This window comes from Fistularia commersonii, chromosome 13 (genome assembly GCF_037954325.1).
Source record: "Fistularia commersonii isolate RoL2024-O1a breed Wild chromosome 13, RoL_Fcom_v1.0, whole genome shotgun sequence".
Taxonomy (NCBI): Eukaryota; Metazoa; Chordata; class Actinopteri; order Syngnathiformes; family Fistulariidae; genus Fistularia; species Fistularia commersonii.
Genome location: NC_141296.1, coordinates 706,900 through 851,078, shown reverse-complemented (window position 1 = coordinate 851,078; position 144,179 = coordinate 706,900).

Here is a 144,179-nt window from a genome sequence, read left to right as displayed (position 1 = left end):
TTTTAATCATTCACTCCCACCCTCGAGCAAAGTAAAGACATCTTAATAAAAACATTGAATTAGAAGGAATTGAGACACAGCATGTTGAGACTAATATTTTCCTTCAAATAGGGAAGCAAAGACTTGTTCCTTCAACATGTCTCTCTCTCTCTGCCCTCCAGCTCAGACTTGGAAGGTAAAACATCAAACTCACGGCAGTTAGTTTGACCCTCATCCAGCAGAGGGGGTTGAAACTCCACCTTCTGCAGTTCCTTTCTTCCCGAATCTCCTTGAAGCCTTTCATATGAGACAACTGTGATTAGTACGTTTGAACAGTGTGTTCATGTGTGTGTGTGTGTGTGTGTGTGTGTGTGTGTGTGTGTGTGTGTGTGTGTGTGTGTGTTGTCACTCATGACTTCAGCCTCATTTTTCTACCTGCCAGTCATGTGTTTATGTATTAACTTCTTTTATTTAGGGTGCACTGCAGTAGAGCAAGCTCCAAGTGGGGAGATGACCAAGATTTTTTTACTAAACACACTATTTTACTAATAAGGACAACAATTGCTGCTGATAACAACAACATTAATGTAACCAAGAAAAACCTCAACCAAGGATGTTACTGAGCTTCAGCTGTCCTTCTTCAAAACCCCACAAAGGATTCCCTCCAATCTCTAAAGCGCCAAAAACATATTCAACACATTCTCTGTGACCTTTTGGAAGGAGAACTCCCGACTTCAGCCTTGCCTTCACATTGTACTTCTATAGAATCCGATATGTCCCTCAGAGGTAAATAAATAGACCATTTTGATTTTCCAGTGAAAAAGTTTAAACTTTCATTTTTGGGTCTTTTTTTTCAAATTCAAATGTTGAGAGCCAGAAAAAAAAAAACGCCACAAAGTTTAAAAGACAAAAACATGAAACATTTTCAGACAGATCACAGAAAGGACACTTCTCCAAAACAGAAGGACCAATCAGATAAAATGCTTGCGACAATAGTAACCTGTAAGATCCTTCTCTGCAGGTCACCAGTGTGTTTCTTTAAGGGTGGTTTGCAGAGGAGGAGCGTCACCAAAGTCAGTCTGTCCACAAACAGCTGTCACACAGGTTGCCTTCATTATGGCTTTCATGGAGCATACATGTCTCGTCCTTCTTTCCTGGTTCTGAAGAGTTCATTTCTCAGAGGCTCTTCTCTGTTGAAGAAAGTCTACGTCTCCAAATGTATGTGGCATCTGCAAGGTACCTCTGAACAAACCGCACTCAAATTTCTTGTCAACATCTTCTTGACGTGGCAACTGGGCCTGCATTTCTTCACCTGAAGACGTGTCTGTGGAGGTTCTCCGTCATCCAGGTCATGGTGAATTCTTGTTGAAATCTTCTTGTCTTGGTGACTGGACTTGAATTCATCCAAGAGGCTTGATAAGTTCTAATGACCTGTGCGGAGTTTCCAAATATAACTGGCAGGGTTTCGGGCGGTTCTAGGTTATGATGGCCTGTTCGGCGTTTCCCTTTCAGGGGTTGCCACAGCAAATCAACCTCCTCCATCTAACCCTCCTCTCTCACACCAAGTAAGACCTCCTGCCTGGCAGCTCCAACTCCATCATCCATCTACCAACATATTCACTCTCCCTCCTCTGTCCATCACCAAACCATCTCAGTCTGGCTTCTCTGACCTTCTCTCCAAAACATAAACATGTGCTGTTCCTCTGATAGACTCATTCCCGATCCTTTCCATCCTCGTCAATCCGAGACAACCTCAACATCTTCATGCTTGCTTCCTCCAGCTCTGCTTCCTATCTTACCATACAGTCTCGCTATCATAAGGTACCCCTGACACTTTTCTCCACCCATTCCAACCTGCTTGAACCTGTCTCTTCACCTCTTTTCCACACCCTCCACTGCTCTGGACTGTTGACCCTAAGTGCTTAAAGTCCTCCACCTTCTTTTTCTCCACTCCCTGTAGCCTCACTGTCTTATTTATCTTGCTGCAACTAACTTCCTTTCAATAGCATACCTCCACCTTTCTAGATTGTCCTCTACCTGTTCCCTGCTCTCACTACAGATCACAATGTCATCTGCAAACATCATGGTCCATGGACATTTCTGTCTAGCCTCATCTGCCAGCCTCTCCATCACCACTGCAAGTTTTCTAGGTCTACAAAGGCACAATGCGGCCGACCGCTGTACTTCTCGACCAGCATTCTTAAAGCAAATATTGTGGTCCACAATAGTCGCCTCTTCTACCTTTTCCATCTCATTCATTTTCCTCATTCATCAACTCTTCAAAATACTCTTATCGCATCTGTCAATACATTTCTCTTTCTGTCTTCTATCCTCAATCATACCTTCTACCTCTCATTGTTTGACCTACAGTAGCCCGATTTCCACTGATACCCTGTAGGTTATCGGAAACCAATGGCAGTCGTTGTTAACCTGGGCTTCGATTGATCCGGTATGAGGTTCGATTCCCACATGGTTTTGGTACGAGTTTTACACCGGATACCTTTCCTGATGCCACCGTCTGCAATCATTCAAGTTTGGGACCGGCTCAGAGAGACACTGGCTTGTACCCTCCTGAGGCACCTTTAAAAGCAAGCCATGAATACTGGAGCATATATTTCTGAAGAAGGGCTTTGAGGGAGAGTGTATAGAGCATTTTAGGCAGTGCACAACTTTGTCGCATACCACTATTAGCACACAGGTGACCATTAACCTTCAGCCCACATTCAATGCCACTGAGCTACACCTGGATCTTAGCGATGAGACCAGCGCCGAACCCCAACGTCCCCACAGTCATGCAGGAGGCCAATGATGGCCCTGTCAGACTTCATGAAATTCTACCATCAGCCCGTCACTGCCAGGGGCCGCCGTTTTACGGGAATAAAAACTCCTCATTTTCAATACAGTAAATTTCGACTGCCCTCTTTGTCATCTGGGTTGGTTCACTCAGATCCTGCCCTTTGCCTGACAGCACAGAGTGAATCATTTTCCCATCCTCATTTTTTCCTCTCCGAGCTGAAGTGGAAGCTTGAGGGAGCATCCATCTCTGTGATATGTTGGATGAAGGACCCGACCGGCAGATTGGCCAAAGCTATTCTTCTCCTTAGCGGGGTCTCAATAGGCTCTTTATTTTCCATGGATGCACTCATGTATTGAGTATCTCAGATAGATCTGGTGATACATGTGACATTTCCAGTGTGCAGTTAACATGATGATCTGGCCTGTACCTTCCAATGGTCCCACCATTGCCTGGAACAGGTACCATCTGCTGCCCCATCGGGTTCACCTGTCCAGTATTATTACTTAACCTGGTTTCACTGATGGTCTCAGTCACCTGTCTCTCACTAACCCGTCACCTAACCTGGTTTGGTCTCACATAAGTCTCCTGGTTGCTGTAGACAAGAACCTCACCTGTTGCTTCACTTGTATCACCCCTGCAAGCTTCAGTCTTCTGTACTCTCTCAACCACCTGCTCCATTCTCACCTCATCGCTCAGCGGCAAGGGACTTTCATGCATGAGGAACTCATAAATAACCAATAATCAAACTCATGGCCCTTGACATGTAAGTGGACATTGCATTTGTTGAGAATCATAAACATTATTTCCCACAAGAGACAACATGTTTTAAGGGACCTTCTAACCGATGACACCACCTTCCTGTGTCTGGACGGCTCTCCGCACAGGAACTCATCAATAATGTACGGAGGTACGACAGGATGACCTTAATAGCCGCATGAACGAGTGTCCTGTTCACCAACATCTCAGACTCCACCCGCAGGTGAGCCTGAACCACCTTCTCCACAAGTAAAACCATGGATCCATTCATCCAGTCCAGTGGATTTCAGAGATCTTTGGCCGATCGACTCCCGCGGCCGAACCCACCTCACTGCCACGCCATCGGCGCCCACCTTAGTGCTCCCACGGTAGCTTGGAGAACATCCTGGTGTGAGCCGGAGCGGCTGAAGACGCCGAGCGGCCAGACGACGCCCGGCTGGCAGAACAAAAAACACAAGCCCTCAAAAAGACAACACGACTAGACCACTAACTTAAAAGTAATATATGGCGTTTTTAAACTTGCATGCTGACGGGGAAAACGGGTTTTCCTTGTTGTGAAACATGTACTTTACCCGTCTTATCATCCAGCCTGTCTGAAGTTAACCGATCATGTGAGTTATTGACATTTGACATTGACACTGACAAGGAGTTATTAACTAGCTGATAAACATGTGACCATGATCTTAGTCTCCATGTTTCCCTGTAAAAGCTCTTCTAGAATATCAATCGGTGTTCAGTCTGCGAGGAGGCTGCACCCTCTCCGGCCGAGTGCAGAAACTGGAGCTCCCATCGCGGTTGCGGATGATTCCCATCGCTGCCGATCCTCGCGGACTGTTGCTGGTTGTTCATTGAAATTCCAGGCTTTGTTTACGTAATGAATTCCAATAAACTCGGACGACCCGTTGTTGTCTCGCTTCCCCACCCTTAAGACTTCCACCGCAACACGCGCAGCATTTGGCCGAAAGCTGCATTTACAATAATGTTTCACATCACTTCAAGGACGTATCATTTTTTTTTTTCAGTCAGTCAGATTTTATTTAAAGTATAGAACCAGAATCACCGTCCATTGAAGACACGAGCACTTCAATAAAGCAGTGAGAGGAATAATAAACTCTGACATATACTATACACAGCAGAGGAAAGACAACTGGTTATAAACGGTGACCACATAGCGCACTTTGACTGCCTTGGTATTTACACTAAATCTCACATTCACCCATTCACACACACACACACACACACACACACACACACACACACACAATCATACGCTGATGGTGATAGCGCTACCATGCGAATCGCTAACCAGACAATGTGTGGGTTACATAAATCTCACATTCACCCATTCACACACACACACACACACACACACACACACACACACACACACACACACACACACACACACAAGAGTTGGTTTCCCAAGAACTCTTTGCTATGCAGACGGGAGGAGCCGGGAATCTAACCAACCTTCCGTCTGCAGAGGCATCAACTCCTCAAACTGAGCTAAATCACGACCGCAGGAGATGTTTGGTGTGGCTCTATATTATACATGTTTTATTATTTTTATTTCTTTTTGGTCCTGGTGTTTCATCTGAATCACAGGGAAAAAAGGAAGCGGCTGCTTCCATCATGATCTCCGAGAACTAATTCATATAAATCTGTACAAAAATCACATCATGAATCGGTATTCTACTCACTGGACTGTTCAACATAAAAAACAAACAGAAGAAAGCAAATTATGTTTTAAAGCAAGAAATGCTTGATCATTTTGTCAAATATGCCTTGATAATTCACTACAAATTGTCTCCTGTGATGGACAGCAAACACAGTGTCAACCGCTCCTCACGGCGGCATCGCTGAGCCCGAGTGCAGCAGAAACTGTCGACTGTGAATAAAAGGCTTAAAATTTTAGGAAAAAACAAAACAAAACATAATCGCTGACGATGATATTCACTAAACATTTTACAGGAAATACACCAGAAAATAGCAAAACATAACAATCCTACAGCAAATATGTCATGCTGGATAGTTACATTTTGACCTGTAGGAACTAAAATTGGAGAAAAAAAAAAAAGTCAGACATGCAATTTTGTCCCGATTAAATTCTTTCTGTAAAAATTCTGTAAACTGTTATTGACTCTACGACTCAAGTGGCCATTGTGCAGGATAAATTGTTTATAGGATGAAAAAAAAATATATATAATTTGAATAAATTATGTTGAACTCATTTTCATTTCAGTTCTTGCATCACTTTAGCAGTTCCATTATTTCCATTATCAGGAAAAGTCCGATGGCAAAACAAAAGATCATTGGTTTCTTTACAGAAGATTCTACTGTACAGTGAAGCCATTGTTTTTGCTCCTCTGGATGAAGACGTTCATTAATCTTCATTTCTAGTTGTGAGATTCAAATTCACTTTCTCTTCATGTATGATAGATCAGATCAACTCAGACCGGCTGAGCAGACTTGAAATGTCAAAAGCGTCACGGAGAATCATTTGAAGTCATGGTGTCCATAAAGACCCATGATTCCAGGCTGCGGAGTGATAAAATGCATATTGAGGATAGAAAAAAACAAACACACAACAATTTGACTCCAAAGAAGGTTGCGTCAGGTCGGACATCCGGCGTAAAACTTGTTCCAAAACCAACTATCATTAGAACCGATGAATCTCATCCCCGATCAGGCCGGTCAACGACAACCGCTACTGATGCCGATGACCTACAGGGTACCAGGGAAATCGGGCTGCTGAGGGTCAAAGAATTAAGGAGGAAGGCGTGTTCGGAAGCAGAAAGAGAAGAGGAAAGTCAAGAGGCCGGGACTCAGAGGAGGGACTTGGAATGTGGAGACGATGAGAGGAAAAGTGTGCGTTGGTTCACGTGATGTTGCAGAGAAAGCAGGTGGACATGCTGTGTGTGTGTCCACAGGTGGGGAGGTAGCAAGGCCAAAGCTTAGGATCATGGTATTGACAGAAAAGATGGAAGAAAGGGAGTAGAAGTTATCTTGAAGGAGGAGTTTGTTCAGAATTTTCTGGAGGAAAAGATTGTCAGATAGACTTATGAGTTTGAAATTTGGAAATTGAAGGTGTGATGCTCAATGTTGTTGGAGGCTTTGCCAGGTGGGATGTAAGTTAGAGGATGATTTTTAGACATTCAGAGGTGAGTGCTCATCGGTGCAGACTGGTGCAAACAAAGTGCTGAAGGTTTGCCATCCAGGACTGGAAGGCAGAGGCACAGATGATGGTAGACTTTGCAAAAAGGATGGAAACGGCTTTTCCAAGAAAAGACAGGAACATGGGGTAACTTATTATCTACAGGTAGGAGCTCGCAGGTAGAACAATGGCTTCACAGTGGTGGTGAGAGCGCAGCTGGACAAGTTTGGACGTTGGTTTGTGGAAAGAAAGATAAAGAGGACAAAGGCAGAGCAGAGGATGAAGTAGCAGAAGCTGGAAGGGAGGAGCTGAGAAAGGCTCCGGGTGGATTACCTTCAGCTAATGTGATCAGGAAGACAGATAGCAGAGAACTTGGTGTCTGGAAGGAAACCTGGTTGTGGAATGAGGAAGTGCAGGAGTAGATACAGCGAAAGCCTGGGGAATGGAGAAGAAGTGTGATGGTGCCCATTTTTAAAAGGGAGATGTACTGAATTGCCTTCACAATTTGCTGGAGGAAGTTGACATGGAAAGAGGAGCCCATTTTGGAAGGATCTTCAGACCAGCTATGGATCTAGCACAGCACAGACTGCACCATCAAAGAGCCTTGATTCACTTCATGAGAAGCTGCTCGGTCCTGTTTTTCAACTATCTAGAATATTGACAGAAACCATAAGAAAACAAAATAAAAATAAATGAAAATCAAACAAAAACAAACGAATAAAAAATTGAAAACAGAAAAAGGAGTTTCCAAAGCACATTGATCGACACTGGGCCAAACAAAAAAAAATCTGAAAACCGAAGCTATTAATTTATGAGTATTTTCGTATCAAGATATGAAAATGAAAATTAATTTGACATGATGAAGATAAAATAGTAGAAAACAAACAAATAAACAAAGAAACCTTTTGGAAAAAAGACTAACTACTTCCACAGTTCTCCTTGACAGTACAAAAAAAAACGGTTTTCTGTTGAAAAAAGGTAATCATTCTGAATTTAATTACATTTTCACACTGACTGTTTCACAGGTGTCGGAGCATTTATCCTTTTAAGAGTTTTTTTGTGTTGTTTGAGATGAACGGAGCCGCTCACAGATTAGTTTGAGCAAATTATAAACACGCTCCTGGTGAAGGCCGGGTTCTACCGGTCCGTTCGGAAAGGGTTTGTAATCGCCGACGAATCAGGAGGAGAAGCCCGGGGCTTTTCACCGTGCGTTCCGATCCCGAGGTGGAGATTAATCGCTCGGCCCTCCACATGCTGATCTCAGGAAGTTCCTTTCAGTTAACGGTGGATTTAAGCAACACCTAAAATGATCCTGAGGCTGCCTCCCACATTTCAAGAACATGCAGAAGATTAACTGACAGTAGAATAATTGAAGATCCAACTCCAGAACCCTGTGAGCGGGACGAGCCGTGTAGATAATGGACGGAAGAAAGAATTTATTATGTGCCTCCGAGGTTCTACGAGGTAAATAAATCCTTACGGGAAGCTTTCTATCTTCTGGCTACGGATTCTTGTTCGGTTTGTAAAGAGAAAAATACGTCCGGGCAACAATTAACAATTGAAGCAAGGTGTTTTTTTTATCCGGTGCGGTCCACCTCGGGGAGCGCATTTCACTTTACTTAAAACCCTTCTCAGCAACTTTGGAATTGGTTGATCAATTATCATCGATGCAGTAGAGAGCAAATTCCAATTAAGATGAAGTTCAATGATGGACGGAGGACGTGGCGATGACCTTTCTGCTGGGTGATTCCTCACTTTTAATGGTCATGACTCCACCGATCGCATGCTTAAGAAAATCCCGGAACATAATAGAAGGTGATGGGAGTCGGCGTCCTGACTGCACGATTTGTGATGCCAAGTGGAGCAAATCTAGTCCTGCACCGGAAAAAACTGAGGGAACACTTCCTGAAGCTGCATAGAGACGGGGAGTCCGAGAACACGCTTGCTGAATTCAAGGTGAAGAGATCCAGAGTCGCTGAAAAGGCTTCACGGCTTCGCTGGTTTTATTCTTTGAACACAGCGATGCTGATGCACGGCTCACTTTCAGCACCGGTAAAACATAGACCTATGGCTTGAATTTGAAGAAATCATATTTTATTTTCACGATAAAGAAGGGCTCGGTGAATGCGCATGTGAAACTGGTGAGGTTCTGAACCTCCAACAAGGTTAAAAACCACATACATATATATACTGCTCAAAAAAATAAAGGGAACACTTAAAAAACACATCCTAGATCTAAATGGATGAAATATTCTTATGAAATACTTTGCTCTTTACACAGTTGAATGTGCTGACAACAAAATCACACCAAAATGATCAATGGAAATCAATTGTATCAACCCATGGAGGTCTGGATTAGGAATCACACTCCAAATGAAAGTGTAAAAACAAACTCCAGGCTGATCCAACTTTGATGTAATGTCCTTAAAACAAGTCCAAATGAATCTGTGTTGCTTCCTGAGTGGACACTATGATTTCACACAAGTGGGATTGACTTGGAGTTACATTGTGTTGTTCAAGTGTTCCCTTTATCTTTTTGAGCAGTATATATATATGTATATATATATATATGTATATATATATACATATATCGATACAAATATGTATGTGACAGTTATGAGAAGAAGACAGTGACTGTTTGCACAGAATATGGCTTTACTGACTTCATAAATGTGTTTTCATCTATAAATGACATTTCTCCAGCAGTAAATGTTTTAACATGATAAACCCCAACCTCGCACCCCCCCGCCGTGAAACCCCATCCTAAGAGTTTAACGGCAAAGATCGTTTGATGTTTTACTCTAACATTTGCTTTTAAGACCAGCAGATCAAAAACCTGGATCTTTTGAGGTTTACAGAACACGTCTGACAGGAAGGACTTAAATTAGGATGTTTTGTTAGGCTTTTTTTTTTTGATTAATTGATATTGATTGTCCAAACGTCCGCAGAGAAAGGATCCACCAAAATGACAAGGTCTGTATATCAATGTCACATGTTTTAGAGTGAAGAGCAAATGTTCTTTACCATCCAAGTTGTAAGGAAATTGAATGATACAGTAAAAATACTCAGTGTCTCACATGATTTCGTGCAAACCAGTAGAATCATTTAATGTTTGGTCGACGCGACCGACATGAGGCACCGGGAAAACAAACAGTGATTGATCTTCACACCCAACGACTACAAGTCATAGAAAAGCCAAAATCCCAAAACATCAATGTGAGAACTCTTTTTTTTTCCACTACAACCGAGACAGAATTTGCATTTGTGTTTTCCAGAAGTTCAAAGTTAAGACATTACAATCTCAATATTTAATGAACTATACAATTGGTCATCTACAAAGGAAATGGAGTCAAGTGACGCTACTTTTTGGATGCACATTTTAGATGTCCGACGGCGCCGTGGTTACGAGCAAACCGAAACGCCATCTCTAAACTAAACTGCCTTCGCTTCAAGTTAAGAACACGGACTATTTTGCGTAAACAGACTGAGAAACGGGCAGCGTTGTTGAAGAAAACAACCAAGACCGGTGAGAAAGCTGTGAAAGCTACAAGTTACTGAACTCATGGCTCAATCCAAACAGCCTCACACATCCACGCTAGCTGCCGGCTAAGCCACGCTGGAAGAAAGGCTCGGAGCCAGGCTCCGTTCAGGGGGGTTTTAGGAAAATCACCCTGAATGCACTGTCAAGGCAAAAGTCAGCGGACAGAATCCCAGCGAGCTGGAGCAGCGACTGAAGGCTCAACTTCGTAATAAGCACTTTTCCGCACACCCTTGGCGCTAGTGGGCCGCTTCCTGACATTAGCCGACGTCAATTCATTTGCTTACGAAGCAAAACATTGCAGGGATGTTCGGGAAGTGGAACGCGCTGCCAAACTGACCGGCCTTCGAGTCAGGAAACACGTTCCGGTCGACAACATTGAGGAAAAGGCAGCGTTTGGGACCGTTTGCTGTTCAACGTGTCTAAAGGAAGAGCACGGATACAAAGTCAGCAGTGCAGATACATCAGCTGCTCGGGAAGGAAGACCAGAAGCATTAAGTACAGTCTGGGTTCATAAATTAGGGATTTTTCTTTTGCCTGTTTGATATTTAAGACCATTCTAGTTCCTGAACATGGTAGTATTTTGACCATTTCTACTGTAGTTTGATGATATACCTACATTTTAGTGTTTTGTATTAATCTGTCAACCGTTACTGGAGGTTGTAAACAGAGACAGAGTAATTGTATCCCTTTGGGAAACGCTGTGGTCCAAATAACGCCGGGCCCGGCCATCCATCCCAGCAGCCTTCCTGAAGGATTCAATAATAAGTCAGACTGGCCGCAGTCGTATGACGTCTGATTTAACAATAATATCCATCAAAATGACACTGGAAGACAAGTTCAAGCTGAGTGTGTGTGTTCCTCATCCATCGCTCAGATTTCAGGCACGTGTAAATTCATTGCGCTTTAGCAAATTCTCAGAAACAACTTACAATTGCCAAAGTTAGAATGCTTTGTTTTCAATATATTAAATGACCATACTTGTTTTTAATTGTTTTTTAAGACAAAGGAGTTAGTGGTGGATTTCAGGAAACAGAGGACCCACCTGAACCCGGTCACCATCAGGGGTACGGAAGTGGACACCTACAAGAACCTGGGTGTCCACCTGGACTATAAACACCAACGCCATCTTCAAGAAGGGTCAGAGCCGCCTGTCCTTCCCCAGGAGGCTCAGATCTTTCAACATCTGCAGGACCATGCTGCAGATGTTCTACCACTCGCTGGTGTCCAGCGTCATCTTCTACGCTGTTGTGTGCTGGGCAGCAGGATCAAGACAGCTGATGCTAACAGACTCAACAAGCTCATCAGGAGAGCTGGATCTGTCCTGGAGTGGAGCTGGAGTCTGTGGTGCAGGTGTCAGAGAAGCTCCTCAGCATCATGGACAACGTCCATCACCTCCTACATGGACACTGACGTCCTGTCAGAGCTCTTTCAGTCGTAGACTGATACCACCAAGGAGCTCCACTGAACGCCACAGGAGGTCTTTCCTACCTGAGGCTATCAGACTTTTTAAATCCTCTTCCTTCAGCCGCAGGGAATCTTAACATCTTAAAACCTTAAAAAAAAAAAACTCACCCACTTACTGTAAATTGTAGTATTTATCTGTATAAATGTTCATAACTGTGCAATATTTCATAACAGCTAAATGTACAATATGTTTTCTTTCTCTTGTGCACTCCTTATCTTTCACTTGTTACCTAAGACACTTTATAGTTTATTTGTATTTCTTATTTTCCTTTTTTTTTTATACAATTTTCTACTATTATTTATTATTGTTATATTTTTCTTCTAACTCTGGCACAACAACTTCCTTTGGGATAAATAAAGTTATTCTTATTTAAAACCTTTTTGAGTTCTCCTCAGCTAGAACTGGACTAAAACGATCGCATGTAAAAATGACTAAAATATGACTAAAACTGCTTCGTATTTTAGTCCAAAAGACAACTGGGACTTAAAATAGCAGCCAAATCAAGGCAGAAACCCGAGTCCAAGAGGCTGGAACCTTAAAAATATCATCAGTTCTTGATTAAAAAGTAGCAAATTTATTTCTTTTTCCTATTGGCCTCCATATCAGTGGTCAGATGATCTCCAGAATCAGTCCAGAGGCTGTTGTTTGACTGTTGTTTGATATCAGATCCATGAAAAGCCTCATTTTGGCCCGAAAAGATTGTGCGGCATCTGATCTCAAGTGTGTTTGTGAGTCGGTGTAACTTTAATTTACCGGTAACGATCTGTCATTGCGGCCTTGGCACTTATTTTTTTTTTTATCAGTTCCAGAACCGATTCCACATTGTTTAATTGTGCCGCGTTAGTACATTTCAAATCGCAAAATGTGCACATTTTTGCATTTCAAAACGCCTTCCCTTATTTTAAACACGACTTCACACAATCATCTTGTTCATCAAACAGCTGGAAATATTCTGAACTCGTCCAAACTCCTTTTTACACTTCATGTCATCAATAAGGACACGGTGGGAAGTTAAATTATTCCCCTTATGATTCTCAAAAACCATTTGTTGCTGAGACGCGATAGAAACCGATGTGTATTCCTGACATTTAAAAGTGGTGGATCAACGAACGACGCAACTCTTTTGTTGCTCCAAATTTGCAGATTCTCCAATGTGAGGTTTGCATCTTCTCACTTTACTCCAACCAAAATTATGATCATGACATTATCTTTATTTCAATTTAATCCTTGTCAAAAAAAAACATATAAAAATAAAAAAAACAACAAAAAAAAAAGTCACTGGACAATCCCAATGTTGACTTGGGGAATTTATTTATTTGCTGAATGTCACACGATACTGGTGGTCAGAAATATAACCCTGCAAAGATTCATATTTACTATATCAAATACTGCATATTGTATTTCTCTACAAATAAATGACCTGTTCAGTGAGATTCCTTTCAATTCTGCGGCATCATTACCACAGTCTAGATGTTGTGAGGTACGTTTATTATGCTTTCAATCATTGACACCTGCATAACGTCGAGGTGCACTGCAGAATTCGGCATTCGAGTTGGGAGTTTCTAAAGAGCAACCAAAAATGCAGTTACAGAAAGCAAAACATGGCGATGCTATTTACTGGATTATTATTATTAGGATTGTTTTATTGGCACAGTATGGAGACTATACTTTTTTTTAACCCTGTTTTCTATCACGAGTCAAGCATTTTATGGCCCGTTTTGCTTTTTTATCCGGCCCGCCAAACTATTTTCATTGAATATTTTAAGACGTATTTTCAATCAATATTGCATTTAGAAACTCCTTATGTTTTTCCCTTTGTTTAATTTTGTATGGATGATTACAGATAAAATAATGTCTGTACATTTATACGATCACTAATGATCTTAAGTTGAAATAAAATGCTAAAAAATGTAAATATTTAAATTGCGATTTTCATTTTGTTCCATTTTCACAATACCTAGTTGACCAAGCTGCAACCGTGTTGGAGCCCCTCCCTTTTTTGATTAATTACCCATGTTGTCCTTATTATTTATCCCTTTATTCCGTCCGCTCTGTCTTTAGGTTCCCGCTGTGAAAGTCCACTGGCTTCAAGGGACGACTGAAGAAGGCTGAAGCTCCAAACGGCAAACGTTCATTCTTCTCTTTGGTGTTTTTCCCTTATCTAGTGGTTAAGGCTTTGGAAAACAGCCCCGCTTATCAGAATACTAATTATATGTATAACAATAAAAACAAAACAAAAGACCGAGCGACGGTAGAAATTGAATTCAAACTAAAAGCTCGCAGAAGGTCTCGCAAGTTGACGGTTATTTTGTCTCCATATCAGCAGGAAAGTCCTCCAGTGACCTTCGCTGTTTGACAAACCATTGCAGCTTGAGCTGGATGACCGTTTTAATCGTGAACTAAATCTTTCATACAACCAGCTACCACAGCCTCGATTAGAGGCACCGTCGGCCAGATGCGGTGAGATTTAGTTTTCCACATCTACTGAAAGGTGATATGTGTCATAATCCAACCAATAACAGACATGGAAGTGAGAACAGACCGAAGTGTCCGGAGTTGATGTTCACCACGCGTTCATCCAGCAGCACCTGTTTCACGGCTGGAGAACTGCTAACAACATGTTCTCTTCAATAGCATCTGGCAGCTGCCCATCTGGTGACACTATTTATTCTGTGTATTCTGAAGCAGTGTTTATATAACGTCTCTTTATTATCCCTTCCGTAGAGTTACTGTATAAGACTTCTGTGTATTTATACTTCCATCTGTTAATCATACCAATCACTACGTATTTGGACATAGTATCCAGCGCTACTTGGACCAGCTGCTCTTATTCTGCTCATATCTCATCCGCCTCTAGCTGGAAAAAAAGAACAATTTTTTGAAAAGAATTGCATTGATTCTTGAATGTTGCATTTATCGGTGAATCTGTGCAAATGCACTTCTGATTAGAAGCTAACTGCTTTTCGTTACTCTGTATCTTTGCATGTGTAAAGCCGATAAAGTTGTAAGTGATAATAACTAGCTATTAACTATAACCTTGTACGACATCTTTATCGGTAAGGAAAAAAAAAATACCTAGCTGGTAATTTTCATCTCATAAACTGCTTGGATTTATGTTGGATAGCGACTTGTACAACAGACGAGCACGCGAACAGATAGCCTGATGAGATGGTTCTATGTTAAAAACACATTTAGATCTAAAACATGTTTTAATCAGCATTTGTCCAGTTTGTATTTAAGGGCTGATAGTGAGAGGAGAATTTTGTGACGGAAACATATTTGGCTTCAAGAGCCACAAAGAGATACATGAGACGGACAGAAAGAGAGTCAAACTAAGAGTCACCCTTAGGTGGAGAATGACAAAAATAGAAGTACAGACACACACACACACACACACACACACACACACACACACACACACACACGCTGGATGGATGGATTGCTTTGAGGTGAGGATTGAAGAGACAAGGGCTTTTAGCACAAGAGGTCTGTCTGAACTCAGCTGTCAGCTGGTGAGGGATTATGTGAGATCAGGGCACGTTCACTCCTGGGTAAGGAAACATAGTAATAATAATAATAATACTCATCATCTTAACATTAATACTATGACTAAAACTACTACGATCACCACTAATCATTCAAAATAAAAATGAATGGATAAATTAATGAAGATGTGAAAAAGTCAATCCATCAGTCAATGAAATGGCTGGAATGTTGAGCTTTTTGAACAAATGATTTCAACTACATTTTCTTTTTTTTACCTTGTGGTTTCTGTTTTCAGCACAAATTTTGCAAGCACAAAAACAACAACGACAAAGAAAAACACAACATCGATTGTGTAGCTGTCAGTCACCACAGCGATAGATGTTCAAAAGCGGATTCATGTTGAAAAGATTGGTTTGGTTTTTATCTGCCGTCAGGTGAGCGTCTGCCAGAAGGTGGAAGAACGGCAGAGTCGGGGAGGATCGCCGTCAGAAAATGGCAAATGCCGCTCGCTTTTCAAAAGATCTCCGTCCAAACGATCGTCGGTCAAAGGAAAAGACCTCATTAACTTTGTCAAAGTCAATACGTGGTGGAAATGTCTGGTCTCTTCCCGTCTCAGTGATGAACTGTGACTCCACAATAACAGCCTTTGAATTAAACAATCTACTATCATGGAAGGTAATAATAATAACCACCGAGAAACAGCATCAAAATGATAATAAATCTGCAATCTGCCGTCGATTCGACCCGTCAATCCATCGATCTACAAACAAATGGTCTTCTCGACACGAGACAATGTTCTCAACCATCTGATCGAGCAGATGTAAACCACGGCATCATACTCACAATAAAAGTTCGCCCGCATTGTTTGAATTTTATCCACTTTTTCTTTATCGCTCATGAGACACGAGTCAAAGACCCTTAACGTAGGTTAAGGATCCCTTGTATCATGAATCAATTCTGCATAAATACTATTGAAAGAGAGAGAAAATCAAGACTGAGCATTCTTGGTCATTTTATGAGAGGTTTTGTTTAGAACATAATTTGTGCGGATAGTTGTATTTCTGTTTCTACGACCCACTGATTGACGGGATCCGGCCGGGTCTCAGCCGACGCCGGCTGGGCTCCCGCTCCCTTGCCACCCTCAAAACAGGATTAGTGGTAAAGAGAAGAAATAGATGAGGCCCGAGTCATGTGCAATAGATTAATAAAAGGTAGGGAATAAATGATTTATCAGTGTTTCTAACTGGCCTGCTAGAAGATTAAAAAAAACAAACAGATTAATTGCAGGGACATTATGAATTTATTTTGATTAGCGACTGCCTTACGGTGCTCGATTTTCCCGTCTTGGATTTTTTTGTCCTCAAATTTGACATTGAGAGGCGATTTGTTGTTCAGGGTCATCGTTCTTAATGGAGTTTTGTAGGTTCACCAATCCCAGCCCATGAGCGGAGTTATGGGATTGAAGTCATTGCTTGGTGTGCTGCATTAACTGCATTAAAAAATATGATCAAATCATGCAATTTAATTAAGGATAACATTTTTACATCTTCACATTCCCAGCATTATAAACGCAAAAGCCTGTTAACTTGGGAAATAATACATTAGTGTGAAATAGCATGGTGTAAGACGGTCCAAGTTTCCATATCATCTATGAAATCATCTTGTTTTCCTTCCTGGAGGAGGAAGTCAGCAGGAATATTTGAATCGGAGCTTCCTGGGTGAACAAAGACCTTGAAGTTGTAAGTCAGATTTCCCAGCGTCGTGTCGCCCAGCCGTCCGTCCTGATTGATGAAGTCACTTTGACCCGCCATTGTTTTCTCTCCGCCTCACTTCCTCTCTTGCTGCAGGCAACTTTCCCTCTGCCTTCCCGCGTTTCTCAGCTCTTTGATTCCCTCTTGCTTCTCTTGACTCGAGGGGAACATCTTTTTTCTTTTTTTTTTTTTGGAACTGTCACTTTAGTTTTCCCTCTCAGCGGCTCAAGGCATTCCTTCACTCTAATCTTTCTCATTTCATTCAAGGGTCACCCATCCCTCCCTCCTCTGCCATCTTTTTCCGTTGCTGTTTTAGACTCGGACTTTTTGCCGATGCAACGTGCCCGAGACGCGATGCGACGCGTCACGACAAAGACGAGTGGCGGCGAAGAGAAAGCTCCGGCATGGAAGGAGTTTCTAGAACAGCAACGGCTCTTAATGGAACTAGACTTTGACACCAGTTTATTTTGTTTTACTTCCTTTATTACACAATGTCTGCCTGCAGGTTTAACATCACGATACAAGCTGTAGACGACAGCTCAGTAAAAATAAATGTACATTTGAGGCACAGCCTGTAGTTGTCCCTGTTTCCATCAGAAATACCAATAAAAAAAGTTGTTTTTTTTTTTACTCAATCTGTGCTTGTTTTTGAGAGACGGACTTGAAACTGGCTGGTTGTATATCAGCCAAACGGCCTGTCTTCATTTTGAGAAAATTAGAAACAAACAAGAAACAAAAGACTAATGTTGAATGGCTCCGTCTTTTCAGAAACATCTTTCTTATTGAATTTCTTCACTTGAAGACTTTTCGCTTCTCATCCCAGAGGCTCCTTCACTTCTAATGACCTGTGAGGACTACCAGGAGAAGACACTCAGGTCCAGTTGCCCCAAGAAGAAGAAGGTTTCGACGAGAACTCGCCATGACCTTGATGACTGAGAACCGCAGCAGACAAGAAACATCTTTAAATGATCACTTTGGTGGTGATCAACCTGGGGCGTACGCCTCCAGAAATGTAGGTCAAAATGATTGATAGAGACCAAAATTAAAGAAGTCGGTCCAGTATTAGTTGAAGACGTAGCACTATTTTCGGAGGTAATTATGCAAAGCCTATTACATCCGTTACAAAAACAAAAACACTTTTTTGTAAAGGACGCAACGGATGTATTCTGCATTTCATTTTCGGTCCAGCAAGTAAAAAAGAAATATAATGAATAATTCTTTCAGATATTTTCCATTCAGTTCAGAGTTTTACTTTTCGGACCTGAGGACATCAGACTCGTAGGTCTTGGAAATGAAGGCGACAGAGGTTTAACAAACAAAACAGGTTCATACTTCGCATCCATGGAAATCCAATCATCCGATTGGTGTCCCTGAAATGAACGGAGTGTCTTCATGAAGGCCATGTCTGACCATTTAGCCAGAATAATATGTATCAGAACTCAGCAAATATCAATTGTGGTTATTGACCAAGCATTTAACTCTGTCACAGCAAGACAGAATAATCCAGACAAGAGTAATGGACTTCAAAGAGGGAGGTTTCTCGGTCACTCCCTGCAGCTGATAGGTGTTTACCCTGGGGCTGTTGTTGGGACTAGCTGTTCTTTCCCCAGGACCTGCTCTTCCTCAGCCAGAGTCAAAAGTTGAGGCAAAAGCAAAGTACCGATCTGATAATCTCTAAATACAAAGTGCAAAGGGAAAATGGTCTTCTGAAAGACAAACACTTCCAAAACTCAAACAATACCACTCTGGCAAGGAGTAACGGCAGAGGACTGTAACAAACCATACACTGCATATACTCATGTACCCTGTAATGGAAAGAGATGGACAAAATCAAGACTAAACCATGGGCCAGTAACAGGTATGGGTAGTTTCGAGGTTGCAGGGAGAGGTAAGTGTGTCGTGGGTTGCATGAATGAGGGGGGTAAACTCTACTTGTGGTAGGGTTTAGTGGTCTTGCTTCATCAACCTTGATCTTCCAGCAGTCTTCCTCCATTCTCGCCTCCAACATGTCCTTCCTCTCTTTGCATTCGACTTTGGTACACAGCAACGAGCCTCTCTCCACCCTAGTACTGCTCTTTTTGCCTGATGTTCAATCAATCTCTTGATGTTGCAGCATGCCAACCGCCTGTTCAACTTCGGTTTTGGCATTCCACTTCCGTCCCGTAGGAGCCTTGGCGTTTGCATTCTTTACGGATTGATCAGTAGACTCCCTCAACTCGGGAACAAGCCTAGTCTTCTCTCACATATAGCCCTCATGAATGGACTGCGGTGGTGGTTGCAGTCAGTTCTTCCTGCAAAGGCCTGTTTTATTGAGGCACCCTGGTAGCCTCAAACCACTTTCAGATGAATGAGGTCACTTTTCTGCCCATCCTTCTTGCAATGGATGAGGAGATCTCAATCATGTTCAACGCCCACATTATCCCCCTATAGAGGGTGAACGTTTAGCACCAGACCTTGTACTTCCGAAAGAGTTGGCTTTGGTGATCCCTGCCGGGCATCTTTTAGCTGCTTCATTACAGTTCCAAGGATCTGTTTGTCAGACAGCTCGGCGGTACACTGCCTCCCCAAGCATTTGATGGGTTGTACAGACACTCCCTCAACGTCAAAGGTGATGGAGTTGTTTCTGATTCCCCTTCTGAGTGACAGGCTACGTGTCTTGACCTGCTTGCATTGAGCACACCTGCCACATAACTGGGAGAGCGCTGCTTGTCCAGGTTCCCAGCAATCATTGAGGGCTTAAAGCCAGAGCTTTGAGCCTCACTGGCAGAGGCAGACACCCCTGCCGGGGGAGGAAAGCTGGTGCAAAGGTGAAAGAGCAGACCGAGAGGGACAGAAGACGCAAGCCCTTCCTGCTCCCGGTGATCATGGGGAACGGTAAGTTTCTTGCCAACAAATCAGGTGAACTAACAGCCCTTGTCTCTCCGGATTGATTCAGAGCAAACCAGTGGGCCAGATAACATCAGCCCCTGGGTCCTCAAGGTGTGTGCTGGGCAGCTTGCTGGTGTCTTCCAGCACCTCTTCAACCTCTGTCTGAGGTTGGTGAAGGTGTCTGACCTCTAGAAGACCTCCTGCATTGACCCAGTGCCTAAAGAAGACACGTGAGTGCTCTCAATGACTACAGGCCAGTACCTGTCCTCCACCGGGCCTCTCACGAGTTGCCAATAGTTTGGACCTTCTACCTCGTTGCCTGCTCCAACCTGCACCACCCCGACTTGGTCTCCCTGCTCCTGCCCTGCATCCCCCTCCCCTGTCTGCCTGGAACCGTCCAGCATTCCGCTACGTGGTCTGTTTGTACCTCTTCATCGGCAGTAAACTTGCCGTTTTGAACCCAGTCTGCCTTGGTGTGGCGTCCAGTGGATCCTCTCTCTGTAACACCCGATCTTCATTCTTGCCCAAGCCATCAACTCATCCATCCTTTTTTGCAGTTGAGCTGTACATTGTTGCGTGGTTCAGAGGAGGCTGGTGACGTCCATGTAGATTCTCAATGGTTGATCCAACTTTGATCCCTCCAACCCTTTGTCTTGCACCAATGAGTAGTACCTCAAAAGCTGCCACAAACAAGATTGAAGAGATTGCGCACCCAACGGCGACTCCTACTTGTGGTTGGTGCCACCCTGTGGTGAAGTCTGGGAGGGCAAAGCATGTCTGGAGGCCAATGAAGCAGAACCTAAATCAGGTTCTCTACGCAGGGGGGCATGTAGGAGAACTCCATTGACTTTTTTTGTTGTCTTGTCGACACTTCTTCAGCACCACAACTAGCTTTCTCAGGACCTGGTCAAGGTGCCATCTGTAGTACTGGGTTCTAGTTCTCAGGTAAATTTGAAATATTGCCCAGATGTGTTATGAGTGAGTGGTTGTCTGTCTGTAAACAGCATGTGGCTCTGTAATTGAGTGGCGACCAGTCGAAGGTGGACCCGCCTCTTGCCGGCTGGCAGCTGGGCAGACTCCAGCATCGCCCGCGACCCAGATTAGGAGAAGTGGTAGAAAATGGATAGATGGACTAAAAAAATAAATAAACAAATAAAACCTCCAAACTTTTGTTTGATTCTCTTTGCAACCTCACTGTTCAGACGTTCATCACCTACTTGTCAGGTGGAGCTTGTGTGAAGGTAGCATGCTGTCATGGTGGCCTTGAGGTTTGTTCTGTACTGTGTCCTGCACTTTGATCTGCTGTTTAAAGTCTTTCTCTTTCGGTTTCCACGTCTCTGACTGTGCAGCATGTCACCAGGTACCTTTGCAACACAACAGCCTTTGAAATGTAAATTGGTGTGTGTGTGTGTGTGTGTGTGTGTGTGTGTGTGTGTGTGTGTGTGTGTGTGTGTGTGTGTGTGTGTGTGTGAGGGGGGGGTTGTTCATTCAGGAGAAAAAGAAAATTTTAGAGGCTTTGGATCGAAATATATTTGGCAAGTGGGCCGAGCCAACAACTGAAAGAACTGAAAATCCACAGGGGCCCATTTTCTTGAGACCCTCTGTTCTTTTTGTAATTTCAATAAACATAATTAATATTCATCTAGCATCATAATTCCTCACCCTGTTTACCCTCAATCAAAGAGATGTTTTTTTTTTTATGATGGATGTTACTCTCTGCATCGAAGGGTTGCCCTCGCCAGCATATTGCAAGTTTATTTCCCAACGCTGGAAGACTCCGCAGCCTCTTTGGGGTCTGAAAAACTCGGTGTGTTTCTGAAGTGGGTTCATGTGATCATTTGAGCTGAAAGCTTACGGATAATAACAATGATAACCCATTCATAGAGTACTTTACATTTCTGCTGCCCCCTCATAAAACACAAACAGCACTAAAGACTCATCGGATGGTAAACAAGCGGGTCCTCAGCATTGTTGAAAAGGCATCAACTGAGCAGGCCTGCCTGATGTGGAGATGCAGACTGGTCCACTAGGTCGGTGTAGAAAAGGAAAAGGCTCCTCTTTCTAGCAGACTTTTTCCCAAACCTTGGCTACATGCAAAAGACCAGAACCCCAGGAGCACTTATGGCTTCACCAACTCCAATAAATAAGCTGGTGTGATGTCACTGTCTATTTTATAGGTCAGAGGCGACACCTTTACGTTGGCTCTCACCCGAACAGGAAGTTTCTTGGGAAACGGATAACAGGACTTTAAAACCGCTAAGTTACAATATCGCCAATGCGTTGGTTAAGATCTCCGCATCCTTCAATGACAAGACAGGTCAGATCTTGGCTACGTGTCGAAGACGGTAGACGGCTATGTTGATATGGCGTTTGAAGGAGGGCGTCCTCTCAAAGACAAAAGAGATTACTAACTCTGTGAGGACACTGAATAACACTGTCATCCACAGGCACAGTGGGTTTATTGTGCAGATCTACAAGATTGAACCAGGAACGTTCTTGCTGAGAGGTGGAAGCACCACCAAGCTGTCAACCGCAGAGAAAACAAAATTACACTTCCTCGTGCAACAAAACATTTCAAACTAAAAAAAAAAAAAGACGCCGGGTTTAAGGTTTCTTTAAGCAAAATAAATGTCTATTTGAGTCCTTCTTGTATTTATGACAAAAAAAGCCAAACTTAATGATCCAGCGGCAGCTCCAGCGGTGCTGTCATCCTTTTGTTATGTTACAAGATCAACTCCATCTTCAAATTTGAAATTACATTTAAAAAATGATCAAACTAAAATAAAATCTAAATTAAATACTCGTTTTAGAAAGCCATCATAGAGCAATCATAGAGCTCTGGGTTGCCGACCCCTGGGCTGCAGAACACCTGAAACCCTGATTACAGGACAAGCAGAAGATAATAAATGAATGAATGAATATTCCCTGGTATTAATAGAGACAGAATTAATGTGCACAAAAAGGACATTTCAAGAGTCAAATGAATCATCCAAATTCTCTGTAAAAAGGACAAATTTTTACCACAGAATTTGTTTTTGCGTTGAGGTGATCTGGAAGTCACATGCTGGAGAATCATTAAGCGCTTTTCCCCAATCAACTATTACTGGTGAGGAGGGAAGATCATATACCATATAAAGTTTCATTTGGAGATTAAGTTACAATCAAAATAGCAAGTTGTGCTCGGATGTCACAGTCCCAGGATTTGGAGAAATGGTCACAAAAATGCTCAACACAAATCAAATCAATTTTTCACACTGAAAGATTAGCGAGAAGGAGGCATTTTTTACATAATACTGACTATGAGTTCTTGGATTCAATTTAAAAAAAAATAAAACTGCATGAATTTTCCAAGTTGGTCAAATGTGTGATGCCTAAATTACACCAACACTGTAAAAAAAGTGCATGTCGGATCTAACCATCCAGTCCCTTCATTTTGGCGAGTTGATCATGACAAAGAGTGTGAATATTGGGTCGTAACAAAAATGCATGAAAGCTATGGTCAAGAATATTAAGCTATCCTATCCTAACACAATTTTGGTTATACTGTATATAGACTCTCACTAACTTCATGTTCTCTTTCACTACATCCATAAATCTTCTCTTTGGTCTTCTTCTAAACCTCATGCATAGCGGTTCCAATCCCAGTAACCTTCTATCAATATCTTTACGAACCCTCCTCCGCACATGACCCAACCATCCCAGTCTGGCTCCTCTGACCTTCTCTCCAAAACATCCAACATGTTGTGTTCCCCTGATGGACTCATCTCATAGTACCCCTGATACTTTCTCCAGTTGTTCCGAACCTGCTTGAAGCTGTTTCCCCACCTCTTTTCCAGACTCTCCTCTTTGCTGGTCTGTTGACCCCAAGTGCTTAAAATTCTCCCCCTTCTTTCTCTCTGCTCCCAGTAGCCTCACTGCTACACTTTGGTTCAGCTCTCAGGCATGTATTCTGTATCGCTGTGATTAATGTTCATTCCTCTTTTTTGTCCAGGGCATACCTCCACCTCAAGATTTTCCTCCACCCACTCTCTGCTATTTCTACAGATCATAATGTCATCTGTGAACATCATAGTCCATGGAGATTCCTGTCTTACCTCATCTGTCAGGGCTGATCCCTGATCTAGTCCCACCTTTGTGCTTTGTGTTGTAGGTGTGATAGAAAGGTTAGACGTGGAGGCACGCCTACATCATGGATAAGCCCTGAGCATCTTCTTGTTTACAGTGGATATGGACTGGCTGACAGATGAGGTTGAACAGAGATGAACATCTCTGTCACACTTACAGCACATCTCACCACTGTCTAACAGCTGGCATACATGTCCTGCACCAGTCTAACATACTTCTCTGCCACTCCAGTCTTCTTCATACAATACCCTGCATAAAGTTACTCTCTCGCCACTCCACTGTATGCTTGCTCTAGATCTACCAAGGCACAATGTAGCTACCTCGGACCCCTTCTGTGCTTCTCTGCCAGCATTTGTTGTGTTCCGGCCTCAATTGGGCCAGTCGTTGCGCGTCATGGGGATTTTGGAAACGGCCCTGATCAAACTGCCCCCATTCAATCCCTTTATACATCATTGAAATGTGATACATTTTAATATCCTTGGTTGCAGGCTGCTGTTTAAGTACCACTGAAATGTCCATTAATACTTCATAACTTCTTACGTTTTTGTTTGTGTTTGGTGATTATGCCCCCCCTCCTCCCATGTTGTTATGACGCTGACCGCCTCCTATAGGTAGGTCTGCCCAGTCGAACGTCTGAGAGACGGTTGGTTAGACCTTGTTGAACTTAGCAAGTTATTCTTAAATCTGGTATTTGATTTGACCCCGTGTGTTTACCGTTGCTGCCTAGTTGTTCCATGTTTATATCGGAGTCTTAGCAAGTTTTGTGTTTGGGATACGGTGACAGTTCGATTTTGCAGGAATTTCTCCTCTGCCTCTGAATGTTTGGCCTGATCATTATTGTTTTACGGACTTTACATGCACTTTCCTCTTCATGCATGGCTTCTCACTCATGTTGAGTCCGATGGTTCTGTCATTAATAGTGGTTAAGCCTGTCAACAGCAACAAAGAGTCATTACAGTATGGCCATTCAGAGCAGGATGTATCTTTGACGCTCGTAAGTCAATATAGGAATGTATTCATCGAGGCATGGTTTTCTACGGCACTCGTTTTGTTAGTTTGGATGCCATGAATCTACGGTACAATGTCCGAGCTCTGCACAGTGAATAACTTTGCTGTATGTTTCAGTTATAATGAGAGAGAAGCAATAGTTAGACAGAGGAACAGCTGATAAGCACTGTTTTTGTCTCCAACTGAAGCTTTTGTTTACTGCGTTAGACAGCATTATAATCCTGGAATTATTTATTTGTTCTTTCATCCCGCTAAGACAAATGCTGTGACAGCTCAATATCTTTGCTTGTCCCAACTTTTAAATAAATTCACCCAAACCCTGAATATAAGTCTGAACACTAGTGATGGCCAGATGAAGCTTCCTTAGGCCTCGAAGCTCCCAGCCAAGTCGTTTGCAAGAAGGCTCATCCTTATGTGTTCCAGAGCAGAATGTGAACATGTAAACATTAAGAGTGGCAATTCACTCAGGTTGAGGTCGGCCCTGTTGGCGCTAAATTCACCTGTGAAGGAAGGAGGTAGTTTTGTACTGTTATTGCACTTATGGTTGTGAAATATTGCAGCTGGATTTTTTAAAGCGTCTGTATTGCAGGTTGATAAAAGAGAGAGAGTCTACAGAGCACGACTCGAGTTCAGCAGACTTACAGCCTCCAGAAGACGCTGTTTCTGAACATGGTAGGTTTTGCTCTGAATGCTCCTCAACGTCCTGCCAGCCTGTGTGCGAGGTGTGTGGAGTCCTCACACTCCTCTGTGCAGCCTTTACCTCCCTCTGCAGACCCTTCCTCTCAGCTGCAGTGAAGCTGCCGTGCCACACCGTCCGAGATGCCGTTGCAGAGGATGCTCTCCACCACACAGCGGTAGAAGCTCTTCAGGACAGGGCTCCTAAGTCTAGTTCTCCGCGGCTTCCTGAGGCTGTAGAGGCGCTGGTGGGCCTTCCTGACCAGCCAGGAAGTGCTGGTACTCCAGGTGAGGTCGTTGCACATCCAGGAACCTGCAGCTGGAGACCATTTCCACAGCGACTGCGTCGATGTGCAGGGAAGAGGGAGGGCGCTTGTCCCTTCTGAAATCCACCACCATTTCCTTGGTTTTCTTCGCATCGCATTCTTCTGCAGCGTTGCACCAGGTGTTCCACCTCCTCTCTGTAATTGGACTCACCGTTGATGCTTCCCACTACTGCCGTGTCGTCCACCACCTTCACACTATGACAGCTCGGCTTCCTTGCTGAGCGGTCGTATGCCAGCGGAGGGACCAGGAGGGGGCTCGGCATGCAGCCGCGAGGCGAGCCAGTGCTCAGAGTCTGTGGGATGATGGTGTTGAAGGCTGAAGAGAAATCCAGGAACAGCAGCTGGATGTGGGAGTTCCTGCTCTCCAAGCAGGTGAGGGCTGTTTGGACCATCAATGAGACGGCGTCCTCACGGGAGCAGCTTTTCCTATAGATGTACTGGTGAGGGTCCGCAGTGACGTCGATGGAGCCCTTGATATGGGTCATGACCAGCTTCAGTCCGTGATAGTGTTGATGCTGCAGCTACTGGTGATGGTGATGTTTCACTGCTCCATCAGCTTTTGTAGGACTGAAGAAGCCTATTGTTTTAAATCTGGGGTCAAGTGTCACGATCCTTGAGCTCTGCAGAGCGTGTAGCTTTTCTCCAAGGAGCTGGATGAGGTTCTCTCAGAGTCGTCTGGCCATCGCACTTGTTACCGCTTCTTCTTGGAGCATCTTCTCCACCATTGTGTGTCATGGGATCGCCTTTGAGGTGGAAGCTCTTTTCTCCTCAGCGAGCTCCACAGTGGCTTCATGAAATGGAGATTCGATCTCTGGGTTCGATCTACCATCTGGGCAACTCCAAGTTGTTGCTCCTCATGTTCCAGGAGCTCTGACTGAATTTAGCGAAAAACAGCGTTTCTCACCCTGCAACATGGTCATCCAATCAACTCCCAAATCTGTTAAGCTACAATTATTTTTTTTCCATTTATAATTTAAGAGGGTCATAAAGATTGTGGGAAAGAGGAACATCATTATTTTCTCGAGAGACCAGTCAAACCTGAATGCTGTTTCATTGGTCAATTTTGTATCATGAATGTGTTTTGCTTCATCTTTAAATGGCTGCAATACCTTGCAAAATAAATGTTCAAAAAAGGAAAAACAACCAAATAATAAAATGATGTGTAATTGACTCAAAATTCCTTATTTCTTTCATGCTTGATGTAAACGCCACAGTTTCTTTGCTGCAAACACAATCAGTTCAACCATGAGGAAGCCTGTTGCCAAATATTCCTGGCTAATAAAGCATTCATTGTCACCTCCATAAATCAAGCCCGCATCATTTTGTAGATATCTTACCGCTTAATTTGCTTTTTCAGTGACATGGAGAACCCAGAGGCAAAATGCCATTAATACATTTGAATGTATAATGAGCAAATGTTTTCTGTAATTGCGTACAGGGTCTGTGCTCCTTATCCCTGAGTTTGGCAGGTAAGATGGAAAAATATTATACATTTATCTGTAACCATTTTCCTGGAGTTGCTGATCATTTTTGAGCAATTAAGTGTAGGAGGATGCTTAGTTTGAGATTGTGGTTCGGTTTAAAACGTTTGGTGGATCTTTAGTTTTGCAGAGGTCGATTCAGGTCAGCAGTTAACTTCTTTTGCAGGGGTGAAGGCATGTTATGAAGTGTTCCTCTGCACCGGGTACGGAAGTGGTTTGAAAAACAAAAAGGTTGGACGTGAAGCAAAACAAAGAGATGCACGTGTGTTTTCTTGGAGAGCCTCTCGGTCAGGGGTCACAACACAATGCCAATATAATAAAACTCATATTGATCAGCCCTAAGCGTTGCAATTTTATAAGCAGGAGGCTGTACTGAATGGCTGGCTGGCGGGACCGCCGGGGGTGGAAGGGGTCGACTTATTACAACGCGCTGTCAACCAGGAAGTTTCTTGTAGGAAAATGGAAATTGTGTGTTAGAAGGCATTTCCTCTTGACCGTTATTGCAACACGGTAATCGAGTGGACAGCTTTTGAGGACCTTGAAGACGATTTGTATCTATATTTCAATGTATTCTTTTGCTGTTTTTATCACAAAAGTGACTTATATTAAAGAGTTTCTATATTCCACAAAGTTATGTAGGAATAGTGTTCACTGGTCACGAATAAATTGTGAAAACACAAAATGTAACTTAAGAACACGGGTTTAACGTTTCAAGGGACAAGAATTCTGATTGTAAGCGGCTTCTTACCGAGGGAATATATGCATGGATAAGAAATAAAAATAAAATATCTATTTTCTAACATGCCTACCTCTGCATTTTGATTGCAGAGGTAAGGATGATAAAATCCTTTTATTTCAAAACTATCTCTACTTGAACCCACTGTAGATTAACATCTTCTTAATCATATAAAAATATCATGTTACAGATACTGTACATTGTGGTGAGCCGGGGTTTTGCAAAGTGACAAAGGGAGTCAAGGATGAATTGCTGACACGTTAATGCTCTTTAATTCCAACCCGAGGGGCTGCAACTCACAATGCCAACAGTTAAACCAGCCCTTCTCAAATAGTGGGGCGATGCCAGTGGGGGTACGTGTGACCCTGGGGATCAAGCCCTTTTTTTATTTGTGCCGAATTAAAATAAAGTGTAATTGCACATCCACTACAGTAGTTGGCAGTGACAGTGTCTCTCATTGTCATTGCAGGGCGGATCAGCTCTGTGGTGTAGGGTTGTTTTTGCACCAAGCAGGCGATAGGAAGTGCAGTAAACAAACCCTCAAGAGACAACGTGAAAAATGATTTAACAGGGATGAAAAGAAAGGCGGAGAGATGAAGATAATGAGTCAAAAGAAAGTCACCCGAAAGCTACGAGGAGGAAATATGACGAAGCGTATTTAGCGCTTGGCTTCACTCTGACTACAGAGGGAGACGAGGAAACTTAAAATCTTTTCTGTCACAGACTAAAAACTATGTGAATAAAGTTATTCTTTGTTGTAAGTTGAACTAAACGTCTTTCTCTTTTGTTTTATTTTGTACTGACAATTTTATAGACAAATGATATTATTTATAGCTGTGGCGGAGAGTGTGTGGGTGAATTGTTTTCTTCTTGCTGGGGGCGTAACAGAAAATAATTGAGAAGCATCGAGTTAAACTAAGGTTTTGCCCCTTATTACAATCACTGGTCCACCAAGTTAAAGAATAATTATTGTTATGTCGCAAATATTACATTATTCATTTAATTTTAAGAGTCTGTTGTGTTTATGATATGACCTGATTTTTTCAGCAGTCACATCATTAGTTGCCTTGTTGAAATTTGTCTTTTTTCCAGTGGAATCCTTTTGCAAGCCAAAGGTTTGTGTCCAGCCTGCACTGGGCTTGCAGGTGTTTCAGCTGGGATGTTGGCACAAGGGACGGTAACATCTTGTCCTGTGTATGAACGAATGCTAAAATACAAGCGACAGTAAATACCTGTCCACTATCAAAAGCGAGAACTTTCCTGTCTTGATCTCTGCATTTTTCTCCCGAGATTCTAATATTTATTGTTCATCTTCACTCATGTGTGAAGCCAGCTTTCTCTTCCGTAAGGTTTATTTCAGCATTCGGTTTTACTCTTGCATACTACTGACAGTATAGTATGGCATTGTTGGACTTCTGAGGTTTTTAGTTTTGTAGTAGTTAAACTTCTTCAGTTGTAAAATATAGTAATTAATATGTTGTCAAAGCCAGTTGCTTTTTACGTTTTTAGTTTACACCATTTGCTCTCTTTTACCTTTCGAGGTTCATTTCTTCCTCGAGTTCTGGTCCTCTTTGTTCTAAAGGAATGAACACACTCTCATCATTTGCAATTAGATAGTTGTCTTTCTTGGATCTCACTCACGTAGAGAAGCGGCCACAACCATTCACGGGCCTCCGAGACTCTTTGTGTTACCGATCAACTGTCGGGCAAACTGCCACACAAACCTGAGGTGACGGATAACTGGTATGCAGAATGAATGGATAGATCCATTGATGGATTTTAAAACGGCCCATACAAAGCTCATAAAACAACCACAATTAATCCCTAAAGCTGAATTAGTGGCCACCGTGACATGTGAGGTGAAGCAGCCTGATGTAAACTAGCTGTGAGTCTTCACCGTTTGAAACTAAGCAATTCATCCGACCGAAAGATTAAGTCTTAAAACCACAGTTTGAAAAACAACTCCGCTGAAACTGGACAGGGGTGCCTGAATGTATTCTGAAATTTAACATCATCTCAATCTCCTGGGAACACAAAAGGAGCTTCTGGCCGTGTGTTTCTGTGGAATTCAGGTAAAATCTTTTCTACTCTGTACATCACCGGAGTATTTTACTTGGCTATCCAAGTCGGTCCATGTTTTTGGGCAATGTTCAGCATAGAAGCTTCGGTGTGTGTACAGGGGAAGCATTTAGCACAATATTCAGTGAGTTTCACTACAAGCAAGGTCATATATCACACTGACGCCAAAGTGCAATTTAGACCCTCTTTGGCTTGCAGTCATCGCCGGGTTCACTCACACATCATGGATTCCATGCAATAAAGGAAATTGACACAGACCAGCGCTGTCACCACAGCAGGAGGGTAATGATAGGCACTAGTGCTCTTTCCTTTTATGGATCATGACCTTTGCAAACCTAAAGGCTATGGCTATTAAGAAGAGTGTGTCTAGCAAGAGAATAGATGGGCAGTATGGTGGAAACGAGCCGATACTCCGCAAAGGCTTAATATCACATTATTATAAAATGTTTCTCATTTGCTTGAGTCGTAAAGGACGCGACTTGAATATAAGACAGAGTCACGGTGGAAGATACGCATGGATGGATGGGAGGGTCGAGCATGTGGAGGACCAATGAAGGTCAAACCATGGGATTATTTCTTCTCTCTACACCAGCCTGTAGTCCAGGGGTCGGGAACCTTTTGGACAAATTTCCAAAATATTTGGAACTTTGTTTCAGTGAGAGCCATATAATATATTTTAAAAGTCAATTCAACTAAATGTCAGTATAATAACCCTTTGCATTTATTTTTTTAGATAATGTTGTTATAATACTAACCATTAATACGACTTCTGGTGCTGCATGAATTTGCTGCTGCAAGCGTTGAGACTCTCATCCGTTAAACGTGTTCGTAGATTGTGCTTGATGTTTTTAAGATGTGAGAATGACCGCTCGCAAACATGGTCAATACAGCAATACTCACACCCTGCAGTGTGTGTTCTGTGACAGGAAGCCATTCCAAGTTCTGAGAATCAGCTGGTCTTCCAGTTGAAGTTTTTTCCGTCCACATGTGCTTGCTTGCTTGCCGACTCTGCTTTTTGTCGTGTGATTCTTTGCAAATCTTCATTCAGTGACTTGAACTTGTTCACCCACATGTCTGAGGCACTCGTTTGGATGGGCGATGAACTTAAAAAGACGAGTGAGCTCAAGAAATTCTCCAAAGCGTGCTTTGAAGGACTGCAGGAGACTGGATGTGAAGCCAGAGAGCTGGTGAAAATCAAGGTTTTGAATAGGCTCACTTGCTGCGCATGCATCTTTAAACTGGCTCAGTTCTGCAAAATGTAGTAAACGACCTGTTTCAAGATCCATAATGAAGAGCTTGAGCTTGTTTTCAAAAGCAAACACAACTTGTTGAACACTGTATTTCCAATGCCCTACGTTTTCACGTTGAGCTGGTTCAGATGTTCAGTCATATCTACGAGATAATAAAACCTGAGGAGCCGCTCCGTGTCGGCCGGCTCAGGATGCTCCATGCCTTTCGTTTCAAGGAAAGTCCGGATTTTGTTCAGGCAAGTCGCAAAACGGCGAAGCGCCTTCCCTCTTGACAACCGACACACATTGCTGTGCAAAAGCAGACCAGGATAGTTATTTCCAACTTCATCCTGCAGTGTTTTCAATCATTTAAGGCTCGAGCAACAATAAAGTTGATTGCACGAATGACCAGCGACATCACTTCGCCAAACTGCCCGTCACACATCTGAGTTCCTCCTGGTGGAGAATGCAATGGAAACTTAGGGTGGGTCTATTTTCACGTTCACGAAGAAGCACCACAAATCCTTGGTTTTCTCCCACCATACACAGAGCACCATCAGGAATAAAGAAATAACTAAGAGAGTGAACAGATCATGTGGCCCTGGGATGGATGAGTAAACAATTGGATGTCAAGTGTGGAAAAACAATAAAAAAAACAGAAAGACCTAAATCTAGATAAAGGAGACATAGAGTTATAAGATGTAACAGGAGGATTTGCATGGCGGGCAAAGAAAAATACTCTGAATTAACTTTGATTCTTTCACTGTCAAATATTATCCTGTGCTGTTCCAGCTCTGCTTGGCGAAGCTCCTAAATAAACTGACAGCCTGAAGGAGGTCTAAATACTTTGGATGAAGCTCTGAGCCTCCATGAGGCCACAAACACAAAAGTGACTTGGAATACACACATGTGCCATGCAAAGCTATACCTCTAATCCTGCAATGGCAGATAAATGAAAACAGAGGCAGAAGGAGATTGGGATGCATACGAGAAATGTATGCTTATCCTCAAACACACACACACACACACACACACACACACATTTAGAGCTGTTCTCGAATGTATGGAATATATTGTCAAATAATTATGTACTATACCAACTGTGAAATTATCAGAATTTCATTTGCAACAGGGTAGAATTTCTATTTTGAAATGAAGTGACAGGTTCATGAGATGGAATTATTATTACATCAATATTAGATGTTTTTTTTTTCTGAATTTATGATGAACCCTAAGAAGAGAATACTTGTAGCGCAAACACTTTAACTGATTGCCTTTAAATCAAATTAAAAAAAAAATGTAAAGCTGATCAAGTAAAGGCTGATCTTTGGGCACAAAATCATGTATTTTTATTTATCCATCTAATGCTTTTGCTTTCAACTGTCAAGCTTTTTTATCACATTTCCAAATTACGCACAGATTTTTGTTCAAACACACCAGAAAACATAACTCAGCAATCATATGACAAAATTGTGAAATTCTCGCAAGGATCACATAATACTTTTACTTATTATATGTTGAAGTCTTGTCGGGTCCATTTTTCCTCATCTTTTGTATTTAAAAGCGTTGATATTGTGGATTTCTTTGACCCAAGCACACAACACGAACATGATTGGATGTTTAGTTATAAATGGACAACAGAAAAGCTGTTGACGGTCCATCATGTGCAGTGACAGGTTAATACTCTACCTCTTCTCTGCACCCTCACATCAGAAACTTCTCATAATCCCCAAACGGTTTCCCGCGCCTTAAGCCTGACTCATCACAGCACCAATAATGACACTTCTTAAACTTTAGGTATTGATCGGAGAAAGAGGCTAATAAGGTGAGAAGGTCACCACGGTTCGTGGATCAATGGGGGTGACAACTTGCCGCTGAGGTCATTCCAGCTCCAAGTGTATGACAAGTCCCATTCTTCTGGGCTCCTCTATTCACCGTGGGTTCATCATGATTGCTGTCTACTGGTGCCTCTCTCTTTCTTAAGACATTATTTTTCTTTGATAAAAAAAAGGCTGTGATATTACACAGTTGTGGTGGAAAAGATATCACTTATGCTGTCTGTCAGGTCCAGCTGTCCCTGCTATTCTGCAAAATGACTGAAATCACAAGGGCAATGATGGCCTTTGGCAGAAGCTTTTCTTTCTTAACAGAAGCTCCTGTCATTTGTCAAATTTTAAGAGGAGATGCTGTTTTCCAAAAGTTCAGTTATTCTCAAAAGAATTTCCCCTATGGGGATCAATAAAGTGTACCTCATCTTGGTTTGTCTCACCTCATCTTATCTTATCTTATCTCATTCCCTCCACTCCTTTAAAAGAGCTCAGAAAGTGGTGCTATTTTCACCGGCGGATAACCAGCAATTTAAAACTTACTTCATCTCTGGCCTTTCATTTTTAGGAGAAGTGCTCTTACAGTTCTAAGGACGATTTGTCAGATCCAGTAGTTAGAGGTTCAGGTCTGGCAGCAGGATGGTTTGCCTCTAGACGGGCCACGTACCGTGGAGACCAGTGTTTCCAGGATGCTGGATTTCGCGGTTAAGCCTCGCTGAGATGTGGTGGGCTTAACTTGAAGGAACATCAGCGAAGGAAAGCTGCCACTGACCTGCTTCATGGAAGTGGTGACTGCGTTGTGTTTGCTAGTTTGCAGCTTACTTATTTGTTGCAGTGCTTGTTAGCTTCTTTATAATCTGAATTGGGCTTTAGATGTGCTTTACTTTGTATTTTGGCTCAAGGGATGGTAACACCTTGTCCTGCTTTTTAATGAATGAATGATCCCTTCACAACCATTTCCATACAATAAGTAATTGGACAGTTGCCTCCATCTGAATTTATTTCATATATCCTACATTTAAAGAAAATGTTTAAAAGTATCAAGACTAGAAACGGTCAATGAAGAAAATGGTATTTTGGCACAAAGGGAAACACCTTTTCTGCGGTGCCGTCATGCATTCAGAGAGCTGTGACCTCTGAAGGGGGAGTTTGATGTTGCCCCTCAGTTGAATTCTATTGAGATGGATCATTTACTCAGAGCAGCTTTATCATGTCACGGCCATATGTGACTAATCACCATGCAATGTTGCCGTATTTACTAGTATCTTGTACACCTAATCAAACTAAATCAGCTGAGTCTATCAAAGGTTCAAAATGACCGGGTGGAGATTTTCTTAAATGTTTTCCTCAAGATTTTGATTGAACATTTTGACTGATTTGACCAACAGATGAGTCCTGGTGACTGAGATGAATATTTTTAATTTTTTATTTTTATTTTAGGGCTGCGGCTATTGATTATTTGTATGGACAAGAATTTTTAAAAAATTACATTAATCAGGGAAAATGAGTACCAACTAACTCTTCTTCTTTGGTCTTTTCCCATCAGGGTCTCCACAGCCAATCCACTTTCTCCATCTAACCCTGTTCTCTGGATCCTCCTCTCTCACAACAACTACCTTCATATCCTCTCTCACTACGTCTAAATCTTCTCTTTGGTCTTCCTAGAGACCTCTTGCCTGGCAGCTCCTTAGTTAGTTCCAACTATCACAATTTTTATTCTCATGTTGATTCACATTGTTTCTGAATGTTAATATGATCCATTATAACTGCTCTTTTGTGAGTATATGGTTCAAGGAATTGTGATGGTAAGAAATAATGATAAAAACAATATTCAGTGTAATCTATGTAGTTTTACAGAATGCTAAGGAAGCCAAGCAGAGCAAAATCTTTCATGTGATCCTGAGGTTCAGAGAAAAATAAGCGGGGGGGGAGATAAAGCACCAAAAGCTGTTCAGAAGCTGATGGCCTGGCCAGAAGAAAGATCTTCACCTGCTAGTTCTTCAAGAGGACCATCATCTGATCCTCTAGAACAGCCGTGGACCATTTGTAATCGGGCGGGAATCGGGAATAAAGTTGTTTGATAATATATGTATATCATTTTGAAAAAAAGTCTCTGTAAACCTGGGCCTCGCACCTGCACTCGGGTTTTTCCATCCATCAGTAAGTCAGCAAGTGAACACTTACTAAAATGGCCCGCAAACAAATGTCACTGGAGAGCATATTTGAAAAAAGAGAACGAGCAAACAATGAGACCCCACAAGGGTCTCAGAGCGCCAGAGAAAAGACAGCTGCATTCAAAAGAAAATATGAGGAGTCCTTCTTAAATTGCCGGTTCATCACAACATGTGATTTGCATGCTCAACAATCGCTCTGCAGGACATGCGGTCACCAGCTAGCTAATGAAGCTGTGAAACCCTCAAAACTGGTTTGTCACATGCAGACCAAGCACCTGCGTGACAAGACGTGCCCTTTGACTTTTTGGAAAGAAAAACACGACCATGAACAACAAAGTCTGACTCCTCAGCCTCCCTGGTGAGGTCTATTCAGCGGTGCTGGAGAAGAGGGTCCACGAGGTGGTTGAACCTCGGATCTAGGAGGAGCAGTGTGGAACAGTGGACCGGCTCTAAACCCTAAGCATGGTCCTCCAGGGGCCATGGGAGTTTGCCTAACCAGTCTACATGTGTTTTGTGGATCTGGAGAAAGCATTGGAACGTGCCCCGCGGGCAATCCTGTGGGGGTTGCTCCAGGAATATGGGGTACCGAATCCCGTTCTACGGGCTGTTCGTCCTTATATGATCGGTGTCAGCGCTTGATCCGCATTGCCGGTTGTAAGTCGGATTCGTTTCCATCGACAGTTGGACTCCGCCAGGGCTGCCCTTTTTCACCCATTCTGTTTATAACTCATGGACAGAATTTCTAGGCGCCGCCAGGGTGTCGAGGGGATCCAGTTTGGTTGCCGTAGGATCGAGTCTCTGCTTCTTGCAGATGATGTGGTTGTGTTGGCTTCATCAGGCCATGATCTCCAGCTCTCACTGGAGCGGTTTGCCACCAAATGTGAAGCGGCCAGGATGAAGATCGGCACCTCCAAATCCGAGGGCATGATGCTCAACAGGAAATAGGTTGAGTACCCACTCCAGGTCGGGGAAGAGGTCCTGCCCCAAGAGGAGGAGTTCAAGTATCCCTGTCTTGTTCATAAGTGAGGGAAGGATGGATGGGGAGATGGACAGGCAGATCGGTGCAGCGTCTGCAGAGAGGTGGACTCTGTACCGTCCTAGCGTGTTGAAGAAGGAGATAAGCCAGAAGGTGAAGCTCTAAATTTACCGCTGGATCTACGTTCCTACCCTCACCTCTGGTCACCAGCTGTGGGTAGCGACTGAAAGAACCAGGTCACGGATTCAAGCGGGCGAAATGAGTTTCCTCTGCAGGGTGGCTGGACTCTCCCTTAGGGTGAGAAGTTGTGCCATCCTGGAGGAGCTCAGATTAGTCGCTGCTTTTCCACGTAGAGAGGAGTCAGATGAGGAGGCTCGGACATCTGGTCAGGATGCCTCCTGGACGGGGAGGCGTTCCGGGCAACTGCTTCATCTTCTATGTTGAGAAGGCATTTTCTTATTTGGAATTTTAGGCAATCTTCTAGAAATTCCCTTTTCATTAGTCACTGTTTTGACAGCAGCTATTTTGCTTGAGCTCAGCAGAAAAGCGAAGTCATGGATGAAAGCTGCATAGTTTATTCTACCATCCACGCTTTTGTCGACTGCCATCAGATGTTTCAGCCACATGTTCAGATCTGTCACTCTTGTCTCCAGGTGTCATTGGGGAGGCCCGTCACTTGTGATTAAGTCTCAGTGTGTGATCAGCTTCGTCCTTTCCCAAAGTTTGTGATGCTACCTTTGTGAAGCATTATCTTCCCACGCCATAACACTGAAATGACAATTCTTATTAACACAGTTTCATACGATTAGCAGTTGAGCAAATCCATCTACTCAAGTTCACCTATCTGGCAAAAAACGTGTCACAACTTTGAACAGTTGGTCCTCACTTAAAGACGACTCGGGGTTACGGTGGGCTTTGCAATAATAATAAAATATGTGTGGAATGCACTGGCAGCCAAGTTGTTCACGTAGCTCTTACCCATGCTTATAATTGGGCGATAGTCATAAACATAAAAGGAAATAAAAAGGTAAAAGAGAGGGTACAATGACCAATATGTGTGCAAATACTGTACGGCAGAAACGCTGTTTCGCTTAACGACAGACCCCTTGGAACGAAACCCCCCTGTAACGTAGAAGTCAATGTAACTTCTCCCCAGTGTAGGTGGACTCGATGTATGTTCATTGGAGACTGAATGTGTGAGTGCATTTTGCATAAAGAGAATCTTTTTGATAACATCACAGCTGCCACCTGAGCCCACTTGCTGTTCTTTTCCTGCTGGCCATCATTAGCTTCCCCGGAGTTTCCGATGGATGTAGTTGATTGTCATGAGAGAGGGTTGTTGTCACAAGGAACTCTTTCTTGTAAAAAGCCACAATCTTAAAACAGGCTATGAAGTCATCCACGTTTTGACATCACAGCTTGGTTTAAGAGGAAACAGACTGCCTGTTTAGGTCTGGTAAATTAGATATTCCTTCAATGTTCAGTGTTTGTGAAGGGAGCCCCGAGTTTAAGGGAACAAACAAAGGCAATTGTCCCAAAATAATGTATTGCTCTCTTTGGAGATTGAGCTACTAATGCTGACTATGTAACTGCACTCATGATGAAAACCTTCCAATAGAATATGACAACACATGTTAATACATCTAAGATACAAACCAATGTTGAAAAGGCAAAAATGTTTTGAGAGGAGGGAAACAAAATGGCTGTTGGGAATATTGGGAGGCTATCGGGAGGTGGAACAATAGCAGGTGTCAGATGACAAAAAAGGGAAAGAACCTCTTGAAAGGTGCAAGTAAACACTGCTCCCAAAAGATGAGCATCGAGGAGGACTGATAATTGATTCAACCAAGGAGCTCCACTGAACGCCACGGGAGGTCTTTCCTACCTGAGGCTGTCAGACTTTTTAATTCCTCTCTCTTCAGCCGAAGGGAATCTTCAAATCTTTGTACTTTTTAAGACCTTAAAACACTTGATAGCCTTGACTTTGCCACTTTATATTTTATAGTATTTCTTATTCTCCCTCCCTCCTACTATTATCTATCATTGTTATGTTTTGCTTGAAACTCTGGCCCAACAATTTCCTTCGGGATAAATAAAGTTGTTCTCATCTTAACTTAAACCAGTGAAACACAGGGATGGTAACCGAACAGGAAGCAAAAAAAAAAAAAAAGATGAAAAAACACAAAGACACTAGGGGACATGGGATAAGTCAAGAAAACACCAAAAGTCCAATAACCAAATGTCCAAAACTTTGGAGCCCACAAAAAATGAAAAATATAGTATTTTTTAAAAGTGTCAGTTTCAAAAATAAATTAAAAGTCTGAAGACTAAGTCTGAGGACTTCAGTGGGAAGCTACATCTAAACAAGTCGCTCGTATTTGGACACCAGCACATTCAATGAAAGATAGGCGGGAACAGACCGATTGGAAGCTTTCAAAAGGGATGGCATGTCAAATCAATGTAAATTTGTCAAAGTTGTCAAAGTTCAAGGAAAAAATAGAGAGAAAGAGGCCCATCATACGTGACAGGGTGGTGAAGAAATGATAGGGAGGCATTTTTAGTCATTCCAGGACAAAATGGGGAATTCTAAGATGGAGGCAAAGGGACTGCAAAGGACAAGTCATGATGAGCAGCCTGAGATTTTAAGATTATCATCTTAACGGTTCAACTGGGAAATCATTGTCCTGAGATGAAAACTTTGGACATCAGTGTTTAATATGCAAGGCATTTGTTGGTAAAGGACAACCCAAAATGAAAAAGAAGAGCAGAATGAAGGGAGTGGATCGAATGGACAGAAGTATGAGGGGTCATGGATTTGTTTAGGATCTTTTAATTGTAAGGCAGGTATGCAATCATGGAGCGTCGCTGCCTTCCAAGTTCCTTTGTCCCTTTGGACTTTCAATCACTGTCTTCATGTCTAATTGTATCAAGCGTTCTGCAAATGACACGTTCCATGTACAGCTGTTCCTTCACCCAACCTTCTCTGTGTAATAATGTTCTACAGCGTATATTTTCCCTGAATCTCTAAAGGATAATAACCGCTTTCAGTACTTTGAATGACCTGTAATGTTGTCGTCTCACAGTTTCAGAGTGGCATCACAGCTTACTAGACACATCATTCACACTAATATGACTATAATCTAGAAGAAAGCGTTTAATTGACCTGACATATAAAGACATTAGACATTATACAAAACAACGTCGACGAAATGCAATTTGTTCGGAAAAAAATGAAGCGACACATCCATCCCCAAAATGCTTCATGAAGAGGGAGCTTTACATTCTTCCGTTGACTGTGATGATGTAAGAACCAAAGAAAGAAAGAAAGAAAAAAAAAAAAAAGCTGTGAAAGAGCAAACTCGATGTCACACAGAAAAAATGATGCCGTCTATGATTTCACTGTCAACCACCAAGCTCTAGTGTTTATAATAGGAACTCTGGGGGAAATGTACCACGAAGAGTAGATAGCTGCTGCTGCGAGGTGCAATGGCTTCACCTAAAGGTATTGTTTTATCCAGGGCGGATTGGGAAAGAATCGTCTCTGAAAAGACTGCAGATAAAGGCCAAGTTTACACCAGGCAGGAAGTGGTAGACCACAATTATAAGAATGAGAATGGGAAAATTTTACGACCCCTTACGTCCCTGTTCGCAGAGGTACGTGAGGTAAAGAAATACAAGGAACGGGAAAATGAGGAAAATCTGAATAAGCTCGCCGCGGAAGAAATCGAAAATAAGAGACAAGATCGGCAGCAAACGATTGATCGCTACAACCGAAAAAAGTTTTTAGAGAACGACAGCATCCGAAAATTCAATACGGTGGTGCTGAGGACACAGATGGACAAGCAGAACGAGGCGCTCATGGATACACAGCGACGGAAACAGTTGACGGCACTGGAAGACTGGAAGGCATTTGAAGAGGAAATTAAACGACAGCAGGAGGAGTTCCTTAGACAAGAGCAGGACAAAGCTCGTCAAAGGAAGTTGTCCAACATTGCCGTGCAAGCACATCAACTGGAGGAAATGAGGTTGAAGAGAGAGCATAGAGAGCGAGAGAGGCAGCAGGAGAAGGACGAGCGAGAACGCCAGCAGGCTCTAGAAGAACTCTACTTGGAGGAGAAAAGACGGAATGCGCTGAAAAGGGTGGAGTCAAAGAAGAACTTCTTGATGGAGACCCAGAGAGACATCGCAGATAAAAACCAGCACAAAGAAACGGAAACGGAAAAAGAATTTTCAGAGGACATGGACAGATCCCGTGATCAGGGGACCCTCGAAGAACGTATGCTGCAAAGAAAAAACGAAAGGGTCGAGATGATGCGAAAACAGCAGATTCCACGAGACATCGTGAGGGAGCAGTTGGAAGCAATGATTAAGGAACAAACTACCAACTGCACCCTGAAGGAGGGGGACTCCCTGAAGAAGTGGATAGAGAGGAAAGAAGAAGCCCTGGCAAAGCAGGAAAGGGACGAAATGATGAAGAAAGCGGCGATGCGCCAGTCTATTTTTGATTACCGTGAGTGTGTCATGCAAGAGAGAGAGCTGCAAAAGAAAGAGGAGATACGGACTAACCAGGAGTGGCTGCAGGCCCAGAAAGACTGTGACAAACTCTATAACGAACAGCAGAGAATAAAACGTCAGAAGGCCAGGGAAGCCAAAATAGAAATGAATAACGTCAATAACTCCATGATGAACGACAGCAAGAACAATATTCAGCAAATGAAAATGGAGGAAAAAGACTTTGATGCAAAGAAAGTGGAGGAGATGACAGTGTGGGAAAAACAACTGCAGCAGTACTTTCACCATGAACTTCACAAGGCACTGGGCTACCAAAGACCTCTCTTAGTTGCAAAGAAACATATTATGGATCCTCTTCACTTGTGTCAAACTACCGACGCTTCCCTTCCAAGATATGCCACCAACCAGACTCGTGCCATGAAACAATATCTGGAGCGCAACAAACTACAGCTCACATACTTAGAGGAGAGTGAGCAAGAGCCCAAAACAGTACCCATTTCTGCAAATGACACGCCTGCTGGACACAGGTATGCTCCACCTGGTACAGAGGGTTGCAACTACCTCTCCCAGGCAGGACAACCGTTGTGCACATTTTCAACCGATAAAGCCAGGTCCACCAGGCAGACGATGGAGTTCAACAACCTGCAGCTGTTTCCCAAGGCTAACCATCGAGCAGCTCAACTACCACCAATTTCCACAGAGGGAACACCTGCTTGATGGCCGAACCTGCAGTCCATGGTCATGCATCACTTCCACTTCCTCAAGTCCACTCGTGTATCCACTGTATTTTGGACTTTGTGATGTCTTGCTGCATCATACATTGGCACCAAATTGCTGCCGAATTTGGAGGAGGCTGAATGTTTTTTTTTTTTTGCGTGTGCATTGAAACCCTAACGCAGTAGTGATTATGCTGAACATGACTTATGGCTGTAACAGTTTTGACTGACTCATCCGTGATCAAGACAGTTGATGGAAAATCAATAAAAACAGCTCAATGCAATTCAAAGTAACATAATCTTTACAGAAGAGAAGCTGTGATATCACATTATCCTGTCCTACAGCAAAGATGACAAGCAATCTAGACCCGCCCCTCGCCATACTGACGTCAAGGTTGTATATTTCAACAGGATTACATAAAATAGATCCGTCATACAATTTCAAGGTCTTGGGCTTTGATTATAGTTTTATGATGAAACGATCGTTTCCAGAATCAGAATAGTCTATATTGTCATTGCAGGACAATGAGATTGTAACACTTCTCCTTTTGGTGTTGAAAAGCAAAGCAAAAAAAAAAAGGCGTTGGGCTACATGTTGCACTTGAATGATATTGAGAAAGAGTCCTGTGGTATGTGGGGAGGTAAGTTACTTTTGGTGTTGAGTTCGGTGATTAATTCAGAAAAGAATCTGTCTCTGAGTCCATATGTTCAGCTTCTGTGTGCCTCTTAGCACAAGCTGGAGGGCAGCAGTTTGAAAGGGTGGTTGCCAGGGTGAGAATTAGCGCTCTGCTGAGGTAGCAAGCGCTGGCAATGTCCTGTACATTGGGTAGAGGGCAGTGTGATCTTTTGGGCGATGTCAATTTCTCTCTGCAGTCCTCTCCTGTCAGTCACTGTGCATCCAGCATACCATACTATCAGACAATATGTAAGGATGCTCTCCATGACCGCTTGGTAGAAGGTCACAAGCTGCTTCTTGGCCAGGTTACTTTTCCTGAATACCCGCAAGAAGTGGAGGTACTGCTTAGCCTTCTTCCCTGCTGTTGTTGGCAGAGGTTGTTGGAGGTGTGCGTCCACTACCTGTGTGAACTCTTTCTATACATTTCCTGTTTATATGGAGTGGGGCTGACAGAGATGTATGTTAGACTGGTGCAGGACATGTATGCTAGCTGTAAGACAGTGGTAAGGCATGCTGTAGGGGTAACAGAAGTTCAAGGTGGAGGTGGGGGTTCATCAGGGATCAGCTCTGAGGCCCCTCTTGTTTGCAGTGGTGATGGACAGACTGCCAGATGAGGTGAGACAGGAATCTCCATGGACAATGATGGAGAAAAGTGTCAGGGGTATGAAGAGATAGAAGACTATCAGCCAGATTGAAAAGAAAGATGGAAGAGACAGTGGTGAGAACAGAGATGATGTATGCTCTACAAGAAGTGACATTGATAAAAAGACAGAAGGCTGAGGTCTCTTTGGGAGTGACCGAGTGACCAGGAAGTAAAACCACGGTTGAAATCCCAATGCAACTTTTTTGTATGTTTTTGCTACAACTTCCATTACAATTTAAATGGATATTCTCCAATCCTTTTTAACCTGAATTCTTTGACATGTAAACCCTATAACAGAGACAATAGCAGCCCCTAAGGCCCAGATGTAGGTGAGTAGAAGATATCAGGCAACACAGTGAATGCTGTCTGGTCATATTATGTTGGATTGCCTAAACCGAAAACTAATCTAATCTTATCTTCAGTCCTCTCGCAATTAATTTAAGTCATGAAATGATTAATTCACAGATACACTTGATTCATGAAGTCTAAGACTGACTCCTAAAAGCGAGGTTAGCATTATGTGCCGCACATACAGTTATACACATCAAAACACACACACACAAAAGATATGGTCATGTGTTATTGTCAATCATAACGATCCGATCTTCATTGGTGTGCCATAATATTTGCCTGAGACTGGTGAAACCACCAGCAGCCGCAGGCCCACATGCCCCCAAAGGTCCGGCCAGACTGCCATCAATGGCCTGACGTAGAAGATGAATTAGCAAAATGGAGATCTGGGGATTTTGACCATTCAAATGTGACAACCCATAACCTTATAATCTGTATTTTTTTCATGGCATCTACTGCTTATCCTGCACCCAGGGTTACAGTGGACACTTGAGCACAACCCAGCTGACATTTTGCAAGAGGCGAGCTTCATCCGGCGGCGGCTGCAGATTGATGCATATAGCCGGACATACAGCCACCCACTCTCACGTTTACAATGACAGGCCATTAAGAATTTTCTACTGACTTATTGCATGGGTTTGGACTCTGTGTGGAAGATGGGAAATCTGGAGAGACCCTGGAGAACCAGAGGGTGAGAACATGTAAACTCCACATGAAGAAGACTTCTATTTTAAGCCACAACCTTGTAGCTTTGCTTCCTGAGTGCTAATTATTGCGTCACCTTGCTGCCCTTGACCTATAATCATTCAACCTTTGCCATTTTCAATGATTATACTCCTGCAAAGACACATTTGTGCATCAATGGAAATTCAAATACATACGACTTGGAAAGTTGTCCAGTGTCTGAGTGGTTTTAAATATTTCACTGTGACACATTCAGTCACTGCAGTGTTAGGAGGTCACTGTCTTATTGTGTTTAAGACGTTGGGTCATCATTTTGGGAGATACTTGCAGCCGCAAACGATGGTAAATAGTTAAATGGTAGGTTGCGTTGTGGTGGTTGTGAATTTTATCGCGTTGTGATATGGGGTACTGTATGGAATCTTATTTATCAAATTCCCAGCAGGAATTAGGTGTGTTATTTACACGTATTTCAAGTTAAAAACACTGCACCTGTTCAGGTCCTCACAGAGTGATGTGCGATGCCACTCCCTTATCAATCAATCCTTCATTGCCTGATGGTATTTCATAAAATCACACCTTTAATAAATACTTTGCATTCCAGCATATACAGTGAACTCAATAACTGCAGGTCATGTTCAACTGCTCGCTGCCTTTAATTTTAGACAGCAGACCTTCACCTCCGGTCCATTTACCCTCTGTTTATATCTTCCATTACTTTTATATAGGAGGACCATGGCTTGCTTGTTAGCTTGTTGTCTTTCAGTCGCAGGCTGTGCATTTCACGCCGAGGCCTTCGGTCGTGTTCCATTTATCAATACACCTTTCAATAATTTTATGCCTATAAAAAAACCTTATGCAGAAATGCAGTAGAAAGAGCTGTTACATTGCTGATAACTCCTGCAGCCACACTGAATGTTAAAGAGACAAACCCAGAGTGCACATGTGCTACAACTGCACCACACAAACAAGTAACAATAATACCCTCTTAAAATTGTAATATTATTTAAGAAAACAGAAACCTTTTACTCACCAAAAATTTGGATTATTTGTTAACAAAATCCATCCTCCTTCCTTTCCTCAGAGTTTGATTACTCTGTGGTATAGATCATCCGTGAGCTTCAGCTCCATCAAGAAGTCCTTTTCCATCGCCATCAAAGCTAATGCTGAAAGTCAAACCTGCCCCGTCGTATTTCTGGCATAAGTTTTAATTCCCTTCAGGGCTGAAAACGTCCGCTCGACAGAAGCGGCGGAGACGAGGACGGTCAGCGCCAAACACACAAATGTGTCCAGCCGCTGTCTCTTTAACTTTAGCTTGCACTCCGTTTAATCCAGAAGACATGACCGCTGTGCCGTCAAAACACTGCCACGGCTTTAGCCAGACGTTCCTTCTCCACCAACAACTGGATAACAAGACCTGCGATGTCATCAACTCGTTTCCCACTGGTAACATCTTGCGATCTGATAAACTGCTCCTTGACACCTGTGCCCGTCACATAACGTAGGGCCAGTGTGGATCCACTCTGGTTTCCCCCAAAGTTTTGGATGGCACCGTTGCTTGTAAGTGTCCGGCAGTACTCTGGCGTCTCGTTGCTGCCTTGGTTCGGCAAGTCAAGCCCAGTTTGGCTCCAAACACCGAGTCGATCGGTGTCAAATAACGAGCACTCCCAGCAATACAATGTGCAGGGTTCCTGGGAGCCGGTGAGCCAGAGGTGACGCTCATAGTTAGCAAACTGAAAGTGACGAACAAATCGTTTTCCCTGCAGTTACAGGCCTGCTAGCTTCGAAATCAACCGACCTTATAATCCTTATAACCTCATGATCATGTCCAGCTTTCTTGGACAGTCTGTTGTGAAAGTGTCTTTGACAATAAATCTGCAACCACAGCAATTTCTTCTCTTCCTTCAGCCATCATGGGCTGACAAATTAGCTTTTATATCGACACAACTGTATTTGTATCCGTGCTGCTCGCTATAGATGCAGCCTGCTAGCTCTGGCTAGTATGCTCTCTGACCATCCAATCAAAGGGCGTGTGACACGCTGACGTTATCGTAGCCTTCTAGAGGGTCTTGGTGTCACAACTTAAAATCTGATTGGTTGGAGAGACAATTTTATCGACACTTATTTTCAGCTAGAGTGCCTGCGAATCCGATTCTGCAGGCCTCCAGGCGGATTTTCTTTTTTTCCTGCCTGGCAACAAATAATGGCTGAAATGTGATTTGTTAAATGCTTTAATATGAATATACATGCCTGGAAGCAGCACAGACAGGGAAAAAGCAATGAAAGAAAGCGGTTAGAATTATATAATAGGTATTCATGATCAAAATATAATTAAAATCGGTCTATGGTTCAAATACTTTTTAGGCCAGCAGAGAAGGCCTTTCCGCCCTGACGGCACACCACAGCTGCCTGTGTTGTATGATAAGGAAAAGTAATAAAACTGAGCAATGAAGTAAAAAACAAACCAAAAAACACCTTTTTTCTGAAGAAAAAGACACACGGTATCCGAATTTTACCTTAAAACAAAATAACACAAATAAATTGTATTATGCGTTATCCAATGAATACATATTGAAATTCATTTTTAATTTAACATGACAGCAATAGAGATGGAGACATTTCTAACACTGGTTGGTACAAATAAATGTATCAAGAAACAAACTACTAAAAAAGCTCACGGATAGACTTTTCAAAAATTACCGATCCATAAAAAGTACTCTTAAGATAAATTAAATTGCGATTAGCTCATTATTGTATGTTTTACAGCACCATTTCAATCAGGACAGTACTGTGTTAACATGTTTCTCTTGGTGTTCTTTTTGAAAACCTGTGAATATTTTTTTATCCTTTAACAACTTCATACCTCCCTTTTATTTACATCCACCTCTTTCTCCATGTCTGTGTTTGAAAATAGTGGGGATTACCGTTGTCAGACCTTAGAGCAGACATTCTGGGGGACGAAGCTCGGTAAACCCACCTTCAGTCAAGGTCATGTACATGTTGTCTGGTCACAACTGTTCTTTTGTCACATTGTTCTTTCAAAATGTTCAATGACTGCCAATTACTCAATAACATACTCACTGAACTTTCTTAAGAAAATAAAAAAATATTTTTTTGTGTGGCGTTAGTACATTGTTTTCCTTTTTCCCATGGGGTATTGTCATTTTTACAAGTTTCCTTGGAGTCTGAAAAGTATGCAGTACAAAAAGAATTCATTGACTAAGTGAGTAGAAAAAGCAAGGCGGCCCCTCATTGACAGGCAGAGTGTGGGGAGGTGTGGAGATGACCAGCAGAAGGCCTCATAAAAGCCTGCACTGAATGAGGGAGCAACCAGGAGGAGAGAGAAAAGAGAAAGAAAGAAAGGGAAAAGGGAGTCCGTTTAATTGAGTCTTATTTAAAAAAGAAAAAGAAAAACCTTTGTGAATGGAGTCTTTCCCACGCGGGTCACTGCGGAGAAAGTCCTCTGCGCCTGAATTGAGCCGAGGCTGAATAGTCCACTTGAGTTGGATGAAGAAACATTCTGGTTTTGAGTGAAGGAGGATCAGACACTTGGAACGATACAAAGAAAAAAAAAATATATATATAAAAATAACTAAATAAATATATAAGATAAAAGGGTGGCGATGGATGGGATAAAAGGATGGGGGATAAAAAAAAAAAGGATTAGCTGATAATTGAAGCCTCAAGCAGGAAAGGTGAAAAATAGAAGATTTGATCAGAGAGAAAAGCGAAGGACATAAAATATAAATCCATTTTTCGATCTGGCCCGTTCTTGTCCGTGCAGTCAGACTAAGCTTGTTCCAGGAAAGTCCTAAACTTTATAGTGTAGCTGCAGCTCCAAGATAGTGCCTGTTACACAGACCAAAGAGCAGCACTTTGAATATGAATGTGGCTGTATAACTCCGCTCGCAGTCAAATAAAAATCTTTAAAATACCCCATATGCACACGCATATTGCCATTACAAACTTTTAAAAGTTCAAGAGTACATTTTCATATGCACTCACACACACTCATGCTAGACTTTCAAATAAACAAGTTGAAATATATTTTGAAAAGCTTCATAAATTCATGTTATCTTGCTCCGCCACTAAAATGTAGTAAATAGTAGTTGAACTTGAAGAGGGTCGGTAGGTCCTTTTAGAGTCACAATGAGAAAGAACATTCAGCTTTTTTGAAATGTTGGGACAATAAAGGCTGTGTGTGAAAGCCTTTTCTTGATGAGTCAGAGCTTTAGAACACACACACACACACACACACACACACACACAAAATATGTTAGACCTAAAGGAGGATCCTTTGTAGCTTGTTTATGATGGTAATATGCAAATGTGCCGGCGTCTTGTGCAAGACTTTTACTTCCTCCTCTCCCTTCTTGGCTTTGGATGACATGTCAAGAGGAGCTACTTTGACCTGACAAAGATCTATTCATATTTAAATACCCCCCCTCGTTCAATTATCATCCGCTTTATCTTAAGATGATGCGAATAGTTGAAAAGTCTCTCCTCATGTGGGCTTTCATCCAGCGAGAGACATTACAAAGATTCCAGGAACGTGGGAGGTGATGAGAAAAAAACTTAAACAAAATGGATCTTTTTTTTGCTGCAATGCCGACCATGACTGAGTGGCATTGAAGGCATAAGGAAAACCTGATCTTAAGGATTGACGCCCCTTCCGAGACCTCAACTTCACTTCAAGTCATCAAAATCTATGAAACAAAAATGTGTTTGCGCATAAAAAGGGAATCTCATGACTTGTACAAAGATGGATTAGCAACAGTCCAAATAACAGACGGCTGGTCCTCAACAAAAACCACGACAACTATTTCTCCCGGCATTGAACTCATCATGGTTGAACCACGAGCAGTTGATGGCCACTTAGGGGTTTCATTGAGGGCTTCACTGTCTTGGTTAACAACACTTCCACATGATAGGAGAACACAGGAATCGAACCAAGAGTGTTTGGTTCCAAACACGACTGCTGTAACGCCTAGAAACACACGAGAGCGAGGCACTGTTGATGTTTTTCTGTCTTCAAACAGTCATAGTACACCTTTCAGAAAAAAAGACGACCCTTTGTTTAACCCCCTCTATTAGCATAACAACCCCCCTTACACCTCGTTTCTGCAGATCAACTCTTCCATACACACAACAAGCCACCATAATCTAGAGCTGCCATAAACCCCGGCAGTTCTAGTAGGAAACTTCCCACAGGTCATTAGAAGTGAAGAAGCCTCTGGGATGAGCAATGAAATGTCTTCAAGTGAAAAAACTCAAGTCGAGATGCCAAGACAAGAAGATTTCGACAAGAATTGTTCTTGTAGTCAATTTCAATGAACTAGAATCAGTTTGCGGACACCTGTGCTGTGGGATCAGGCCAACACTGCATTGAAGTAACCCTTGGAAATAAATCATCCAGAAATCTTTGCTGTCCGGTCTTTAATGTTGTCATTAAAAAGGAAAAGGCAGGAATCTCCATGATGTTTGCAGATGATATTGTGATCTGTAGAAAGAGCAGAGAACAGGTGGAGGAACATCTAGAGAGGTGGAGGTATGCTCTGGAAAGGAGAGGAATGAAGGTTAGTCGCAGCAAGACAGAATATATGTGTGTGAATGAGAGAAACTTGGGTGGAACTACAGGGTGAGGCTACAGGGAGTGGAGATCAAGAAGGTGGAGGATTTCAGGTACTTGGGGTCAACAGTCCAGAGCGTAGGAGAGTGTGGAGAAGAGGTGAAGAGACGGTTCAAGCAGGTTGGAATGGGTGGAGAAAAGTGTCAGGGGTACCAAGAGATAGAAGAACATCAGCCAGAAGGAAAGGAAAGGTGGAGGAGACACTGGTGAGACCAGAAATGATGGATGGACTAGAAACTGTTTCAATGACCAAAAGACAGCAGGCAGAACTAGAGGTCTCAGAGATGAAGATGCTGAGCTTCTCTTTGAGGAGTGACCAGGATGGAGAGGATTCCTCACTTCTCATTATTGTGCTGTTCAGTTCATGCACAACACAACAGTTATGCAATCACTGGGTTCAAGCGGGTTGGAATGGATGAAGAACGTGAGATAGAAGACCATCAGCCAGAGGTAAAGGAAAGGTGGAGGAGATGGTGGTGAGATGCTCTACAAACACTGACAGTGACCAAAAGACAGGAGGCAGAGATGAAGATGCTCAGGATCTCTTCAGGAGTGACCGGGATGGAGAGGATCAGGAGTGAGCCCATCATGTTAGATGTTTTGGAGAGAAGGTCAGAGATGGTTGGGTCATGGACAGAGGAGGAACAGTGAATATCTTGGTAGACGGAAGCTGGAATTGAGGTTTAGAGGAAGAATAAAGAGAAGATGGATGGAGGTCGTGAGAGACAATTTGAAGGTAGTTGGTGTGAGAGAGAAGGATCCAGAGAACAGGGTTGGATGGAGAAGGTGGATTCACAACCATCAGCAGAACAGCAACCATCATTCAGCTCAACCCAAAAAAAAAAAAAAAAATAGGGTCCAAGGGTTGGATTTTGGGAGGCCGATCAAAAAAGAGGTCAGAATAGGGTCATATATCATAGCAAAAGAATAATGACGTCATAGGAGTGTGTGTCCCTTATTGTGGTTTTAACTTAGTTTGTGCATGCGTGTGTGTTTGTTTCCTTTTTTTTTTCTTGCTTAATTTAAATCTACATTTTTTTCAAATAAACCATTTTTCCCCCAAATGTTAGTATTTGCAAAAGGATAGAGAAGGAAGCGGGGATGTACGAGATTAAGCTTAAGTTTTTCCCCAGCTAATTTTATACAGTACCTCTGCATCTCAGGGAAAAACAAATACATCACAAACAGCCCTCGTGGCAGCTGCTGCTGACTCCACTTTTAGTTAAGAAGACGCACAAAAGGTGGGAACAAGAAGAAAAACAAGCAAACAAATAAAGAAACAAATACACTCCAAATCCGTATAAAGCGCCATCAGACCGGAGAATCGGCGAAAGGGTTCGTGGGCATGAAGTTTTCTTTTGTTTGAGATAATTAGTTCAACTTTTATTCAACCAGGGCGACGCATCCTCACTCCCAATGCGTCAACCGCCTGACGAGGTGGGAACCTCCCTTAGCGTCACGTACTGACGCATTAGACGGCCCTCTTTTGTCATCGGTCTCATTTACATCAGAAATATAGGGGAAATCCAAACTCTGCTTTTATTTGCTTAAGGTTTAGAAAAAGATACTGGTGTTGATGTAGAAATGGCTCCGGGTTTGTCGCAAAATGCCAAAAGGGGATCCAATGTGTTGGTATTCCAAGCCGAGGGAAGTTTCATATTTCGGGAGTTAGAAGTTATAAGAAAATGGCAGCGGCACAGTTGATGAGGTTGCACAAATAACACAATTGTAACAATTTACGATCGTAGTGACCGAATGTCGTAATATTCATCATTCATTTGTTGCAAGACAACACACACACAGGAGTCAGATGAGGGAAATGACGTTGTGTTTCCCAAAGAAACACTCACAAGCTCCAAGGCACGAGGCATTCCTTTCCAAATTGACAGTTAGATTGTAAAGTTAAGGTAAGTTTGCAGCAGAAATGAGAAAGTAAGAGCAGTTTAAATGCCTTCTTCAGGGCCAGAACAGAAGGAAAAAAAGGATATGTGGAAATACTTGGAAAATCAAAGTACTTTTTACTTTACTGTACTTTTCATAGTTTTCTAAAGGAAGCAGCAAGTTGGAACCAGACCAAGAATAGTCGAGCGAAGCAGAATATTGTGATAAAGTGGTACATCCAGTCTGATCATGGTCTTCAGAACTTCCACATTAATTCACCCCTAACCTCTAACTTCTCACACTGAACATTTAGCCTGCAAAAGTAACATGCAACGCTCTCTCAAAGGCTCTGGGAACGGTTTGGAGAACAGGTGAAAACAAATCTCCATGTAGTGGAGGGGGAAATAATACAAGGAATAAAATGGGTACTTTAAATTATGTGACTAAAAAAAAATTGGTATGGTACTAACTACTAACTTGTCAAGCAACGGGAATAAACAGTCCAGACAGCTTCTTAAATAGAATTTGGCAAATATTGGAAATAGATTAAATGTTTTTGATTAATATAATGGTGGTGATGGACTTGGATACTTTGGATGAAACCTCAGAATCCTTGTCATTGGCATGAAAAATTGGGTGCAAAGCAAATGCATAAAGAAAAATACGAGCAGTTACGTTGAAATGTCAAAACAGAAGTTTGTTGAGATTTGACCACAAAACTATTTTAACAAAATACATGGAGAACCAACATGGGGTGATAAAAGGTTAAAATCAAATAATGGAGGGTCACAGTTTTTGCAGGTACAAACCAGATCCACAGCCATTAAGGTTTTGCTTCATTTCAAATCCCACCAACACAAACAAAAGCAGTTCATCTTCTGAGACTTTTAAAATTTGATATATTTCCTTTTATAGTTGTTATTTTGTTTGTCTATTAACAGAAAACCTTAATGTCACCAAAAGCGCCCGCAGTAGGAATATGGACATCGGACGGGGACTCGTCAGGGTTACTGAGCTAAAATGTTGTGAATTTGCTTCACTTTATACTTTAAATCCTACAAATCAGTGTATAGCGGCTATTAATCAAGGAAAAGTGAAACTCAGAATTCATTTTGCTGCTAAAAAGGCTCAGAGTAATGATAGAGTTACACTTTGAGGGTTGATTACGAGCGCAACGACCCCCCAGAAATCAATGAATGAATTCATGAGTTAATGTCGGTTCTGACACTCGGCCTTGCACATTGGAGACCCAGCAACATGACACAGAGCAATGTCAGTGTTTTGGTTCAGAAGGGGAAATCAGCCACTATTGTTATTTTCCCATTTGAGCTGGCCCCGATATTTCCGTCGCACTTTTTGAAGTCATTCATTTTCTTTTAGTTGTACTCAAATTCATTGTTGCTCGGTTCTGAATGCAGCCTCTGGAGGCGCACCAGCCCATGCTTGTTTGAGCTGCTCCCAAGCCCAGATAAATGCAGATGAGTATCGATAGCTCCAGTAAAGGTAGCCTGCGGAAAACTTGTGCCAAAACCAAATGTGCTAATCAAGCCTACAAATTTCATACTGGATCGGTCGAGACCCGGGATAACGTCTGCCATCGGTGCCGATGACCTTCGAGGATTAAACGTTCAGAAGCCGAGAGAGAAGACAAAGAGCAACTCTCGGACTGAGAGTGAGGAACTTGGTCGCTACGATGCAGAAGGAAGGTGGATGTATTTTAATGTCCAGGAGACCAGTCGTAGAAGTAGCAAAGCTAGAAGCTTAGGAGCAGATCTTCGGTCGATAGGAGTTATCTTGAAAAAGGAGTTTGTTTTTAGGAATGTTCAGTTAGTGAACAAAAGTTTCACATAGAATGATGAGTATGAAGCTAGAAAGTGGAGGTGTGATGGTGGCAAACAGCTGGGACGTGAGGAGAAGGAACCATTCTGGAGCAAGATCGATGAAGTGACGCACAACATGCCCAAAGGTGAAAGAAGGGTCATCGGTGCAGACTTCCATGGACATGTTGGTGGAGGCAACAGAGGTGATGAAGAGGGGATGAGCAGGTTCAGCATCTGGGACAGGAATGCAGAGGGTTCTTGACTTTGCAAAAAGAATATAAAGGGTGGGAGTGAATCTTGTTTCCCCGAGGATGCAGGGACACATAAGAGCAGCCGTAAGAGCACACGGGTGGACTACACCTTGTAGAGACGATGTAACCTGAAGGAGATCAGTGACTGCTGAGTACTGGTTGAGGAGAGTGTGGCATTTATGCTTTTGAAAGGAGAAAGTTGTATTTCTGGTTATTACAAATCTTTTTGTTTTATGTTTTTCCAAACTGAGATTGGAGTTTAATTAAATGGCTTACATTTGAATTTGGTCACTTTTTTTTTATATTCTCTCCATTTACCGTTACATAGGAATAATTGACATTTTTTAAAGTTTGTTGGCAAAACAAGAAACAAAATTCCTGCTTATTCATTTGAAGGCAGAGTGACACATGAGTCTTTGTGCTTCTTGGCCATTTAATTTTTCAACTGTTTCTGTTCCATTTGATAGCTCAAGGTGTCACCTGAATACATTGAGGATTTTCTGTTGTCACAAATTGAAGGTCGGTCATTGATAAACAGTACAACCACTTCCCTTTTGTCTAAAGGCAATTTTGTAATTCTATGACAGAGCTCGGGACTCAAGATAGCTTTCTCATTTCGAAGTGATGGCTTTTTCTGAAAAACAGAAGACCAGTTCAATGACATTACTCAGGTTCTAGCAGCAGGTTGGTAATGGCTGAGTCCAAACAAAAACAAAACAGGCGAATCAGAGACAAGAAATAATGGATCGTGGAGACATAGATTGTCATACTTTAAAGTTTGGACCAAATTAAAGGCTAGTGTTAAACGATAGCTTGATCTAGGCTGTTAGTAATTGACCGCTTCATTTTTTATTGACTAACAAATGTGTCAGTTTTTTTTTTCCCACACAATTTTACGATTTCACTTTATTTCTTTAATCTCGCACACAACAGAAAAAAATAAAATAAAATATATTGCTTGAGTTGGGATGATTTTTTTTTTAGGGCAGAGTGTCTGTGATTGATTTTTTTTTTCTTTTTGTTTTTTTGTCATTCATTTAATCAGCATCAATGCAACCTGCTACCTTGGACATTGTCGTTCCATTTAACCCATTTCAGTTCATTATCCAAATACCCCAGGTTCTCTTCAGTGTATTTTCCATTCGCATGTAATCTGAGTCTTGTATTGTTTCTCAGTGTGCAATCTTTTATTATCAGATTGTGATCTAACATACCAGTATTTAAATTCTACATTGCTGTAACACGGTCTGGTTTATTTGCAACCTTAAATCTAGCAGGGTTCAGGAAGGCAAAAGCAGTCTACATTTGAGTAGGTTTGGAGATAATCCAGTTTATATTCCGACTCCCACTTGCGTCCTGTTTTGCCAAAGTTCCACCTGGTTGTGTCCTTCTAACTGCTGCTCCTGTGTCATGGCTGTTTGGATGGTGCACCGGTCATTCTTTCAATCCAGGAGGTCTCCGTCAGGTTGCACAGCATGTGCTCCGGGCTGAACCCCAGCAAGCTGAAACATTCCCTCTTTGCGGCTGCGGAGAGCTGTCGGGTTTGGCCCGTTAGCTGGCGTGCTAACTGAACGGTTCATGGTGCGTCTGATTCCTGCACAGGCCGGGAAGGTTGTCAGGCCAGATGAGCTTCATGAAGTGTTTGATCTTCTGGCTCAACGGGATGTCGGGGTTTAGGCGGAGGTATGAGACAGCGAGCCGGAGCATCATCATGCACGGCGTTCTTTAGAGATCTGTGCTACCGCATCCATATCTGCATCACTCAAATCCACTACTACTCGTGTGAATGTCATCCATGTTGCCGCTCTAAACTAAACGATCGAGGAATCTTCCACCTTTACAATGTGTTTGGTCCAAAAGAAGAAGAATACATGTCTCGCTAATGTTCAGATACCTTTTACAGCGGTTTCAATTTGACTTGAAAATAATAATTCCAAGTTTTTTACGAAGGTCGAGTATCTCACTGCACACTGCTATGCTGTTTCTCCCTGAATTTTGAATGACTCTGCCTCTTTTACACTCTGTAAATTCGAGGAAGAGGTTTCGAGATCAAAATTAGCTGAATTTTTTTGCTGCCGTTTAACTGAATGGCATGTTGAATGAAATGTGATTTAATGAGAAATGATAATGATGCTATGTGAAGCTCCATTCATTCATGGGGTCTCGCCTGTGGCTCCAATCTGACTCATAATTCACACAAATAGCACAGTAATAATAAAGTAATGTATCTGTTGAGTGGAACATTTGTCTTTGTTATCAGGACTAATTGCCTCAAGTGTCATTCTATGACGAGCAATTGTGACACAAAGTCTATTCATTAACTCACAGGCGAGCTCTTTGGGGAAAGTGTAACCAAACACTGTTTCACAGCCCTCTCCCTGCAAGATAAGGGGGAAAATTGAGCTTTTTATCAAGACAGAATTATATATTTGTGTGTATAACCCTTTTGCACATGTACAGCACTCAGATGGAAAGTGCTCTCTCTCTCTCTCTCCATCCATTATGTATTCCTTATGATTTACTGACGAGGGGTTCAGGTTGTACCCCACCTCGAACCCCCCATGCAACCCCAAGCGCAGGATACACGGTATAAGTAACGCCCAAAGGATTGAATAAATGTTATTGATTGTTTGTACACTTGTACACCAGGTCGGAGGACTGGGGTTTGTTGTAATTGCAATCATCAAGAAGGGTCAGAGCCGCCTGTCCTTCCTCAGGAGGCTCAGATCTTTCAACGTCTGCAGGACCACGCTGCAGATGTTTTACCACTCGCTGGTGTCCAGCGTCATCTTCTACGCTGTTGTGTGCTGGGCAGCAGGATCAAGACAGCTGATGCTAACAGACTCAACAAGCTCATCAGGAGAGCTGGATCTGTCCTGGAGTGGAGCTGGAGTCTGTGGTGCAGGTGTCAGAGAAGCTCCTCAGCATCACGGACAACGTCCATCACCCCCTGCATGGACACTGACGTCCCGTCAGAGCTCTTTCAGTCGTAGACTGATACCACCAAGGAGCTCCACTGAACGCCACAGGAGGTCTTTCCTACCTGAGGCTATCAGACTTTTTAAATCCTCTTCCCTCAGGCGCAAGGGATCTTCAAGTCTTTGTACTTAAGACCTTAAAACACTTGATAGCCTTAACCTTGACACTTTATATTTTATTGTATTTCTTATTCTCCCTCCTTCCTACGATTATCTATTATTGTTATGTTTTTGCTTGAAACTCTGGCACAACAATTTCCTTCGGGATAAATAAAGTTGTTCTCATCTCATCATCTCATCTCAGGTGACCCCTTCTTCTTCTGCTGGGAGAAGCCCGTCCAGGTCAGGGGTCGGCAACCTGCGGCTCCCTGTGGCTTTGGAAATATATTGAGTAATTAATTAAACTCTATTTATTTTAGTTGGCTCATTTTTAAATTGGAAGATTATAGCAATCTAATAACATCTCAATAAAACCTTAAAATATTTTTGTTGCTCTTAATAAACGACTGAACGCGCCATTAAAAGGATGACAGTTAAAAGAGAGGACGCCATTTTTTTTTTTTGATAAATACAAAAAAAAGAGTCAAATAGACGAGTGTTTTTCTGAAAAGTAACCTCTTCAGAGCTCAAAATGTTTTGTTGCATGCAGAAATGTCATTTGGTTTTCTCTGCAATTTTTCACTGCAACACATTTTGTTTATCCATTCAAAGTGTGTCTTGTCACATGCACAGTGTAGAAACATGTTTCCCTGGACACTGAAATTACTATTTTGCTGTCTGCAGTGCATTTGGACACATAGCATAAAGGCAAAAATTATATATATCATTATATGCCGTGTTAGTTCATTTTAAATGGGCGGAAGGCGCTAGCATACACCGAGGAGGGAAGCCTGGTCGGGGCGGCCATGCAAGAGGCGCTGGTGTTCAATGACAGCGGAAAAGAGAATGGGGAGGGATGATATAGGAGACAGACAAAGAGCAAATGGTGAGTGATGGCGCAACACTGATGTGTGTTTTGCAGTGTCTACGAGTAACGTCATCGGTCCCATGTGACACGGATACATTTTTGCCAGCATGAAGCTTGTTAGCCGGTGAAAACTCACAAATTATTATAATCATGGTTGAAGACGCAGTGATCAAAGTGAGTGAAATAAGAACCAGCTAAAAGTTGGAATTTACAATAGATAGATAGATAGATAGATAGATAGATAGATAAAAATAAATTAAATAAATACACTCTTTTGTAATTTATTAATTTCAACTAAAGTAAAGAAAAAAATACAGCTAATCAAGGGAACTATAGAGCAAAAATGCTAATGTAAAATTCTGTTGAACAATATTCATTTTGAATTTAATTTCAATGAAGTAATCAAGAAAATGATGAATATATGAATTCGTAACTATCATGAACATTACTTCCAGGTCACACACCCCCACACACACTCACACACAGACACAAACACACACACAGATTGTCTAACAATCATCCAGCCAACTGTCCAGCCATGTTCTTTGAGGATCAGTGTCTTGCTTCAGACAAACCGCAGGCTGAAACCACATCTTCCTGATAGTGATCAAACTGTTCATCAGCGTCTCAGAGGACACTGAACACATTGTAATCCCTGACACCAACAGTTGCTGTATTGTATTACACGGTGTTCGGCCGTAATGCAACACGGGTTCCAAAGACGGCGTGTTTGTGTGCATGTGTGTTCACAGCAGATTGACCCTGTAAACCCACACCTACATGATGGTGTAAGTGATGGGCTAAATCATTGAAGACACATTTCCTGATTGCTATATATTATCAATGAGTATCTGCTATCGTGCTAACACACACGTTGTATGTTTTTGGTTTGTAAATGTGCTACAGCGACAAATAGTAGGGAGCTCAAATTTAGATTCCAATTCTCTGTCAAAAGGACCGATCATAAACGTCTAGTTAGCCAGGAGGAGCTAACTCAGTTTGAATCTGATGGAACTTTCTAATGTTTGCGTCTTTCGCGGTGGGAGCCGTTTGTCAGGGCTTTTTGATTAAAGTTGAGTCCGTGCACGATTCCGAGACCCCGTCACCATTTCCTGGCCGAGCACCGCATCGCCCCTTTTAGCAGTTGACGTACATCATTTAGCACATCTGACCCATCTTCAAAATCTTTGTTTCATTATTTCTTTTATTTTAGTTGTTGTAGCAGTAGTGTGTTCATTGCAATGACTTGTTTACGAATGTCAATTCACAGTTGGTTTAATATGGAAAGGAAATCCTCCAACACATTGTAGCTATGCTTTTATTGAAAATGGCAACAGTTATGAAAGTGTTAATAAACTCACTACATCTACAAATGAAAAAAAAAAAAAAGCGTCTTTAACGACTGCTTTATTTAGGGTTTCTTATTTGAGAATATTTCTCAGTTACTTCGGAATTTTGTGATTTAAGAGCTACAACATCTCCCAACAAATGCATTTGTTCTGTTGAGTAAAACCAAAAACTTAGCAAAAGACAGCAAAGTTAAATTAAGATAAACTTTATTGATAACCATAGGAGAAATTATTTTGTTACAGCGGCGTAACCGATTGTGTCGATAAATAGGAATATAAATTTAAATTAGAAGACAGTAATAAAATAGCAAAAGACATCCACAAATAAATAGACAGCAGAGAGAACATCAAAAACATTAAGGATAAGAATGGACAATAGAATTGAGAAGACAAAAAAGAGACACTAAGGGTGAAAACTAGCAAACCAAGACAAACAGAGTGACAATAGCAGGTGGTGATGATGGTGTGATGATGGTGTGATGAGCCATCGGCTGAATGAGCCGCCCATCAGCCACAGCTCGTGGTGCAGGAGGGAGGAATTGTCCAAGATAGCTCCTGGTTTGTCCTTCACCCTCCCCACTGCCGTCCATTGGAGATGGTCCAGGTTCAGTCCCACCACCGAACGGTCTTTCCTCACTAGCTTGTTGACCTCCCTGGTCCTGGCACCGCCTCACCAGCACACTATAGCCAAGAAGAGTGCGCTGGCTACCATAGACTGGTAGAAGGTCTTGGGGAGCTCCAAACACCAAAGGACCTCGGTCTCCTCAGGAAGAACATCTTGCTCTGACCCTTCCTGTAGAGAGCATCAGTGTTGTGTCCAGTCCAGTTAATTGTTCATGTGACCCCAAGATACTTGTAGGAGTCCACTATCTCCACCTCCTCACCCTGGATGGTGATTGGTACCAGTCTCCTCCGATTCGTCCTGAAGTCCTCAACCACCTCCTTGGTCTTGGAGATGTTGAGTAGAAGGTGGTTCCGGTTGCTCCACTCAACAAAACTCGTGATCGGACCTCTGTGCTCCTCTTTGTCGTCGTCGCTGATGCATCCAACAATGGAAGACTCATGGGACACCTTCTGGAGGAGGCAGGAACCAAAGTTGTAGCAGAAGTTGGAGGTGAAGAGAAATGGAGACAAGAAGGTACCTTCTGAAAGGTACCTCTGAACCCTCGCCCCCCCCACGCACTCAACCTACAGAATCTGCATTTTTCATTTAGCACATGAGAAAAACATCAGTTTCAGCTCTGCAGTGGGTGCTGACGCCTGGTTGACATGTAAAGCTGCCGCCCATCAAAAAGCCTCTTCAACAGGCGAAGGAAAGTGATCTCTTCGACCCCACGCCATGGTGTTTTTGTAGCTACCGCCTTCACACTGATTGCAGATCCCCTCTTGTGTATCTCTCGTCGTCGACAAAACACAAATAAAGTAGATTTCATCAATATCCCCTGATATTATTTATCCTGCTCTCTTATTCCCTCACTCTGCCCTGTCCTTTTTCATTGCATTGCCTCTTTCAAGTCCTGACCTCTCAAAACTCCTGAACACGCCTACTTACTGCCACCGAGCCACAGGGATTTGGAGGGATGATCAACCCAGATGTCGTGCTTCAGAGCTTTTATTTTTATTTATTTTTCCTTTTTTTTGTTTTCTATCACCTGCCAGTGTCACACTTTCTTTGCAACAGTTTAGTTGAAGTGCCTCAGGGCTTGTTTAGCTGTCGAAAGTGTGGAAAAAGCACAAAGGAAGCGTTGCTAACACCATAGCGGTACACTCTGAGAAGAAAGAATTGTGTTTGTGTTGAAAGGAATGAGGAGATGTCAGTGAGTTGAGGAAATGGGGGATTGTGTGGGGAAGAGAATGTGTGTGTGTGGAACAGTGGTGGTGGTGAGAGCGCTGAGGAAAAAAAATTGAGAGACAACAAAAAAAAAATACCATCTGATTGAAGGTGGGATTTGAATCAGGGATGGGAGAGACAAAACAAATCTGAAGAAAGGTTGGAAATGCAGGGATGGAAGTGTTTTCTGGGTGAACTAAAGATTGGAGGCAAACGCTGTGATCCTTCCCTCCATCCTCTCCCTCTTTCGTAATGACACACTTCATGAGTTGCCAAATTAGATGTAGAACTTCTGAGAAACCACTTAAACAGGCAATCACTTTCCTCCTCGTAATTCCTGTGTTGGTGTCGACTTATTATAAGATGAATGCCAATGACATTTAGCTTGTTGTTTGGAGCACAAATGAATGAAGAGGAAGCAAAGCATCTGAACACACACACACACACACACACACACACACACACACACACACACACACACACACACACACACACACACACACACACACACACACACACACACACACACACACACACAGCTACAGAGATGATAGATTGTTAGAGCAATATAAGCTCAGGGAACGACTCGGCAGGTACAAAGAAGCAACACTCATTTGTTTCTATTTGTCTTGTTAGATCACTCTGCAGCAGTTGACGCCACCGACCAAAGCTCCTTGACACGGGCTGAGTGTTGAATTGGTGTAATGGAAAATTTAGTATGTTCCCAGGGGTCTCCATGTATGGAGAATTTAATGAGACCGGACCTGTTATCTACTTGCCCCCCCACTGCCCCTCCTTATGATATACCTGCTGTTTTCTGAGTGTCTTGGTTCCTAACAAACCCATGGCCACGTTGGTTCCATGGAGAACACGTGACCGTTGCACAGGGGTCAATCCTCAAGGAGGCCCAACGGTCCCGCTAAGCTGTACAAAAGGTTTTCCTGCAGATTATTCTGTGCTCTGTGAGACTTGTACCTTCGGGGCCTCAAGTAAATATCACAAAACATTCTTTGTCAGTCACCAACTTTCTTAAAGAAGCCTCCAGCAATTCCTCAACATTGACAACACAAGCAGCTTTAAGTTTATAGTTTCACCTTCTCCATAAATAATACATATTCAAAGCACACGATAAAATTCCGTGATGAAATGACACAAGACTAATGGATCTTTCTGTCTAGCATTAGACCTTCAGTCTTCTGTAATCTAGCTGTTTCAAACCAGCATCACACTCAAGGCCTAATCAAATTGTTTTTTGCCCACGGAAGCAGTAACCCAGAAGTGTCTGTGTACGGAGCAATCAATCTCTTTCAAGAAACAACTGTACCAAAATGTGGAAGACCAACGTCTGAAACGAAGCCTGAATAGACAAAGTCCTACTGTTTGGTGGTTTCTAATGGATGTGATTTTCATCGATTGAAATATGAGCTTTCAAAAATCTTTCAACCCAGAGCCGGCAATTAGGGATCATAAAAATATTTACAGGTCCATGAATACAACATCGCAAATGACGATGATCAATACGAATACAATTTTTCATTTTCATACAATGCATGTATCATATTGGTATCCCACAAAATGCAGAAAAGCAACTAGTTCATTAATATTGAGACAAGGCTTCATAATGTATCTGTGCAACTTATATAATTTCACAGGTTATAGCAGCTCACCTCCCCTCTCTGTATTCTGCTTATTGTGAGCTCTTCTTGGTTTTCCTGAATGTGTATATATTGTGTTACAGCTAAAATATGAAGACACTCCATAATTGATTGCTGATATGAATACTCATCTATATTACAAGTCAAAGTCATCTCCTTGATACAATTTTTACGTTGTTAAACAGTGCGTGGTGTAACGCTCAAGCTTTCAAGGCATGTGTAAATGGATTTGGGAAGATTGCTGTGTTGTATCTTGAGTACACTGAAAGTGACAATCACATTGCAAAGACAAAATCATTCAACACATAAAGAGCTCTTGAAACAGATCAGCTAACTTTCTCACATTATATGAATCATGGATGTGAACAACTTTGAGACCACAACGCTCTTGAGCGTTGTGCGTGTAGAAGGTTGACTGGAAAAAAAAAAGACTCTCAAACCTCACTTCAAACATACTAATTAAGGAAATGATGTTTTCAACGTGGGAAACTCAACACCATCTTTGAGTATGAAAATATGATTCTGACAGTATCATCTGTGCTAATTCTGCTATGGGCTGAATGAATGACTTCATGAGAGCTTGAGCTCTTCAAATGAATATGGATTTTACCAAATCCAGTTTGAAGTTGTTGTAAATAAGAAAGAGTGTCTATAAAAAACAAAAAAATAAATAAAAATTATATGTATGGTGACATCTGGATCTTTTTTCTTGGAAGTGCAAGATGTAAACTTAAGTTAATTCATCTATTTTGCTTAATTTGGTCATTTTTTTGTCCATAACAGTGTAGTTTCTGCACATTCATGTTTCATGGGTTTTATGTTAAATGTATGTTGACAGTTTCAAAAATAGCTGATAATGATTTGGTATATCGGACTTAATTATTTTACACTTGGTCCCTTTGTGTGACCTCTTCTATTTCTGATTGGTCAGTTCAAAGTATGTGGTAAATAACAAAGAAGTGAAGTTATTATGAATCTGTTGAAGTCTGGCCATGAATGTCTCCCTCTCACTGCCTCTTCAACTCAAGAGTAGCCAAACCACCACATCTGTATGTGAAAGAAGCAATGGCAACATTTTATGATTCTAACTAACTCCCTTCAAAGAAAAGAAGCGGGCTGTTTTTTTTTCCCAAAATTACATACAAAAACAATCAAACAAATGAAACAATAAACAATTTATCTTTAGTTCCAATTCATTACAGCGGGGTTCTATCATATATCATCAGTCATGTGGCTAAAAAATAAACCTTCAGATGGATTTTATTGCGGTACAATAACTGTGAATCCAGTTGTAGAAGGCAGACAACACAATGCAATTATCATTGATTCTTCACCAAGACGACAACAAAATAAAAAAAAAAAAAAAAGAAAGATAGATATTACAATATTACCGTTGCCAACTAATCACAACCTATTGAACTCTGGACTGCAGCCTAAAATAAACTGAGCTATCTCTGTGACTAAGGGGAAATTTACCCATAAAATTCCCAATTAGTGCAGATATTCCTTGCAGTCCGACATTAAATCCATTAATTACAATGTTTCAACAAGCAGGACCCAATAATTATTGCTTGGTGCCATTTTCCATGACTCATACTGAAGCACAAGAGTGAAAATACATCAAATTAATCACTTTCCTGATGCTTATGTCTGCAACACTTATCACAGTATTGCCATGGCTTAGGACCCTATTTCAAAGTATGTGATAAGTACATAGGTAATAAGTATATAATAAAAAAAGGAAAACATTAAGCTGTTCTTACGAGGAATGCCAAGACCATGCACAAAAATACAACAGAATTCTGGACCACTTTGGCTCACACTCCCATAGGTGTCCCCGTATGTACCCTATTTGCTGCAAAAATTCTGTAGAAAGTTTGCTATTTGTAATGGCGTTTAATAAGATGAAAACTGAAAATGCTGGGTCCAAAAAAAACAAGAAATTGGCAGGCCAATACATTTATAAGGAGGCAAATGTCATGCTGCAAACCAGATTAAATAAATGCTGTGTACGTGATGGAGATGAAGAACAAACATTTTGACCAGAGCTGAAGCTGACCAAAAACAAAATATAACAAATCATCTCTGTGTGAAAATATTACTAAAAAAATTATTTCAAGAATTGCATTACTATGTTTCAGTCTGAAAGTCGTATGGATGCTTATCTTAGTAATATAAAGTTTTCATTTTTATTTCTCTCTCTTTTTTTTTATTCGGTCATCTATTTAAATGTTCTGGCAATTATTTATTAAAGCTTTACAACTAAAAATATATGTATCATATAATAATAATCTGATCAATAGTGAGTTAAAACATTTCTCTCTTAGTGGCTGCATTTTAATTTTCATTGACTTCTCCGAGATCTGATTCCTTTGGAAAGACAATAACAGGAGGGAGGCAGCGTAGGTGTTTGTGCCTCAAGACAGGAAGGTTTGCTTCCAGTGGTCAATTCTTAGAGCAATCTGTACCTCTAGCAAGTGAAAGTATGTTTATCACAGATTTCAAAGTATAGGTATGTGTGAATGACAAAGCAGATGGTTGAATGTCTCTAAATAGATATGACAGAGCGATTGACTGTCAACCCGATGGCCGCAGATAGGTTCCAGCATCCCACCACAACCCTTGGCAGGAGAAGCAGGAGAAAATGGATGGATGGATGGATGGATGGATGGATGGATGGATGGATGGATGGATGGATGGATGGATGGATGGATGGATGGATGGATGGGATCACCATCCCAGTTCACCAGTCCAGTGGGGTTGCCCCAGCCTTCCCCGTGATGCTGCGGAGGAGTGTCAGCTGGAACAACCGCTCTGGCCACCACCCAACTCACACTGTACCCGACCCCCATGGCCCCGCCTACTGGTTAGTGAGTTCAAGGGAAAGGAGACCTATGTTGGCCTTTCGGGCAGAGCCCTGCCAAGCCCTACTGGCACAGGCCCGGCGACCAGGAGCTCCCCAACAAGCCCCGTCCCCGGGCCTGGTTCCAGGGGTGGGCCCTTGGGACCCCCGTCTGGGGCAAGGGAAAACCAGGTCCTTTTGTCTTTTTCTTTTTCTTTTTCTTGATTGCCTGGGGCAGAAAGCCCTCCTGATCACTGGGACACGTAAACCCCTCCACCATGATAAGATGGAGGATCGAGGAACATTACTTCACCATGACCGAAAATAAGCGCCTCCACTGAATTGTACAATGCAAGACAGCAAAGCTGCTGAAGGCTGCAACAGTGCTTTTAACACGCAGACACACATACAGCTTTCCTTATACCCTTGATGAGCAGGCTCAGCAGTTGGGAATAGATCACAGGGCTGCATGATAACATGACACACAAAGCCTTTAAGCCCATTTAAATGTTCATAGGGTGTCTGACGCAGGAAAGATTGGGTATGCTGAGTGTGTGAATGTATCGTGCAAGTGAATCCGTGAGTGACGGTGCATGTGGTTGTAGGAATGAACAGCATGTCGGCCTTGTCTGAGTCGACGCATGATAAATCCTGGGTGCCCACTTGAAAGCTTGTGTGCAGGTGTGTGTGTGTGTGTGTGTGTGTGTGTGTGTGTGCGTGATGAATAAAAACCTCTGGTTCAGTTTCTGATCCACTTTAGCCAACAGCATGTAAATTGACAAATACCTTTGCAAAAATTGGTCTTGAAACAAAAAAAATAAAACAAGTTGCGCAGATGATTTAATGAGCAACAGTGTCTTCAAAGTGTTGTCAAAAATGATTCTAACAAGCTAGTGTTTCAGAAAGAGGACTTTGAAAGGGGGAATTCTCTCATTGTACAGGTCACATTAACTATAATCCCAGTCCAGTAATCTGCAAGCTCTCTCTGACCACCCAGAGACTTTCTCAACTGCTTCCTGAAAACCTAACAACTCTCCTACCTTTTCAGCTTCCACCACTTTGCCCTCTGATTTCCCCTTGTCCTCTTTATCGTGCTTGTCACCAGATTCATCCTTCGCTGCCTGGCTCTCACCTCCCACCTTGATGCCCTTCAAAATCTACTGTCTACACAAGATGTAGTCTACCTGAGTGCTCCTACCCTTTCTTAAACGATACTCTATGTTCTTGCCTTAATAATAAAAATCAATACAGCTATCACCATCCTTTTTGCAAAGTCTACCCCCATCTCTCCCAATGTGTTCCTATCCTGGATACCAAACCTTCTCATCACCTGGACTACCTGACTCTTACCCGAATCCAAACCCGCCAACATGTCCGTTGAAATCTGCACCAATGACCACTCTCTCCCCTCTCGGGATATTCTGCAGCACTTCTTTTAACTCACTCCAGATATTCTTCTCCTCCAACTCACCTCCCACCTGTGGGGCATAGTCACTAACAACATTTAGCATCACACCTTCAATTTCCACTTTCAGTCTACCTGACGCTCTTCTCACCTCCAGTACATTCTTAAACTTCTTAAAGGTTTGCCCTGAAGAAGGTGCTGAACTCATTTGCAGTCTGTTAAGAAGCCAGTTATTTTAATTATTTCTGCCATTTCTTTCGTTAAGCGTGTGTGAGAGAGAGAGAGAGAAAGGGAGGTAAAATAAGTCATGTGAGTTTCTCATTGGTCATCCTTGCTTCAAGCAAGCAGCACGATTTACTCAGGGAACCTGATAAAGAAAGAAAGCATTGGGGAAACAATTCATTTGCCTGAAGAACCTTGCTGATGAAATAGAGGAGCCAGGGTGGCTCTGCAGCAGGAGAGAACTGAATTTGATGCATTACTCAACATGCCAGAAAGTATTTTTTTTCCAATTTATTCTGTGTAACTTCAGTAGAACTAGAGCGCCATTTATTCTGAAGCAAGCAGTGCTTGGAGGGATGGTGAGGAGAGTAAATGGGCAGCAACATTATGCTTAAAAAATTGGCACGAGGCAAGCTTTTATTTGGGGGGAAAAAATAGAAAGAAAGAGACAGAGAAAGAGAAAGAGAAAGAGAGACTTTTTTAGCCAGAACCATCAGGACTCATCCTACTGACCATATTTACCCAGATTTAAAAAACATACTTTGAGAGATCGTCTTTGTGCCTCTGGCAGAAACTGCACTAACATCAGAGAGTTTGAAGATTCTGTTTGGCTTGAATTTGTGTTTGTTTTGCCAGAAGTCCTGTTTGGTCAGAAAAACAGGTTCTAATCCTGCCTTTTTTCCATGGTGATTGTTTTGGAGTGATGGAATAAAATATAATATAAAAGCCATATTGCTGTTCACAAATGCTAACTTCTGCTCTCTTCTACTCGTTCCCATAACTTCATTGTGTGGCTCATCAACTTTATCCCTCTACAGTTGCCTCAATTTTGCACATCCCCCTTATTCTTAAAAACAGGCACCATCACACTTCTTCTCTATTCTTCGGACATCTTCTCGAAGATCTTGTTGAATAATTTAGTCAGAAACTCTATCGTTGCTTCTCCTGGACACTTCCACATCTCCACAAGTCTATCAGCAGTAGGGAGAACACGCAACGAGACGATACAAAGAGAGAAACCATGCCGGTGGTCTTGCTGGAAACCCAGACGTGGGCCAAACTCACGACCAGCGACTCGGACGAGACTCCATGCAAATCGCCACTTTTCCGTGAAGCGCAGATCCCTACGGGCTCGGACTCCCAAGAGCCAACCCGGCAGACAGCCGGAGATTGTAACAAACGACCAAATCTGCCACACACCTTGGAGTCGTCCGTGTCTTGCATTTAAAGATTCTCAGACACGGGCGATCGGTGCCAATCCGTCACATGTGATGACGACAAACACTGTGGCTTAAAGACACAGGCAACCAATAACCGCTACATCTGCATCATGTTAACCAACTCTACCTTTTCCTGTCATCATCCCAATATTTACGTCCCTCCTCTCAGTCCCAGAGTCTTGCCTTTCCTCTTCTCTCTCTGCTTCCAAACAAGCCTTCCTCCTCTCCTTCTTCCACCCACAGAAGCCCAATTTCCACTGGTGCCCTGTAGGTCATCGGCACCATTGGTGGCCATTATTAAACTGGGACTCGGCCAATCCTGTGTGAGATTCTTAGGTTCGATTTGCATGTTTGACAAGTTTTATTAGGCAAGTTTTACGCCAAATACACTTCCAGACATAACCCTCTGCTATTTATTTTATTTATTTGCCTATTTATATTACTTAGTAAGGGGTTAAATTGCTGACAACAGTGACCTGTTTTGTCCTGCTAAAAATGCCGCATCAGGTTTTCCTGTTTAGTACACTTGTAACGGTGTCCAGATGTGGCCCAACTCCAATTCCCTCTGAAGTGATTTCAACCTTAATTCAAAAAGCTTGACTGCAAGACTGAAGATATGAAGGCATGCAATCAGCATCTATGTTTTTTAATATATTTCCATTTTATAAAATGCTTGATTAATTTGTTCATTTTTTACTATTTTTTCTTAATTTTTGTCATGCATATTCAAGGTGAGTATGTGTCTTTAAAATTATAGCATTTTATCTTACATAAGCTATTGAAATCTATTTTTACAATAAAAGTACAGACATGCTAAGTCTACAAAGATTTAAACAATTATAGCGCTCTGATCTGTGTAATATGATAACAATATTCCTTGCTAATTAGAAATAAAAAACTAAACTGAACAAAAAAACAGTTTTACCACAGCAATTTTCTGTTCTCTTTGTTTTGTGTCTTTTAAATCTGGCCCTTTAAATGTACATTACTGTATTGCTTTACTTGTCATACATCACATTATTTTTAATCTTCTTTTCACAAGCTTGTAAACCACCATGGCTCCTACCCTAAATATCCTTCCTGACCAATGAAACCAACTCACTCCTTTTTTTGTTCCTGCTGAACAATTTCTACCATCCCATTTCATGTGACCTATTCGTCTCTGCCATACATATCATTGAATAAAAAAAAAAAAGGAATGTGAAAAAAATTATTCCTCCATAAAGTTTGAGCAATCATGTAACTCACTAAAACGCTAAGGTGGGCTAGAAGTTGGAATCTGGGCTGTTAGATCCCAAATGTGAGTCATTAGATGAGTACATGAGTGAGAAAGCCGGATCAGCAGGACACTGACCTTCTCGCTGCAGGGTGTTGATGAGCCTCTGCCAACATGTGGATTCTGTTACAACTAAAAGCCATCTGGATCTCATATTATTATTACAGAAACACAAAACCACACAATCAATCACTCTGCTTCGTCTCTGCACGCATACAGGGTTCAAGACCACCCTTTCATGAAGGATCTGAGTGAAATGAAATCTTTCTTACTGGGAACAAATGAGCACATGCTGAAAGTAGTCCCCAGGCAAATATTCATGGAGTGCTTTTCAAATCAGTTTGCTGATTTTGACATTCTGTGAGACAGTTATCAAGACACGGAGGTTCTGATAAGATTACATTTCTGCATTGGATTGGTCTGGCGTTTTCTTGCAAAGGCTGGACAATTCAGAAAATCCTTTGTGTTTGATGTAATCTTATGCAACAACTTTCACTCACAACTCTGCAGCCATGGATGGGAGTTTCAGGGACTTAATAGTTAAAATGAAATGGAAGTGTACAAAACCACCACAGTTGGCTGTAACAATGATTGTTCATTTGTTTCATAAGGAAAATTATTTAAAATGTTATCTTTCTCCAAATTGGTGTCCTTACTGTTCAGCGTAAAATGTGATTTCAAAGCAGGTATAAAGTTATTGTATCGCTGATACAATTACTGTATCTGTGCTGTCGAGTTTGTTTGCTGGAGCTGCACAATCCAAAATATCATCATTACTAATAAATGCATGTCATTCGTTCATTCATTATATTATCACTTGGTCAGCTGACTGACCAGCTGACCAGCTGTAATTATCTACATCCTGTATCCTGTAGTGGTTTTATTGTCTTTTGGATGGGGCGCGGGTGCATTATGGCAATTTCAGTAAACATGCAATGATAAACTGAAGCTTGAGTGTTTTCAACAAACATTGGGTGTGCGGGGTGACCAAGCTCCTTTAAAAACAGTGGTATGACTGCCCCAGAGTTCCTCATTGCTAATTACTCACGTTTGTATCTCATATGACAAGACTTTGTCATCGTCACGTGGGTGAACCTTTAATATGACCTGCTTTAATTATCATTGACCAATTAAATTATCATTTAATTATTGTTGACCACGAGATTCCAGCCATTCACGGTTTTCAGTGTTACATATCGGATGCACGACAAAAAAAAGGATCCAAGAAAGTCATCTGCAGGCCTTTAAAAGGACAAAATAGTTGCAATAGCGAAAACACACTAAAATTAGAGAATAAAGAGTTTTAAAGAAAAAAAATCCAAACAAAGGACAAAAGTTTGACATTATCTTGGCAAGTTCTGCAAAAAGAAGCAGATGAGTCACCAAAGGAGCAACCAGATCTTAACTAGGGATCAACATAGAAAACCAGCAGCACAGAATATTTAGCAGCAAGCCTATAAACATGGTAGCAAGTGGATTTAACCAATATAAGACAAAGCAATCCTTCAGTCATTAGACACTGGAGTGACCTAACCTACCAAATGGAAGCAAAATTTTGACAGGGGATTTATTTTATGACCACAAGAACATAAGAATAAAATAGAATAATAAAAGAACAATGTATATCATTATAAATAAAACTGTGAAAAATAATTTGGGTAAATATTGGTTAGTTGTCCGAAATGTCTGCATTCTATTTCAGCATTAAATGCAAATTTCAGAGGGAAGTTTTATATTTCATGCTTATTGTTCCTCTTAAGGAGAACATTTCTTTCCAACACTTCCATCTCTGGAATGTTACATTTGCAATAACCTGTCTTTTCATTTAAGATTTACTCTTAATGCTTACGTGAATAACTTAAAGATACATTTATTCAGTTGAATCACCTCTAAACCCATCATATTTCCTCGTAAGTTTGTTATTTTCCTATTATAAAATGAAACGTATTAGTATTCATGAAATGCATATGAGCTTTAGCCACTGCGACATCTCACATCTCCAGAATATTAATCAGCAATAAACAATAGAAAATAAAACTTCATCAAACAGAATTCACTTTACATGTTAAAAATGTGGGAAAGTAAGAAAAGCATTAAGAGGAAATCAAAAGAAAATCCTAAGAGAAACAATGCAAGATATAAAAAAACAAAAAAAACTTAATAAATACATATACATATATATACAAACACACACACAAAATGTTAAACTACTGATCAACATGCTTCGTGCATTATTAGTTTCCATTCTTTAGTCTGCAATCACACACTCTGCTCTTTCTTGTTTTTGGTTTTAATTTGGAGAGTTTTTCACACCAAAATTTGTTTCGTCTAGCTTTTTTATAGAATATAAATCAACAAACAATGTCCTACTATTGGAAAATTTTAAACAGATAGAAATCTGCTGAGAAAAATAAAGGGAACACTAAAATAACACATGAATGAATGAATGAAATATTCTTAAGAAATACTTTGTTCTTCACATAGTTGAATGTCCTGATGACAAAATCACAACAAAATGATCAACGGATATCAAATGTGTGAACCATTGAGGTTTGGACTCCAAATAAGTGTAAAACACACTCCAGGCTGATCCAACGTCGATGTAATGTCCTTAAAACAAGTCAAAATGAATCAGTGTTGATCCCTAAGTGGACAGTTTGATTTTGCACAAGAGTGATTGACTTCTAACCTGACCGCTGGAGATCCAGTATTGATGATCCTATATCCATGCACACCTTGCCCAGCCTCTTGCCACTCTACGCTGCATTTTGCACAGATTTCATTTGGGGTTCCGTCAGGAACAGAAGCTGCCATCCTGTTTTTGAGAACCCATGTTTTCCTGCTACTGATCCATTTTCTGATACAACCCCCTTCTTCTACGTGTTAATAGTGTACGCCATGCAGGGCCTTGTCCCTCGATGATCATTCCATCTTCTTCCTACGCTTGATTTGTTTTTTCCTTTACCTTGCATTTCTCCTGTGCATTGAGTGAGCAGCAATTCTTTGAGGGCCAACTTCCTTCAGAATCCTGGATCTTTGGGGTTCCATCTCGGAGAGTGCTGCTGATCCTCAGTGTCTTTCCTCACTTGTCCTGCTTTATGTACAGTCTCAGGGTGTTTGATTCTGGATGAAACCTCATTATAACAACATAACTGACCCACATCTCCTCTACTAGCCAAGGCGCTCTACCAGCAGGGTAATGTGATGCAATAGCAAGACGTACTGTTTGTAAGGATGGCTTACGAATTGTTCTTGTAGTTCAGCTGAATTTCCAAGACCTGCCTTTATCTGTGTATCAGGCTAATTTCCTTGCATCCTTTTCATTGTGTTCATTCCTCTGTAAAACACCATGGAATTACTATCTACTTTTCAACGCGCTCACATCATATCATCTTCCCTCTCCTTGAGAGGATCTAAACACATGTATCAAATGGAACGCAAATGGCACTCTGATGATGTTGTTGTTGTTGTAGAATACTGGGTTGTAATGCTCTACATTAGCAATTGAATCTGTACCCATCACTGGGGTGATTTGCCAGAAGAAGCTCAGAGCTTGTCAAAAGAGCAGCTGAGTAATGAATCCCCTTGGTATATGCAGCACTTGTTGGTAATGTTTTCACTTGACTTTGAGTTGGCCTCCAGAATCACTGACCTGATCCCCAGTTTGTGTATTATGCGTTCAATTATCAGTCGTTAGGACCAAGCTGGACAATATTCCAATATTCATTTGTGTGGCATCGAGCCATACACTTTCTTGGAGTCAATAAATGAAAGCAAAGGTTGTCGTTTCTGATCTTGCAGTCTAAGGAATAGTTATTCCGTAATAATCTTTTCACTGTATTTAATTATACAGTAATACTTTTTCATTTTAAATGTCTTGTCTACTTGTGTTTGGGCTCAAGCGATACTGAGTATCCACAGAGTGACAGCAGTGATGTTGTTGGCTAAAGATGAGCAGGACAGACACATCAGGAGAAAACACAGAAAACTTCAGGTGACATAGAAATTATATATGGTGAGAAAATATGCCAAAGATAAGCCAGATGCTACAATTGGCAGGATAATGGCTGAAGATATTCAGAATATTTACGTAATTATTGTTTTTTTCTGTTTTATCTTTAATAGTCCATAAAGTACAAGTTTTAGGCAACTATGCAACAGTACTAGATAAACTGCAAGTTCAAATCTTTGATTGCCAATAATCTGAGCTCTTCAGCTTGTGATACCTGATGTGTATGGGACTTATTATATAAATAATTTGTGACAAATTGACAGACCCACACACAAACAAGTAATGAAGAACATCATTCATTACAACAGGAACCAAAACATTGCAATAAGTATCAGCAGAGGTCGGTGCTGTTCAGTTAAACCCTGCTATCAATCTAAATGATTTGGTAGTTGTCATGCAGCTTCAAGGAGAAACAGGCAAATATATATCACAACAAGAATTGTGGATACCATATAACCATAATCTGTGAAAAGTCTCCAACTGAAGGGGATTTTTTTTTTCTTCTAAGAATGAAGGGGGCAAAGCATTATCATCTATTTGATGGATTGGAAGTAATACATAATTTCTTGGTTGAAGTTTAAAGGATAGTGTTTCATTTAATTTCTCAAGAAAATACATTCATACAACAGTTTTTTTTAATCAATAAAAGTTAGTGATGAAGTGTGACTTGGTGTGACTGTCACCTTGAAGAAGAGCTGCAATAAAGTCTTCAGAATCATACATTAAATATTTCAACAAACGATACAATTTTGTTTGATTAAAGTGTCGGGACTATGTAAACATAGCTGTCTTGTAAGGATGCTATTCTCAATCAATGGTAAAGGCCTTTCAAGAAGCTGTTTGGCAAAGATAAGTCTCATGAATCCAAGAACAAACGCTATGACAAATTAGATACTGTTGTTGGAAGTGCGACACCACAATAGACAAGACATACCCTGCTATTAACAGACAAATGCCACAGCAAACCAAAGAAACACAACAGTGCAAAAACTAGACAATCCTAAAGGAGATGGACACTGCGATGGATGAGGGAGATCCTGTTGTAGATGAGAAAAGGGAAGGCATAGAAGAGATGTGGGTAGATCTGGGTCTCAAACTCATTCAGGTCCGGATACCAATTTGATGTCAAGGGGGCCGGACCAGTAAAATCAGTAAAAAATGGGTAAGTGTAATTGCCTAGAAGTAACACAAAGTCCAAATTTTTCCTTTGTTTCAGTGTAAAGGAGAACAGGTAAATGATAAAAATCTTTATACGTAATGAGCTGTTCCTTTAAAAGAAATACAGGATGAAAAACCTGGGATTCATGAAGAAAAGTACCATATTTTCCACACCATAAGGTGTTTCCACACCTTATTATAAGGCGCACCTTCAATGAATGGCCCATTTTTAAAAAATATTTCATATATAAGGCGCACCGCATTATAAGGCGCATATAATAAAAGCTACAGTAGTGGCTGGGGTAGCATTATGCATCCACTAAATGGAGCTGCGCTAAAGGGAACGTCAACAAAACAGTCAGATAAGTCAGTCAAACTTTATTAATAGAATACAAACCGACCATCTGACCACTCCGCTCACTCCCAAAACAAGTTAGTGCATTCACAATACGGTACCGTACGTACCGGTAGCTCTTACCGGTATTTGCGCCGCCTTCGTTGAAAACAATGTATTTCCAACTCCATTAGTCACAGTTCAAAGCGTTTCATAAAACGAAAGCACCGAGAAAGATTGCCTCTAAATTCATTGATGTTCATGTCGCTAGCTAGCGCTGTTGCCTTCATTCATATAGTGACTGTAGAGACGCTTCTACCTGCTGCTCTCTGTTCGGCAACCCACTGTTCAAGTTTGTCCTCTAACTGTAGCCGTCTCACTTTGTTCCCTCGGAAACTCTGTTTAGTCTTCTTTACTTGGTGCAGGTCATCTTGTCGCTTCCTCCACTTCCGTACCATTGATTCATTAATATTGAATTCTCTCGCCGCTGCTGTATTCCGTGTTCTACTGCCTGATTAATCGCCTTCAGTTTAAACTCTGCGTCATAAGCATGTCTCTTGAAAGATAACATTTTGGGGTCTTTATGCACACACAAGTGGTGGGATTGGAATTCACCTTTACAGGTGATTCTTATTCAGACCTCCATGGGTTGATATAATTGATTTCCATTGATCATTTTTGTGTGATTTTGTTGTCAGCACATTCAACTGTGTAAAGAGCAAAGTATTTCATAAGAATATTTCATTCATTTAGATCTAGGATGTGTTTTTTAAGTGTTCCCTTTATTTTTTTGAGCATATATATATATATATATATATATATACACACACACACTCCTACTTATCAGCCTCTTATTATATATATATATGTACACACACACACACACACACACACACACACACACACACACACACACACACACACACACACACACACACACACACACACACACACACACACACACACACGGCAAGTTATCTGCCTCCACCCCGAATCATTTGGAGTAATGCCTAACAGAACATAAAACATTGAAGAATTGTTAACTTGACCAATGTCATAGTATTTCTTTTTATTACTAACAAAAAAAAAAAATCAATAAGTCACTCTGACCAAAAAAAAAAAAAACATGAAGTTGACATTTAAACAAAATTATAATCTATGATGCATTGTACACTGACCATGAAATATATTTATACTTCATAGTCAAAACTAACAAAGAGGGCTAGTTTAGTTTGTGGTGAAAGGAGGATTTGATCAGCATTTGGCCACTGGACACCTGGCTTTATACACTCCCGTAGTTTCTTCAAACCATTTTCTTGATACAGTTTGGACGGTTTCCATCAGGGAGATTGCTTGGCCGCTGGTTCTGCTGCATTCAGCTTTTAGGTGAACCATTTATCTGCACGGCTTCAAACACCACACTGATGGACTAGTGCTATTAAAATGTTAACATTAAGACACAAATTAGCAAGTTTGACTGCCAAATGCGGATCAACTAATCAGATAGCATCACCATGGGAATGCTTTGAGGCCATTTTCACAGAGAATGGAAGTCTTTCTCTTGATAAGATTGAATTTAAACTCAGGCTTTTGAGTGCAAACAAAAACCATTAGTCAGAACTTCACCTTGGGTTTAAGGTTATGTGTTTCTGTTGCAGAGACAGTGGAAACGTTACATTTTCTTTGTAGAAACATAAGTTGATCAGATAAGAATGATGCTTCTTTGGTTCCAGGTTCTCTATTTCTACTTTTCAGCAGGAAAGACCTAGTCGAGATATTGTATTATATTTCATACTTCTGGTCAACTTCGTAATCACTTTAAAACCTCAATCAACTGAACTGTGGGTTAATACGACTACTGATTTGTTTTCGTTTTTTAACCTTTACAATAAAAATATCATATGCCTCGGTTGATTATGGATTAGCAAACCAATTGCATTGCATTTTGATAAACGCCTCAAAAGTCGGCAATGACTCGGCAATGGCTGCTTCTGGTTGTTTTTCCCTCATACTTTTTCTGTTTTTGTGATTTTTTTTGCATCACAGCCTGTCCCTCCTTCATGCAATACACCGAGAGGAACTTTGAGCTTCACTCCGTCTTCTACTGACACTTCCTCTCGTCTTCAATCCTGAAAGTATTCCAGAGCTTTCAGTCAGGGGAGCCGCAACTTCCTGTGAGTTGCTCTACAGATGCAGGGAAAACTAACTGGTGTGCTTATTTATCTTTGGTTGTGGTAGCAGGGATTCTGCACTGCACTCCAATCTATCTGGCAAACATCCATTCTCTTTCCAGTAAGACGGACAAACTGATGTTTTCAGTGGAAATAATTTCTTCTTTAGACCTGTGCTTCATTGTGTCCTGGCTCAGCAACTGTGTCACAGCAGTGAATATACTGGGCTTTCAAATTTCCTGCGTGAACCAGAGCTGACGGAGGAGGGGGGGGATGGAGAATCTGCTTTTTACATCAACAAAGGTTGGTGCAAAGATTTTTATTCATTGAACTGCCACAGTGAAGACAGCACGTTTAGTGTGGGACCAAGGACAAAAACACCGCGGGCCTCGGTTACACAATTTTTAAAGGATGCCAATCACACTGTCCTCCCGTACAGCCGTGGGTCTTCCTGATTGCTGCACAGTTCATCTTCTCCTCAGATTAAAATCTGCAAAGCATTTATTGAAGACTGAGAACATGGACCGCAGAGGCAAAGCTGGAACTATAGGCCTGCTATTACAACAGGTTGGAATGCTTGAGGATGCAACTATAGACTGGGATGCTCTCAATACTGTGACATCTTTCATCAGCTTTTGTGAAGAGGATTGTGACGGCTTTCAAGACGCTCTTACAGACCCCAGACAATCAGCGTGGGTATATTCTTCATGTTAATTGAAGACTCGACAAAGACAGCACCTTGGTCGTCTATGGAGCCTGAGATTCAAAAAGAAAAATTACCTTAGGTCCCAAACACTGGGAGCCCAGGAAGTATTAAAAGCAGAAGCGGCACAGGAACTAAAGGAGTCCTGTCATCAATGACACCGGACAACTTATGCCTGGTCAAAGGGGTTTACATAGAGCCACACAGAGGAAGTGAATGAACGAAACAAAGGACAGGGCAGATGAACACCGACTACTAATTAGCAGGAGACCAGGAACTGGGCTGTGTCTGGTGACAGGGTGTGGCCAGCATACTGGAGCCTGATGAGGCCGTGGCTTACAAACCCCCGAGGTAGCGTCTGTTTTCTTGAATACTGTTAGTTGAAGTGTCACAAGGAGGCACCACTGAGTGATACATGTCGTAGATACATGGGTAGAAGTGAGAAGAAGCAGAATCGTGCTCAGTTGTACTTAACTCACTGTGGTTGAGCGGAAGCTCAGTAAATTACAAGATTGTCCTCACTAATGAATACACTAATAAATACACTACACCGTCCCGGATAGTGACGCCCATGAAAGGGTGGGTGAGTGGCGCCTTCAAGCCAGTGGCCCCATTTCTCTGGGGACAGTTTAATGGATAACCACTCACAATCTCCCACAATGTAAATTTGTTCTGCTTTGTGCAGTTTCCGCGAGTACAAAGCGCAGGGTTGGAGGAGAGTGGGTCTGTTGCAGGGACCCAGTGATAAGACCGCTCCTGCCCCAGTAGTAGAAGCATCCATTTCTACAACACATGGTCTAGACAAGCCTGGCAATTTCAGCCCAGGGGCAATTGTGAAGGCCTGTTTGAGGGACTCCAGCTCAGCGTCAGCCTCTGTGGTCCAAACTAGGGTATCAGACTTATTTTAAAGCAGGGAGGTCGATGGAGTGGCTATCATGCTGTAATTCTTAGAAAACTAACAGTAGAAAACCCAAGAAAGTGCTGGAGCTCTTTCACACTATGAAGCTTGGGCCAGTGAACTACTGCCCCAATTATGCAGAGAGGAGATTCTGGCAAAGTATGGAAAGGACTTAGCACACATGACAGTTGAGAGATACAGTATTTTGAGTAAATTAAGATCATCAATATAAATAATGACGGATATATTCAACAAGGTCCTAATTCATAAAACTCTGGAACATGGTGGGACATTTTGCCATACCATCACATAGTATTCATAATGGCCCATGAGGGTTATGAACACACTTTTCCACTCATCATATTCTCGGATTCGAGTGAGGTTGTAGGCACATTTAAAGATAGCTGTCAAGCATTCTTGCTTAGGGACCGATAAGAAGCAGACCATGGGGAAGGGGTGAGTTGGGTCTTAAGTCTATGCAGCAGTCCGAGGTAATGTGTGGGGTCAACTGAGAGGCTTATATAGGACAAAAGCATGTGGCAATGACATGACCATGGACCCTTTAGGAGAGACACAGCGCAGAACTTCTGCAGCACTTCCTCTCCAAGGGTGTGAGCTTCAAGGGATTAACATCCATTGGCTTTTCATCATCAGTCACCTGGTTTGACGCTTGATCTCCTATTGGTGGGGTGGAACACTCTGCTAAACACTCCCCTCAACCATGTGCAACCAGGATGGCCAACTGGTTGAATTTCTCTGGGCCTAGATGACAACTGTCATGGGACGAGAGCTGCAAATGGAGTGCTGGAGCTACACCTTGGCAATATGATGTCAGGAGGATGCGTTTATCCCAGCAACTAGTATGGGGTAATCCGTGATGCGGGACAAACCTTGGCAGATATGGTATAGCCAGTTTCAAATAGAGCAGTCGCTGACAGGCAACCCAAAGACCTCCTTGAAGTGTTTAGTGAAACTGCCCACAAACTCTAGAATGGAACTCCCTTGTTGTCAAATACTCTCTACCCACTTAAGTGCTCTCCTTGCGAGCAGAGAATTATTGTAGGCAATCTTGATTCCCTCAGTTGGGAACCTTGAGCGCTGCATCTAAAACACTGCAATAAAAACCCATTGCAAGCAGAGGATGATCGGGAATATGTCCAGGTTTGACTTACTGGACCCGTTGCAATTCAGTCACCAGTTAGCTGATGAGGTCTGGGTTGGAAGCTTGACCCCTCTCATTGTTATTAACGGTCTTGTCTTCTGTTACAGACCCCTTAACAACCAAAGTACTTCCAGTCTTCATACTTATTGAAAAGGCTACAACAACATCCCTTTGGGTATTAAATATCCAACAGGAGCCTGAGACTCAAAACTGACCTTAGGTCTTGAACACAAGGAGCCCTGAAGGCAGATATGACACGGGAATACAAGGAGTCCTATCATCAACAAGACCAGATAATTATAAGAGGTCTAAGAGGTTCTTTTGAAGGGAGCCAAACAGGTGAAGTGAATTAGTGAAACACAGGTGGGGGACAGTTGAACAACAAGTCCTAATGAGCTGGAGACTGGGACCTTGGCTGTGGCTGGTGAGTGGGGTGGTTAGTCCACTGAAGCTTGGCCAGGCCGTGACAGACATCATTACTACCGCTCCCAAAATTAAAATAGCTGACGAGCTGAAGAAGTTCTATTGTAAGTTGGGGTGTACAGTCACAGCCGTTACCTGCTCTCACACTGACTCCAAACCACCTTGGCCAACCCTCACCCATTCTTCACCCTTCCCAAGTGACACCTCACCATCATTCATGATCTCTTAGGCGGCTGTGTGCCAGTTCTCAAGGCTACAGAAGACCAGGGAGGTTACAGCACCAGACAATGTATCACCCTCCTGTCTGAAGGTCTGCACTGGTCTCCATCTTCACACAGATTTTCAGTAGCTGCTTCAAATGCCCCAAAATAATCCTTGTCCCTTGGGAAGCTTGTGTTGTCACACCTGAAAGACAACACAGGACCTCTGCTGGCGCCCATGCAGTTTGCCTGTTGAGCAAACAGCTCATTGCTGTTTTTTTTTTATTTTTTATTTTTATCCCCTCCACAAGCTATCACACGGCAAAATACAAAAATTATCACAACACCTTACAGATCATGTAATGCACTAACATCTAAATGGAGACTTTCAATCATCTAATGTCACCTCACATACAATTCGCTGATCTCTGTACATGTTGTGATGTATATCCTTGCTTTAAAAACACATTTTTAGGCAAAAACTGCTTTCATTCAGCTGTAAAAATAAAGTGACAAGGCTGTTGAGGGAAGTTCCTAGTTTACATTTCTATGGTTATCCTTTCACTCTTTCATAAACAGGACACCTGATTACACAGCAGCTGGTCATTAAGGTTGTGTGTAATACCCTACCAGCACCTCACTCTCCACAGCCCAACTCAATACTCAATAATTACATTCTCCACACACACACACACACACACACACACACACACACACACACACACACACACACACACACACACACACACACACACACACACACACACACACACACACACACACACACACACACACACACACACACACACTCCTACTTATCACCCTCTTGTTATTTTGAGTGGTGTAAAGTGGGTTGGAGTTGCGATATTTGTCTCATTAAAGCAGCCTCTAATTGCTGAGACATGAGAGACAACAGAGGAACCAATAATACATGAAACTCTGGATGTTTGTGCCGCAGAGATGCAGTGGCAGCCGGTGAAGAGGGTCTTGACAAACATATACCAACAAATATGGGCTTATACTCCATATTCACTTACACTTCAGTGCATATGCTCAAATGTTCACAGTTAGCGGGGCAAAAAAAGACTCCATATAATTCCACACATATCTGACTGTCCAACAATGTGTTTCACAAACACAAACACAAACACATGTGCGCACAAACAAACGCGTAGACACGCAAAAACACAAGCAGCAATAAGCTGTAACTGCTGTTACAGTGCTGTGACAAACACACACTTGATTCCCTACAATGATCTACTCACAGAGACATATACATACACAAGATCACATATTAGTTTAGCATTTACCACAAATATAATAGGGTTTGGACCAGGACTAGATTCAGAAGAGGTTAAAATGGTGAAAAGATAAAGAGACACCCCAGACCAAGAGTTAGTTTAAACACTGGCTTGTTAATCAAAAAGAATTGAAGTAGCTAGAAACAGTAATTACAAATCGGTACCATATGGACCAGGGGTCTCAAACCTGCAGGCTAATTGCAAACAATTATTTTTGGCCCCCACCTTAATATGAAACTTTAATGTTGATGCGGCCCACGAGTTTTCAGTGTTGAGAGTTGAGCTGAACAAACCTACCGGTCACAGTGGGGTATATGGCTCTCGGGGGTGGGATATCATCCGGGCTTGATGCAAGCTGAGAAACATTTCCCAATGAGTGAAAGTTACACCAGCGTTGCCATGGAGTGTTTTCTTCCTTGCCTGGCTGGCTGCCTCGTTTCTATTGGGCACATGCGGACATTTAGTGAATAAGAGGACTCTCTCTCTCTCTGACAAAATAAATCAAAGTTATGCTAACGCAGCAGGATAAAAGAAAAGTAAGGAACTCCATGGAGCCTAAAGTAGTTTGCCGTCACACAGCAACACCTGTCCATGGCCAATAATGGCCCCCCATAGCCCGGACCAAATGTAGGGTCCCACTGGGTCACTGTTTTTTATTTGCATCGCGCTATTTGCATTGTATTTGCATTGCTTCACACAGTGAACATTACATATATTTCGATATGATGTAAAAGTAGTCAAAACAAATGACGTCTACAACAGCAGGATGTTATTTCCAGTTCTTTTTCCTGTAACAGTCTGAGCGATCTCCTCTTTTGCACTGGCTATGCCAGTACTTTCTACAATTTACAAATACCATGTTTATGTCATCATGAAAGACATGATCATCAAGCAAACAAAGGAGACTGCTACCAGGCTTTTATCCGCCCACTGCCATGCTGCGGTTTTAAGAAAAAGAAGCAGAAATGACATACTCAATGCGTTGAGATCCGTGTGCCGGCTAAACACACAGAGAGCTGTTAATACAGACATTTAAATCTGAATACAGCAGATATAGAAGACCAAAGAAACCACATATAGTTGCTGACAAGAGAAATCTGTTTTTGTTTTTTTTTTCATTATTACAATTATCATTTTATTTTTTATTATTGATTGATTGATTTTAATATTAATTCTTAATTGTTTATTATTCATTATATTTCATCTTATTTTGTCTTAAAAAAAATAAAAATAAAGAGATTTTAGAGGATATAATTTTTTTAAAAAAGCTTTTCATGTGGAAAAGCTGATGCGGCCCAACCTCACCCAGACTGCCTCAAATTGAATTTGAGACATTTACACAGATATAACAGTAAGTCTACAAAACCATTTACATAGACATGCAAAAAATTTGTTTTGGTTTCAATCCTTGTTTCCTTTGAAGTAAGAATGCATTTCATAGTCTTCTATTGATTTAACGTAATTAGTTTCAGTGTCTTAATTGAGCTGTTAACATACAGTTTCAGTCTTTATCCATCATAGGATCTTATTCAATTCCCACTTTTAAATGTTTAAACAATAAGTTATTTGTTTAACTAGTTATCTCTCTTTAAATCAACATAGGTCTATTTTAGTATGAAGAGATCCAGTATTGTTATGGTATTGACCTTCTTAAGGGCAGGTTATTTCAACTATAGAAACCATCGAGTTACATGAAGCATCTCAATTAACCCACAAGGAAATGAACACCTTCGATTGCAATAACAATAAGATTCACAAGTCAACATAATCAAAATATGCCACATAAAATGAAACAAAGTGAATATAAACTTCTATAATTAGCAAAATCTTGCTACTTAATCAGACCTTTAGCGAGTAAATGCAAAGCTAGCAGGTGAATGTATAACTCTCCTTCCTAACGACCGCGTAGAAATCCGCTCTCGGTAAACAGTTGAGAAAAAAAAAACTAGACTCCATCGGCTCTGCAGTTTTTCAAAAGTTTTTCAAAAGTTTTTCAAAAGTTTAAAAACAGAAGTGTAGAAAAGTTCTCCTACCGATGTGACACAGATCGGTGGAGGTTCTTATCGAGGGTGTCTCACCATCAAGCGTTCATAGGCTTCAACAGTTTCTACGGCAATACAGTCAATAAACGAAGCAGGAAAATGTTTAAAGTAACCACAATCTATCAGCATAGACAGAACATTAAATAAAAAACTTCAAAAGATAAAATAAACGTCGAAAAAGTTAGTATCTGTTTCCTTCATTGGATCAATTTGACAACACGATTTTCTAGCTTGGGTTTTTCAATTCGTTCGCGAAACTTCTGGAACTGAATCGCTATCTGCGCTCTGATTGGCTGACTGGGTGATTGGCTGACTAGCTGATTGGCTGATTGGCTGACTGGCTGATTAGCTGATTGGCTGTCATATTTACTTACTTTTCTTAAAACAACAGTACCATTATAAACTACACGACAAAACAATTCATCAACGATAGGAAATTATATTTTTTATCAGATTCATCTCGTTTAGGCATTTTGTATCACTAATACAACTATTTAAAATGATGAAATTCTATTCAATATTGACTCTTATTTATTCAAGTATTTCTTAACGTAGGTTTGTCTTCACCTGGGTTACATTAGCCTTTGTTGCAAACAAACAAGCAAACAACCAATTTCTGCACACATATGTGCATGCATTGTTGTGCCCTGTTATTTCTCTGGCAGAGAGTCGGCACATTATTTTCAGAACACGCAATCACACAGACACTCAGTCGCTCACACACACTCACACACACACACACACACACTCACACACACACACACACACACACACACACACACACACACACACTCTGTACAGCGTCTGCTAATTATGAATAATAAAGCGGAGGTTTAAATAATTGCCACAGTGGTCCTTTGGTGCCTCTCCAACAGCTAAGTGGGTCACACTTGATGGAGCGTTTCCTTCCCATCCGTCCAGCACTCAAACCCCCAATAATAGCGAGAAGGACTGGGGATTCAGTGGCTTGACATGCCGCGGAAATTATCCAGCATAGGCAGGGAGTATTTTTGGCAGGAAGCAAAAGGTCTTGGGGCTTGGGAATTTTCCGTGTGACATGTCCTATTGTGTGGGGAAAATGAATCACATTCAATTACATTTGAGGTCACCCATCATACATGGAAGACGCCGTGACTGCGTTGTGACTTAGCATATCACAGGAATGAAAGGTTAGCCAACTGAAAGGCAAATTAATGTCGCCGGGAGAACTGGGAATTCAGGGGAATCCTCTGTTGTGTCCCAAGCATGCTACGACCGATTTGGCTTGTGGCTTCAAAATATTCATTAACATACTGTTTCCAGAGCTGAAACCCCAATTAGCTCATGTCTATATGGGAATTGCTGCTTCGTCAGAGAGAAAAAAAATCACAGTAAATCTCCTCACACATACACGCACGGAATCGTTCATTACCGTCCATCTGAAGTCAGTGCGGCAGCTCCCTACTGTATGTTGTGATATGTATAGATCATTTGGAGTTAAACTCTTCAGAGTAAATTTCCATTATCATTGCCCCATTGCTGAAGGTATGATTATTTCTATCATTAAAAGTAAACCTTCTGTTCTTGGCAGCTGAATACCAGATAATGAGTCCATTTTCTCTGGTCACATGTGCCGCCACATGCACAGGGATTATATTCAATTAAAGCTGCATTCCCTCCTGAGACGACTTCTTCCAGCGGTGGGTTTAAAAAAGTGCATATTGTACTATTCCAAATATAGCTTATTCTCTGTATACTGTTGTTGTAATTAATGCATGATATGCAATGTATGCTTGCATTATGAACACCCTGATTTAATAATTCAGGGAATTTAATATTTTTCATGCCTTAAATCTCATAAAAAAGAAAAAAGTATGGTCGTGGAACGTGAAACGTCTGACTTTCTAGGCCATATCCTTTTTCCTCAAACACACCTCAGTATTTAAACCAAGGAAATCGACTCTGCCCTGGATTTACATAAATTGTTGTCGCCTAGATTTAAATTAAGATCCTGTTCCACGTAAACCACAGTCTGCATGGGTTTCCTCCAGCTTCCAGGGTGATCCCGGCCTCTCGTCCGGCGGCGGCCGGGATAGTTTCCATGGCTTCCAGCGTTCCCTGCCAACCCGAGTAGGATAAGCAGCTAGACAATGGATAGAGGGATAAAACTAAATGATCCCAACAAAATGGAAAAGTTGAATTCATTTCGAGGAAAAAGAAGAAGATGTGACTGCAAAAAAAAAAAAGAGAAGAATGATGGTAAAAGGTTTAAGGTGCTGACTCGTTGTGATGCTTTCATTTTTATTAATTTGCCAACAAACTGGCACTAACTGAAAAAAGACTAGAGAAAAATCATCAGCTGAAAGTACCAGTACTGATTCATTTAACCCTCATATTATGTTAAGGGTCAATTTGACCCAATGGGTTTTAATTGACTTTTTTTTCTGTTACTATCCATAACTGCTTGCCATGAACTCATTTTTGTTTTTCGTATTTTGTAGTTGTAAAACTTTTAAAAATGTGTTTCTACAGAAAGTTCACTTCACTGAATTGATATTTCATGAATCTAAATAAAGTCAGCAAAATAGTTTTACTGTGGCCTAAAACAAAGATATATTCCATTATACAAACTCCAAGGGTAGAACGGAGAAGGAAACATCTTTCTGCCACCCGATCATGTGACCTGTTACTTCCTATGCCTTCAGCTAGATCTTGACTTAATTCTTCCTGAACTAAAATGGCATTTTGTTTCTGTAATTTTACTTGTTTCATAACCGCAGAGCAGCGGCACTCAGAAATGGTCTCTCGCAGCCGCCGGAGGAAAGATACCCGGACAAGTGGATACTAGTGCAACTTGCTGCCACTGCTTGACGGTAACTCGCCGGTTACTAACGTGTACTCTTTATATGCACATTTCTGTACAGTGTCCTTCAAATAACACACATAATTGCTACTATTAAATGATATTATAATAATATTATTATTAAATGTTGCTGATCCAGACCCATTTCCAGTAAGAGTTGGACTCACCTTTGTCACCAACACTGTTCATAACTTTTATGGACAGAATTTCTAGGTGCAGCCAGGGTGTGGAGGGGATCCGGTTTGGTGGCCGCAGGATCGAGTCTCTGCATTTGCAGATGATGTGGTTCTGTTGGCTTCATCGGTCCATGATCTCCAGCTCTCACTGGAGCAGTTCGCAACCGAGTGTGAAGCAGCTGGGATGAGGATCGGCACCTCTAAATCCAAGACCACGGTGCTCAACTGGAAAAAGTGGAGTGGACACTCCAGGTCGGGGAAGAGGTCCTGCCCCGAGTTGAGGAGTTCAAGTATCTCAAGGTCTTGTTCAGGAGTGAGGGAAGGATGGATGGGGAGATGGACGGGCGGATCGGTGCGGCGTCTGCAGTGATTTGGACTCTGTATTGTTCCGGCATGTTGAAGAAGGAGATGAGCCAGAAGGCGAAGCTGGCAATTTACAGGTGGATCTACGTTTCCACCTTCACCTCTGGTCACCAGCTGTGGGTAGTGACCGAAAGAACCAGATCGCGGATACATGCGGCCAAAATGGGTTCCCTCCTTAGGGTGACCGAACTCTCGCTTGGAGACAGGGTGAGAAGTTTGGCCATCCTGGAGGAGTTCGGAGTAGAGCTGCTGCTCCTCCACATAGAGAGGAGTCATATGAGGAGGCTCTGGTCAAGATGCCTCCTGGACAGGGAGGTGTTCCAGGCCTGTCCATCTGGAAGGGATCCACAGGGAAGACCCAGGACACGATGGAGAGACTCTGCCTCCAGGCTGGGAACACCTTGGCGTCCCCCCAGAGGAGCTGGACCATGTGACCAGGGAGAGGAGGTCTGGGCCTCTCTGCTCCAGCTGCTGCCCGACACCCGACACTAGAAAAGCAGGGGAAGACGGATGGATGGGTATTATTATTAAATGTTTTTTGCCTGAAATCAGATGCAAAGAAAAGTAAGACCAATGACTTGTCTCGAATGTTAGATACGGACTCACTCTCCCCTCGGATAGAGGATGAATCATCGTGCAGTTGATTAGAGTGGTAGCTACCATATTTGGCCTTCTGCTTCTGACAACCTGACTCTGACAACAAATATCAAAAAGCCATAGGGAGCCTCAACTGCTAATGTTAGCGTTTCACCTCAGATGTGCTTGTGTTTCCTGTGCAAGAGAGTGATTGTGTGAGAGAGAACGATAGGATCGTCTTACTCTTTTTAAATCTGACGACGGATCCATAATTGAGCATGGCAATTATTAAAAAGGGTCATCAATAATGAGTCTGAGTGCTAACTAGTGTAGAAGAGTCCATATTCAATCTCTCCATGGGTCCAAGAGAGGCAATTAGCAGGCAAAGACAGCAATTTCAGAGCAGATTCACATTTTATTCAAATAACCAATGACATTTCTAGACTCTTTCTTACTCTTGTCAGATTTTGAATGACAATCAAGGGTGAGACTGGCGAAATTCATGGGAAAATAACTGGGATTCAAAAGGCGGCTCGACAAAAAATGAACTAAATGGCTTCTTTCCAAACAACCTGTCAATAATCTCGCATAGTTATGGTAATTTCAAGAAAACGTAAAGACACATATTGTTTGCAGACAGTGAACGATATGTCAACAGTCCAAATCAACCTAAGGTGACAGAACAGTGGTCTTACAAGCAGGAGATACTTGGATATCCTTATTGAAGAGACAAGAAGTTTAGAATATTTTCACCCTGGTTGAGTTCAGCTGCTGACCTGAAGCATCAGAAGATGGATGAACGGACTGGATCATCTTTTTTGACATAAGCTTCCTCGACGCAAAATCTTTGACTCACCTCATTCCAAGAAATACCTTTCATTTTCATTTCATTTCACATTGATTGATCTGTGAGTCCTCAAAACTAGTCTTCATTGCTGCTGAACCTCCCCTCGAGTTTCACAGGAAAGGAACCATCATAGAACTCCAGCTTTCATCACCTGTGGAAGGCAAATCTCAAAATTGCTCTGTGCGCCGTCACTGGAGTATCTGCCAATCGTGTTCCCAGGTAATGGTGATGACCCAGTATCTGTTGGTTGATCCCCAACATGTGACCCCCATATTTCCCGTATTATTCCTGATAATCCAGCAATCCAAGACACTGAAAGACAAAAACTTCCTGACTTGTAATTGTTTGTCTCAAGTTTTCAAAAATACATCCAAGAACGTGCACAACACTGAACGCAGTCACTGCTTATCCATTTCTTGGAAGCTCTATACTTGTCTGGAAAGAAATGATGTTGTTGCAGCAACAAGTGAGAACCTTTAGATTTTATTTAGACCCCGAGTGAACCGTAACTTGAGTTGGATGCATGGGAGACCCTCTGGAGTGGCTGCCAATATTCTGCCTTCTTATTTTTTGGGCTTTTCCCTTCAGGGTCTCCACAGAGAATCAACCTTCTCCATCTGACCTTGTTCTCTGGATCCTCCTCTCTCACCACCTCCATCCATCTTTTCTTTGGTCTTCCTCGAGACCTCCCATTCCAGCATCCGTCTACCAATATATTCCCTCTCCCTCCTCTGTCCATGACCCAACCTTCTCTGACCTTCTCCCCCAAAACATCTAACATGATGGACTCATTTCTGGTCCTCTCCATCCTGGTCACTCCCAAAGAGAAGCTCAGCATCTTCATCTCTGCCACCTCTGACTCCTCCTGTCCTCCTGTCTTCTGTTGATTTATTGAGTAACAAATAAAATGGCCATCAATTCACTGAGAACATTCCAGTCGAAGTAATGTTCATCATTGCAGATTAATTCAAAAACATAATAAAACTGTTTTTAACGCAGTTTTGCAGAACGTACAAGGATGCATGCTTGTTCTCCATGGTCGAAAACAATCTGCACTTCCCTGTCTGTGTCTGTCCAACCACCGTTCACATCTGAACCTCTGCCTCTGAAGCAGGGCTGTTAAAGTCATTTTAGCCACATGGAGCAAAATTTATTATCAAGTGGGCCAGACGGGTAAAATCACGGCATATTAAATATTGTTAATGTACCCGCTGTTTATCTCACTCATGAACACTGGCTCCAAAGTATGTCTATATATGACTTGTTTTTTTTTTAAATTGTTTGTGTGAGTGCATTTAAATCACTGCTTTAGTGGAAGAATAGAAAAGAAAAACAAAAAGGTATGATTCTGTGCTACAGACCATAAGAAGTAGTTGAGAATTATAACGGAAATCGAGATATTGTCACCCCGACTTCTGTACGAATAATTGACAGAATAATCAAGTTGAAGAAAAAGCATTTTAAGCCTGTACTGTGATAAGAAACACAGGAAACACAACTAATCAACACTCAGAAATGCATACAAAATCCTGAGAACAAAAACATAAAACAGGAAAACATATAAACCAGAAAAACTACATATAACTTTTTTATTTTTTCAATTTGCAAGTCTTGATTTAGACAACTTGACACTTTGACAGTGTTGAATGAACATTATGCAAAAGATGGAGAATATCTTTACATTTACCCATATCGCCAGGTTTGTTCATTTTTTATAAACACATTTTTTGGGAACCATTGGAGAATGCAATAAGTGATCCCAAATGATAATTCCATGTGCACCTCCATATTTATTGTGCTATTAACAAAATTATTATTATTATTATTATTATTATTATTATTATTATTATTGTGATTATTATTATCATTCTTGTTATTATTAATATTATTATTATTATCATTATTATTATTATTATTATTATATTGTACTAAATACGTAGATTTTGTGTGTGTGTGTGTGTGTGTGTGTGTGTGTGTAGAAAGAGAGGGTGAGAAATAAATTAAAATAGCAGTATGCAGCTCTATACAAATTTCTAAAAAATATAAAAAGTATGTTGTTTTGAACATTATTCTTTTTTATAAATAAGCAGGTCATCAGATATAGTGAAGGAGTAAGATCTTCTTTCAAATTCAACGGAGGCCCTGTGAGGAACCGTCATCAAATCCGGTTTTGTTTGGAAGCACTCAGCAATGTCATGCCTGCTCAGCCGAGAAAACTGTTGAAAGTTTAATGAAAAAGAGCGGATCTGTGCGTGTCCTTTGACAGCTGTTAAAGACCGAGCCATAGATTTGACCAGACAATCAGACGCTGACCTTTCCATGATTAGCTCATCTCTATTTTACATGTGGCATTCATAGCGCATTGGACGGAGATTCTTTTCATGGGAAATGAGGCCAATATCATTGTTATTTTATTTTGTTCGGATACAAACTTAGATTGTGGTAACACTGGAGGGAAGCACTGACAACGTGCACCCAGACCTTGACAATGTAGGACTTTTACTGGTTGTATGTTTGGGACGGATGCTTAAGGAGGTAAGAGGACTAACTATAAGAAACAGATCTGAGAAATCAGCCCTTTTGTTCTGATCAAATTTGGCAGCTTTTATGTTGCGCAGAAAAGCACTACAACTCTTATACATATCTAAAAAAGCCCCTGGTTTATCCAAACCACTTGTGATCCAGGCACACCAGGATTTTATCAACACCAATGACTAGTGCAAACACGCAGGTTTGTTCTGGCTGGCTTTTCTTCACAAAACACTGGAGATGCTCCTGAGTTGCAAGACAACGTCCCTTTTGTTGTTTCAAGTCGTCGCGTCGATCTCCTACCTGTGGCCTTTTCCGATTCATACAGAGAAGGCGCTTTTTGTCCGAGAGGCTCGGCTGTATTTGTGCCAACGGTGCAGAGAAACAATCAATGATTTACTTTGGTTCTTGTAAAATGGCTTTATGAGGCATTGATCTGATGACAGGACCGATGCTGTTCTGCGGAGAGGCTACGTGAGAAAAGATCAAGCGGCAGAGGTATTCAGAGTGTCGACATCGACAAAGTGAATTCCATGAACGCAGGCCGATAACAAGGCCTTTGAATCAACCAAGGGGCTTAAATCTGGCCTCAGTTTTAGAATTCTGTTTCCTCTTCGCACCATTCGAAGATGCCGTAGAACCGTCCCTCAACATGCTGGCATCATATACAGCTTTTATTTCCAAAGTCCAGCTCTAAAAGGTATTCATTGTGCTGCTGTCTATAAATACAGCCAACAAATCTTCCATAACCTTGATTCTGCAAATTGATTCAAATTGCAGGCTTGTTTTTTTTCTTTAATCAAATATGGTCGGTGAGATCGGGCTCTATAGACTTCTCATTCATTCATTCATTCATTCATTCATTCATTCATTCATTCCTAATAATTTTGTGTATGTCCTGTGTCTTCTGTTTTTCACTTGTAAAGCGTCTCTGAGTACCATGAAAAGCGCTATACAAATCTTATGTCTTATTATTATTATTATTATTATTATTATTATTCATTCATTAATTCATTCATTTATTCATTCATTAATTCATTCATTCATTAATGAATGAATGAATGAATTAATTCATTCATTCATTAATTTCCCAATAATTTTGTGTATGTCCTGTGTCTTGTTTTTCACTTGTAAAGCGTCTTTGAGTACCATGAAAAGCGCTATACAAATCATTCATTCATTCATTCATTCATTCATTCATTCATTCATCCCTTCTCCTTCACATCCACTCTCTCAGACACCTCAGGTGTCGATACTGCACTGCTGCCACTGCAAGGACTGTCGCTGTTTGCTGCTTGTCGCAACTTTTGTACATGTTTCTACTGTTCACATCTTGTCATATTGTTTAGGTGCAACTTGTTAAACACAAATCCTACTTGTTTATGTATATTAACACTGTTTATTGTTTAATCTTAGTTTTTCTATTTTGATAAACTTTTCTTGCACTGTCAAATTTCTGCTATGAGTGATTGAAATTTCCCCGCTGTGGGACGATGAAAGCAATATTCTATTCTATTCTATTCTATTCTATTCTATTCTATTCTATTCTATTCTATTCTATTCTATTCTATTCTATTCTAAATAACAAGAATAATTCTTGAAGAAGCGCTTCCTGTACTCTGGATGCCTGGTGCAACCCTGGCTTTTCACACTGGTGTCAGAAGAAGGATGCAAATCAACGTTTGGAGAAGTGAGAATGTCAGAAGGACCAAGCATGATCTGCTGAAGCTGCCTCAGTATGATGAAGAAGTGCTTCCAGACTCTGCTGAGGCGCACCTGGAGTGCAGCCCTGCAGCGCATCTGGATAAGGAGCGAGGCCGGCTGATCGATGACCAACGGAGGAATGCTCCGTGAGAAACCAGGTCACATGGCATGTTAGCGCCCAGCGCTAGCAGCAAGGACTCCATTCCGGCCGCCGCCTCAGACCGCGGCCGGCGGAGATTTTGGCCGAGCTCACGGATTATCTGTGAACCGCGGCATCGACGGCACCTGTTGTCGGTCTTTGGCTGAAACTGGTTCCGCCGTCTCGCCGGCTCTGGCTCTTCTCAGCTTGTGGAGGAATTAGAGATGCTGGTGTGTTTCTTTTTTGGCCGGCAACGCAGCGTTCACGGTCCAGAAGAGGTACTCCAGCTTCTGCAAGATTGCAGCTCCATGTTAAAGTAGGTCAGTGTCTCCAAATTGTAATTAGATTGACCGTGTCTTCATGAATGGTAAAATAAGGAGAAAAAAAAAAAGAGCAGCACATTTTTGGAAGCTCTTTCCATCAAACTGGAAGTGTATTTTTAGAAGAGAATGTGCTGAAGAGCGTCCATGGTTGAATGGGGACAAAAGCTGGAGGCGGCGTGGCTCAAGGAGTCAGAGCGACGTCCTTGGAAGCGAACATTCCTGGTGGTTCCTTCGCGCTCCTCCTCGCCGGTCCAAGTGTTGGTGAGCAAGACGCCGAACCCTTGACCGCTCCCCTGGCGCCGCTCCTTCTGCTCACCGTTCATCCATGATGGGTTCAAACTTCTCCGATGATGTGTAACTGAATGTGACAGTCAGGGTATTTCTTCTTCCTGCCCTGCACGACTCCAGTCTGTCGGGCTTTTTGCAGGTGTTCTAACACTTTCAGCATCCTTCCTCCCCGAGGCAGGCGCTGGGCTCCCTCTCGCCCCGCTCTAATCAAAGATGCACGGTTAATTGATCCGTCTTGGACGGCAAATCAGGCCTGGAATACACTGAGGCAAAGGCTGGAGAGTGACAAGGGACCTTTTATTTTATTTTCCAGCAGGATTATTTCTATTCTACTTCATTAGTGTTATGAAGATGCGCAGTACATGGTGGAGAAGTGTTTTTACAGTGTTTTCGAAAACATATTTTCACTCCTGTATCATGGGCTGTATTATTTATTCCAATAAATTAAAAACAAATGAAGTGATCGGGGTATATAAAGGACAAATGTAGAGACGAGAAAGGGAGAGGATATAAAGTAGTGGGTGCCCACAGTCGAGCGATGGAGACTGTGGATAAGAGGCGTGAAGAAACGTGATCTAGCCAGTTGAAAGGGATGGAGAAATGTGTTCGCTGGGATATTTGATAAAACATTATCAGCCAGAATGAAAGGGAAGGTGTGCAAGACGGTGGTGAGATGAGCAATTGAAATGGGAAAATAATTTACAGGTAAATTGTTTATTCCTCACCAGCATATCTTCCTCCATGACAAACTTCCTCCATGTAACGGACAAATGTTTGCCGATGGACGGCCGAATGGTTGGTGTCTCACGTGCACGTCTTCTCTCGTGATGTATGAAGAAGAAACTGCAGAATGTTTGAGAAAGTCCTGAACCCAGCAGCTCGCAAGATAATGTCACGGCGCCCTGCCTGACGAATCGTGCCCAGGAAGGAGGGAAGAGGTGACCTGCAATGACCCGACCAGGGAAGAAGACAATTCCCTAAACGGAGGAAAGAATGTGATTGGCTGAAGAAGAATCCTCACCTGACCTTCCAAAGAATATAGAGATTTGGGCAAGATAAGATGAGATAAACTTTATTGAACCCCATTGGGGAAATACCTTTTTACACAGCAGCATAACAGTTAGAACGTCAAAAAATAAAAAAAAAGTTAAATAAATAGGAATATAAATAATATATATTTAGACAAAATATAAAGACAGACGACAGAAGATAGTAAGACATCCATGAATAAATAGACAGCAACATCAGGGATAATAATGGACAACATCAAGGAACAGTGAGGGTGAAAAATACACAACCAGAACTAAACGGCAATATAAATAGAGTGACAATAGCAATGAATAAAATAAATAAACAGAAATAGGCGGGATGTGCGTGGGCCGGGACAAACAAAGATAAGAAAGACAGTAGAGTTAGGATGGGTAAGATAGTGAATAACTGAATGAGACGGCGGATGGGTGAGTTAGTGAGTGGGTGAGGAGATGAATGGGCGAGATTTTGGATGCTGTGGGAATGAATGTGTGTTGCAGCGAATGGTTGAGATGCTGTTTAAGAACCTCTCGGCCTGCAGAAAAGACCACCGCGCCACGTTATACCGTTTCGAGCAGGGATCTCAAACTCCGCTGGAGGCCGCTGGAAGTAGAGTCTGGCTTGTATCGAGTAGTCCACAAAATGTGGGTTTCAAGAATTGAAAAAAACAAAACAGTACAAGTGGAGGTACAACGAGTAGCTGAGTTGTAAAGCAGATGTTTCTGGGTTCAATCCTCTGCATCTCCACTTTTAAAAGCGTCTGCCAAATGACTGTATTCTATTCTACCACTGAACAGTCTTCTCAATCTTTGACAAGAACAGTTCCTCAGAACATAAGCTTAGTTACTATTACTTCTCCTACCCCTTCTTTGCTGCTAGATACCTGGAAGCACAGCTGAGCCACATTTGGCTTGAGGGTGGACGTGATTGAGATCCTCAGAATATCTTGAGATTCTTATCAATGAGTATTCGACAAATCAAAGTCCCAAGTGGAGAAGAGCTTTTCTCACAGATATTTGCTCCCAGAAAGGAACACGGTCTGCTCCAACATCGCGTAGGGTCAGGTAATTCTCTCAAAAATTGTCCAAGTTGTTCTGCTTTTCCACTTAATTTCCCTGAACTTTGTTTAGAGTTCAGAGTTGCCATGCACATAAATTATCTCCATCGGCGTGGACTTAAAAGCCTTGGTCCCAATCCTGCTGGTCGCCAGGTTGTTGTTCTTTCCTTTGCCAGTGACTGGTTGCCTTGCTTGCGACGGAAGACCGGAACTGGTATGGTAACTCTCTCACCAGAATTCAGGAACTCTTGAGATCTCCTGTCGGACTTCAGGAACCCTAACATCCTCCTGGCTGTTTTGGGGTACTTACCTTGCCCGTCTTCGTCTGCGTCCTGCTGCTGTGAACTGTTCTCCCGCTGCCATGAGCCTCCGAAAAGTTGTTTTGAACTCTCTCACTGTTGGTGCAGAGTCATGATGTTCCAAGCATTACAGGCGCAAAAAAGGTCGTGGACCGTTGCCCTGAGTGAGTAAAAAAATATAAACCGCCTCGAACGATGCAAAAAGGCGTGCGTGACAAAAACAAACGCTAAACTTTGTCAAGTAAGGGGATGTAAAATATCGTCACGACTGGCCGACGGTTTGGAGATCCCTGGTTTAGAGACAACGCGTGTTATATGTTTTGAAGATGAAGTCAGAGGCCAGACAAAAACGGTTCGGAAATGATAGTGTACACTTTGGCAAAGGAACAGACGATGGGGCTCATTTTTCACATCGAAAAAAGTTAAAACTGACTACTGTAATATCCGGACGATAAGCTGCGACTTTTTTCACGTAAACGAAGTATGGACTTCGGGCGGGGGGCGCTAACGAGCTTCACGCCGCTAAAACGTTTCTCCTCGTCACATCGGACCGATGAAATGACCGTGAAATTCTAAGTCCGTTCAACTCCGACACCGAAGAAGACGACTTTGACGGTTTCAGTGTGCAGGAGGAAGCCCGAGATAGCGATCGGCTAGCCGGTGCGGCTTATATTGAGGTGCGCCTTATAGTCCAGAAATTCGGTACATTCTTCTTCTATTAGTATTTGCAGTACTCCATCAAAGTGTGACGGCAGCCATCATTCAAACACTGTCTGACAAACCAAAAATCAACTGTCACGAACTAAAATACGTCAAGCACATCTGCATTCCTAAAAATGGCGATAGAAATAAATGGAGCAATAGATGCGTATGATGTCATGATTCATTCAGCGGTTCTTCTTGGTTCGTCCTCCACCGCCTCGTTCCTTCAGGCTCCCACCGTTCACCTCAACTGGATATACATTTAAACCCAGAGCTCTGAGCGCTAAAACTGGCCCAGGATGAGCGGTGGTGACTGCCGGAGGAAACCAAGCACCACTTCCTGGTTTCGACAGACGACGAGAACCTGGAGTTCATCCGAAGAATAAACTCCCGACAGCATCGGCAGGCCTCTTCTTGATTCAATTTCACACTTTCATGTAACTAATATTTACTGTAAACTTATCTTATTCCCGGTTGATATCAATGTAGGAAATCTAAATGTCTTGACAGAACTTATTTTTAAGACTATATTCAGAGAACATATGGTTTCACCTGATATGAAGTGAAATTGATGCATATCCGCTGTAATCACCCTTGAAATAGTTCATGCCAGAAAATGTTGCTCTTTCAATAGTCATTTGACTAAATGTCAGTGGGAGGAGAGTCCCTAACCCCGTGATCACGAGAACATAATTGAGAAAGTCGACGTACATATTTGACGGCGAGGCCTGTCGGAGTCATTCAAGTATTCATACTTCATCCGATTATTCCATCAATTTGCTTTTTGATGGACTGACCTTTTCCGTGCATTAAAAAATGGGATAAAGCCTCAGGCTAGACTAAAAAAGGTGTGTGTGTGCATTTGCGATTTGTGTTTTCACTTTGTGTAAACGGTGGGTGGCAGAGTTTGTTCACATCTTAGTCACTGCCTCCGCTGAGTCAGTGTCACACCGTTTGTCTGAAAGTTGTGTTGAGTTGCTGTCCTCGTGTATCACCGCCTCAGAAAAAGGCACAAACATCAACATTTTAACTTTAGACCTTCACATCAGATCTTTTCAATAGACCATTCATTTGGCCGCCATCAGATCAGTGCTCAACTCACTGGCACGAGAAGCAGAGATCCAGCCTTCTGCCCTTCAAAACAAAAAAAAAAAACAAACAAGGCTATAATGTTTTCTTCACGATCCATGCAGTTTTGTGTCTCACCGCCAAGGCAGCTCATGTTGAAGTCAAACATGTCAATATGCCTGAGAGGGCCTTAGACTCTGGACGACTTACAGCACTTCATGTCTTTAGACCCTTGGCTCTGGAAGACATTAAAAAGTTACATCGAAAGATAAAACTTGATCAAAAATAGTGAGACTTGTATTGAAAGGAACGTTTTACACATCCTGGCCTGACAAGTTCTCTCACAATAGACTCAGAAGTTAGTTTTTGTGAAGTCTTTTCAGGGGAAGAAAAAAAGCAAACGGATTACGGCTGTAAGTCATGACTGGAACTGGTTCTGGGGTTCGGTGAGGATCGGAAGTCCAATGAGGAAGATTTTCTGTCAATAGTGTCACTAAATTACCGGCAATAAGATAATATACTTTAATGATCCCCATAGAACCTTTCCCACTCAAAGAGCCATTTGCCCACAGTAAAGAAAACACACGACCTTTTGGAAATTTAAAACCAATCAACACGGCATGTAACCGTTTTCACCGTTATGCTATGGATCCAAATGCACTGCGGACAGAAAAGTAGTTTCAGTGTCCAGGGAATCACGGTTCTACACTGTGCATGTGACCAGGAATGCTGGATAAAGTATTGCAATGAAGCATTTCAAATTCTGAAAAAAAGTGTAGTTGAAAAATATTAACATGTTTTATTTAGCGGTTACAAGATCAGATATAAAACTTTAAAATTACATCCTAAAAATGAGCCAACTAAAATTTTAACGAATAGGATTTTCAAAAGCCACAGGGAGCTCCATCAGACGGATCCATGGGTTGCAGACCACTGACCCAGGGGAAGTTCTTCTGTCACAGCAGCACAACGATGACAATCACTTCCCCCCCGTGAAATAAACAAACACATGTAGATCAATTAAACTTCACGGACAGAATATCTGGAGCGTCAGTATTGCATACGCTGTACATGATTGATATTGTGGCAAGTCCAGTTTGCTGTAGGCAACTAGAGGACAAGACTCAATTCATCATTGCTTTTTCCTTAAAGTCAGGTTATAAAAACCATTTCAAAAGCAAAAAAAACCTAGGAAACCCAAGGTTAGCCGGTGAGGCTACAAGTAAGAGCAAGGGGAGCCAAGAAGCGCAGAGACATTTGATTAAGGGGATTAGATTCAACTATATTGTCATTACACATGTAAAAGCGCAGGGTAATGAAATGCTATTTGGCATTTTAACAGAAGTGCAAAAAAAGCAGCAGGTGCAGATATAATCCACAAGTTAACAGTATGATAAATAAATTAACAGTCTGATGTTTTATATTGGTAATAAACAGATGATTTACAGATTGGTGAAGTCCATATTATACAGATGATATATGAATGAAAAGGGAACCACTGGCTGGGACTATGGAGAGATTACAGGTGGAGTTGTAGATTATAGGTTATGCTATGCAAAAACTGCAGTTGAAAGCAATAAATACCAAAGACATTATAAAGGCATTAAAAGGACAAACAGCAAATAAGAATGCTACATACGAACAAGTTTCCCTCACTCAAGTGAGAAGTTTCAGGAAGTGTCCAGTAAGTACAGATGCAGCTCAGTGTTTAGTTTAAAAAGTTCATTAGGACAGTGTGCAATTACATGTCGCACAGAGGCAGAGATGTTTGTACCAGATTGTAGCTCATAGCTAATTTCCATCTGTAGTCCAAACTTGTGTGCTGTCCAAACTGTGCCCGCCGCTATCAGACTGGACAGCAGCAAAGGAGTATCTGAAGCATTGGCTTCTGCCCTGGGGTGGGAAGAAGAAGCTGCCAATCTGCCACGGCTCATCAAGCAGTGGGTGGCTTCTATACAGAGTGTATGAAGTACTAGTTTAGGCCACCCATCATCTGCCACTTATCTGGACTTGGATCACGGGTCAGCAGCTGAGCCAGAGAGACCCTGGCCACCCTCTCCCCAGCCACCAGGACCAGCTCCTCCAGGATGATCCCAGTGTATTCCCAGGCCAGCCTGGAGAAAGACCTCCAGCTTGTCCAGGGTCTTCACCAGGGGACTCCTAGTTGGACATACTGAAACACCTCACCAGGGAAGCATCCAGGAGTCATACTAACCAGACGCCCGAGCCACCTCATCTGCTAGAGCGGTGACTCTACTCAAAGCTCCTCTAGGACGACCAAACTTCTCACCCTAAGGGAGAGTCGGGCCACCCTGCGGAGAAAAATCATTTCTGCTCAGCCGCTTGCATCCGCCATCTGGTTCTTTTGGTCACTACCCACAGCTTGGGAGGGTGGGAACGTAGATGGACCAGTAAACTGAGAGCATCACCATGACAGACCAGTACAGAGTCCACATCACTGTGGACGGCGCACCGATCCACCTGTCCATGCCGTTGGTTTTCCATCTTTAAGGCTTTTACTGGCCGTAAAGACACACAGTGGACCTTTGGATGCATGTGATGAGCGCTGCTTGCAGAAACAAAGCAGTCTTCTTGGAAGATGCAGGCTTTTTCCAGCACCACTGCTTGAAGAAAGGGTCTTCTAAAAATGGCAGCAGGTCTGAGAGTTGATATGGAGTTAGTTTATGACCCAAAAAGGTCCAACGAGCTGATCTTTAAATAACACCTGCCCATACCAGTATCTCCACCTCCACCTCGCCGGCGGAGCTCCGTGTCTGTTCCTGATCCAACCACGGGTCCATCATCTGCTCCGTCAACAGTCACTCATCAGTCCACAAAAGCTTTGAAACATCTGTCTTCAGATATTTCTTGGCATTTCAACCTGAATGAGTCTTGTTCGGAGGCAGTCGGGTTTCAGCCTTACTTACCTCAGCCAGGTGTCGGAGAAGCAAACACCTTGTGCTTTCGGACACTCCAGGTAGGTTAATGAGAAGAATGGATTCCTGGAAGCTTCATCTTTGATTCCTCTCAAATCTTCGTTTCATTTGAGTCTTTTCTTCGACACATTACTTGCGACCCAGTGGACTATCTGCAAGCAACCGCTTGATGGTTCTGTGATTGCAACCGATATCTTAGCTAGCTCAAGAGCGCTGCATCCCTCTGAAAGACTTTTTATTAGTTTTGACTTTTCAGAGTCCATTAAATCTCTTTTTTGGCCCATTTGTCCTGAGGAGAAGAACCTTCCTGATAATTATGCACACCTTGTTGATCTCCTCAGACCGCACCCTCCCTCGTCACACAAATGCACACCACCTGATACGCATTCAATCCAATAAGTTCATACAGCTTGGGGTTGGAAATTATGGCTAAAATGATGATATGGTCAAAACAGTCACTTGCCTTATAATTGTGCAGACAGTGTAGACTTGCATTGGTCCCTTTTGTTTCCCTTGGACCAGAACGTGCACCCGAAAGCAGCGCCATGCGACATCATAACAGTATATTATAATAGTATATACCGTAGCGTACCGAGCAAAGGTTAACACCAGCAGAAAGCCAAAGTTAACATGGACAACCTGTACATGTCCTCAGCCCAGCGTGCACGGCACGAGGGAAACAATTGCTGTGCCGGTAGGATAGAATCGGTGTTAGAAATTGTGCTTTTTAAAGAAATAATTCCTTGTGATTTTTTAACACCACATTCTAGTATGAGACATTGAAGCATATTTATGCCCATTAGTCGACCCAGGGTACAAATTATTGTAGTGGGAAGTCAAAGTCTTGCGCATTTAGAAATAATTTCATAAACCTGTGCTCATTACTTTGGTATCTCTGCATCCAAAACTGTCAGAAGGTTTATGCATTGAAAACTGGATGTCATGTACTTATGTTCTGGTTTCTTGGAATTTAAAGAGTTATTTCCTGCCTGTGCTACTTGTTTTCTTAACCTCATTAATGTCATTCTTTCCTCTGTCTTCTTTCTGACATCACATTAATTCCAGCCTGGTGTTTCATGTATGTTATTTTGAACATGAAATAGATTTTTGTATTTTCACTTGACTGATCTGACTGAATGATGACATATTCCTAAAGTGGAATTGACGTCTCTGGCATTTAATCCATGTCATTCTCGGCGTAATCTTACATTTACAGACTTTTTTTCTCTCAGATATATTCCACACTTTCATGGTTAATTCTGGTTTCTGGGTCACTGACCTTCTATGTCCTTTAGCTGTGGGACGGAGAAGTACAATCCTTTTATTTCGCTCTCCTTTTTTTTCTCCCAAACCGAAACGAGGCTAATGGAGGAAGCGCTCGTATGTCTGAAGGGTTGAATGATAGTCGGGCCCATTGTACACACAGTTAACCGATCAATCGGTAATATAATAATATTGATTAGCGTAGCTTTGCAGAGCCTTGATGATGCCAACATGGTGACGCTGCAGGGCTTCTTCACTCTGAGGTGTCATTTGTCAAATAGCCGTGTGTGTCCAACACTAGCGCCTTGCATATTTGGGAAAGGTCGCTAATAAATCAGTCAGCGGCGGAGATGATGGCGACGCTCTGATTGCATATTGACTTTTAGATATTAGCCTCGGCTGCGGAGGCTGCAAGAACCCACGCCAGGGATTACCAGTTTACTTTTTAAACATTCACTTCAGCGTGATGAATAAGTGCCACACCAGCAGTTCTGAGGAGTTTTTTACATTATAAAATATTAAGAGCGGATCACTGCTCAATGCTCAACAGCCTATCTGTTGGAAACACGTGTGTGTGTGTGTGTGAGTGAGTGTGTGTGTGTGTTTGTTTATGTGCGGGCATGTGGACTTAATAAAGTCGGTCATCAAACACACTGTGTCCAACTAGCTTCAGCTAACTAGAGCTGACTAACTTTAGATGACACTGACGGCCTTCAACCAAACATTACCATATGGACTGGATATTGATAAGTGATCACACACACACACACACACACACACACACACACACACACACACACACACACACACACACACACACAGAGTTCTATAAATGAAAACATAGTTAAACTTCTCCAAGTTTATCTCCAATAAAGAAAAATCCATTTAAAGATAGAAAGCTGAGCAAAAGCTGCTTCCACTGCCTCACCGATGGAGTTAAATACTTCATTTTACATCTCAATAGGCAAACTATTAAAAGGACACATATAAATGTATTTAGTCAGTGACATTTTGGGATTTACAAAAGATAACAAAACATTTGTACTTAAGACCTTAAAACACTTTATAGCCTTGACTTTGACACTTTATAGTTTCAATTGTATTTCTTACTCTCCCCCCTTTTTTTTATTGTTTATACAATTTTCTACTATTATTTATTATTGTTATGTTTTACTTGAAACTCTGGCACAACAATTTCCTTCGGGATAAATAAAGTTGTTCTTATTCTTATTCATCTTTTTTTATAATATGATAAAATATGAAACAACTGAAGCCTGATATGAGACAACCGCAAATGATATCTGTTGGGATCCGAGGTCCTGTGTGTGTGTGTGTGTGTGTGTGTGTGTGTGTGTGTGTGTGTGTGTGTGTGTGTGTGTGTGTGTGTGTGTGTGTGTGCAGCTGTTTCTCCATTGAGCTGATGGAGCAGCAGATGATTCCAGCGTTGGTTCAGTGCACACCTGTGGATCATCAGGCCTCGTCAGGCTGAGCGTCAGAGGAACTCGCCGCCGACCCTTCAGGTCCAGAAGCTGGTCTTGAGCAGAGCCTCCACACACACGGCTCCGGCTCCCGGAGGCCCTTCAGCTGCGCCGCCGGGCCTTTCGTCCAAAAAGTAAGATGCATTTTCATTCCCGAGTCCTGAATTTGCGTCCCGGGCTGAGCTCGGTAGCCCGAGTTGGTCTGCGCTTTAAATCCCTTTTCTCTCTGAGCGTCTTTGCATTTGGGTCAGGCGTCACCTCCGGAATCCTGACTATAACATTCAGATTGAAATGATGTCGCTTGACACAAATCAATTTAACACTCAGATACGATAACATGCAATGATAGGATTTAGCGCTGGCATAATAGGCTTTGACACAATAGGAGTACAACATAACCATGTGCTTATATAATCATGATTCATGTTACAGGATGCTTCATCCAGTTCACGCGGGTGCGTCATCCAATCATACTCTTCAGTACAGTCGTGTGGTGGATTTGTTGCCTTTGAGCTCATCTTTATCTGGATTTTACAGAAAAACATTCACAAAAAATGTTATTGTTCATTCTTGTTAACCTGCTCTTTATATATCCTGTTAATTGACTCGCTATAAATGCGTGAGGTGCCTGAAGTGCAAGGGGTTAACTGGAAGTCCCAGTATCGCTGGAGTATAAAGAAGCTGCTGCCGGGCAACCGGGGCATATTTTCAAGATAACGAGCAAGAAATACTAGAAATTACCTTTTTCACCCGTCTAACTGCATTCAAGCTCCATTCCGCCGTCCTCTTTACCGTCACGTTTCTTTGCCGGAGCCTCTTAGGTGGTATTTGGGTGAAAGGCGGGTTTTGCCCTGCGCCGCTCATCCGTCGGCCTTTAGGGCCGAAGACACGCACCTTTCACTCAGTCGTACGTCTGGGCCGTTCAAAAGCTTCAATCGACCCGCTGCATGTTTTTGGACTGTGGGAGGAAACTGGGGAACACGTGCACAGTGTGCACGGAAAGGTCACCAGAGTGAACCTTAATGTAGTGGAATAGAAAACACAACTGTGTTTAACAACACACGTCTTTAACCATCACATCTTGGTTTAATCTGCTGCAGGTTTCAGTCGTCCGTACCGCTTGACACTTTTTTTTGTGATTGTGGGTGTGTTCATATGTGTGCGTGTGTGTGTGTGTCATAGCTCACATAATGTGTGTGTGTGTGAAGGTGTGACTGTGCATTTTGTCACCCTGTGACTGTTTTGCAGTCTCACCACTGCAGGCCTCGCGGCACAGCTCGTTTATAAAAGCGCCAACAGGCCCAGCTTTGGCATGTCTCGTGTGTGTGTGTGTGTGTGTGTGTCCAGATTTACTACAGATCACCTCATTCATCAATGTGGGTGGAGGAGTGAGTGTGTGTGTGTGTGTGTGTCACTCTGCTCTTGCTGTCTCTCTCAGCCTAGAACAACAGGAACTGTTTGATTAAATGTGCTGCTAATTCAGACCTCAGTGTTTCCTGCCTGTTTCTTTCTGCAGAGGGCGACGCTGGAAAGACACACCAATCAGATGTTATGATTTGGTATTTAGACATGCTGTAATAGGTCCAGGACCTAATAGGCCAGCAGTCCTACACAAATGAAAAGCAAGGCGAACAAAATGCTGGCGTCTTATCTTGAATTACAAGTGGAACACAGCATTTAACTTCAAACCAAATCGTGGATTCAAATCAGCGATAAATACAGAACGGCTCAGCAAGCTACCGCCTTAAATTCAAATGTAAATAACAGAGCAGCATGAATGCACCTGAGGTAAACATCTGCTGTTTTCTCATTAACAGATGTTTGCTTTTACACCACGACGTACTGACGTTGGTCCACAAATTTAGAAAACAAAACAAACAAAACTCTCGTCAACAAACCCTTTACAAGCCACAGGGCTGCCAAGAAATAGCATGTTTTTGTTCGTCTTTCTTTGTTTTCCCCTCTTTTCTTTTTGCCCATGGCTTATTTAGGTTTCTCTATTTCAAGCTTAACGTATTACATTCTCTCACACACACACACACACACACGTGCAAGGCTCTGCATACAATGGATCTTTTGCACTTGGCTGCATTATTGATTGGCTTCCCCTCCCTCGGGCATTTGATACTCACTGGCCATGTTTATCACACACACACACACACACCTGCGTTATGCATATATACAGTGAGGTTTCTCCAACATCCATGTTTCCATGTGTGTGTGTGTGCGGTTACAGATGGACATTGCATGTTGTATGTTGTGCTTATAAACAACCTAGTCTGTTTATTGAATGTCCAGCACAACTATTAACTTATACATGAATATATAAACAAAACGACACGCGTGCGCGCGTGCGCACACACACACACACACACACAGGCGGTGTGTCATGTGTGCACAAGGACTCTGGAGGAAAGTCCAACACCCAGATCAGGTCTCAACCTCTTGAACAACGGCAAAGAGTGCGTTGGTATCGAGCCCTCCTGACTTCCTGGTGTTTTCTCTCTGATTCCTCGGCGGTCGGGTCTTTTTCTGAGCGGGTTCGGGGTCAAACAGACCTGCTTTAGGATTATTGATTCCAGGGGTGACATTTGAGAGGATAAATTGATCAATATCTCGGTGAAAACATGAGAAGGCTCTCAAATATGGTCTAACAACTGGACGTGCAGCATCTTCAGCTCCAGAAAGACGGACTAACCCGATAATCTCGTATCGTTCATTCTCGTCCGTAAAATAGGAAAAAATGCGGCCTTTACGTTTTTATTTGACTTAAGTTACAGAGGTTGAATAAAAGTTTGAATGGGAACTGACTCGGATGATGAATGACATCACCTGACAAGGCGAACGACCAATAAACCACCTGTATTTACAAAAAGTGTGATGCTTTACAAAATGTGAAATACAATAACCGTTGTCCTTTTTTTGCAAATACTAACAACATTTGTGCTCGAACTAAATCACTAATTATTGTTGGTCCTGCACAAATAGATTAAAAAGTTGTTGCCCGGAAACAATCTTTAAATACGCCCAAAAGTTCTTAATATATCAACAGGTTCAATTTGAGCTTCATGTTGAACGTAATTATTTATCCATGTATTAATTCAAGAGTGAAGTTATTCTTCTAAAGCAAATATATGTTCTAACGTCTTTTGTGGAAAAAGACTTGACACAAGTTATTTTTCTTATTTATTCCTTTTTCCTTGTCTTTCAACTCCGCTACCTGCTGTGGTTTTAAACTCTTATGATATAAGGAAAAAAAGAAAACAACGAAATAATGATTTGTAGTAACATCTCAAGGTTACGCGGTGGAAAGACGAATCCATTTTCAGCCTCGCTCGTCCGAGGAATCGCTTTAAACCCAGGAAACGTGGCTGAAGTCCCAGCTTTCATCCCGTGTTCAAATGCAGAGCAGGTCTTGTGTCGCACACACTTTGAATAAAAGAGTAAAAATTGCACTTTATGTTAAAGTAAAAAAAAAAATCCAGAAAGAGATGGACTTGAAGTGAAGCTTTGGAGACAGATTTTAAGTGGCTGCCCCGTGTTTAAACTCGAGCTGCTGGAGGGGAAGAACATTCCCTGGTTTATTTCCAACACATTTGAAAAGTGGGGGGGAAAAAAAAAACAACCTTTAAAATGTGCTTTGAGACTAAACGCATCCAAAGAAACGATCGGCCTGCACATTTATTTCACATTTAAGTCTCTCAAATGAGTGTGAATATTAGCCGTGGATGCCAAGTCATCTGGAAGTTCTCCTGACCACCAGGAGCAGCTCCTCAACAACCAGAGGAACTTCCTCCATCTTCAGCTTCCACCACTTTATCCTCTGCTCAGCTTTTGTCCTCCGTATCTTTCTTGTCACCAGATTTATCCCGCTAACATCCTCCTCCCTGCGCTCTCACCTATTGCCTCTCTTCTCCGCTCATTTGCTGGGATCTCCTCCAGATGACGTCGTCCTTACAAGACGTGGTCCACCTGCTCTGCTCCTGAGTTACCCCGTGTTCCTGCTTCGTCTGGGAAGAAAAATAACCAACTCTTGCAAACGGTATAAGGTGTTTCTTATGTTCACACTTTATTCTTTTGTACAGTTAATACTTGTTAGTGCCACGTTTTGATTTTCATCTCAAACTTTTCCAGCCTCAGGTTCCAACCGGACTGATCTGTAAACGTCCAACCCTCATTTTTACAGAATGTACAGTCAAAAGGGGAAATATTATATCCCTGTCAGGTTTGAACACGCCGCTATTTAATGAGCCTCTTACACTTTATTAAGCAGGACAACTTTATATTTGCCAGAACTTTTGTGTCTCCGGCCTATCTGACTCTGTGTGTGTGTGTGTGTGTGTGTGTGTGTGTGTGTGTGTGTGCCAAGTATTCATCCAATCCTTGGCAGATGCACTGCTGATGTGTCTGTAAAGTCATCTGCCAAGGTTTAAGTGGTTTCCACGAGCCATAGTTTTTATTGTGTACAACAATTCGCGCATCTCAAAATACATTTTGAAGATCTGCATTAAAATCTCAAGGAATCTATGGATCTTCTGACAAGATCGGTCATCTGGAACGTTTGGCTTTCAGTTGACTTGACAGCAAACATATCTTTCTCCTTCGGTTCGAGCGGTTTTCTTCCTATAATGTGTAACGATGAAGTCCACCAAGAATGTTCGAGTGGAAATCAAGGCTTTGCACCAGAACAGCATGAAGCGTTGGATCTATGGACTCCTTAATGTCAATAAAAGCTGATCGTTGTCACATCGTGCAGAAGCAGGTTGTGCTTTCAGCTCTCTGCCGTCAATGAATGCGGTGGAATGGATATTCCATGAGTTGCAGAAAAAGACAAGTGTTTTGTTTGTGTCACGGCTGTTTCACTTTTAAACTGAAGTCTTTCGTGGAAGGGCATGTTGGTCCAATGACAGGCACCCGTTACAGATGAGGCAACATCCAACTATTTCTATGTACATTTGTGTTTGTTACCAAACTCTCTGAATGTTTCATCAGTTAATTAATCACTGATAACATTTTAGTAATATTATAGTTGAATCCCTGAGTGCACGATACATTTCCAGTATCTAGGGATACAGATCCTAGAGTCAGCTTCCTGTGAGCGGTGAGCGCAGGAAGGAGGAACCGTCTTTATGGGCTGTTCCCGGTCGAGCCCCACGGGTGCAGGAGGTCACCAGGTGCTCGCCATCAGGTGCCGTCTGGCTCCGGGTGCCCCCGTTGATCTGCGTCCGGTCAGGGTAAAACTGGTTCCAGTTCTGTTCCTCTTAATGCGGATCTTCTGCAGGGGATCACGCTCCTCAGCCTCTCTGGGAAGGTCTCCTAAGTGGTGCTGAAGAAGAGGGTCCGCCTGGTCGTTGAACCCCAGATCCAGGATGAGCAGTGTGGTTTTCGTCCTGGTGGTGGAACAGTGGACCAGCTCTAGACCCTCGGCAGGGTCCTCCTACGGGCAATGGGACTTTGCCCAACCAGTCTACATGTGTTAGGTGAACCTGGAGAAGGCATTGGACCGTGTCCCACGACCAATCCTGTGGGGGTGCTCCAAGAATATGGGGTACCGAACCCTGTTCGGTCGCTGTATGACTGGTGTTGGAGCTTGGCCTGAATTTCCTGGTGAGAGTTGGACTCCGCCAGGGCTGCGCTTTGTCACCGATTCGATCCCTAACTTTTATGGACAGACTTTCCAGGCGCATCGAGGGGATCTGGTTTGGCGGCCATAAGGTGGAGTCTCTGCTTTTTGAAGATGATGTGGTTCATGTCCGGTTCACTGGAAAGTTGTGCCTGCTCCAGGTCGGGGGAAGAGGTCCAAACGGTGAAACTCTTACTTTACCGGCGGATCTACGTTCCAACCCTCACCTATGGTCACGAGCCGTGGGTAGCGACCGGAAGAACCAGGTCAAGGATACAAGCAGAGCTGGAATGAGTTTTCTCTGCTGGGCGTCCCGACTCTCCCTTAGCGACAGGGTGAGAAGCTCGGCCATCTGGGAGGAGCTTGGAGTAAAGCTGCTGCTGCTCCTCCACATGGAGAGGAGTCAGACGAGGAGGCTCGGGCACCTGGTCAGGATGCCTCCCGGACGGGGAGATGTTCCGGTATGTCCATCTGGAAGGGATCCACAGGATCCATACGCTGGAGAGACGACATCACCAGGCTGGCCTGAGGAACTGGACCATTTGGCTGGTGAGAGGGAAGTCCAGGCCTCACTGCTCTGGCCGCTGCTCCCGAAACCCGACTTCGGATAAACGCCAGAAGATAGATGGCAGAATGGATGAACAAAGCAATTATCATCTGAAAAATAATCGCCTTCAGCAAAAAGCAGGTGTTGCCCAGATTACACCTCATCAGGAGAAGAACATCTCCGCCCCGTGGGATGAAAACTCAGGCCAGGAGAAGATTTGACTCCATTGTTCCTGATTTCTTTTCTGTCCGAGTAAAACATCAGCCGGCAGTTTGTCTGCAGCTGCTGGTCAGAAACTGCAGCTCACGTTCTCCTTCCAGGTTGAGATCGTGTCCTGCAAAGATTATTTGGTGACTGAAAGCAGTTCGTCCTCAGCAACGTGAGATTTGGAGGCAAGACGATTTTCGGAAAACCAAGTGATCGGTCCGATCAACAAAACAAAACCTATAAATAAATACACGAATAAATGTGAGTTAATAACTATGTTGATTAATAACATCCGTTATTCCGTCTTTATATTCTCAGGTTGATGAATCCAATCCTCATTGAGAAGATACTATACATAGAAATGTTTGTTTATATTCCCGATCAATTTCTAAATATTGACTCCGTATCAGAAAAAATGACACTGAAAACTTTTTAATGAGGAAATTCAAAAGGTTCACTTTACATTTGTTTGTAATGTTGATCAGGAGTCGAGGGGCCGCTGACAGAGAAAACTTCAAATAGACGTTAAAGTATATAAAGTATTTGCTATAGCTATAGTTGCTATATAAAGTATTTAATGGTATTTAAAAGTATTTCATTGCTATATAAAGTATTTAATAGCAAAGACATGGAAAAACACTCCATTCTGTTCATGTTAAACATAATACTTTACAGTGTATCATTCTATTTTATTCCTCAGATTTTTTTTTTCATAACAAATGTATTTGAATTACTTTTCTATCCTGTTGCTGCTTTAGAACTGCTAATTTCCCAGCTGTGCCTCTAATTCATATCTAATCTGATTTTAACCTGGAGTGGTTGCCCAACGGAGCGGCAGACAGGAAAAACTCCCGAGGTACACTTTTGTTTTTCAAAAATGTCTAAAATAGTTTTAAGCTGTTTCGTCTTTGCGTCCGAGTTCAGATGGATTCTAAAAAGCCTTTTGAAGCAAGAAAAGGACACGGGGTCAAGGGGAAAACCCATCATGACCTATCAAATATATCATTACTTGTGGTCGCTTCCACAGAGGTGGAGGAAGCTACAGCAGATGTGACACTTCATGAACTGGAAGTCAAACCGTCCCCATCTGGGACTTCACGTTAAACATCAGCTTTGAATACATGCTCATTGAGCATGTGCACAAATACACGTGCATGTGGCTGTAATTGAACACACAATGCGTGCCGACACACACTCGGTGTTTCATTAATGCTAAATTCTGCTCAGCATATCCTTCCCTAATAGGAGAAGATGGAGAACAAACGGTCTTTCTTCTCCGCTCAGCCAATAGAAGTCAGCGGCGTGTTGAATGCTGGGGCGTTAAAGGGGAACCGGGAGGATGAAGTGCTGAATATTTAACAGGGTATTAATAGTGCAGAGCTGATTCTAAGAAAAGCTTGTTAATTGTGAACAGCACAGATGATGGGTTTTCCAATATATACTCCTTTTTTACAGGGTTTTGTCATGACAACAGGGGATGTATTTTCCTGGGCATCCTTTCTTATGCCAGGCACAAACCAGGACGTGGAAGGTTGACTTCCGTCCGATCATCTGCTCAGGCAAACCCTTTCTTTAATAGTTGACTGCAATAGCCGTTCTTTTAACATCTAGACCAATAATAGATTTTGGTAGCTTATAAAAATAGAAAATAATATAATGCAGCCTCAGGGTGGCACTGCTCTGTGCCCCCCAAGCCTGCCTTGTGGGGCACAGAGCAGTGTCTACCTGAGCCGGTCCCAGGCCCAGATAAATCCAATGGTTGCGTCAGGAAGGGCATCCGGAGTAAAACTTTTGCCAAAAACAAACCTGCGAGTCAACCATAACCATATCATACTGGATCGGTCGTGGACCGGGTTAACAACAAGCACCATTGGTACTGATGACCTACAGGGTACTAATGGAAATTGGGGGTCGAAGAACAAGAAGAAGAGGAGGAGTGTGTGTTCGGAAGCAGAGAGAGAAGAGTAATGGAAAGAGTCTGGGACTGAGAGTAGGGACTTTGACAGGAAAAGGTGGAGAGTTGGTGAATTGAGTTGGCAATAGAGGGGATGAAGAAGTGATGGGCAGATTTGGCATCCAGGGTAGGAATGCAGAGGGACAGATGGTGGTAGATTTTGCAAGAAGGATGGAAATGGCTGTAGTGAACACCTTTTTCCAGAAAAAACAGGAACATAGGGTAACTTATAAGAGCGGAGGTAGGAGCACGCAGGTAGACTACATCTTGTATAGACGAGGTAACCTGAAAGAGATCAGTGACTGCAAAGTAGTTGTAGGTGAGAGTGTAGCCAGACAGCATAGGATGGTGGTTTGTAGGATGACTCTGGTGACAAGGAAGATGAAGAGGACAAAGGCAGAGCAGAGGACAAAGTGGTGGAAGCTGAAAAGGGGGGAGTGTTGCATGGTTTTCAGGGAGGAGTTGAGAAAGGGTCTGGGTGGTCAGGGTGAGCTTCCAGATGATTGGACCACTACTGCTAGTGTTATCAGGGAGACAGGTAGAAGAGTACTTGGTGTGTCATCTGGGAAGGAAAGTAGATAAGGAGACTTGGTGGTGGAATGAGGAAGTGCAGGTGTGTATACAGAGAAAGCGGTTAGCAAAGAAGAAGTGGGATACTGAGAGGACTGAAGAGAACAGACAGGAGTTCAGGGAGATACAACATAAGGTAAAGATAGAGGTAGCAAAGGCAAAACAAAGGGCGTACGATGACTTGTATGCTCTGTTGGATAGTAAGGAGGGAGAGAATGATCTATACAGGTTGGCGAAACAGAGAGATAAAGATGGAAAGGATGTACAACAGGTCTGGGTGATTAAGGACAGAGAGGGAAATGTATTGTATGTTGATGGAAAGTGTACTTTGAAGAGCTGATGAATATGAAAAATGAAAGAGAGGCAAGGGCAGAAGATGTGACTATTGCAGACCACAAAGCAGCAGAAATTAGTAAAAGTGAAGTGAGGAAGTCCCACCTCCACCTTGGACTTCTCCGTTACCCCTACAGCACACCATACAACTGTCTCACAGCTAGCATACATGTCCTGCACCAGTTTAACATACTTCTCTGCCACTCCAGACTTCCTTATAATATACCAGACTTCCTCTCTTGGCACCCTGTCATATGCTTTTTCTAGGTCTACAAAAACACTATGCAGCTCCCTCTGTACTTTTCTATTAGCATTCTCAAAGCAAATTCTGCATCTGTAGTACTCTTTCTGGGCATGAAACCATACTGCTGCTCACCAATGCTGACTTCCATTCTCAGCCTAGGTACACTTTCCGGTACTAGTAATATTTTCCCAATACATGTTCCTCTCTATCCTTAATCAACAGAATCTTCTGTGCTTCCTTTTCAGCTAAATCGCTCTGTTTTGTCACCTGCATTAATCATTCTTTCCCTCTTCACTGTCCAGTCTAACACAATTTTAACATTTCTAACATACAAGTCATCATTTGCCCTTTATTTGGCCTTTCTTACCTCTACCCTTTACCTTGCATTGCATCTCATTTTAAATCCTCAGACTGATCCCCTCAGTCCCCACAGTTCCACTTTTTTTGTGTGTAAACCTCTTTCTCTGTATATATTCCTGTGCTTCTTCATTCCACCACCAAGTAACCTTATCTACTTTCCCCAACAAGCACTCTCCTACCAGTCTCCCTGATCATATTAGCTGTAGGTGTCTGGTCATCTGGAAGCTCTCCCAGACCACCCGATGCTCCTGCCTTTTCTGGAAAAAATGGTTCACTACAGCTATTCATCCTTTTTCCTGTCGACCACCATCTGTGCCCTTGTGTTCCAATCCTAGATACCAAACCTGCCCATGACTGAAGTCTGCACCAGTTACCGCTCTCACATTTGGGTATATTTTACATCACTTCATCGAACTCTCGCCGGAAAATCTCCTTTTCCTCCAACTCTCATCCCACCTGTGGGGCATAGCTACCAACAAGACTGAGCCTTCAATTTCCAGGTTCAGACTCATAAGTCAATCTGACATTCTTTTCATGTCCAGAAGATTCCTAACAAACCCCTCCTTCAAGATAACTCCTACTCCATTTCTCTTCCTGTCAATAACATGATAGCACAACTTAAAATCTGCACCTCAGCTTCTAGCCTTGCCACCTTTCCACTCTATCAACTGGACACACAGTTTATCCATCTTCCTTCCGAGCATCATGTCAGCTAACTCTACCTTTTCCTGTCATCGTCTCCATATTCAAAGTTCCTCCTTTCAGTCTCAGACTCTTGCCTTTCCTCTTCTGTCTCTGCTTCTGAACACACCTTCCTCCTCATCTCCAACCCACAGTAGCCCAGTTTCCACCGGTACCCTGGAGTTGATGGGCACCAACGTCGGTCGTTGTTAGCCTGGGTCTCCACCGAACCGGTAGGAGATTTGAAGGTTTGTTTGGCATCATTGGTTTTGGCAGAGGTTTTCTGGCGAATGCCCTTCCTGACGCAACCCTCGACATTCATTTGAGCCTGTGCCCTCATGAGTCTGCTTTGTTTGGGAATTTTATGATAAAACGCTAATTAACGATTGATACTAGAGGTCGTTCTGTTGAAGAGCATCATTTATATTCCTGCTAAACCTAAAAGCGATTGAAGCCTCGAGTTCTTCAAATGCTAATAGAAGGCCGGCTTGCTAAATTTTCTGAGTCCAAATGGATGAGGACCTTCTTTTGTCCCGACCTTTTATTTTCCACCGTGTCGAGCTGGAGTGAAAAAACCCAAACAAGATCAGAGTATTCCTATGTGGAATTACAGTTCTGCTGAACACGGTTTTCACTTTGTTCGCTCCCTTTTAAAATAAATGGCCCCACAAAGGCAATTTTTACCTTCTCCATTTCCCCTCTGCGAAGCGAAACAAAGGGTAACAATTCAAATCACATACGTAATCAATCTGCGGTTCTGCTCCACAGAAGGAGAAACGCTCGCTGACATACAAAAAGGTTAGGTTTGTAGTTCCTTTTGTTTGTTTTAATTCTGCACTGAAGATATTTGGATGAAAAAACAATGACTTTATGAAAGATGTGATCTTTTCTTTCTAACAATATTCATATTACGATGAGGTTGCAGCTTTATGAAATGGATCTGATGATATTTCACTTTGAAAGCTCTTCATACACGACCTCAAAATGACTTTAATTTATTAAGTCGGTCAGTCAAAGTTTCAGATTTGTTCCGTCCCTCTGGTTCGTTGTGTGTTTTGGGTTGTTTGGAAGTCCTTCTGGAGAAGATGCATGCTAGGAGGAAAGGCCTTTACATTTTCTACCCTGGTTTTTGCACTTAATAAAGACACACAAACATCTGGGATCTTCGTTTTTTTGCTCTTTTTCCTGATTTTTGGCCATGTTTTTGTCAGGCGCTTTTTTTGTCCACACTACCTTTTGGATCCGATGCATTCTTTTGGACCAGCTTGTGGCCGCCATCTCTGAATTAGCGTTTTGCTTGTTTTTTGATTTTGGAAGTGGGCTGATTGAGGCAAACCCGGCTGGGAGGTGTCCGGTACGCCAACAGTTGCAAAGCTTCAACGATATTTGAGGTTTATCTTAGTTTCGGGGTCGCGGCGTTTGCCTCCACGTTGGAAGTTGGCGCTTTAGTTTCTGTTTTTTTGGTCTTTGAGCAAAAGTATGCGGATGTGCGTTATGGAGATATAACGTTTATTTATAGAAACCAGCGGCACAGAAGAAAACGCCCCAAAACACACGGATGGAAGAGAGTGCGATTCAAAATGCTAGTTTCCTGCTCGTCACTCGCAGTATTCTTTCAGCCACAGCAGGAAACACCATCTTTTTGTCTCGAGCCATAACATCATTTGTCAAATCCGCAGATTTCAGCGAGCATCTTCCAGCTCATCTGCATGCAAAACGTGAGGAATGATGCCACATCCCACTTTGTGGATGAAGTAAATGGGAAGAGATTAGGCGGCTGGTATGGTTTCTAGGAGTTCACCGAAGGGACAGCTAGCAGTGATTCCACAGCCAGATCACAAACTATTCCATGTCGATTCATCATACGAGGGATTTGTGCTGCTTTGCTCTTCCTACGGTTTCAGCCCCGAACACGTTTCTGACCAGAAAACCCCCTTTTTCCATCAAACCTAAGTAACCAGTTCATGTTTTTCCTTTTTTTTTTAATTTTTTTTTTGTTAAAACTCTTATTTTTGTCACGTCTCCCGAAATACAATGCCTAAATTTGTCTTGTTTTTACTTCTGAAAAAAACAATTACGAATGTTTATTTTAGTGGTCATGTTATGATAGGTGACACATTTATGTCATCAATTCATCCTCACACTGCTAAATAAATTACATGAGGTTTCTCCACAGGCAGAGGATTAAAAGTGTTCAGATCATTGCATATTTTTCTAAAATTCAATAATTTTACCCGCAGTACTTTGCTAGTGTCCAGGCGACACTGGTGGTAGGATGGGATGAAAACTACACAAAGTTTTAAAAATGAAGAACGCTGTCGTCTGTGCTGTGGTTGGTGATGCTCACAACATGCTGGAAAAATTCAGAGGCAATCCAGCGACTTAACCCTCTCAGGCTCAAATTAAGTTGTGGCGTAATAAGCTAAGTAGCATTTAGCTGTCGCAAATCTGCAACATCTGCCTGGAGAGGGTTAAATAGATTTCACTGAATGCAAATGTAACAAGAAAAATAGTACCAGAAGGAAATACGTCCATTGGTTGTTCCTGTTTGCATCGATCTTTGATACCCAGGATCAAACATTCTCGCCCCATTTTATCCTTTGGAAAATATACGGGATTGTTTTTATGTCAAAACTGCTCCTCTTGTATCTCATTTAAATCGTGTTAATTGTCTTGATGTTTAAAATGTGTCCATCGGGACGGCTGTTACCCGTAAAGCATTTTCATGTGTTTTCTCATTGTGTGAGACTTTAACGTCACAGATATTATAACAGTCGGCTGGTAGTCAACTTTCTATCGGCGGGTCGTAATGTGCTGGATATGAAAACCAGCTTTGTCAGGTTTTCTGTTTGCCGAGGAAAGTAGGCCAGCCAGAGCGAGCCTACTTCCAAACTAATTCAAAGTTCTATCGAGGTCTATAGCTCGCTGGTCCAAAACCCAATGCCAGCTGATTAATGCTGTGTTTTATTTCCCAATCTCTTGCCCCACTTTCTTTCTTCCTTGCTTTCTTTTCTCTTATTCCCCGTAGGCGATCTGTGTTTCATCTGCTGCTAAACTCCATGCCGCTTTCTAGACATTTATTTTTGCCACGAGAAGGAAAAAGGATGAGTTCTATCTCGAGGCGGCGACTCTTTCGGATAAACTCGCGGCGGTCAGAAATACTATGGTTAACCGTTTGGGGGCGACCACAGTCACCTCTCCGCCGCCTCGTTGCATTCGCAGCCGAGTGTTTACCGGGGAAATAGAAGCATTTGCAATTTCATTAAGCACACCTGTTCAGCTGCGACCCGGCGCGTTTGAGCAGAAAGCCATGGTGAGGATGATGGAGAAGAAGTTCAAACACGTGATTGGAGTGACCCTGCCCGTGACGGCCGGTTCCTTGCAGACCGGCCGGTCCGAGCGTGAAACTCCAGGACCTGAAGAACCTGCAGGCTTCAGATACAGCTGGACTCAACACCAAGGTCACCGCTGAGGAGCTTTCTGTCCCCACATGCAGAATGAGCTCTTCATTTCCTCTTGCTCTTTTTACGAGTCCAACAGATGGCGAATCACATTTATTATTATTTTCTAGAGGACGTTGTTTCTTTCGTTAAATTGTGTCGATCAATATTTGCATCAATGGGTTTTAATCGATATTTTCTTGGTGAAGTTAAAAAAAGTGCCTATCGTGGCAGCGGGAACTTAGACTCCAATGACTCGATATGGTTTCCACTTCCTGAAATGAGTGACTAAAAATATCAAACTTTTTCAGGATATTCCTTTTTTTTATTTCATTTTTTATCTGTATCTATAGATGAATATACATGTAACCGGCGCAGAACTAAATAAAGTCATATAAAAACAATCTTCACAGTGTGATATTATTAACTTGGACATGATGATGTTCATGTCACAACCTTTGTAGAACTCAAAATAAATAAAGACTAAACAAGAGTAGAGTTGCAACCACCCTTAAAGTTTCAAGCCATTCAAGCTACGGTTGCTCAGGAATTCCTCCCGTTCTGGTTTAGAAAACCCGAAGAAGCCCAACAGCTGGACGATGACAAATCAGAACGAAAGAAAAAAATAAGATAACCTGCTTCAGTAGTTTTGTTGGTTTTAGATCCATTTAAGACGGCGAGTGTGTTCCCCTCCAGCTCGGCCTCCAGGGGACACGGGCCGGTTTCTTTCCGAGTCGGTCCAAAGTCCAGACCCCTGCGTCGGGTCGCACCAGAAGGAGCGTCTGGGGGTAAAACTTGCACTAAAACCTGCTATTCGACCTCCGTCACTGAAGATGATACAGAGAATCGATCAATTGGAGAAGTTTGATTCGCAACGGCCACCTCTGAAGGGAAAGAATAATTTTGTTCTCCTACAAGATGTTTTATCTGCGGTACGGTCTCGTCCTCAGCAAGGAATTTGATGCACTTCTTCTCCTCTGGTCTTTTCCCTTCAGGGTCTCCACAGTGAATCCACCTTCTCCATCTCACCCTGTTCTCTGGATCCTCCTCTCTCACACCAACTACCTTCATATCTTCTCACCACGTCCATCCATCTTCTCTTTAGTTTTCTTCTAGACCTCCAATTCCAGCATCCGTCCACCAATATATTCCCTCTCCCTCCTCTGTCCATGACCCAACCTTCTCTAACCTTCTCTCCAAAACATCTACCATGATAGACTCATTCCTGATCCTCTCCATCCTGGTCGTTCCCAAAGAGAAGCTCAGCATCTTCATCTCTGCCACCTCCAGCTCTGCCTCCTGTCTTTCCTGCAATCCAATGGGAGGCAAACAGCCCACAGCGGTGAGTCCAGGTGGACCAATCAGCTGAGGAGATGGAACAACCAGAAAAGCCAAGAGAACTGAGAAACCGACGCCCATCAAGAAGGAACCTTTCAAAAAAAACAAAACACCGAGCCTGAGAACCCGCGATGCTGAGCTCAGGACGAGGCTCTGAGGATTTTAAGGATTATGTTTTAAGTGTTGGTGTTGTAGAAATGTGTGTGTGTGTGTGTGTGTGTGTGTGTTTTCCGGGGTGACCAATAAATCACGAGCAGTCTTTTCGACATGACGTGAGCAGAAAAGCTGATGGTCAACCTGCGTTGTGTGCGAGCAGGCAGCGCTTCTTCTTCCACTTCTGTAGGCGACTCAGCTGAACAAGGTCTTTGAAGGCGACTCTTCACGTCTGCGTCAGAGACGATCTGAAGGAAGAAAACCTTTGGTTTATCAAACGCTTCTTTTGGAAAATGGAAATGAACATGTCGTTTTGTTTTTTTTGCGTGGTCCATAAGTCAAATATCATACGACAACATGTTCAATGTCTATATATCTTATATAAGACATGGATATGATGGGATATATGATCGCGGATTTGTCCGATGTTCGGTCTAACGGACTCTTCCGCAAAACCGTCCGCTTGCATTTTCAGAGCGTCAGAACCGTGACGGAACTCTGGAAACACAGCGGAGGCCAAGAGCCTGACGGCGCTCACCTGAACGCCGTTTGCGACTGACTTCTGCGCTGACCGATCAATCGGAAACCCGGGTCGGGGTTCGATCAAAAGTTGCGGTTCTCAATCCCGCCGCTGTGGTTCCACCAGCCGGAATCATCTTGTGAGCGGCTCCTGTTTTAGCCACCGAACCACATGATATACCGGTTGGTTAAAAAGGTTCATTTCAAACCCAACCGCCAATTTGCCCGACGTCTTCTTCCCCCTTCAGGAGTCGCCACAGCGAATCCACCGTCTCCGTCTAAATCTGAGCAATTGCCCGACTGTGCAGTCGAAATAACGAAAGACAGAAAGAAATGCATCGACAAAAACTTCCAATGAGGTCAGATTATCCACTAGAATTTAAAACAACTCTTAAAACGACGTCTGTCACTCTCAGACTTTATTTCACAAGTTTACAATTTCAAAGCGAGTCATTTCTATTTTTACCGTGCGCAGTACAAATACAGAACCCTTTCAACTCCTATTTGGAAGCCTTGATTCATTAAAAAAAGATTCACGAATACATTAAAAATAGGAAGAATTATACTTGTCATTCCTTGTTACATAACTTCTTTTTTCCGGGATTGTTTATTCCAAAGATTGAGAGATTATCGCGCTCGGCCGTCGCTCGTCTTCGCTTTGGACTCGTCATGTGTTCGCACTCTTGAGGAAAGAGTGAACTCTCGGCTTTTTGATGATTTAACCCGTGCATGAAGCCTGTAACAGTAATCCTGCAGGGACAGGGAGCTTAACTCTCCGCCCCGTATTTCCATTATTAGGCCGAGCACCTCAAAGGATTATATAGTTCACTTAAAAAAAAAAAAAAGTCCTGTATATTCAAAGAAAATATTTTCAGACCGGTCCCGGAATACTATCTTGCTTTGCTCTGGATGTCCAATTGGTTTTTAGTCTGCACACCGAGTACTTCTCCAATTTGTGTTTTGCCAATCAAATGTTCATCTGTGTGTGTGTGTGTGTGTTTGGACATTTCATGGTTGCGCTAGCTCCTTGACTGATTGCTACGTTCAGCTTTTTAATGGTATGATGGCCAAAACAAACAAGTCAAATTGGCCATATTTTCTGGATGAGAAGACGGGTTAAAGGTGAGCCCTCCTGCCCCGATGGAGGGTTCATTCCCAGATACTCGATGGACTCCAGAGGACCGTGTGCTTCTCCATCCCTTCCGTGGAGGACGCTGCAGACATCTGCATAATTGGATTTATGATGACCGGTGTGCTGCTGTTTGGAGCTGCCGGTTTCCTGATTGATGGCAAAATGCCGGAGAAGCTGGCGGGACGTGAGATGCGGTCGAGCAGGGCGGCGACACTCAGACTCAAATGATAAGCGAGAACATTCGGAGACAGGAAGAACATTTGTCAAGGACGGATGCCAACTTGGAGATGTCGGCAGCTCGGCTCGACGCACGTCAGCCACCTAAATCGGAGGATCGGATCCACCGGGAGGACCAGAGAGACTCGGGCGGACGGAAAACTACGGCGTCGGCCTGAACCCAAACCGCTCTCTTCATCGGCCTCCGACTCGGCCTCGGAAGGCTGGTGTCTCTTCACCCTCCTGGATGTCATGCAGACAAGACGCTCCCTCCCCGTTCCCCCTCCACCTACAAACTCTGCCTGTATCAGAACTCTGAGGGCATCTCCATGGCAACGGCCGTGTCTTCATCATCTAAGGCACATTTGGGAAGGACCGAAGGGATTTTGAAGTCCGCGGTGACACGAAGACACATAATGCACCCGTTCCCGAGCAGCAGAGGAGCGCTTTCTTTGGGCAGCTAGCAGGGCCTTCAGTGCCTGCGCTGAGACCCCCCCCCCCCCCCCACACACACACACACATAGGCATGTTTCAAGTACTGTTGTAATGTCTTGTGTTGTTAGTGCTGAGGTGTTGTGTTCTTGTTTTGTTTTGTTTTTTTTCCTTGGGAGTGGATTTTTTTCCGCTCTCCTTTCTCCTTGTTCTCCCTTTTTCCCCTAAGATGGCGCTAGAAGACGGCAGCCTGTTGCAACACATGAATTTCCCCTTAGGGATCAATAAAGTATTCATTCAAAACAAGTATGACACTAATGTTCTGCTCTTGTGGTTAGCGTCAAGATGTACCGCGTTTCCATATTATGGTGATTGGCAATTATCGAGGGAAACAAAAAATCCATCCATCTTCCTTCACTTCTCCGGTCACTGGAGCAGCAGATGAAGAAGAGCCCCAGACTTAAACCTCCAACCACTTGGTCCAGCTATTCGAGGAGAATCCATGGGCGTTTCCCAGCCAGACAGGACACAAAGTCACTCCAGTGTGTCCTGAGTCTTCTCCTGGGCCTCCTCCTGGTTGGACACGACGTCTTGGAGGCATCCTGGAGAAGTCTTGGAGAAGCAGCGACTCAACTCTGAGCCCCTCCAGAGGCCAAATCTCCTCATCCAATTGCATCTGTGATCTTATTGTCGCACACGACCCACTGCTCATCACCATAGTTGAGGGCAGGAATAGACTGACCTGTGCATCGAAAGCTTCAACTAATGGCTCGACTCCTTCTTCACCACAACCGACCGATGCAGAATCTGCATCGGTGCGGACGCCACGGCAACCCACTTGTTGATCTCCAGCTCCATTGTTACCCCACTTGTGAAGAAGGGGTGTCGTGGCGCAGGGGGCGAGAGTGGTCGTCCTTGGAACCGAACATTTCTGGATTGATTCCCGGTACCTCCTGGCCTGGGGAAGTGGTGTTGAGCAAGACACCGTTGTTCCTTAGCTGCCGTCTGCTCATGGTTCATCCATGAAGGGTTGCAGTGGTCAAACGTTGCTGATATTGTGCTGTACGTTTAGCTGTATGTGACAAGATAGGCATTTCTTCTTAAGAGCCCGAGGTACTTGAACTCCTCTACCTCGGACAGGACCTCGTCCCTCTGAAGTTGGAGTACACTCCACTCTCCTTTTGTTAAAGAAGGGGGTAACCACCGCAGTTTGCCATTCTTGAAGCACTGCCCCCGCCACCCAAGTAATGTTGCAGAGGCATGAACACCCAGAGCCTTAAGGAACTCGGGATGAACCCCATCCAACCCTGGAGCACGGCTACGGAGAGGCTGTTCGACTACCTCGGCAACTGCAGCGCCGGAAATGAGAAGGCTCGACCCAAAGTCCCCCGACTCTGGTTGCCCACTGGAAGGTGTGTCTTGGAGGTTCTCCTTCCGCTAATCCACAACATCTTGACTAGAGGTCAGCAGCACACCATCCCCGCTTTGCTTGGTGTTGACGGTACGCTGCTTTTCCCTCCATAGCTGCCGTATGATGGATAACAATCTCCTCAAAGCTCCCAGAAACATTCTCTACAGACTCACAGAACTCCTCCCACGATTGAGTTTTTGCCTTGGCGATGACCGAAGCGCTCGGCCTGCCGGTCCATGAACGTGTCCGGAGCCTCGCGGGGCAGAAAGGCCTGATAGGACTCTTAATAGAAGTTAGTAAGACTGAACACTCGGCAAAAACTATATCTAAGCAAAGAAAATGCTGTCACGTGAAGAATCTGATAGTGACTTTCAATTTAACAGCATGAAGAATATTTATTGAACGAGTCCTTTGTCGGTGACCGAGAGGCATCGACCTCAGCGCCACGTTGCTGCTCCATGTCCTCCTGAGATGCTGGAAGAACCTGAGCACCTCAACGTAGCAGCAAACGTGCTGCAGCCGTAGACGTACAAGAAGAGATGCTGAATTGCGCAATATATAAGTACGAGTGTCAGGTTTGGAGTGTTGCTTAAAATATGCAACAATGTGCTAAATATAGTTCCGAGCAGCTGCTAATGCAAAGTAATGAGCTCTGAGGAGGCGCTTTTCTTCTTTCCTGGATGTCTTTCCACTCAGAAAGTACCGACACGTTTATATTGCTTTTGCACATTCATCACAGTTACTCCTTCGCCGCATCATCTCACACACACACACACACACACACACACAGTAACATACATGCACATAAATGCAGGCGTACACACAGATGAACACACACACACACACAGACACGCATTATTTTCCCTCCTCAGCAGCTTGTTTAAAGAAAGTTCAGCTTGTCTCTCGGTGACACAGTTACAAACTAGCAAGACTGAATATTCTTGCAAATGTCCACATCAATTCCACATAAAACAATCTGGAAATCCATAGAAAAATGTCACATCTGTGTGAAAATGTCAGAAATCTACTTGAAAAAAGGAAGAAAGAAAAACGGCCAGTCAATGAACGTTCTTCTTGTCGCTGATCCAACACACGCTTTTTCACTTTTCATATTTTCTTCTGCTCTTATTGCATTATCTATCTATCTATCTATCTATCTATCTATCTATCTATCTATCTATCTATCTATCTATCTATCTATCTATCTATCTATCTATCTATCTATCTATCTATCTATCTATCTATCTATCTATCTATGTGTATATGTATATATGTTTATGTATGTATATATATATGTATATATATATATATATATAAACAAACACACAAATATATACGTATACGTGTGTGTGTGTGTTTGTATATATGTATATGTATATACTTATATATGTATATGTATATATACATATACATATACATATCTATCTATCTATCTATCTATCTATCTATCTATCTATCTATCTATCTATCTATCTATCTATCTATCTATCTATGTGTATATGTATATATGTTTATGTATGTATATATATATGTATATATATATATATATATATATAAACAAACACACAAATATATACGTATACGTGTGTGTGTGTGTGTTTGTATATATGTATATGTATATACTTATATATGTATATATACATATACATATACATATCTATCTATCTATCTATCTATCTATCTATCTATCTATCTATCTATCTATCTATCTATCTATGTGTATATGTATATATATATATGCATGTGTATATATATATATATATATATATATACACAAAAACACACATACACACACATATATATACATATATGTATATGTATATATAAATGTGTGTGTTTGTATATGCATACATGTATATGTATATACATATATATGTATGTGTACATGTACATATACACATATATATATGTATATACATATCTATCTATCTATCTATCTATCTATCTATCTATCTATCTATCTATCTATCTATCTATCTATATAGATACACACACACACACACACACAGATACTATTCTTTTTTGATGCTGCTACCCCATGTGTCCCTCACTTGCCCCCTGAGGGACAAATAATGTTTTTCTGATTCTGATTCTCCCCGAACAGAACACCGCATGCTTCCATCCGCGCAGACGATTTCTCAGATCTGTGGCCGATCGACTCTCCCGAGGCCAAAGCCGCCGCCTCCTCGCTGCACGGAGCGCCGCCGGCGGCCACCTTGATGCTACGCTCAGGCGTTAGCTCGGAGAAGCCGCCGCTTCCGGTCTCCATGAAGAAGAAGAAGGTGCGCTACATCCAGGCAGGTGAGGCTGGAGCCAGACAGGGTTTGATGAGTCCAAGGACACGGAAGATGAAGAAGACAAAGACCGAAAGGGTCTGCGGGTGAAAGAAAGAGTCGTACGGTGTCCAGGGATGGGTCGAGGTGGGACCTGGGTGGTCAGGAGATGCTTCCAGATGATTGGACAGCTGTGGCTGGTGAAAGCAAAGGAGGTGTGATGACTTGCGAGGTATAACGGGACAGGAAGGGATCGATTTCTCCAAGTCGGCAAACCTGAGACGTAGAAACGGAAAGGCTGCGCGGACGAGGGAGATGAACGATAGAGAGGGACACGAGCGGCCAGATGGAAGGATGGAACGAGAACTGAAAAGAGATGTTGTTTGAATGACTCAAGTTTGTCAGGATAGTTTGCGCGACAGAAACTGGATGTGGAGGCAGATGAGTCGCTGTGACCTCCCAGGAAGGAACGGACAAAAAGAAAAGAAGAGGAAGATACGCTGCTTCCAGTCTGAAGTTTTATATTGTATTTTCCCTATCCATAAAAAGCAGATTTCATCATTGTTAAATAACATTTACAGTTTTTTTTTTTTGGAAGAGATGTGTCTGGTTTATGAAAAAAGTTCACTCCACAATTCACCTATTGACTCACCTCCACTTAAACAACTTGTGTAATCCTACAAATCATGCAGGTGCAGAGAGGGCATCATAAAGAAGTCATTCTTTAGCTAAATTTAGGTTAAACGCTGTTGAAGGACCAACATTTTCTCTCCGAGAAGCCGGTAAGTGGAACTCACTTACCGCCCCGGAACCACGATCCACAAGTTAGAGCATTTCTAAAGCGGCCACGATCCCAAATCCGCATCCCTGCAATACCGTGAAAAGTAGATTTCTACTGTACTGTGTCAAGTATAAACACACACATGCACATGTATTCCAGGGATTTAATCCGAAATACCCGGCGTGTTTAGATGTTTATCTTTCTGCTGCTCATGTCGCTGCTCGTCTTCACGATAAGCCGTGCGGCCACGAAGGCAATGACCGATGACAGACGGCAAACATCTTCACAGAGGAGACGAGGCCAAAGATGAAACTGCGTCGACTCCCTGGAGACCATGATTTCACTCGCGACACGTCAGTGGCTAACCTGTGAATTGCCGGATTTGTTTTGGGTCTGAAGGGTTCGACGGTCGGTTCTAATCCCGACAAGACGGGAACCCGACATCTTTTGTAGGACGGCGTGGAAGAACTCACGACCAGGAAGGACAAGAGCAAACCCCGATCTGAGATGAGATGAGATGAGAACAACTTTATTTATCCCGAAGGAAATTGTTGTGCCAGAGTTTCAAGCAAAAACACAACAGTAATGGATAACAGTAGGAAGGAGAAGGCGAAGTGTTTTAAGGTCTGAAGTGCTGCCGGGAAGCAGAAGAAACTTTGCTCAGCGATAAATTCTGTCATCCGCCAAACTGATACATTTACACACTAACACACTCACACACACACACGATGTATTTTTTTTCTAATACATCATACGATGTTACGTCGGAGCTCCTCCGACAGGCGAGCTTCAGCTAGCTAATATTCCAAAAACATCCTTTTGCGAATGCTTTCACGACGTTGTTTTGAAAAAAGGCTCCAGTTATAATCTCAGCGCCGGCTCTCGGACGAGGCGGGTCACCGGCGTCAGGTGAAGCTCCTGGGATGTTCAGAAAGTTCTTTATTCGCCTCCAGCATCAGCGACGCCCTCCTGACAACATGTAGGAGGCAAGGGTTTCTTTAAAAAATGAAGGCTTTTGAATTTCTACTTTATATTATCAACATTGATGAGCTCAAGGCATCAAGAATTCAATTCTCCACATGTATAGCAAATGAAAAGGTGTTTTTCTCTCTCTCCATAAAGAGGTATTACAAAAAAAGCATGTACGAAAAGAATAGTTCAAGTCGAATCGAATAGAATTGTCCTCTTAAATGAGACTTCAATGAGAAATCACTCACATTGCTTGACTGAAAAGCAGACGATTCTCTGGGATCCCAATAATTCTAACTTTCACCGGCAGCAGCAACGTATTTTTCACCCGAACCTTCGTGTTCCGCCTCTGTGCCGCTTCGACCGTGACAGAAAAACTTCATCCATTTCAGAGTTGAGCGCCGGATCCTTTCAAAGGCCGAAGCGGCGCCACCTGAGCCGTCTCTCGCCGACAGGCTCGTCAAACATACTGTATTTTTAGCAGCGAGAGCTTTACGAGAGCGGAGAATCGATGGTTAAAGTCGGTGGCGTTCAGGGGAAGCCTGGATGTCGATTATGGTTCATGTCTACGCTCTGCATTTGCGGCAAAGAGAAGCCGCCGACCGCTTTCGGGTCGCGGGCGTCCAACGAGCCGGCCGATCGGTCGCGTTCTGCAGCCGCCGGTCGGAGGAGACGATCGGCGCTGACTCATGATAACGTTTGCGTTGGATTTGTGTCACGGCTCATTTTTTCATTTCATTCATCCCAATTCCCCAAATACTTTCCCAAACTTTGTTACCGGAGTTTGGCGGTTAATGAATCCGATTAAATCTAATTGCTTTTGTTATTGCTTCACAATCAGACCGAATAGTCGATACGGCTTTGTGCTTCTCACCGTTGCTGTTCGGTGTCGTTGAGCTGCGACAAAAGATGGCGATCGTCGGCTGAAGCCGTCCTGCCGGGTGAATCCGTGGGAATTACATCAAGAAATAGATATAAGTCAAAGTTTCCTCCAGGCAAATCCAATTTGGATTAAATTGCTATGACAATACGCTGCGCCAAAAAAAATCAAGGGAACACTAAAATAACACGTCCTGGATCTGAATGAATGAAATATTCTGATGAAATACTTTGTTCTTGACATAGTTGAAGGTGCCGACAACAAAATCACACGATGGAAATGAAACGTATGAACCCGTGGAGGTCTGGACTCCAAAGGAAAGTGTAAAAATATACTCAGGCTGATCCAACGCTGATGTAACGTCCTTAAAACAAGACAAAATGAATTAGTGTTGCTTCTAAGTTTGATTTCACACAAGTGTGGTCGACTTGGAGTTACATTGTGTTGTTTAAGTGTTCCCTTTATTCTTTGAGCGATATATATAATGTTGTCTTGATGTTCAAACCTGACGGGCACTTGAGGAACATACAAGGTACAGGCAGATGAATCACAGCCAGTCTCATCTACAAGCCATCACACCGTTGAATCGCATCAGCGGTCCTGCAGAAATGTATTTTTTGTGTGAAACGATCAAAATATTTACTTTTTGACGGATAGACGCCGAGGGTCCCGAGCATCACCCGCTGACTCCTGAATCGGTCTCACTAGTTTTACCTTGAGGAGTTCTTTTTGCACGGTGAACGAGCACAAGTTCCCCAAATCTCTTCTGCGGTGGACTTACTGCCATCAAGGTGTTCCAGCAGGGAGAAGATCTAGAAGATCTGCCACATCAACACTTTCAATCACTGGAGACAGAAACACATTGGAGGCGGTGAATCGTAGAGCGGCAAGAGCAGGATGACTTCGATTACGTTGTGATTTTAGCCGCTGCTACTGTGGAGCTATCAGGATTCGATTTCTTTTTCCCTTTTTCTTCCATGCAGAGAAGGAGAAGGAACAAGATTTTCTGCAGAAGGCTCCGAGGACGATTGACCATCTGGTGGATCATGAAATTCCTCTCATGAAAACAAGGTGATGTTTGGCAGGTTAGACTCGTTGATCATCTGTGGTTAGATCATCAATCTTCTCCACTTCCCATCGTCGCCTTTCCAAACTGCGACTCCTTCATATGGTGACTTGTGTGTTTGGTTTTTTCTCCACCAACGGAGTGAACGGTGCAAACCGGTTTTGTTTTTTTCCAGGCAATCCAAGTGTAAGTTTCTAAAAATGCAGTATGATAAGGAAACTAAAACATTATAATATTAAGCCGCGGTTGCTTCTTTTATTTATGCTGTTATTAAAGTCAATGCTATCATTCTTCTAAGCAAAAAAACAGTCGAATATTCAAATATCGTTTCCTCTTCCTTCTAGGATGTTACCAGATGATGAAAGGGAAACATGTGACCCGCAGCTTTAAAAAGACTCTGGATCTGCGAGTCGCGGCATTTCAAAGCTGTGTCTTGTGGACGAGACGTTTCTCTTGAAACAGTTTGGTGAATCTCGCATTGCAAGTCACTGAAAGAAAAAAGGCTCTTGAGTGAGTGAATGCTTGTTTCTCCTGTACGTTCACCCTGTATTTGACCGCTGACCGGCCCAGGGTGGGTGAAGCTTCCTCCGGCCCGATGACCGCCGGAGAGGCTCCAGCACCCCGGCGACCCCGAGTGCAGGATGAGGGCCAGAAGATGGATGGATGGATGAATCATTGCAGGACCCCACGGACCCTGGTCCGAGGTGATATCAGACAGGAAGGCTGCCAAAACTGAAACAGAGGTGTATGGGCCCAATCGCAACAGCAGTAGTCCGAGCAGCGCTGCCACAGAAAGTTCCCCTCGGCTGAAGAGACGGCGGGGAGAAAAGGTGATTGGATGGAGCTTCTGGTCGTTGGCTAAGCGCTAGGACGGTGCGGCGCCTTCACCGATGTCTGGTGCGTCCACCTCCACTGTGAACTGTCGCTTTGCGTCAGAAACGTGGAGGGTTGGTGCCGAGCTGAGGTGGTCCTTCAGACCGAAAGGTTGTATCTGCAGACTGGGACCGACGGAGGGGAGTCTCAAGAAGTCAGGGCTGAGAAGGTGGCAGCATCGGAGCTACAACTCTGACCGTGACTTCTGGCAACAGGTGATGACCCAAGAAGTCAATCACTGGGTTGACCATCAGGCCGTGTTCGTCTAGACGACAGAAAATCTAAGTCCGACACTGCAAGTGGGCCACGTTGCTCCTCAAGCATGGCGTGCGCACTGAAAACAAAAAGCCCAAGTGGGATGATGGTTGCAGTTTCCGCCTGCACGGCAACTTGTTGATAGCCACGCACCGATCCACCTTCAAGAAAATAGTTGTAGCTGCCAGAAGAGAATAGAAGAGGATAGAAATCATTTGTGGTGATGTTGTGCAAATGGAGAAAGTCACCGCAAAGCGGCCAAAATCCTTTGACCTCGGGGAACCATGTGAGGTGGCGAAGTCCACGGCCTGTCGGACTGCCTCGCTATCCTCAGACACTCCATGGTGCTGAACTCTTCCTTGTCGAGGCGGTCCTACAATAGCAGCCCAACATTAGGAATAAAATGCTCTACACCGGCAATCACGGAGGAAAAGTCAGTTCAAGTGAGCCGGCGCGGGAGTGCGCTAGCATGGTAGCGTGCTAGCGTGCTAGCGGCCCGGCTCCACCTGTGTTGGCGGCAAATACACAGCTTCAATCAAATGACAGATTGTAACATCTAAATTAGACCATTAGAAAACAGAAAATCAGACACCGACTTGGTGCCAAATGTCGCGATGGACGAACCGTTACATGCGCTCAGTTTTGGCGGCTACCTTCGGCCGGTATGTCCGCTCTAGCCAGAAGGAGCGGGCTGATTCGCGAGCCACAGTCCACCAGGAACTTCTTGACGAAGATCAGCTCGCTACGTCTGCTAGCGTCCACAGCCGCCGCTTGAGCAGTGGCCTTGGAAGAAGGGGAAGGTCCATCTGCCCGTTCTGTCCACTGGACTTTTTAACTAAAAGAGATGAGACATAAACCGACTTTTTTAGTGCTCAATTCCTTGAGTTTGTTCGACATGCAGATTCGGTTCGCAGAATCAGTCTGATTAAAGATTCGGTATATTGTTTCTTCATGTCAATGACTTAGAAAAACATTGATTTCCACATAAATAAATTCATACTAAAAACAGATAACTTACATACTGTACATCCCTGAAGGCATCTCAACCTGCTTGACCATGTTTGTGTCCGTTCAATGAGCCAATCATTTCTATCGAACCGTGTGATGTTGCCAGATAAAGACATATTGATGTACTTATGTTTGAATCAAGGGCTTCCTCCAAGCTAACTGTTAGCTCTGATGATAACAGGCACGCACACAAAAGCTAACACACTCTTGACCAACTTGATTTTACTCTATTATGACATAAGTCTCCTTACACGCACACACACACACACACACACACACACACTCACACACACACAATCAGACACCAAGCAGGATGAGTCATTGTCTTATTGCTGTAGATCTGAAATGTAATATGACTTTCAGCTGCAAATACGTTTTATTTCGACGCAAGAAATCCTCCTCCGGGGAAGAACCTCACATCTTGGAATGTAAATATTTGAAATGTGAAGCAGTGGGGGAGGGAAGCAGCCTCCACAGCTACAAACCTTCCAGAAACCAAATATTGGCCCTGTGTTACAGTTATTCTTTATTCAATTAATGATAAGACTTTGTCCACTTTTCTGCTTGGTCTCTATTGCATTGATCAAATAGTTTTTAGTTTGTTTTTTTGGAAAGGTTTGTTTTTGTCTGAAACATCTAAAATTATAACCTGCTATGCAGTAATAATCTATTTGTGACTGAAAGGAGCTTTTACTCAATTTTGTCTTCAGCCTCTGTGATGGAAGAGAAACATGCTATACCACATTTCCCATCACCATAAAAGGGGATGAACTAATGCAATGAATATATTAAATATTGCAGTGAATTTTATGTTTACATTTTGGCTTTTCATTTAGCCTCTTTAAACATGAAACACAAACTTTCATGAGACATTCTGCTTGCTAACCGAGTGTCACAAGCACTATTTTCACGTGGAAAAGCCTCCGAGGGGAAACAGCGATTAACAGCCGGACTAATTATCTGTTATACCACTAAAAGTAGGGATTTTTGAATTGTGTTCAAAAAGGAGCCTGATGTTAATGTTCGGCAGAATCTGGCAGAGTCATTCAGTTGCAAACAGTTTGAAAGCAATGATGCTTCGCTGGAACGAGCGTCTGGGAAATATGGCTCCTCCGACTTTCAACATCACATGCTTTTGCCCTGAAGCTCACAAAACTTCAACATATCACAATATAACACAACATGGCACAAAGAACAACACACTTTAGAACGCTTTAGAACACACAGCACACAGCTCTTGTGAAACATACTGTATCACATTTTAGAAAACACACACACACACACACGTCTTGAAAGAATGATAGTTGACGCTATGATTTGAAATTGATGTTTTGCAAAACATTATTTTAAAAAACAACATTTCTGTGAGTCTCTGTGTGTGAATTGCATTCATGATGCATTCATGATTCAATACATGCTGTATTGTATTTATTGTTTTTTTTTTAATGAAGAATTAAAAAGACAGGCTGGATTAAAGATAAATTAATTCATTCACTTCGGAGAGTATGGTAACAGCTTCCTCGAAGATCAGTATTTTATCTGGGGAAAAGGAAAAGATGCTTAAAATGGAGAAAGGCACAAAAAACAAGGTTTTATAAATCATTTAGCTGCTATAGCTACTGCCATTTTTTCTTTTCTAGGAATTCCAGCATTTGCTACCATGGCACTTGTGCAAGTGCAGTGTGTGTCATATGACCTTTGAAAATTTGACAGCCGCACAGAGTTTGTCGCTATTTACAATTTGTCAGGTGTGATTCTGTGTCAGTGCTGTTGTCACTTTAGAAATGAAAAGAAGGTGTTCCTGGATGAGCGAGTCTCTACTTCTGCGGCGAGTCAACATGAAGCTGAAACCTTCTGCTGAACTCAAACTTAAGAGCTTTACTCTGCACGCCCATTACATAGGAGGAGAACCTTTAGTAAGCTTATGTAAGAAACAATTCAACTGCTTTAGTTTGACCAAAGTATCGCCCGAAAAATAAGCAAGACGTCTCTTAGAAGTGAAGAAAGTAAGCAGGAATTCATTGAAAAACAAGACAGAACATATCCCGATATTAACACAGGTAGAAAAGGAAAACAAATAAAAAAGTCAAAACCAGGATATCTTATAACAATCAGCAACAAATTCCAGTTGAAGTGAATGCAGAACTATAGAAGACGTCAAACTGCAGTCATTGTGCTTGAGTAGAAAGACGCGTGTGTGTGTGTGTGTGTGTGTGTGTGTGTGAGATAAGCACTACATCGTGGAAAATACTGGCAAGAAGGCGTCAGGATTAGCATTGTAACTTTTCCCCAGAGTCTACTTTGGGAGCGGTGTGAGCGGCCAGCTGACGCCTCTGAAATCAAGCAGTGTTTGGGTTTCCCAGCGCTGGTCGGATAAAGAGACGCAGGTTTCAATCTGCAGGTGAACAGGCATCGATTCCTTGGCAGGAGACGCAAACGCTGACGGGCGGACGGCGTTCTGACCTGGATAATTGAATATGATTGAATTAATGCTTATGTAAAGAATAATAAATTACACACGGGATTCTTATAAGGAAACACGTTACTGCTTTTTTTAAGTGGCTGTAAATAGATACTCTATTCTCCAAACTAATGATAGGGTGATGGGATTTCAGGTGATTCACTGAACCATCAAAAAGAGAAATTGTCTTAAAATGAAATCAAACCAATAGACAACGCTCCAAAAAATAAAGGGAACAGTGAAATAACACATCCTGGATGTGAATGAGTGAAATATTCTGATGAAATACTTTGCTCTTGACATAGTTGAATGTGCCGACAACAAAATCACACGATGGAAATGAAATGTATGAACCCATCAGTGGTGGGCCGTCAGGGCCTGCAAGGCCTTCTCTGCTGGCCTAGAAAATATCTGAATCACAGATGTTAATAATATGTTGTCCATGAATACTTATTAAATAATTCCTAGTCTGTCCACTTCCTTTCAGAGCTTTTCCCCTGGCTGTGCCGCTTCCAGACATGTATTTTCATATTTCAGCATTTAACCAATCACATTTTAGCCATCATCTGTTGCCGGGCAGGGTCCAAGTCAAAGAACTCTGCCTTGGGGGGGGGCACAATCGGTTCTGCAAGCCCTTCACGCAAAAAATAAGTGTTGATGACGTTGCTTCAACCAATCAGATTTTGAGTTGGTGACATCAAAGCCTTCTTGCAGGCTTCAGCAACGTCAGCGTATTCACACCCTCTGATTGGATAGTCAGAGAACGGACAAGTGTATTAGCGAGGAGAAGCTTACTAGCGAGCTGCGAACAGAAATATAGTTATGTTTGTTTAATATCGGTTTTGTCAACCCACAATGGCTGCAGGAGGAAAAGAAACTGACTTAGTTGCTAATATATTGTTAAAGCCATTTTCTAGGTGAAGTTTTGAAGAAAAGCTGGACATAGTAAAGAACGGTAGGGCAACTCCTAAGCTAGCAGACCACTACTGAAGGCCTAGGTGTGAAATGCACGGCCCGTAAAAACACTCCAGGCTGATCCAGCGTTGACGTTACGTCACAATCCATCCGTGTTGTTTCCTAAGTTTGATTTCACACAAGTGTGATTGACTTGGAGTGACACTGGAGTGACACTGTTTAAGTGTTCCCTTTGTTTTTTGAGCACTATATTTGCATTAATTAAAAAAAAAAGGCATGTTAATCCATTCATCTTTGCAGCAGCCTCCTACCACAAACACACAAACGTGCGCCGACACCCCCGTCTCCTCGCGGAGAGCTTATGAAGACGTGCACGGAAAGACGCCTCCATCAGTTTCGGCTCGTGACATTTCCACCTCACAGGAGGTGAAACCCCGAGGTGGACCTGTTGAACCTCGGAGGTGAAAATGCAACGTCTGGGTATTGAAATTTGCATTTTACAACACTTTGTGACCATTAGTGCACCAAGTGTGTTCTCTGGCTTCATTAGCTAATAGTGAAAAGTGCAAGATGACACACTCACTGCAGAGCCCTCATTACCTCCAACACTCCGACCGGATTAACATTCTGCTGCTGACACTTGCTGATGTAGCTGCTTTTAATTGGCGCACAGTTCAGTTTAACTAATTACATCACAAATGTTACACACACACACACACACACACACACACACACACACACACACAGCTCAAGCTTAGATATAGTCAATGGACAGTGGAATAGGTCATGTGGAAAATAAAATATGTTTCTGAATTCAAATGTAAAGAATGCAGATGATGAAATGAATAACTCAAATGATACAGTGGTGTTGGAGGCGTGATGTGTGACTCTGGAAGGACATTCGTACTCTGGACGAACACTGAGTTCGAGGGATAAAAGACCCTGTTTGATAAAAATTAGCTTCGGGTACAAAATGCTGTCTTTAAAAAACACCGTATTGTTTGAGTTCAATTTAGGAAAATACATTTGACTCCTGCACAACCTTCGCTGTTGACATGACAATGTGTTCTCGGTAATGGCGTCTAACGGTTACCGCCACGTTGGCGCCGTCGAGCAGCACCCGTACTTTGACTCGGTGTTTCCTATCCAGCCTTTTCAATTTGAACTTGAGGACATCGAAGGAGTGAAGGATAATGAGGAAATCACTCAAAGTGCACTTGAAAGTGAGAAGGATCACATGGATGAAGATGAGACAGTCGCTTGCTGAGCCAGGAAGAGAGAGACGGCGTTCGCAACAAAGAGCATCGCTTTCCATTAGCGGCTGCTGGCGGAGCCATCAAATGTGTTCTGGACAGACTGGAGAAGCATCTTACAGATTATGTAATAATGTGTTCATCGCAGCGATCTTATTGTTTACATCCCAGCTGATGAGCATCAAGAAACTACCTGTCTCAAACGTTCCCGCCGGCGTTTTCCCTCGACGCCATGAAGTCTTTAGGGTCCTACTGGTGATGGACAGGCTGGCAGATGAGGTCAGACAGGAACCTCCATGGACCATGATGTTTGCAGATGATATTGTGATCTGTAGTGAGAGCAGAGGGCAGGTGGAGGAGCATCAAGAGAGGTGGAGGTATGTTCTGGAAAGGAGAGGAAGGAAAGACAGAATATATGTGTGTGAAGGAGAGGAACTCAGGTGGAACGGTGAGGCTACAGGGAGTGGAGATCAAGAAGCTGGAGGATTTCAGGTACTTGGGGTCAACAGTCCAGAGCGTAGGAGAGTGTGGAGAAGAGGTGAAGAGACGGTCCAAGCAGGTTGGAATGGATGGAGAAAAGTGTCAGGGGTACCAAGAGATAGAAGAACATCGGCCAGAATGAAAGGAAAGGTGGAGGAGACACTGGTGAGACCAGAGATGATGGATGGACTAGAGACACTTATAATGACCAAAAGACAGCAGGCAGAGCTGGAGGTCGCAGAGATGAAGATGTTGAGCTTCTCTTTGGGAGTGACCAGGATGGAGAGGATCAGGAATGAGTCCATCATGTTAGATGTTTTGGAGAGGTTGGGTCATGGACAGAGGAGGGAGAGTGAAGATACTGGTTGACAGATGCTGGAATTGGAGGTCCAGAGGAAGAACAAAGACAAGATGGATGGACGTAGTGAGAGAAGATATGAAGGTAGTTTTGAGAGAGGAGGATCCAGAGAACAGGGTTAGATGGAGAAGGTGGATTCACTGTGGAGACCCTGAAGGGGAAAGACCAAAGAAGAAGAAGAAGAAGAAGAAGAAGAAGAAGAAGAAGAAGAAGAAGAAGAAGAAGAAGAAGAAGAAGAAGAAGACCCTGAGGTATTTAGCTGCGCTGTGAGAGAAAATTTACTTATTTTTACAGCCCCGGTTCCTGTTTGCCTTTTTAGCAACTGTGGTCGACAAAGTAACTCATCCAGGGTCGTGTCGAGGAAGTTGTGTTAGTCTACACTCTTTCTCGCCTTCAATGGTAACATCTGTAATTTGATGGCCACAAAGATAATAAAATATAATATTCTTTGCTGACCGGACCGGGAGCTAACTCTCGCCGAAGAGCCATGGATTTATAATATCTCTGGATGGTCGTCACAAGCACGGCCTCACTCACTGGTCGAAAAAGCGAAATTGCGAACACATTGTTTGTCTTGATGAGGTAAATGTCTTAACCAGACGCTAATGGCCGGTCTCACAACCGAGTGTACGACGTGGAAGACTGAGCGTGGATGTCAAATGAGTTTGTGCATCATTTAGCGCTGAGCAGCTTTTAAGTGTAATGACTGCAGCAGATCTCTAAACATCCTGTATCATTAGAATGTGAAGCCGTGTGAGTGAACACACTCTGATTATTTTTCCAGGTAATACATTTTGTTGTATTTGTTTGGTTATTTATTCATCAACTCATTCATTTATTTATTTGTTATTCTTCCATTCATTTATTATTTTATTTATTATTATTATTATTATTATTTACTTGAAACTCTGACACAGCAATTTCCTTCAGGATAAATAAAGTTGTTCTCATCTCATCCCATCTCATTTCATTATTTTTATTATTATTATTATTATTATTATCATTATCATTGCTATTGTTATTATTATTATTATTATTATTTTCATTATTATTATTATGTTCATTATTATTATGTTCATTATTATGTTCATTGTTATGTTCATTATTATTATTATTATTATTATTATTGTTATTATTAATATTATTATTATTATGTTCATTATTATGTTCATTATTATGTTCATTATTATTATTATTATTATTATTATCATTTTATTTTATTTTGTAGGCTGTGTGTAAAAAACAAAAAACAAAAAAGCTTTAATATTGTAAAGATGTCACATGTTACAGTCCAAAAAAGATCCAAAAGAACTTCAGGTTATGGGTCTGGAACGACCGTATCACTAACACAAGGAAAGTACCATTTTTTTCTGGATCCAATATCTGTGTATTCTCCCTTCACACCCAAGATTAAAAAAAAAATAAGATAAAATGAAGAAATAGACACTGCAGATTTGGCAAAGCTGCATCAATAGATTTTCAGCTGATTATCACTGAGGTGGAACACTGATTCAGCAACCCTGCTGAGAAGATGGAGGGTTTCTGTCGTTGCCGCAGATTAGCCAGGATGAATCCCATAATAGAACCGAGGTAGACGACTCTTCATTATATTTGGGAATGTTTGGCTATTTAGAAAAATGTGTCCAATCACCATGCATTTAAGGTAAGAGCGATCGTCCTTGGAGACGAGCGCTCTCGGTTCAGTTCTCGGTGTTGTTGAGAAAGACGTTGAACCCCTGTCGGTTCTGCTGGCGCTGCTCGGTAGCATCTGCTCATGGTTCGTCCATGAAGGTCCAGTGTTGCCGATGGGCTTGAACGTACAACTGAATCTGGCAATGAAGGTCTTCCTTCTTCTACTTTGTATTTTCACCCCATTCCAGAAAACGTGTAGCTCTGTGGGAAATTTCACAGCCTTTCATTTGTCATCGTGTCATCGTGCTTCGCTGTTGCCTGATTTGTAAATGTTGAAATTGAAACTTTAGAATTGGTGAATTTGAATGAAATCACAACAATTAACAACACACAACAAGGGGATTGAAACGTGTGACGTGAGAAAAGACACACAAATAGAAATAAAAAAAAACAATTCGATAAACTTGAGGCTACAACAACATGATTGTAGATAACTGGATTTGGTGTGTGTGTGTGTGTGTGTGTGTGTGTGTGTGTGTGTGTGTGTGTGTGTGTGTGTGTGTGTGTGTGTGTGTGTGTGCAGCTCTTTCACCCGGGTCTTTCTCCATTGAGCCTGATTGAGCAGGAGGTAACTTCAGCTGTGGTGCAAAGCACACCTGCGGATCATTGGGCCTCATCAGGCTGAGCTCAAGAGAAGCACCCCGCCGGCCCTTTGGGCCCTTCGGGGCCAGGTGGTCGTCTTGAGCAGGTGCCTCCACATGGACCCGGCTCGAGGAGTACCGGCGTCCCTTCCAGACGGGTCATTTTCATTCCTGAGTCTGGAATTTGCCAGCCGTCCCCAACTGGGCTTCTGCCCTTGTTTGGGGTATGCCCGCCGCCTGTCCCAGAAGCCACTTTTGGGTCCAGATGGTTGCCTAGAGTGGGTACCGCCATGTGGAGCCCACGCCTTCCTGGTGGGCTGTTCTGTCCACCGTACCATCCATCCCTTCCAAGCGGGTCATCATCCCCAAAGTAAGATCCATTTTCATTCCTGAGTCCTGAATCTGCCATCCGTGACCAGGGTTCTTCTCTTGTGGCCGTATGCCGGCCACCTCCCCCTGGTTCCAGCAGGTCGCCGCCGCCTCTCCTCGCCCCTTCCCAGCTCCTGAGGCTCCTGTGAGGAGTCCACCTGGACCCTGAGCAGGCCTCCATCCATCCCCTTGTAAAATGAAACCCCTTAAAGCGCTTCTTCTGAGAGTTTCTGCATTTGGGTCGGGCATCACCTCTGAAAACCGTGACCTTGACATATAAAGGTCCAGATTCATTCTGAATCGTTCATTATTGAACCACACATCAAAAGCGATTGAAAATTTCCTGTTCTTTCCACCCAAATCTTCTAAAATATATAACATTAAATTCATTTGAGATTCTTTATTCATCCACATGTATGCTCATAACTTTTTTCTGTTCAGAGGCCAAAGCCCAGCTGTGACTTTCTCTTTGTAATTGGAGTTATTTTCACGGCATGTAGAATACACAAGTCCTCTTTATTCTTTTTTTTTTTCTTAAATTCAGATGAAAAACAGTTTAGCACAATGACCTGCAACCCACAACACAACCAGGATCAGGCTTTGTGAAAGACAATTTATTGTTTTTTATTAAATAACTGCTCTGTCAGGTCCGTTCCATGAAAATGTATTGAACTATGTTGCTTTGGTGGAAAAAGTGACTTGTGATACACAGCAATGCAGGACTGGTTGTGAAACTACAATTTTCTCAAGAGACATGATGATTATATACATGAGACTGTACCTGTCATATCTTTCCTGTGTGAGCAGGTTGACATCAATTTATCAGTTTCGATATTTCTCATCACATTGTCTCAACATGTTTTGAGGGTTGACTTGATTTTCTCTTCACTCTATGTTCCTTAAACCTTCCCATATTTACAGATTGCTGCTTGTTTTGATGGGCATTTCAATGGGACTCAAAGGGCTGTTTTCAAAATAAATGCTAAAATGAATTCGAAGATTCGATCAGCAGCCGGGGGTAGTGGAATGAACCTTCATGGTGGAATGAACTCCCGAAAGGTCAGAGCAGCGGGGTCGCTGCCCATCTTCTGCTGTGAGTTGAAAACATACCTCCTCTCCAAGCACTACCCCACTAATCGCACTTAGCCCCCAACCCCCCAAAAAGTGTGTTTCTGGTTCTGAGATGGCTCTTTGGTTGATTGGGCACTTCTGACTCCTGGTACTTCCAATCTTCTGTGACTGAATTGCACTTCTTGTAAGCCGCTTTGCCGAATGACTACTGTTGTAGACAGACCAAGAGGAAAGAGCTACGGTCAGGCTCAAGTGGCCACAGGTCTCTCCTTGTGCTTGGACAAATCCCATTTTGTCCAGGCCAACAGGGAACCTTGTTCCACTGCTAGCGGTTTCTCCTGCTCCGCACGTCCGCCGGCACCATGCCTTGTCTGGCCCTTGCACTTGTGTCTCCCCAGGTTTGGGCAAAATAATCAGAGCTGAGGTTATGCCGGTGGACACGTGGGTTGCCGACTCTCCTGCAACTTTAGAGCTCACTGCCTGCTCTGCAGCTGCGTTGGAAGCCCACTTGCATCCAGACTGGTTGTGTTTAGGGTTTGTTTTACCAGGTCGTCAATCTATGTTGCGGTTGGCTACTGCACCCGAACCCCTGTTGGAGTCGCTGTGAGTTTCTACCTCAGACTTTGAGCCGGAGAGCACGCCTGTTTTTTTCCCCGCTATGAAGTATCTTTGAAGCTGTATGGGTCTTTCAAACGTCACTCAGCTTTTCTGCTGCTGTTTCCGACTGTTGTTCTGCGCTCCTGATCTTAAACAGCAGTTACAGCAGCTTACTTGTTACATCTCTAATACCTTTTTTCTGACTCTGTGAGCTAATCTTAAAAAGTTTAAATGCCTTCTCTTGCTTCTCAGGCAAATGCGGTGCGTAGTTGTCGTCGTTGCAACCGGGTCCATACAACCCACCTGTTACAAACTACTCCAGTGTCCCAACAGTATACAGATGTAAGAACAGGAATTGACCAATCTATGAATAATCACCTCCATTCTGTAACTCGCTAATCCACTACATTACAGCAATGAGGAATTCCATTCATGTAATGTGGTGTTAAATAATAAAACAGCATGATTTAAATATGTGTTCTGCATCCCTTTGTTTTCTCGAACCTGAAACCTTCCTCAAACTAGCTACAAATGTTTTTGTGCGCAATACTAGCCTGGTTATGATGCTCCGTTCAGCCTCTCCTGGCAACATCTTGCACTCACCCTTTGGACTCCCTGGGGTCATGTTAGGTGTGGTTCATCCAGACCTTGATCAGTCTCTTGTTTAAGGTTTTGTTTTCTGTGACCATGAATTTATCTTTTATTAATCCCTGCGGGGAAACTCGTTCTCTGCCATTAACCCATCGGGGATGAGCCATGAGCGGTAGGCTGCCGTCCACCGGCGTCAGGGGAGCCGTGAGGGGTTCATTGTGATGCTCAACAACATTTCAACCCTCGGAGGAGCCGGGAATCCACCCAGGAATGTCTGCTTCCAAAGAGGGTTGCTGGACCTGCTGTGCCACGCTGCTGAAACCAATGCCTCTGCTCTTCAGGCCAGCCTTTTCCAGCCACCGTTGTGTTTTAGCCACTCCAATAAAGCAACGATGCAACTCATGCAGGGCTGGTTTGTCAATGGCTGCTCCTTTGGCTCCTGCTTCCTGGCCTTCTGGAGCTTGAAGTATTCTTGTTGCAAATCCTTTGGATCCATCCTCCGGATGTATTCTGAGACCTGCTGTTTCTTCCAAGATAGTGGCTCCTGCAGCCTCTTTTGTGCTTAGACCGAGGAGGAAACCCTCTAATGAGTTTTTGTTTTTTAATCCGTGGCGATCCTCCAAGGGCCAGAATATCACACCAGAACGTTCTCATTGGCAGGGCTTAAGTAGTGTTGGACAGATCTTCTTGCCATTTAGCTGGATTTTCAGGACCTGCCTCGCCTTGCGGTGTTCGGCTGTGGTTGACCTCCCCGTCACCTCACGGTTGCCGCCTGCCTGTGGTGTCCAAAGGTATTTGTTGCTGTGCTGAACATCTGCCATGTTGCCTTCACGTAGTTCAACCCCTTCAGCACCTCACTTATCCTGTCTATGACATCCCAATATCATGGCTCTATATTCTGAGGTAAATAAAGGAAGTCGATGTCATGCTCCTTCTTGACATACAGCCTGATGTAATTTATGTAAAAGAGGTGGCTGATTGTTTTACAGCTAATCTATTTATTGCTAGACGCTTGTATGGAGTTGAGTCATCAGGGTTCTTGCAGTGGCTGGCTGTGTATTTCACACCGAGGCCTTCAGGAGTTCTACATTTATCCACCCTCTAACTGTTTTATGGCTATAAAAAAAAAGTCTTATGCAGAAATGAAGCACAAAGAGTTACATCACAGAACTTGTGGAGCCACAATAAATGCTGTTACTGAGGAAACAAACCTGAGGTGCACATGTGCTACAACTGCGACACACAAACAAGCAACAATACCCTCTTAAGACTGAAATATTTAGGAAAATAGAAACCTTTTACTCACCAAACATTTGGATTATTTGTTAACAAAATCCATCCTCCTTCCTTTCCTCAGAGTTTGATTACTCTGTGGTATAGATCATCCGTGAGCTTCAGGTCCATCAAGAAGTCCTTTTCCATCGCCATCAAAGCTAATGCTGAAAGTCAAACCTGCCCCGTCGTATTTCTGGCATAAGTTTTAATTCCCTTCAGGGCTGAAAACGTCCGCTCGACAGAAGCGGCGGAGACGAGGACGGTCAGCGCCAAACACACAAATGTGTCCAGCCGCTGTCTCTTTAACTTTAGCTTGCACTCCGTTTAATCCAGAAGACATGACCGCTGTGCCGTCAAAACACTGCCACGGCTTTAGCCAGACGTTCCTTCTCCACCAACAACTGGATAACAAGACCTGCGATGTCATCAACTCGTTTCCCACGGGTAACGTCTTGCGATCCGACACCTGTGCCGTCACATGACGCAGGACAAGCCATTATAAACCACCAAACACCCCTTTGAACCGGCCGGAGCCTGAACAGCAAAGAAACAACCCATTTTGGCTCTGTGGAGACATTCTGAGTCAAACCTCCAGTTGATGCCAACCAGCTTTTGGGCAGTTAAGGATTGATTCAGGTTTCCAGGACCAATTTTTACTCGTCCTATTCGACCCCTTCCATTGGCCCACCGAGATGTATCATCCTGCCAAGGAGGGGCAGTTTTAGGTGATACTCGGAGCTACAAGCTATCTTGGGATATTAAGATAGGTGCAGTCGCTGTGGCGGGTGGTCAGACCTCCTACGTGGGACTGAGACCTGCAGGTCTTATTTGTAGGGTTAGTAGTTGCACTCAATGATTTAGTGTTCTGTTCACTTGTACTGTAAACACCAGTTTGTTCCCTTGGGTGGGACTTGTTTAAGTCAAAGTGGTTTCACTGTGACAGATCACTTCTGTTCGAACATATCTCTGGACAGAAGCTCCTGTTGAAGATAAAGATAAGGCCCCTTTATTTTCCTGCCAAAATCCCCCCACGCTCCCTGAAAACAGTCACTCACCTATAACATTTCGACACGCTGTGGTCCAGTGTGTTCCTCGCCAATCGCCCAGCGACAGCCGAGGTAAACTCCTGCAGCCCACCAACCTGGGCGAGGGGTGAGCGGTATAATTAATGATTGAATAAAAAGTTCTTAGATAAAAACATGAGTCAATGCCAGGGGTGTCAAACTCATTTTGGTCCAGCGACAACATACGGCATCATTTGATGTGAAGGGGGCTGACCAATAAAATCATAGCGTAATTACCTGGAAGTTACACAAAGTCCAAATTTTTCCTTTGTTTAAGTGTAAAAGAGAACAGGTATATTATAAAAATCTTAACCCTTTAAAAAGATACAGAATGAACAAAGCTGAGATTCATGAAGAAAAGTAAATCCAATTTCAACAACACCATGCCTCCGGTCTGTCCTCTCAGTTCTCCCTGCATTTTGTTGTGTTTTTCACCTTGGTGAGTCCCAGAGTGGCACCGGAACTTGCTGCATCCACAGCAAGCATACCGGTTTCTAAACCTCAACCAACAAATAAGAAGGGATCCATTTTCTTGGGAAACCATGTCTCTAACATTATCTTGTTGTTGAGATTGTTGTGGCCAACGGAAAGCAGATACAAATCTAACAATAAGTAAAAATGCTTTGTACGAGCCTGGAAGCCGCATTGCTGCCATCTGCTGTCACGCTGTGTTATGCCATGATGCTAACACACACAAACACTGCACACCTAGCTGACAATATAGGAACTAAATTTTTATTTTGAAAAAGTAGTTCATGATCCTATGTCCTTTTTCAAATCGTAGCTTTATTCCACGGGCCGGGTTGGACCCCCTGGCGGGCCAGTACCGGCCCGCGGGCCGTGCGTT